The 103,757-nt window shown below is 52.8% G+C and overlaps 18 protein-coding genes across 18 annotated transcripts; 10 read left to right on the top strand and 8 right to left on the bottom strand.

The window, feature by feature from the left end:
* Positions 1–7,092: 7,092 nt before the first annotated feature.
* Positions 7,093–7,901, top strand: MYCGRDRAFT_97733 (uncharacterized protein; the record flags this gene model as incomplete). Its single annotated transcript, XM_003847184.1, has 2 exons — positions 7,093–7,440; positions 7,497–7,901. The coding sequence occupies 2 exons, from the start codon at positions 7,093–7,095 to the stop codon at positions 7,899–7,901; spliced, it is 753 nt and encodes a 250-aa protein (XP_003847232.1).
* Positions 7,902–16,605: 8,704 nt separating this feature from the next.
* On the bottom strand, positions 16,606–17,361 carry MYCGRDRAFT_30933 (uncharacterized protein; the record flags this gene model as incomplete). Its single annotated transcript, XM_003847236.1, has 2 exons — positions 16,606–16,761; positions 17,263–17,361. Coding segments are annotated over 2 exons (255 nt in total), but the record flags the coding sequence as incomplete, so codon positions are not given.
* Positions 17,362–19,260: 1,899 nt separating this feature from the next.
* On the bottom strand, positions 19,261–19,803 carry MYCGRDRAFT_97734 (uncharacterized protein; the record flags this gene model as incomplete). Its single annotated transcript, XM_003847235.1, has 1 exon — positions 19,261–19,803. One exon carries the CDS (start codon positions 19,801–19,803, stop codon positions 19,261–19,263), a length of 543 nt encoding a protein of 180 aa, XP_003847283.1.
* Positions 19,804–24,688: 4,885 nt separating this feature from the next.
* Positions 24,689–25,868, top strand: MYCGRDRAFT_97735 (uncharacterized protein; the record flags this gene model as incomplete). Its single annotated transcript, XM_003847185.1, has 3 exons — positions 24,689–24,755; positions 24,852–25,352; positions 25,756–25,868. 3 exons carry the CDS (start codon positions 24,689–24,691, stop codon positions 25,866–25,868), a joined length of 681 nt encoding a protein of 226 aa, XP_003847233.1.
* Positions 25,869–27,396: 1,528 nt separating this feature from the next.
* Positions 27,397–30,164, top strand: MYCGRDRAFT_97736 (uncharacterized protein; the record flags this gene model as incomplete). The annotated part of the gene is made up of 5 exons (XM_003847186.1): positions 27,397–27,511; positions 27,906–28,185; positions 29,148–29,341; positions 29,394–29,473; positions 29,865–30,164. The coding sequence occupies 5 exons, from the start codon at positions 27,397–27,399 to the stop codon at positions 30,162–30,164; spliced, it is 969 nt and encodes a 322-aa protein (XP_003847234.1).
* A 6,042-nt stretch (positions 30,165–36,206) lies between these two features.
* On the top strand, positions 36,207–37,412 carry MYCGRDRAFT_97737 (uncharacterized protein; the record flags this gene model as incomplete). Its single annotated transcript, XM_003847187.1, has 3 exons — positions 36,207–36,215; positions 36,535–36,695; positions 36,929–37,412. 3 exons carry the CDS (start codon positions 36,207–36,209, stop codon positions 37,410–37,412), a joined length of 654 nt encoding a protein of 217 aa, XP_003847235.1.
* Positions 37,413–38,230: 818 nt separating this feature from the next.
* MYCGRDRAFT_97738 (uncharacterized protein) lies at positions 38,231–40,788 on the bottom strand (the record flags this gene model as incomplete). The annotated part of the gene is made up of 7 exons (XM_003847234.1): positions 38,231–38,519; positions 38,585–38,895; positions 39,017–39,108; positions 39,341–39,700; positions 39,935–39,975; positions 40,260–40,350; positions 40,611–40,788. The coding sequence occupies 7 exons, from the start codon at positions 40,786–40,788 to the stop codon at positions 38,231–38,233; spliced, it is 1,362 nt and encodes a 453-aa protein (XP_003847282.1).
* A 2,773-nt stretch (positions 40,789–43,561) lies between these two features.
* Positions 43,562–46,394, bottom strand: MYCGRDRAFT_97739 (uncharacterized protein; the record flags this gene model as incomplete). Its single annotated transcript, XM_003847233.1, has 5 exons — positions 43,562–44,194; positions 44,250–44,363; positions 44,524–44,697; positions 44,839–45,170; positions 45,722–46,394. 5 exons carry the CDS (start codon positions 46,392–46,394, stop codon positions 43,562–43,564), a joined length of 1,926 nt encoding a protein of 641 aa, XP_003847281.1.
* A 520-nt stretch (positions 46,395–46,914) lies between these two features.
* MYCGRDRAFT_97740 (uncharacterized protein) lies at positions 46,915–47,331 on the bottom strand (the record flags this gene model as incomplete). The annotated part of the gene is made up of 1 exon (XM_003847232.1): positions 46,915–47,331. The coding sequence occupies one exon, from the start codon at positions 47,329–47,331 to the stop codon at positions 46,915–46,917; it is 417 nt and encodes a 138-aa protein (XP_003847280.1).
* An 11,785-nt stretch (positions 47,332–59,116) lies between these two features.
* On the top strand, positions 59,117–61,543 carry MYCGRDRAFT_97741 (uncharacterized protein; the record flags this gene model as incomplete). The annotated part of the gene is made up of 5 exons (XM_003847188.1): positions 59,117–59,315; positions 59,426–59,476; positions 59,607–59,834; positions 59,925–60,336; positions 61,237–61,543. 5 exons carry the CDS (start codon positions 59,117–59,119, stop codon positions 61,541–61,543), a joined length of 1,197 nt encoding a protein of 398 aa, XP_003847236.1.
* Positions 61,544–64,201: 2,658 nt separating this feature from the next.
* Positions 64,202–65,173, top strand: MYCGRDRAFT_97742 (uncharacterized protein; the record flags this gene model as incomplete). The annotated part of the gene is made up of 2 exons (XM_003847189.1): positions 64,202–64,490; positions 65,034–65,173. The coding sequence occupies 2 exons, from the start codon at positions 64,202–64,204 to the stop codon at positions 65,171–65,173; spliced, it is 429 nt and encodes a 142-aa protein (XP_003847237.1).
* A 7,555-nt stretch (positions 65,174–72,728) lies between these two features.
* Positions 72,729–73,239, top strand: MYCGRDRAFT_97743 (uncharacterized protein; the record flags this gene model as incomplete). The annotated part of the gene is made up of 2 exons (XM_003847190.1): positions 72,729–72,937; positions 73,035–73,239. The coding sequence occupies 2 exons, from the start codon at positions 72,729–72,731 to the stop codon at positions 73,237–73,239; spliced, it is 414 nt and encodes a 137-aa protein (XP_003847238.1).
* A 3,116-nt stretch (positions 73,240–76,355) lies between these two features.
* Positions 76,356–77,760, bottom strand: MYCGRDRAFT_97744 (uncharacterized protein; the record flags this gene model as incomplete). Its single annotated transcript, XM_003847231.1, has 3 exons — positions 76,356–76,488; positions 76,836–77,382; positions 77,586–77,760. The coding sequence occupies 3 exons, from the start codon at positions 77,758–77,760 to the stop codon at positions 76,356–76,358; spliced, it is 855 nt and encodes a 284-aa protein (XP_003847279.1).
* A 345-nt stretch (positions 77,761–78,105) lies between these two features.
* Positions 78,106–82,148, top strand: MYCGRDRAFT_97745 (uncharacterized protein; the record flags this gene model as incomplete). The annotated part of the gene is made up of 7 exons (XM_003847191.1): positions 78,106–78,552; positions 78,617–78,682; positions 78,736–78,861; positions 78,911–79,695; positions 80,569–80,631; positions 80,763–81,286; positions 81,397–82,148. 7 exons carry the CDS (start codon positions 78,106–78,108, stop codon positions 82,146–82,148), a joined length of 2,763 nt encoding a protein of 920 aa, XP_003847239.1.
* A 1,758-nt stretch (positions 82,149–83,906) lies between these two features.
* On the bottom strand, positions 83,907–86,627 carry MYCGRDRAFT_97746 (uncharacterized protein; the record flags this gene model as incomplete). The annotated part of the gene is made up of 6 exons (XM_003847230.1): positions 83,907–84,287; positions 84,400–84,507; positions 84,776–85,282; positions 85,404–86,043; positions 86,330–86,474; positions 86,600–86,627. 6 exons carry the CDS (start codon positions 86,625–86,627, stop codon positions 83,907–83,909), a joined length of 1,809 nt encoding a protein of 602 aa, XP_003847278.1.
* A 2,130-nt stretch (positions 86,628–88,757) lies between these two features.
* MYCGRDRAFT_97747 (uncharacterized protein) lies at positions 88,758–89,347 on the bottom strand (the record flags this gene model as incomplete). Its single annotated transcript, XM_003847229.1, has 2 exons — positions 88,758–89,002; positions 89,200–89,347. The coding sequence occupies 2 exons, from the start codon at positions 89,345–89,347 to the stop codon at positions 88,758–88,760; spliced, it is 393 nt and encodes a 130-aa protein (XP_003847277.1).
* A 1,674-nt stretch (positions 89,348–91,021) lies between these two features.
* Positions 91,022–92,935, top strand: MYCGRDRAFT_97748 (uncharacterized protein; the record flags this gene model as incomplete). Its single annotated transcript, XM_003847192.1, has 3 exons — positions 91,022–91,300; positions 92,054–92,065; positions 92,474–92,935. 3 exons carry the CDS (start codon positions 91,022–91,024, stop codon positions 92,933–92,935), a joined length of 753 nt encoding a protein of 250 aa, XP_003847240.1.
* Positions 92,936–93,720: 785 nt separating this feature from the next.
* MYCGRDRAFT_97749 (uncharacterized protein) lies at positions 93,721–96,194 on the top strand (the record flags this gene model as incomplete). The annotated part of the gene is made up of 4 exons (XM_003847193.1): positions 93,721–93,726; positions 94,576–94,683; positions 94,886–94,914; positions 95,363–96,194. 4 exons carry the CDS (start codon positions 93,721–93,723, stop codon positions 96,192–96,194), a joined length of 975 nt encoding a protein of 324 aa, XP_003847241.1.
* Between the last annotated feature and the right edge of the window lie 7,563 nt (positions 96,195–103,757).

The following is a 103,757-nucleotide window of genomic DNA, read 5'->3' on the forward strand; positions in this document are numbered from 1 at the left end:
TGAGGCATTCTTCATAACGAACGCTGTGGTGGCTGCGATGGTCTCTCCAATATCAAGCCATCTTCATTCGGCTTGGCGTTCTGACTCGGCATCTAAGGTTGGGATTAAGAGGCCGGCTCGATGCTGCCGTCTGTCCTTTCGATATTTAACTGCTCATCATCCGATGACTTCTCGCTGGAGCTGTTTCTTGCTAACGCTTTCAATTGATCAAGCAATGTTGGGTGTTGGCGCCCCACATCCGGGCTTGACTTGGGCATTATTCGGAGAGCGGCAATCCAAGTCCGGGTCGAGATACTCTCGGTCGTCTATAATGACGGTGGAGAGTTCGGAGCAGTGGCCAGGGTTTGGAGTAGTGGCCAGAAGTTCGCGGTGTGATAGTCGATGACTGATATAGTAGCAGTCTTGCGATGAAACACCAGGGTCAGGACTGCGCATACGGACGTGCAGGCAATGACAAAGACGCTGTCGACCATCGCATTAGCGAGAGCGATGACTCTTCTGCTGTGTGCTGTAGGTATCGCGGATTGCATATGAAGCACACCTTTGTGTACATTGTACAGATACGCTTCGTACTCCCGTTCCTAGGTGCGACGGGCAAAGGTTGGCTTAGACCTTCTCCAGGCGAGAGGTGGACTCTCGGATTGGCGGAGTCGTACAGCGCGCTAAGCGATGTCGTGGAGCGCACTCATTGTGAGTTGATCATCCCACTCAGCAGAAGGGCCGACGACAGCTACGCGAATGAAACGGAGGCCATAGCATGGTGGCAGCACCGAGTTGGCGAGATCGTCGGATTTGATGTGTGGCAGTATCAATGGAGCCGCGCAGCGCTATGGTGCTGGTAGGGCGTATTGACGGAGTCGAAGCAGCGGCAGGGTTGGACTTGCTCAAACGATAGCATGGTTGATCATGGCACAAAAGGCCACCAAATCCCATGAGCATTTCTTGATCCCACAAGACCTGACGAGAGTGACAGTATGGCATCCAGTATTCTGTACAAGTTGCAATGTCCCGGAGCGTAGTAGTCTACTAGTATACAGAGCGCAGCTTTGTTCTCGAGTCTGGCGGCTGCCACTGCTGGTCCTCTTTGATTCCCCTGTACCCTCGGTAGCATCCAGTGCTTCCTTCCTGTTCCTGCCTTGCTGCTGCGTCTGTTTTGGTGGTCTCTCCTCCTGATGGCCTTCGCGGAGCTCAAGCTTCCCAGGAGGTGCGCGTGCGCAGCATGTGTTCATCCGGCCATGGTCGTGCATGTATGGTATCGCCTCATTCGCCGCAATTGCAATGGAATCCACAATCTTGAAGTCTCCGTCCTGCGCCTTGCTAGCACCCACAAGATGCTGCAATTCTTCCCTACACGCGCTGCTTCGTTGCACCCCTTGTCCACCCCGCCCGGCACCTTTGTCAGAATATGAAGATCCTTCTTATCGTCCAACTCGAGGATGATCACACTGCGCCTTCAGCTCATCGCCAACTTTTCCAAGGACGATCAGGTTTGCCGCCACTAGGTCGAGACCGCTCTGACCCGCCTTCACCTGATCTTTCATCTCAACCAGCATCTTCCATGCCTTGGCAGTCTGAGCAGCGTCCATCTGCGTGTCCAGCGTGTCCAGCTTACGATTTCATTAAGCGCAGAATCGATTTGTGTAGCATTGGCATTGTGGTCCGCAAAGTACGCGAGGGCTATCGACTGCTCGGCGGCGTTCATCGGACTTGCGAGGCCTAGCGGAGGCGCTGTTGTGGTCGATACGCCTCTTCAAGGACGGTGGCAAGCTGTGAGGCTTCGATGGTGGTAGAGTTGGAGGACTCTCAATTGGCCGTGTTCTCACAAAGCTCGTCTTGTCTATAGCATCCAGGACGACCATTTTTCGTGGGTGCGAATGCCATTGTCCGTCGACTTGAGTCCGCCCAGCAGCCGATCCAGTGCTGTGTGCACCTCCGTCGGAAGAGTCGATATTCTTGCGGAGTCGTTACTCGTTACATGTGAGAGCTTCGCCAAAGCGTAGCACAGGCCATGGTGGCGGGTGTGTGGGTGAGCGCTGGCGGATTAGTGATTGAAGCAGATCGACCTTTGAAAGGTCGAGCAAAGAGACGTGTCGAGGATGTGGTGTCTCATGTATTCCACTGCCGCTTGTGAAGTGGAAGAGAAGATCGTGGTCCTGTGCTTCAGGATACTGGCTGGTGGAGAGCTGTGAGCCTGCGTAGCTCGTTGCTGGTGGGATTATTTGTTGAAACCAAGCGAAGAGCTCGGCGGCGTCGCCGCGACGATAATGTATTGGTATGGGCGAAACGATGAGGGGCGTCAGCAGATGGACTGCCAACGCCAACGTGAATGTCAATGTCGTGATACGGCAAACGGACGGAGCAATATCGGGAGTTGGAAGCCGAAGTCTTCCCGAAGTTCGTCTCCGCCTCCTCGCATCATGCGGTCGTGGTCTCTTCTAGATTCCTTAATCTCCATCGGACTCTCCACTAACTAGGCCACTGAAGAACTCCCCAGTCTGACGGAGCGGCGACGTGACTAGGAAGCAAATCAACCCTTAAATGACTGGTTTCGTCTTGACTTCGCATGACTTCGCATCATCCTTTGCGGTCTTCTCGAGATCTATCGCAGTGACTTCCGCATGATTGAATACCCACTACGCTACCGGACAACTTTGCATACTGTCAAGATGGCGGCGCGACGGAGAAGCAAAACACAGCTCAAATGACTAACCTCCAGGTGAAGTAAAGCCTCCCACACTAGATTTTGTACTGCAAAGGCTTTGCTTAGCTCGGTGGTGTTCGACGCGACAGCCATATTGCGCGAGTCAACTCCAGCGAGTTCTGCATCCGGTTGAGCAGGTGCCCGTGCTCGTGCTTGAGCTGGTGTGCCCATAGCAGCGATGTTGGCGACGTAACGGCGGCACCTTAAAGTATCGAGTCGGACGTAGGTAGGCCAGCGAAGGGAATCAGGGTAAGAGAGTCAGTTGAAAGAGGCAGGTAAGAGGAGGTAGGTAGAGGAAAGTTGGCATAGAGAGGTGGGGTGAGGTGAGATGAAAGAGAAAGTCAGAGGTCTAGAGGAAGAAATCCGTAGGGAATCGGGCGAAGGAGTCAGGTGGAGGAAGGTAGGTATAGAGAGGTGAAGTGAGAGAAGATGACCATGCTCGCGCCGATGCGACGGCCAGATTGCGCGACTCAGCTCGCCGTCAATGGCGCTTGAGTCGACTCCAACGATCTCTGCTTCCAGCTTCCGCATCCGGTTAAGCAGGTACCCGTGCTCACGCTCTAGCTAATGCGTTGAACAGGCAGTCGTGCTCACGCTTCAGATGATGCGTTGACAAGTTGAGACTGCTCACGCTTCAGCTGGTGCATTGAAACGTCAAGCATGTCCACGTTTCCGCCGCTGCGTAGAGAATAGAGCCATGCTTACGCTTTAGCTGGTGCGGACCTAGGAGCGTTGTCGGTAATGTTGGCGGATGTAGCGGCGGCATCTTAGAGTCGATGGCGAGCACAGATGAGCGATGTTGGTGACCAAGGCGAATTTGGCGGCCGTATATTCGAGTTGTCAAGTTCGGATAGCAGACCGTGAGTCTGATGAGATGAGCTGAGGGAATGTCCAGCGCACTTACATGCCGAAGCAACTCCGCAAGACTGACTTCATCCTCGGAATACCAGTCAGATGTAATGAACCAGCCATCTTTATGCATCGGAGACGAACAGCAGAGCGTGAGGAGTCCGTACGAGCCTCGAATGTGTTGAACGACAACGAAGTCTCGCCCTTGATCGATACGCTGGGGCGGAACCTGCGAAGCTCAGTCATCCCTGCACTCTCGTGCAACTCGCGCAAGTATGTGGTCTTCGTCCTTCGACTCCGGCCCGAATGATGATGGCGCAAGCTCAACAAGTCGCTGGTGCCAATAGCGCTGGCTCAACTGCTTTCCGCAACCAAAGCTTTAACCCGAACGGGGCCCATGTTGCCTGTCATCTCAGTTCGGGCCACGAGTCCTCCATTGGAATGATCTCGTACGTGGTGAGGATGGCCGAAAAGGCCTCAGCGAAATCCATACCAGCATGAGCACATGGCCTTCTGTGCCGAGAGCTTTGAAGTAGTGCTTGGAGAGAATGATAGGAGTCGTTTTTCTTTCCTCTGACAGACTCGCAGTAGACACCGTTGCGGGAGTGATCCTGCTTTTCATGCTTGTTGTCGAGAGTGGGAAGAAAAGGCCAGTATGAGGAGGAGGTGGAGAAGAAGCTTCGTCTCGTACAGTGTTTGGGAAATCCGGTCTACTCGACTCTGCACGATCAAGTGTTGTCGCCGCCGCCGATGAAAGTGCTCATGCGAAATGCAGTGTAGTCATGGCTGCTCCATCTGCTTAGCCTCCACCTCAATAGGGTGTTCCTCGATGCACTTATGTTGCGTAGCCCTGAGGTCTATGTATGTGTCGGTGCAGAGATTGATACGTAGGTGCAGAGAGAGGCCTTCAAATGGAAGCCGCAGGGCGGCACGAAAGCGGAGATCCGTGACGAGGAAGAGGTATTGCGCCGGGAGTGGGCGGCTGAAGAGAGACGGCGGCGGGTTGATGCTGCAAAATTTGAGACTGCTGAGCACAATGCAGATGAGGCCAAGAAGAAGCGGAGGGAGGCCGGAGAGGACTCCTGGGGGGGAACAATGGCCAGTGCGGAGCTTTTGGCTGTGCTTATCCATGACATTCAGGAACTCAATGGTCTCGACAAAACAGACCGGACCAGCTCGTCGAGAGGCGGAGAGACTCCGCGCCGCCGATTAGCTTCGCATCCTTGATGATGGATCGATTCTCCACCGATGGTCTCAACTCCAGCAAGCAGACCGATGCAGAAGTTATTTTCAATGCAGCTCGTGTTCTCGAGTGGGTCACTTCAGTAGTCGTCTGTTATGCGACATATCGTCCACCGTGGTCTTGATTATGAAGTCGAACATCGAACTCTCCAATGTCGGTGATACCACGATTCGCATGGAGATCAATAACAGCCATGCCTGCAAGGACGTCCATCGAATGTTCGTGCGAAGCCTCGTCTCTGTGGTCCGAGAAATCACTGCCGTTCGAAGAGAGTCTCGGCAGTCTGACGCTTGGACGAATCCGTCGTGGAAGCAAAGCCGCATCTAAAACTGTTGTTGGTAAGTAGGAAGGAAGGAAGGATTGTTTTCCGGTCAGAACAAGCTGTCTCGATGCAAGAGATGATGAAGGGGTTGGCGATGGAGCAGGGGTAGTCTGAGAGAGTCAGCCAACTACACTTGATCACATGTACGGCGCTGACAATACCTCTAACGACGCTGGTCCGGCTTGGCCTCAATCCCTCTGTGCCCCTACATGCCTCATTAGAGACACGATCCGTGACTGGGAAGACGGAACGCTCTCGCTGTTTTCGCCTGCTAGTCAGCGGCCTGCGGTTTCACTCTTCTTCGAGCTCGTGCCGGAACTTGAAGTTGTGAAAGTCCACGATCTTCGGTTGAGCGCTTCGCACCGGCTCAAGAGAACTGCCACACAGCAGGTCCATTGCGATTGTCGAGTATCTCATGTCTCGTATCGTCCATTTGAGGCAAGATCTCAAGAAGCGAGATGAAGTGTATAGCTGTCGTAGGAAACCAAGGACAAGAGCTGAGTGAGATGCAGAGGAAAAGTCGATCGACAGCCTGGAGGCAGCATACGGTCAGAGCCGGTACTAGAACTATGCCGAATGCGTCTTAGCCTCTTTGGCCAGCCTTTGGTGCACCGCTCCTTTCCTTTTGCTTCGGAGCTTTAATAATCTCCTTCTCCTTGCTACTGCACTGCCGGTCGGCTGATGCCTCCTTCCATTGCGTTTCTCGACCTCGATGACCTTCGTATCTTCCAACGGAACCGTACGAAACATACCCGACGTCCCTCGCAAACGACATTTCGGAGCCAATGCTATACCGAATGACCGTCCTTTGAGCACCGCTTGGCTTCATGGCGTTCAGGAGAAGAAGAGGTCACAAAATGTTGTTCGAGTGGAAGAGCTTGGCGCGTATTGTCGAGATGTTGAATTCAGCCAGAAGCTGTGTCTCAAGCCTTTCCGTAAGGGTCTAGGATCTCCAAAGACCTTCGAGGGTTGCAACAGGAGGATGTGGACAAGCAATCGGTCAAGGCGAAGGCGAAGGAATTGGCAGACCAGCAGCTTCTGGTCCACAAGGATAGCGCAGTTAGCGCATATGCGATGCTGTGCATTGTCGAGGTCTTTGAGCTTACAGCGCCGGAGCACTGCTGGTCGAAGTCGATTCATCAGATTATTTGCGGGCCTCCTGCTCCACGCCGCAAAGCAAATACGGCAATGGGGGATCAATGCGAATATGCCTCGGGATATGGTAGGATATAGTGGAGAGATCATACCTCAAATTCACCGCAAAGCTTTGTTGCAACGGCAAGGCAATTGGCAGTCGTTTGAACACCAAAGGGCAAATTTACAAGTATCTCCATTGCGAACAAGGCCAGTACAATGTGCGTTGTTTAGTGTGATCGGTACCATTTCAAAACTTGAAGAGGAGAGTCAGAGGATTAGTGCATCAAATGTTCCATTATGACTGCGGATCAGTACAAGCGGAGCGAACACGGAGGATTAGCAGCTACCGATCCGTCGACCAAAGTCTTCTTACGCTTAACAACTACCGACTCCAACAGGACGATTCAGTGCTTCTCTTCCACTCTCTGACGGTTCAACATCGCGGAGATCATCCTTAGAAACGGGCTGATGCCGTACACCTTCCGCAAATTCCGAGATCGATCAAGGTCGCGGCGCCAACATTGTACCTCGATGTCGAGTAAGCCGCTGCCAAGCAACAACGCCCACTCCGCTAGGACTTCGGCCTAGTGTACAGGCTGAGGCGGTGTGCCGCGGACGAGACCTTGCATAAAAGAAGATGGGTCGGAGGATTCGAGCGAGGTTGCACAGCATGATGCATCATGCATACCACTGACCCATGGAATGCGGGCGCATGAAAGAAGGGTCACGAACCTGCGATGCGGGGCAGACTATTATTATTTGAGAGCACTGTATCTTCTCGCGGACCTGAGAGCACTTCTCCACTGACACCACAGCCTACTCCACTCGGTCATTCCAAAAATGCCACCCGACCTCGACTTCCCACCTGCCTACCATCCGGCGTTACGGCCATGCTCTCCACCATCACCATTCTCCTCATCACCTCTGATGACCGATAACCCATTGCTCAACCACGTACCAGCGGCTTTTCACCTTCGCGAGACCACATATGCTCCGCCATGCACAAGCACCGCACAGGCGAAAGCGGGTGCGGAGGTGTGTTTGAGCGACTCCGGTGCTATGGGTGATCGAATGTCGATGATGACCGCAGGACGACGACTACGCGGCCGAGTGTTCGATTGCGGTCGTGAGGATACGTCAGCTGTTATTGGAGGAGACAAGCAGGATGATGAAGACGGGACAGTGTTGGTCAGTGCACGAAAGTGCTGAAGCCATTTTTGAATAAAGATTTTGACAATGGGCAGAGTTACTTCTCCTCATCTGATGACGACGAGGAGGACAACGGAGATCACGATGCCAACGCCGAGGCAAGCACCCACGATCACCGCGACTCATCGGAGTCAGAAGACATGGACGATCTCGAATTGTCCGGCGACGACGTGGAAGGAGACTTGGAGGACAGCAACCTTCGACCTCGTCGGCAAAACACTGACTCATCGTACGATCGTCCTGGCCAGCGCATATCCCACCCTTCCTCCTCATTTCCTTCGCGGCACCGGCGAGATCCTACACCATACCCGAGCCGAGCTAAGCAACACACTCTAGTGGACGAACAATATGACGTTCTGAAGACACACGCTCACGGTGATCGACGTTGTCTGTTGAGTGAGGCGAGACAACGGGATGAGGCGAGCAATATCGGTGCTTGATGAGGAGCGGGAATATCGGGCGGTCGACGGCTGGTGCGAAGGACCGGTCGAGCCGATGGAATGGAGTGCAAAGGCGGCTGTGCTTTCGGCGTGGTGTTTCGACATAACGGACGGGACTTGGGAGGTGAGCAGTGTAAGCATGCTCGATGTAAAGGCGATGGAAGTCGATGGATCTTCGATGGTGCTTGAAGTCCGTATGTGGCGCGCGGTGCGAGATGAATAATATTGTCGCGATCGAAAGGAGAAGGAAGCAAACACTAGGCAACAACGCAACCTCACAGCAACAGACCAGGCCACCACACAATGGTGGGTAGAACTAAACCTTGAACTCTACTAACGCTCCCTCGTGAGCTAAGAGACGAAATGTACCTCTCATCGCACGACTTTCTCGCCATCGCCGTCTACGTCAGCAAAGAAGCTGTGAAGTGCATCGAGTCGCTCCCTCGGAGCAACCTGCCGCCGTAACATCGTCGCCAACATCGCCAGCATTGCCACCATCGCTCCTTTGAGCGCATGAGCTGAGGCGGTGAGCATGAATGCCCTCTGAAATGGCTACAGAAGCTTGAAGCATCCACCAACTTCCTTCACATCTCAGGGATACCGCCACGATATCCATCAACATCGCCAATAGCGCTCCTTTGTGCGCATCAGCTGACGCGTGAGCATGGCCCTCCTAGCCGAACGCAGAAGCTCGACGCATCCATCAACTTCCTCCGCATGTTCAAGATGCCGCCACAACATTCACCAACTTCCTACATTCCCAACGTCGCCGAAATGGCCCCCTTTGACGCATCAGCCGAAGCGTGAGCACGGTTGCCTTCTCAACCGGATGCAGAAGCTAGAAGGATTCGCCTACTACCTTCACATCTTCAAGATACCGCCACGATATCCACCAAGATCGCCGGCATCGCTGCTTTTGACGCATGGGCTGGAGCCTGATCATGCTCACCTTGTCCACGGCATGCGGAAGCACGCAACAACCATACACAAACATTGGCAATGGATCGTCAAGACGAACGGCAAATCGGGAGCCGAAAGGTGCGCCAGTGTTCCGCCTCGAGACTCCTAGCACAGAGACTTGAGTCATTATCAAGTCGATCGTAATGATCAAGGAGCCGGAGCAGCAGCAGGACAGGGTGGAGCGGGAGCGAATTCAAGGGGGGCGCAGCCGCGCTGAAGAAATGACAGGGCAAGATGGCATCGGCGAGGCATTTGCGGCACTTCATTCCTTACACCGTGTGCAGGAGTCCGCTTCCCTCGAGGAGCATGCTGCACAGGATGACGGGACCAAACTAGTCGCTTTGGAGCAGTTCGTGGTGGACAATCTTCGAAATCCGTCTTTCATAACACTCTGCGAGGATACGGAGAGCTGTTCGCAGAGAATCGCCATCGGATCGTGGCAGTCTCACTGCATCGCAGTTGTAGCTCGAGGGGAGTTTCGGTTTCTGTGGTGTCCACGTTGGGTCATGCAGCACGTAGCATCAAGTCATAATTCTTTCAATCGTCGCTCCCGGCAAGGTAATTCACGCTGCTCAAGACGACGAGCTGAACGGATTGAGTTGCTCGGGACTGAGGAGGATTTTTTTCACACATCTGGTGGCAAAAGATCTGGCCACATATAAGTACTCGTTCTCACCATCGCTTGCGTCTGCCTGGTCTACTGCAAGCCGATCTTTCAATCTTGTTGAGGCGACCACCGCAACCGCCGTGTACTTCACCGTCTTCTCCGCATCGTTGTTGTCACAGCATGACAATGACCGCAGTCGTAGCAGCCCTCAAAAGTGTCTGCACTCCCACCTTGCGGTTCTACACTCCCAACGTCAGCAACAGCACCCGAACTCGACTAGACGCGCAATATCGCCCGGTCTGCACCGACGGTTCATTGGTTAGTTACTCGCTTGACCGGCAGACTTTCAGGGTGTCGTTATGCTGGTCAAGGTCGCGGACTTGTATTGGATACATGAATGACGGGAAGAGAAGTCGAGCGAAGCGAAAGCTCAACTGAAGCAAGGACGAACACGGTGAGGAAGAGGGAGAAGAAGAAGCACACCGAGCTGGAGAAGGACTTCGTCAAATCGGAGAAACGAGTGCTGAGGACGTCGGTCTTGAGGAGAAAGGAGAAAGCAATTTGGCTGAACCTTTCGATACCAATCCTCAGCTACTCTGTCGGCTCCACTGTTTGAAGATCATTCCATCGATTATCACAAACTCCTGGCGTACTGAAGCTTGTCCGTACTCGACGAAGAGATCCTTGCTGATAGGGGCTCCAGCTGCCCACGACCGTGCGAGTTCAAGACACTTCTCGCCCGCAGACATCTGAGTGGCTTCTGGAGTCCTATCTGGACTTAAGGGTCGCCCAAGTGGTCGAGTCCTGACTTTCTAAGTAAGCATGACTAGCGGACCCGATCATGCGACACAATCCGGCAGTAGGCCTGAAGAAGACTCCTGGACTACAAGACGGCGACATCGACCGGACAAAGCATTGCCTCGCTTGGTTTGATGTGGTCCGCTTTGAGCCTCCATCAGTCGTATTGCTCGGGCATGATAATATCAAATCACTGCATGCTTCATGCCTGCATTACTCCTTTTTGGAGTTGGTATCCTCCCGATTCCAAGCCTATCCTCCTTCTCCTCCGCCAAGCGCCGTTCAAATCCGCTCAAACGATCTGTCTGCCAAAGTCGTCGGCAAGGCCTTGCAGCGAGTTTGGCACGGACAGTCCTTGCGAGTATGTTAATTTTGTGCTTCGGATGGCCGGACTTGCTAGTACGCCCGCGGTCGCATCCGTGATGAACAAGAAGAGTAACTTTATTGACGTTGTTCGTGATCTGTCACGACAGTGTTTCAATGTGCCTTTCGTGCGTGCAAGCGACTTGCGTCTTAGTTTCGGGAGGTCGGGAGCTGCAGTGGCGGTCGTTGTAGGAGGGACTTTGCGATTAGTAGCAAGTTCGTGGTCTAGAGCTGGCGCAGAAGAGTCGCTTTCAAGTTTCCGAGGAAGAGGAGGCAGAAGGAGATGGCGACGTTGATGACGAAGGCCTGCGAGCATCGGCTTCTGCATTTGCCAAGGTTGAGATCGCTTCCGATCGCATGGCCGGACCGGCGCAGTCACAAGCTTGTGCTTCCGACTTGTTGTTCTTTGCACCACTGGCGATGGCCGTGACAGGAATGGCTGTGCGATCGGCCTTGTTGAAATGCTCTCGTGGGCGGGCGGTGGTATCGACGCTCAATGGGACCGGTACGGCCGTGCTGGAGCCGAGCTGAAGGAGTATCGGATCGCCTCCAGACCCGAGTGTCGTCCACGATGGCTTATCTTCCCATTGGCTCCGCTCCCTGTCGGTGTCTTAGGCATCGGACCTCTCTCGTTCCCGGACGGTCTTCGACACACAAGCGGCGGCGGCTTTCTCCAGCGGTCCTGAGCATGCGGCATTCACATCCAAAGATTCGGAACAGGTGATGTTAAAGACGAGTGACGCCAGCGAATATCCAGTCCGAGCCTCGCAGAGGCCGGGCATTGCAGAGCGCTGCAGTATCTCGCAATTGGCTGGACCGCCAATCTGCACTTCTCGTAAGCAAGTGCGAATTTGGGCTTGTTGGTGGTAGAATTGTGGCCAAAATGGACTGCAGCAACTCCAAGCGTAGCCAGCACTGACACCGATCGGCTTTTCCGCAGAATAGAATGGAACTCCCCGCCATATTGCGGCATTGTCAAGCAGCCTCCCATCCACGTCCAGGATATCCGAATTGTAATTTTTGGAAGTTTAGGGCCACCAGAGGGTATGTATGCTCCTGAGCAGCGTCCTCGTATCGAAATCTGAAGAAACTGTGCACACCGTGGAAGAAGAAGACACGGCAGACCTCCACGCCGCAGAGAAAGCCAAGCGTATGACTGATACGGTGGGCTTGGTGATGCAGTGCAGATCTGCTACAACGCTTGAACCACCAAAGACCATTCCGAACGAGCACCGTCGGCAGAAGTCGGTCAAAGGCACTGTGTAGGGCCTTTTGCCTGGCAAAGTCGGCCACATGCCCGGAATGTTCGGATTGGTGTTGTAAAGGCCCGGGCTTTGCTGTGGACAAAGAGTTGACCGTTACGGTCATGAGTCGGCGGAAGCGAAGCTATGTCGAGAGATCGACTGCGAGCTCCTGCATACGAGTGTTGTCCAACAGAACAGACTGGTCTTCTATATATTCTATTTGCAATCATCAGTCAGCGAAAGAGCCCCGTAAATAGGTCTGAGTGAAGGGCTTTCCTGTTGTCTCGAGTCCTCGGCCATGCAAGAGCAGAGGGAGGAGAGTGACTGCAGCCTGGACTCGTTGACAGTCCCAACTGTATTAGCGTGCGCAGATGGCGGCTAGCCATCGCCGCTTGGAAGTAGCAAATAGCATTCGCTTAAAGAGACGACGCCCGATCAAGTGCTCTCACGAGGTCTGTGCCCTCAATCGTGATGAGTGACCGAGTGAGAGAGGTGAAGATTGTTGAGGATGAAGGATCCGTCGCCGCTGGTGGCTTCGAGTGCAGACTCTTGGGAGATTGTCCGCGCATTCGTATTCGCGATGATCTTAAGCGAAAAGCGGCTGGGTCCGCAGTGCGAAAGTTCGAGTGGCAGAGGAGGTGATCGACAGCTTCAATCTGAACTGCGGTGAATCTTGATGTTGACAAATCTCGAGCGAACCTGATCTCAGCAAGCACAGACCTTGCCTGCTTTGAGCGGAGCGGAGCGCATGTGCGGGCTTGTGTTAATCGATGCTGGGCCGAAGAATTATCGCCGGCCGAACCACGAGTGCAGATTGGATGACTCTCTCGCGCAGATCTCGTCAGTCGCTCCGGTCGGTATGCACACGGTCCCCAGGTGGTCTGGGCCACGAGATCGCCGGTCGTCGCCGCGGGCCCGAACTGCTGCTGTCGAAGGCGATGCCAAAGCTAGTTAGATGCTGGCGAGGCGATCGCACGGAGGCAGCTGTGCCAGTTTGGCGATCCTCTTGATGATGTTGAGACCGACATCTTTGAGCTCGATGTCATTCTGCTTTCCAAAGGTGATGTCGAGACTGTCCAGATCGATGGGCCTGTTGCTATATCCAGAAGTCAGATCGAAGGCTCAATGTCCTGGTACCGTCCCATTTTTGTCTGGGTGCCATTTGGGCATGCCCTTCCCTCGTCCCTCGATCGTCGTGCTGAAGGGTGTTGTGATGTGGGATCGACAAGCAGACAGCGGACAGTCGAGTCCGCGGCATTCACAACCGGCGCATCTGGAGTACCCTCGTCATAGATATTTGTCAGCTGATCACAGCGACAAACAATGGAACCGAGGTTGAAGTGGCAACGATGTCAATGCAGTAGCAACGCCGGCGCAAGCAGGCCACACACGTGCTGCTTGGAACGACGAGACCTGCGCCGCAAAGAAAGCTGCTCAACCGTCACTGCCTCCTCATCCCGATTCCATGGTGAACTTCAACGTTCGTAGCATCCGCGGAAGTGAGCCTGATCGCACTGGGCACCAGCAGTCGATGACAATCGAGGCCAGGCTTTAGCAAGGCCGACAAACCGGTGACCCGCCTGCAATCTTGTTTCTTGAACTATCGCTTCTTGCTGGGTCATCATGTGCAGTCGCCGGCCAAGCTTTGGCAATTTACGTGTTCCTTCTTCATCTTCATCTCCATCTTTTGGCGGTCTGCGTGGACATTGGATGGTCGGCGAGTCATCCGACAGTATATCCACTGCGGTCTTCTTCCTCCCCTCTTTCGATCGTCTTTCCTGGCCGTCGTCGCGCGAGTCAAGTCGGTCGGCCAGATTGGTAGTAGGCGCAGTATTGTCGAATGGACAACGTGGGACATCGGATGTACATTAGCAGCTTGGATGAGGTCCATCTTTGGAGGAGCCCCGCCGAGCGAGATGAATTTCGAGACCGTGAAGGTCGTTGGAAGTAGTTCCGGGAGCGTCAATGCGCATGGACGTCATGGGGAGTTGTGGAGCGGCATTGTTCGATTCGATATAAAGCTTTCTAGGAGGAGGCATCTTATGCGGGTCGAGTGAGGTGTCCCTCCCTCGTGCATGCCACGTGCTCATTGAAGGAGACGGGAATTTGAGTCGAAGTCCGGCCAACCTTGTTTGGACGACACTCTGTACTTTGCTGCGAGCAACTACGCCTGATCCACGTTCGCCGAATTCATCATGCAATCAACACCGCCAAGATCAAACACCTTCGCCGAACAAGCGACAACAGCTTCAGATTGGCGAGTCTGCTTACAATCCCGATATCGATGGCAAACCCACGTTCACGACCCTCACTTTCAGCAACGATAGTTAGATGCACGACGACAGCGTCACGGGCACGTCTTTTCGCTCGACTCTTCAAGCAGCACGAGAACAGCACCACCGAAACATATTTGCTCGACCTTTCGAAAGTCTATCTTCCTCGCTTCAAGCACGAACATAGGGCCACCGTTCCCGCTCACACAACACCATCCGCCATGGCCTTCGAAATATGCTAAGCTTTAGCGAAGTTCTCAAACGCAACCGGACAAGAGACAATCGACAAGAATGCATGACATTGCATCACTGCCAAGAACATGTTCGTAATCCTTAAAGGTTCCGTCGGACTGCATCTCGCGCAATGACCGTCGTCTAAGGAACGAAGTCTCTCGTAAGACTCGAAGTGCCATTTTGCTTCTACTGCACGATCTGACCACAACACTCCAGCTCTTTCGCCGCATAAATCCGACGGAATTGGCTCGCTCGAATTCGCCCTGTTACGCCGTACCGAGCACTCCGCCCGTTCAAGGGTCCGACTAAGAATGCGTGAGATGGTGGGCCAACGAATCGAGTCGCCATCGTAGGAGAAGATCAGAGAGGCTGTCAAGATCTGTGGGTGTTTGCTTAAGCCGCATTTTTCCGCTCCTTGCAGTATGCCGCCTTGTCCTTTTTGGTCAACGTCATCGCTGTGGTGAGGGTCGATACGCCGTGGCGGGTGTTGACGATGTATGCGAAGGATCGCTTATTGACGGCGTAAAGTGTATGTCCTCCTGATTGCCTCTCGCATAGACACCGATGTCAAGCTCTTCGAGGTTGTCGCCACCACTGACGTTCGCGCTTTAAGTGCCCCTTGTTTCCTCCTTGCCGTTGCTCCAACTCCTCGTTATCGTCACTGTCGTCGTTTTCTCCGCCGAGCCGACGAGGCAGCAACACCCTTAGTCTTGCTCTCCTTCGGCGTCCTGTCAGACTTCGTCGCCTTGGACGGTCAAGAGCTGGCTGTTTGGTCAGTCACACAGCTAGGCGCCCAAGCCTGAATAACCACAGAATGATCGCAAGCAGCTTTCTCGCCTTCGAACTCCGGACTGCACATTCGGACAATGTGTCAAGACCAGCAACCGGCATCTCTTCAACCAGTGGTGATCAGTTGCTTGCACAAGCGGAGGACGGATATCAGATATACAAGCCTGAGGGCGTGCGAGTAGGCAGCAAATCAGTAAATTGAATACCAGATCGGTCGAAACAGCATCACATTAATCATCAAGAGGCTTCTAATAATCAACAATATGTAGTCATTCCATAACCTAAATGTAAATTATCTTTCAAGTCTGCTTCTTCCCCTCCTTCCCTCTCTGTCGCTCTCTTGCGACTTACCCGCCTAGGAAGGTGCCGGGTACACGCAGAACTCGAGCTTGCCACGCAAAGCCAGCAACTCTCGCCTCGGGCTTTGGCTTCTGAGCCGCAGGTGCGCGAGACTTCTTGACCTCTCTTGGTGCAGGTTCCTTCGTCTTGACCATGTCCGAGTGCTTGAAGCGGGTGTCCGATGCGTTCTTCGTAGCAGCAGTGGTAGCAGGCGTAGACTCTTTCGTAAGCTGCTTAGCCAGCTCATTTATCTGCTTGGTCAGCTTCGCGTTCTGCGCCTTCAGCTTATCGCCGACTTCTTCAAGTGTGATCAGGTTGCCGCCACTGGATGTAGTAGCTCTCTTGGCTGGCACCTCCTTTTTGCCATCTCCTTGTAGTGTCTGCTCTGCCGGAGTATCGGGTTGTGGCACATCCGCAGCAGTAGTAGTAGACGTAGACTCGTCCGCAAGCTTCATAGCTAGCTCATTGATCTGCTTGGCCAGCTTCGCGTTCTGCGCCTTCAGCTCATCGCTGACTTCTTCAAGCGTGATCAGGCTTGCCGCTACCGAATCCAGTAGATCTCTTGGCTGTCATTTTCCCCATGACTTCTTTATGCTTCTTCCCGTAGTCGACGGATAGGCGCTTCGTGAAAAAAGTTCCGAAACCGGAACCCGTACCACCGAAAAAGGACCATGCGATCGAGAATACAGATCGTTGCACTTGGTTGCTGCAATTTGTCGCTTGTGGGTGTCATCTCTTCGAAGTTAAAACTTCCGCCGCGCTTTTGATGTGGCTTTCCTCCATGCCTTGAACAAGTGTAGTCGTTCGTCCGCCTTTGTTCGCCTCGTCGAAGATCTTGAGCTTAGTATGGTCGTCCACCGACAAGAGATCGCATAGCTCTTCGTTGTATAACTCCAAAAGTAAGTATTCAACGCTGTGCTCGGGTTTCTCTGCGCCGTCCTCTCTAAAGCGGTCAAAAAGCGTGTGCGAAACGCGAGGTCTAATTCCGGCAGCCTCGGGTATGCGGTACGTGTCGGTAGTAGATCTAATGAGGGACCACGAGGACCAGAGCAGTTGTGGCGGAGTCACAGCTGGTGCCACCTCCGACGAAAGGAACAGAACACGAGGAATTCCGGAAAACCAGAGATATCGTCGGTGACGTGGAACTTTCCAAGTAGCTGGTCGATGAGCTCCTTGCCGACGATGTAGTGTCCACAGGCGTAGTTCTTGGAGGTAGCCTCCTTGCCAGTAATTATCATCTCGGTGTAGATAGGCTGCGGAAGGATCCAGTGCGGACCACTTTGACAACATCCGGCTCGAAATCGGAGCGAATCATACACAATACGAGACTAGAGCAGTCGTCGGCAACCCGGCGGACCTTGTCGAGCACCTGGTCGATGGGCCTTTTTCACAAGGGTGTTGGCGAGCGGGAGACGACGTAGGTGTTATTCGAGGCGGTCGACTAACGAGCTGCGCTGGAAGAGGGAGCAGGTACAGAAGCCATACCAGTGGAGAAGTAGGTGGAGGGTGCGAGTCGATGGGAATTGGACGGGCGGGCCATGCATCAATCGGGCGGTAGCATCGGGCGCGTTATCCACGGGCGCAGTCGCTGGAGGCATCTTCCTTGCCAGTAATCATCACCTCGGTGTGAGACTGACTGTGGTAAATGCCGGTACAGATCCGGAGTGGTAGTAGTTGGTTGAGCCGCAGATGGTGGGCTGTACCAGTCTCCTCGTGATATCAGACGAGGAAAATAACCGAGCACACCGGTCAACTCGGGGAGACGAGCTGCGATATGTGTCGATGCAGATCTCATCGACGACGTTTGGCTCAAGATCGGCGTAGATTGTGCGTAGCACGTGGTTTCTATCGCCCGCGTGAAGTGTCAATCTCCGCCGTCTCCGGTTGCAGTGATGGTGCTGGGTTATGTACATCCGTACCAGTCTCGGAAGAGAAGAAGTCGGAGGATCCGTTGTCCTCCTCAGCATCGCCCTCAAGATAGCCATCAGGCTTCACCATGTGTCAACGTCCCAATCACAAGACATCCCAATCAAGCGCACGTACCCAAATACGGTGCGCGAGGCAGTACAGCTCTGTTGGGCCTACCACTTTGTTCTCTTCTCCCGGTATGCATAATCCATCGCACTGTGCTCTTCCCGGCCCGACTGGCGATGTCGGCTAGCTCATCTGCGCATAGCGCGGAGCCCTCTGCGACTGGCGTCTATCGAGACGGTCTTGGCTCTTCATCTCCCTCTGGTCGTGCTCGCTGTCGGAGCCGTCTTCCGAGTCTAGCCCCGGGTCTTGTGGGCTCTCGGTCCGCTAAAAGAATAGCTCTTCCCGACTGGCGATGTAGGCCAGCTCATCTGCACATAACTCCGATTTGTCCTCATCAACATACTCTTGGCTCTCCATCTCCACTCTCGTCGTGCTCGCTAACAGAGTTGTCTTCCGAACCTGGCACCGGGTCTTGCGAGCTCCTAAGCAACAAGCATAAGAACATCCTCCTCTCGAACGACGGCGGCGGCAGAAGCTCCTATAACTCGACAGTGTCGCGCTCGGCGGCTGAGACAGCATCTTGATTCATGTGTGCGCGGGTGCGGACTCTCTTCGCTTGATCGGCGTACCGCGGAGTGGAAAGTGTTTCTTCGTAGTCTGTGGACGAGATGCAGGCTATTATAGCTGTTTTGAAATATCCTCCTAAGCTGTTCGCCCTTAAGCAGCCGGGTAAGGACAGAGGCGCGATATGGTACGACCTCAGCACGGCGTTTGGGTTGATTAGGAATCTACGATACCCTTATGCTAAGTCTGTCTCATCGGCTGAGTAAGTGCTGGTGGTAGCTCGATTGGAGACGACATTCTCTAAGTCGCTTCTTTGCGCTGAGATTGCTTGGCGAGGACGTTGGGTCGGCCTTTGGCACCTCGGCGCATACCCGAGGCTTGGGAAGGGGCCTGTCGGTGGTTTTTCGCTAGCGGTAAAGTCAAAGGCGGGCGGAGGATGCCGAGGGAGCTCGTCTGTGCGTATGTTTAGGATTGAGTGTGAAGTCTGGAGGTCTTGTAAACAATCGTGTGTTTGCCGGAGCCACGGTTAAAAGTAAATGAACGGTGTCCTGGGAATGGAAGTAAGTGCAGAAGGTATAGACGGGAACGTGTTGCGAAGCGTTGCTGGCGCGGCGGACAAGTCGTTATAATTAATCGGGTAGCCGCAACTTGTGTACTGGAGACTTGGCACCCTCCTGCGGTAGGCGCTGTTGTTACCTCGGGTAGAGTAATTCTTGCCACAGCTAGTCGTCTGGCTGAACGGGCCAAAAAACTGCTTGCAGCCTTACAGATTCGACTTTCTATTAATATCGGGATATTCACTGGTTTGAGTCATAATAGCAACGTGCCGACATAAAATTGGAAGGAGAAAGGAGAAAGGAGAAAGGAGAAAGGAGAAACGGGTCTCGTCGTATAAGAATTGCCCTGGGGTACTCACATTCGGGTGCATCTGCTATGCTTTTATTCTGATTTCCCAAGCAGGTGCCTTGACATACGTGCGAGCAGCAACTTCTCTTGGCATTGCCATGCTTCGCTGCGCCAATCGCCGCGACGAAGTGGACACTCAAGTCACTCGGATGATCGCCAGAAAACTCAATCACATCTCTGGTGTCACGTCTGCCGGCACGCCCTCTCTTGCTTGCTCCAGCTCGATTCTCGAACTCGAAGCTGACTGACCTTATCCGGCATGAATATCGGACATGAGGGTCGCATCTGTCGCCTTCGCGTGATCATTGTTATTGGCGTGAGTGGTCGCGGACAAAATCCGTCGCGGATGGGAGGTCTTCATCGGAATCGAGCACAACTGGGACTTTGTCGATCTTCTTGCGCGGAGGCCGAGCTGGCGCAGCTTTTTTTGGTGTAATGCTTCGCTCCTGAACGTCCAGGTTTGGTGTGCTTATCGTAGACTTGGGTGTCTTTACGACCTTGTTCTTGGTAGAGGTCGTTGTGCGGGTGAGCTTACCGATGGTGTGCACAATTTTGGATCGTTTCGCTTGTGCCGGCTCGCCCTTTTCCTCCTCCGATCCTGAGACTAGCAGAGCCTTCGTGAAATCCTCTACATTCTCCATAGCTGCTTCTGAGCGCTTGCGCTTCGTGTTCTGGTCGGCTTGCTTGTCGGCGGAATTACCTACGACGCTGGGTCGCTCGCCATCTGAATGCTTCTCCGCCTTTTCGAAGCTGGATCTGTTGCCCGCAGCGTTCGAGGTTGTGAGCGCCGCGGCGATTGTGTCCTGTTCTCCATGTACCGCCGTCGACTTATTCAGTCCTGCGTCGGGCATCAGGGTGTATGTTTCCTGCACCAGATCGTGCGCATTCTGGTCTACCAGTTCTTTCAATCTCTTCTTCCAAAATGTCCCAGTGTTATAGCGCAGATGTTCGAGAGACTCTCTAGTCGGCTTCCATGCCACTCTCCACTACTGATCCTCCTTCGAGATGACTTTGGCGATGTCCCGCTTATGCTCGATTGCATTACCGGCTGAGATCCAAGACGATTCCTAGTCGATTGTGATCTGGCCAGTGATTGAATCGAGTGAGACGAGGTTTCGGATGATGTAGGACTTGTCATCGTTTCGCGCTGCGTTCGCTGCGTTGGAGCGGCTGTTGGCTGATTAGAGTGAGTGAGAAGCAGATGGACGGACGGCGCATACCGGTTGTTTGACATGATTGTCAAAAGATGGCATAGATGGTCAGCGTGGAGTCCTGGACAAGAGTTTGAGTGAGGGTGTCTTCGAGACGTCCTTCGTTGATTTTCACAAAGTGTCTGGAGCTCTACGGAGGGCGAAACGATCATCTGAGACATCGGAAAACCTACGCCTAGGCCCAGCTTCGTGAAGCTCGCGAAACTTGGTCTGTGCTTTTGATGATGCCGTCGCTTCGGAACGCTCTGTGGAATCACAGACTTGCATCATCCAGGTCGAGATCCTTGAACAACCCAAATTGCGCAGCCTCCAATTCATCCAGTACCCGTCTCCTCCTCCTCCATGTCCGATACACCGCCATCCGAAGCACGCCAAACCGGTTCGCCCACAGTGAACGATCTTTGGCTCGAGTCAACCATTCTGTCAACCTCATTCCAGCCACTGAGGCACTTTCCGGGAGTGCGAATGGAGACATCTGGACTCGCAGGCACGGACGGCAGGATTATCCAAGCCTCTTCTGGTGACGTCGAGGAAAGAGATGAGAAAAGAGGCGGCCGTGATGGCGAAGGTGATGCTTAAGAGGCGAGTGTGAGCTTCGAGAACAACAAGGCTAGGCCATTGAGGACGCAGATATCAAGAACGGCCGAGGACACACCTTTGAGCTCCAGCACGATGGCAACTTGATCTGGTTCTTAGCTGCCAACGACGGAAGACTGGCCGCAGAGTCATTGAGAAAGGAAGCTACTTGAAACAGGAGTGCTCCAGAGATGCCTTCGACTTGATTTTTGGAGGGTTCCGACAGCAACACGGAGGAGAGCGGTATTGCGGCGAAGTAGGAACAAGAGGGAATCGAGTGGCCATACCATCGGCATGCAACTTCGACAACAGCCCAAAGCCTTCTCGCTGTCTCGGCTCCGATTGCATACTAATCTCCATTGGCCTACTCAGCCGTGACCTCAGGCGAGATACGATTCGCTGAGAAAGATTGCTGGACAGCACAGCGCAGCCATCAGACCTAAGCCGGCGATTCACCGTGGGGCGGATTGGTGAGATGAGAAAGCATACTCTTCGGGACTTATGCTCAAGATCGGGAGGAATGGAAGTCCGTTTGTAGAGGAGAGGATGTTGGGAAATCGAGTGCTTCAGATCCGCTTGTTGATGTCTATCGGGAGGTAAGATCGCCGAGGAAGAAGGGTCTTGAGAAACGGGAGAGGAGTCTAAGACCCCGCCGCAGGATCTTTGCTTCCAATGTGCGGAAGCATGGCAAGGTCGAGCTGGAAATCGTGAGTTTGTCCCATATCCCTCAATGACAGTGCGGAGTTGGACTGACAGCTTCTCCAACAGTCTCACGAAGATCTCATTTCCAATCACTCTCCCTTCGCCGACCGTTTTAAGGCCCTCGTCGTCCTCGGCTTATTCGACCCATCAACACCATACAAGGACATGAACAAGCAGGCGGCAGAGGTTTTTGGCATATTTCATCGACCGAGAAGCATGGCTGAGGCTCCTGTCCTGATTTCCATCGACTTGGGACAGTCGATGCAAGTCAATGGCGATTGCAGCCTTCAAGTAGCTCCCGCATTCGACTATTGCTCTATTGATTCCAGCCTGCCATCAACCAACGACTAGGCAAGACCGAACCCGGTCACAGGACTCTTCATGGCTGATGCCATCCCAACCAGACCGAAGATGACGAAGAGCAATGCTATCGATGAGATCGAGAATGACGGCCCTTCGGCTTCACTCCCACAGCAAAATCAAGAACAGAAGCAGATCAGGCTCGAAGGACCATTTACCTCCCACCGCAGGATCAAGAACAGAAGCAAATCAGGCTTGAAGGACCATATCTTATCCAGGGTCTCGACCACATCAATTCACCTGTTCTGTCTCCAAAAGAAGCCTCCTCCAAAGCCTCTGCAGAGACCACCACCAATGCCATGGACAGGGAAGACGGTTCAGGTCCAGGCAATGCCAACATTGAAGGGGCCGAATCTGGCATCATGGGCTGAGCGTGGGAAGAGGGCTTTGGGCTCGTTGACCAAAGCGGAGTCCGCCGTTCTCAGAGCTCTGTCGCCGCTGAAGGAGCTTAAGCCGAAACGTGCGCTGGCATCGGCATGGACATCTCCGTTTTCGCCACCCTCGTGGAGGTCTCGACCAGCTCATGTGCCGAATCCTCCGCCGACAACACTTCCGTCAGATACGTCTCCGCAATAGCCATCGCCAGAGCATCTCTAATGTCTCCGGGGGGCCCCCGCCGACAACGCCTTTTCCACCGTCAAAGTCACCGGCGTAAGAGGGTGCGAACGGGTCCATGCCGAAGCAACTGCCCTCCACTTCCCGTGGAGTCAAAGCGCACCCTATCCGGAAGCATGGAGCGCAGCGAATGCCTGCAGTCGAATTTGTTCTCAAGGCCCAAGCATCGAATCAAGACACCGCAAACGCGATCTGCACGACTACAGGGACAGCTAAAACATTTCTCAAAGAAGAGACCTACTCTTCACGACCAAATCTCTCCGAGATCTCGTTATTAATTACGGCGGCCATCTGGCACCTCTTGATGAACAAGGGTCTGAACCTTCCGTGGAAGATGTCGAGCGTCCTAATGGAAGAAGATAGTCCTACCGTTTCCCTTCATGGCATTTGACTCCTTGCGAATCTTCTGAAATACAAAGGAGCCTACCACTACAAGCCGCAGGCAGGCTACGAGTCAACTCCGCACGCAGGACTTCTCTCAATCCGGATTTGCGGCTTAGTCGGGGCGTGGTCGATATAGTGTTGGTGTTGGTGTTGACGGTGGTGACGAGGAGAAGGGATCTGATGCTCTTTGGCTGGTGGTCATGACCGGTCTCTTTCTGCTTCGCTGGCTCTGTTGTTCCCATCTCGCCTATGTCTGCATTGAACGCTAACGCAACATCTTCCAGAGCTCTACTTTAATCTCGCACCGGCTCTTACCTTACCGTCGACCACCCGAAGAGTTTTGCACCGCGGAACCACGCTTGGTCACCCTCGAGATCTCCGTTCTCCATGACCATCCGCCTCTCCTCTTCTTTCACCGAATCGTGCCTCGACGAGACCTCCGTTGGCCTCTACCCGCCGCCTCGCCCGGGTATCTCCATCTGAGCATCCGTGGACATGCTCACCATCCAAGAATCTTGCTCCACGGACGGGGCAGAACCGGCACAGATCGCTTGTAGTCTGTCAGCACTTGGAGTCAGGATCGAGGTTACTGCCATGTCTCCAGTGCACGCCCCTGATAGAAGTGTGGTATGCCGGCGATCTAATCTTCTGCTTCATAACAGTATCAGCACAGGCCGAGGATCTGACCTGGTCCTGTGATGATATGAGCTATCAAGATGCGTCTCCTTATTAGCGGTTTGACGCGATCCGCCGCAAACCAGAGATCCGACTCAGCATCATACCGACCCGGCACGTTGAGCGAACAGAAACTCCCAGAAGCACACCAAGCAATGAACACAATGTCGAAATCCTTTTTCTTCCGAGACGATCAGCAAGAGCGGCAACAAGGAGAAGTATGCGCCTGGTGACTGAGCTTGAGCTCACGTTTACCCCTGCAGCCGTATGATGCCATGGGTCCAAGGAGACTGATCGAATCGCAACGTCGGACATCGTCCGGCAGCAACAGCATCACTCAACCATCATTTGACACACAGAAAGATCATGCTTTTGATATTGTTCGACTTAATTGCCAAAATGTGCGACTCGACTCCAGCGATCTCGGCCTCAAGCTTGTGTATGCGGTTCAGAAGGTCACCGTGCTCCCGCTTTGGCTGATGCGCCCAAAGCGGGGATGTTGGCGATGATAGCGATGATGGCGGACGGATATGGTTCCCATCGTCGTCGTCGTTCTCACCTCATTGGCTCAAGAACAAGTTTTGTTCCTCCTACCCTCCCGCTTTTCCTTTTATTCCACTTCAACTCTCCATACAACCTTCCTCCACCTGATCGGACTCCCTTGACCTGGCTCCCTTCACATCTCCACGATGTCGCCACAATAAGCCGACCATCTCGACCACTAGATCTTCCAGGTCGCGGACATGCTTTGTCGTCGCTGCCGCTTCCAGCTCCTGTTTAGATTCGCACACGAAATCACTCAGTAACATCTCCTCCACCAGCCTCTTCAGGAACTCCGCCGACAGACATCGTGGGCATACCGGGACAGTGTCCACGTCTTGCGCGCCGCACCGAGCCGTTGAAAGTCTGACCGGTTCGCCGAATGCGTTGGCTGCGTAATTGAACTGCAAAGTGAGCCGTTTATCCCATTCAGCAGTAATGGCACAGGCAACAGTGGCGGTGGTGAGACATCCTGGCGACGGCAGAACGACATTGTTAGAGTCCAGCAGCCAGGTGAAGCAGCCAGGTGGAGCAGGCTGAGAGGCTTGCTCCGTGGAGGAGAAGCCAGGACGAGGATACGAGATCGAAAAGTGCTGCTGTGCGGATGTGCGGTTCTCGAAGGGTCTGATCGTCGATCCCTCCGATCCTGACATCCAACAACCTGCTCGACATCATGGGCGCCGAGCTCTCCAACATTAAACTCACTGCCGAAGAAGAGGCAGATTGCAAGAGAAAAGGCCGTGAGTCCGTAGAGAGACATCTTACCAGATGTCGCCGACCAGAGACAGAGAAGCATCATCAACAGCAAAAGACAGCATACACCGAACGTTGCTCAGCCGAAGAAGGCTCTGAACGGACGACTGATCTTTCGACCACGAACGAGCTCTTGCCTATTCCAGCCGACAATTTCGACGCATTCATCGACTTCCTCACGCGCACTCTCCCTAGGGGCAGTCGTTTGGGGTACCGCATCTCGCCCGAGCAAGAGACCAAGCTTTCATCGACGCTTACGACGGCCCTCATCGTTGAGCGCTTCAACAACTTCCAATCCCACAGCGCAGCATCAGTGACAACGGCAGCGACAGCACCGGACACCGCAGTCTCCACTCATGGCACCACGCCGTCGTGCGAAGCTTCCTCGGATGACACATCGGGGATTGAAGAGGAGGAATCGCTGGTTCCAAAAGGTGTGGAGAAGAGCATGAACACTGGAAAACTCCAGGTGAACTCGGACAAGGGATTTACAGCGCAGGAGCTGGACTCACGAACACCTCTCACACAAGAACGCGGTACGAAGCGCAAAGCTGCTTCGGAGGGTGGTTTGAAGGATCTGGACGGTGTGCACCCGGCGAGGTGGCGCCTGATAGGAAAGGCTACTAATGGACACCGGCGCTGAATACACGGGATCCTATGTCAGCTGCACAAAGTTGAACGTACGCATTGCTCTGGCAATGGAGCTGTGAGCAAGTGAAGAGTAGCGGGCTGCGGAAGTGCGGAGAGTACAATGAGCGATGACTCGTCGTCGTGAGAGTTCAATCTCGCCGTTTAGTTCGATCCGACGGAACAGGCTGCAACAGACGAAGACAAAGACCTCGCTGTCCTTTCGGCCGACAATGGGACTGTGGGAATGTGCTGGCGACTAGCAGCAACAAGCACCATGCTCCATTGCCTTACGCTTTACGAGAAGTTTCACCAGTCTACAACATGGCCAGAGCAATCTGCAACAGCGCATCTGACAAGACTACAAGAGCGCACCTGACAAGATGGCTCGTCATGTCGGTCAGGACTCCAACTCCGTGTTGATCGATGCCATTTCCAACGTATCAGCTGAGCCGGAGGCGGGCACACGGTGATGACGACGAAGATATGACGGTGCGAACTAGTGCAGCCGGAAACCATACTTCGATGCCTTGCGATCTTGTCTCCATCTTGCAGGTTGAGACCAAGGATCGTGGTCGGATATAACACCCAGCATCGACCAGTTCAATCAAGGTATGCAAGACTTCTTCTCTGACTATCCCAGTTCGAACAGCGCTGATGCGCTTACTTCTCGTCCCTTTCCTTCTCCTCCTCTCTGACCATCTCAGTACGCATAGCCCTTACGGGCATCGTCCTCATCCGTTCCCTCCTATTTCTTTCCCTCCTCCCAGGCCACGTCGAACAGGTTTCCTTGAAACATGGCATACACCATTTGCGACGCAACCTTTCTTTTTCCTTCGGCGAGCCTCGGAGTCTGCACACTGACACTGAGAACCGGTCGAGCGTCCAGTGCTGTGCCGTACGGTCGATTCTTGGAAGCGCTGCAAGGAATCTTCGAAACCAGTCGACACGTCACGCTTTCAGCTATTCGCATGCAGAGATAGACTTCGGGAGCATTTTTCGTCTGTCGGCATGGCCACCAGCTGGTCTCTCTCGGAGGTAGGTAATTGTTGCTTAATGTGCAGTCTGTGACCATTTCCAGAAACATGCTGGCGGAACTAATGCTGCTCACAGGTAATCACACGGCTGTTCTAAACCCAGCAGCGTACTTCATCTTCATCCGAGCCGATGTTTCGACACTCGGCTCGAAAAGCTATCACCGAGTCGAATACGGATTGTCTCTGCGCCGTCCGAACCACGAACGAAGATCTTCCCTCACTGGACGCACAATGCCTCCACAAGCTCTCACGCTGACGGCCTCGCGAGGTACACGATGTCGACCTGCGCCGTGAAGATCTGGGCGGTACCGGGTTTGAACAATTGCGTCGCCGCAGAACCGCAGTTGGGAGGCCAAGAGGACGATCCTGTGACCGAATCGCGAGGCAGGTGTGAGCTGCATGGAGACTTCCTCTACGCAAGACCGGCTCCAAAGACCATGCGTGTACCTCAAGATCATCGAGGACTATGGAGAGAGTCTGACCTCTGACTTTCTCTTTCATCTCACTCAGGCCCTGACTTTCTCTTTTACCTCACTCATCCTCTGCATACCGACCTTTCCCCACCTAACTCCTTAACCTGACTCTCCTTACATCTTCAAGATGGCGCCACTCCACCCACCGACTTCTCCCACCTCGCTTCTTTGGGCACGAAGTCACCCTCCCGCCGTCACCGACATCGACAACGATTGGAACAAGTTCACTTCGCTTCCTCGATCGTCGAGCTGACTTCCAATGCTCTTGGTCGCTCACTCTCCGCCTGATGCCATCCCGGCGGTGCTACGTCGCCCAGGATTATGCTCTGTGAAGGCCAGATGGTCCTTGACACCAACGCAACCAAGCACTGCAGCAGAGCTCTCGACCTGACACGAGCTCCAAGTTCATCGATGGAGAAGCATACGGCCGCCTGAGGGTCCTCGACAGCGCGCATAAAGACACATGGGACGATACCAGCGGGTTCTCCACTATGGTCCGTTATTGTCGCAGCACGCCGTCGGCTAGTGACACTGGGACGGCCAACGGATCCGTCATCCCGATCAAGGCTGTGTGGTCAGTCAGCGCCGAAGTTTTCTTGTCTATCAGTCAGCACCTGAGGCATGATCGCCGAGGAATTGGATGCTAGCTCTATGGAAGCGGCGAATCTGAGCATGCTATTGAACATGTACGGGAAATACTGACCAACTCACCGACGACCAGAGGATACCATTACGGCGTCCCACAAGTTCTCGTTGTCCTCCCCTCTGTCGGAGATGCCTGGAAATTGACACAGGCTCCATTCTGTCGGCCCGCATACTGGTGCATGTTCAAGATTCCTCATCGGCCCTGTCAGCGGCGATCGGCTCTCGAGTTGCTGTTCGACCTGCCACATTCGAGACTTCACGGGCCTCAACAGATCCATCTCACCGCTCAAATTCACCTCTCTCCGACACAAGAAAGAATCAAGTGAGTACCTACTGTCACTACCGGCATCTCCAGCGTTATTCACTTCCTGCTTCCAAATCCCTTTCCAAGTAGGGATGTCCAGGTTCGCCGCGTTGTCATCTGGTCCATTCATTTCGATCGACTTGCAGCGCACATTTCTCGAGCTCTTCGACGAGCTGGACCCGGACATGAGTTCATCCTCTGTTCCAGGAATAAGGACAAGCACTCGTCTCCAAATGCCCTCCAAGCCAGCCACGCCGGTCAATCCACTCATTTCGGACAGCAAAAACAACATCACCATAGCCGCAGCCTGCGACGTCGAGAACGCAACCAGGTCAGACAGCGAGTCGGTGGAGGACGAAGACGCCGCTTATTCCCAGCACTGCGGGATCGTCGCAATGTGGACGGCGCCGACTTACTACCAGCACCACCCTCTCCAATCTCGATCGCTGCTGATCGACCGCCCGCATTCCTACGCCGCCGACTCTGCCACCATCTCCGTCGGCATGACCGTCAAAGCGGCACCTGCCCGGGAGAATGCTCCAACGGCGCAGGACTCTACTGCGAGGTGTTTGAGATGGCGCGCGATCGTCATCACTACGCTGGGTATCACCGGTCGTACGCAAACGTACAGGCAAGCTGTTACATCTTGCGGATGTCGAGAGAACTCCGCGAATACATCCAGAGCTTGCGGAACAAGTCATACGGCGAAGTCGCTCGGATCACACAGCGGTCAATACCATGGCACACCAGCACGGCAAATTGGGTGTATGCACTGCCATTAACAGCTGCAGTCGGTGTCCCGACTGAACACGATGATGTCAGAGCGCCGCATCAAGATTGGTTCTTGGTCTCAGTACTGCTGAGCACAACCTGTGGCATACCGCCTGGAAGCCGCTCTCGCCATCACCTGAAATCTCCATCGCTATCATGATCCCAAGACAGTGATGGATTGCGCCACCTCTGCCCGGACCTTGCAACCTCGTTGATCGTTCAAGCAATCCCGCAGCAAAGCCTCTGCCGCCGTCATAGCCTTAGGTCCAGACATCCGGAAGTCGGTCATTCAGTCATTCATGAGATTTAGCACCGTTCGGGGCGGTACAGGAATCGTCGAGCGACTGCAAGGAAGTCAAGAGCAAGAAGATGGCAACAATACCCATTGTGCTCACCCTTGATGTCCAGCTGTGACAGCACGGATTCGAGGCAAGCAATAAGCCAGATCTCCGGCTGCGGAAGCTTTGCGTGGCTAACGTCAAGAAACCATTGGCCATACTGTCAGTACTGGTGCCAAAGCAGCTCATCTGCGAGACTCGTCCGACGTACCTGGAAATCATGGATCTCGAATCAATCGAAGTCTCTGAAGAAGAAGCAGACCGAGGCGGGCTATTACCTGCAGTCCAAGCTCGTCAAGCAACAGGACCAGCAGGTCCCCACTCCAGTGACCCGCTCCGACGCCTCCAGGTTCAGCCTTCTACCTCGGCTCTGCAATTGTATGGCTTCACTTACGCCTCATCTCTGTCGTGCTGCCATCATTGGCTGCAGCTTGTGATGACCTCGCCTTCGGCACGGCCCAAGGAAAGGCATGGGAACTTGCTCTTGCTGGATACCCTCAAAAGTCCACTGTGCGTCTCTCCCTCGATGACTTCCCGGCGACACTGATGCGAACTCCTGGTCAAGCTGCTTTGAAGAGCAGAGAGTCACATTGAGAGGTTGGTCATGTACAAAAAGAATGCAATTGAGATCGCCAAGAATTGATTTTCCCCCATCTGTTCCTGTTTCCGCCGTTCGTCCTTCCGTCTCATCATCCCATCTTCCCACTGTATCCCTTCTCGACCATTTTTACACGTTACAACGAGTAAGAGAGGCGACGGTACCGACCGCCTCAGCCCACAACCTCAGCCCGCGAACTCGATTCCTGGTGAAATCAACCCGCGACCTTGACCGTGCTCGTCCGCTTTCCTCTCCATTCCAGATCCCCTCAATTTTTCGCGTGATGCTTCCCAAGCTCTACAGCTCTCCCGCCCACCGCCCCAGCTCCGCTATGCCCTCCACCGTGTCAACGTCGTTGCCGTAGGATTCATCGCCACAGCAGCAGCCTACCAGCTCAACGCCGGCATCGACAACGGACCCCGGCTCCGCATCATTCGGCCTCCACTGTGCCCCATTCCCGTCTTGCGTACCGCTTTGCCGAGCAGCATTTTACCAGATCGCCTCCGGCGCTACTGGCCTCGGCAGACAACAGACCTCCAACTCCGCATTTCCCTCCGCCCTACCCGACCTCCTTCTCGTATATCTCGTCCTTTCGCCGAGTAACAGCTCGCGAGCTCGTCGTCGCCGGCGTCGACAAACAGTCCCTACCTCCGCATTTCCCTCCGCCCTACCCGACCTCCTTCTCGTATATCTCTTCGTTCGCCGAGTAACAGCTCGGGAGCACGTCGCCTTCGGCGTCGACAAATAACCCCTGCCTTGGCATTTCCCTCCGCCCTACCCGACACTCATCTCGTGCCCCGCTTTGCCGAGCAACAGCTCGGGAGCTCGCTACCGTCGGCGTCGACAACTAAATACTACCTCTGCATCTCCCTCCGCCTTGCCCGATCCTCTTCTCGTACACCCTTTTGTCGAGCAACAGCTCGCGAGTCTCCTGCCTTCGGCGTCGACAATAACCCCGACTACGTATTTCCCTCCGCCCTCCCTACCTATCCCTCTCGTATATCTCTTCCTTTACCGAGAAACAGCTCGTAAGCTCGCCGCCGTCGGCGTCGACAACACTACCCTAACTTCGCATTTCCCCCCGCCCTACCCGACCTCCTTCTTATATCCGCTTCCGCCGAGTAATAGCTCGCGAGCCCGCCGCCGGCGGCGTCGACAAACAAGAAGCCGCTATCTCGAGTCTCGTTCCCGATCCCCATCCCTATCCCGATTCTTATTTCTATTCCTATCTCTATCCCTATCCTTATCCCTACCCCTTATCTGTCTCCTTCTTCTAATACCTTTTTAATCCCTATCCGAATTCTTCTTCTAATTCTTCTTTAATCCTTCTCTTATCTAATATAGTCGTCGTTGTCGTCGTCGTCGTTATCTTTATTAAAGAAGAAGAAGAAGAAAGAAAGAGGTAGTAGGAATCCTTTCTATATAAAGTAGAGTTTAGAGGAGATCCTCGGCTAAGGGGAAAGCTAGCGTAAAAAGAAGATAGCGTAAGAAGAGGGAACTAAGAAGAGGGAAGAGGAAAGAGGGAAGAGGGAAGAGGGGAGAGGGAAGAGGGAAGAGGCAAAGAGGGAAATAGTAGAGTAAAGAGGGAAGAGGAAGGCTAGAAAGTCGGTAGCCGGGAGAGGTAGGAAGGGAAGAATACCGTAGGCGGCAGCGTATAGAAAAGGAGGGCCGGAGCGTAGAACGCGGAGCGTTAGTAGAATAGGCGGCAAAAGGGAAGGGAGAGAGGTAGAAGGGGCGGAGCGGGTAGAGAAGAAGGTAAAAGGAATAGGGCGGGCGGGCGGGAGGGGCGGAGGAGAGGAGCGATTAGTATAAGCGGTAGACGGGCAGGGTAAACCGCGGAGTAGGTAGGGAATAGAGGGATAGAACGAACGAGGCTCGAAGTTCTAAGAACGCTATTACGCCCTCGCGGTCGCGAGAGCGGACAGTTTTTAGTAAGGAGAGGGTTTGGAGCGCTTTGGATGTGCGAGCTAGACGGGTAAGAGGCGAGGTCAAAAGTGTAAGGTCGAGCTGCTGTTCTGGCTGAAAAGAGGCATCGGCGCTGCTAGAAAGCTTCTGCTGCAAGTCTAAAAAGGAGGAAGGACAATTTTGGCAAAGATTCTATTTGCTAATACGGATGTGCAGCTACGACCAAGTTATGTCCTCCTGAAATCCTCGATCCGACGCTTTTGCGATTCTTTAAGTCTCCTCCCGATCGTTGACTGCGCAAGTCGGCTACATGCCATAGCATCTGGGCCCTCGTGTATCTGCCATGAGAGCGGTAGGCTGGAAAAGCATGCTCCATGCCGGCGGGCTATTCCTGCAACCGTGGCGAAAAGCCGAGGACGAGGACTTGTGTTTGGATGCCGGGGCTTTGTGTCAGGGGCTCTGATTGCGGCTCGAGAGACATGCCAAAGCGCTCTCCATTGGTGAGCATCAGATTCAGCTGGCTTGAATTCTGAAATCGTTCCACATCGCTGGCTGGCATGACCACGGCCGGTAACGAGATCTCATGAGTGTCCAGCCGGACGATGAGTTCGTTGCGTCGGCGAATACCAAGGGCCGAGGCAATGCCTCCTGTCGCTGGCGTTGGTGAGGTAACTGGTCTTGACGAAGTTCTGACGGCAGCGGGAGATCGATTTCGGAGTTGAATGTCCATGGGCGGGCTTGAGCAAATCGTGCAGAGATGACACCTTGGGACCATGCTGTCAATCGTCCGTCTCAGGATTCTGTCGGCTGTCAGTCTCAGACTTCTCCCTGGAAGTTCTAGTTTCCGGTGACTTGAATGGAATGCTGAGCTCGCCACTGTATTTTTCTCGGCGATGCGCTCGCTGGAAGTTGTAGCAGCCGCACGAGCAGGGAGAATGCTTGCTCGAGATTGTTGTCGGAAGGAGCTGATGTGCAAGACCGGCATAGTTGCGGAATACATCGATGTTTCGGTCATCGGATCCAGGTCGTACATGTTCTGTCCTGTCTTGAACGGCACCCACGAGCACACATTCCACTCTCAAAGGAGGAGAAGCTGGATGTATTGTGAAATGCTGTCTCGAATCCGGATCGTCCAGCTTCCCAATCTCCCCAAGCCTCCACCCCCGGGATGTTTAGCGACATAGTCAGTCGAGTAGACTCGTGTGGGTGTAGTTCTGCAAAAGGAAAGGAGGTGCAGTCGGTCAGGTAACAAGCGATACAAGTGCGGGAGGTGTGTACGGCATTTCATGCGGTCGGTCGTTCGTAGCAAGGGCGATGTGTTCGGCAAAAGGTCACGCTGAGAGATTTGGTGCAGACGACTTAACCGAGTTGTTTATTGCGGGGTGGAAGGAAGTTATTCGAGGGTGAACGAGAGAGAGAGAGAGCAGAGAGAGAGACACAGAGATGTAAAGGAGCGAGGAAGTGGAAGATGTCTAGTAAGGGTGTGGTGAGTGGTGAGGGAGTGCAGAGAGGAGGAGGCGAATGTGGTCCGCACAGACCAAAGCCCTGGAAGAGATGGTTTGTGCTTTCCAGCGACGCCGACGCCGACGCTGACTTCACCTACACCATCACGCACCACGGAGGCACGGCCAGCAACCATTCCGCTCATGGCCGCGCAAACCTTGACCAAAAAGTGAAACATCCCTGACTTGCGCCTCCCTCTACTGCAGATCATCTCCTCACAAAGGAGGTAACTCACCATCACTCGCCAAACGCTAACAGAATGCCACGCGCGAGCAGGAGAAAGGCGTCGAACCCCACGGCCGAGGGACTTCTCCAGCGAGAACAACTTTGACAGCGACATGGATCTTAGTGAAGGATCCGCTATCTTAGCTCCCCCGAACAGACCTACCCAAGCAGGCATCTCGATCAAATCAGCCTCGAGGCCACCCGACCAGATATCCTACATTGCCGACGGCACGAACTACCGAAACCACTGCGGCGACCACGAGTTTTGTCCTCGTCACCTCTCGAACACTTCAGTTCTGCACTGCCGCGGCGAGGGCTGGACGTGGACGGCGAAGAAGACCTCTGCGAGGAACGGTGAGGGGAACAACAGGAGGATGTGGACAAGGGGGAGGATGTGGCCAGGGAGTCGGTCAAGGCGGAGGCGAAGGAGTTGGCCAACCAGCAGCTTCTGGGTCACACGGATAGCGGAGTCATGTCCCCCTCGCCCTCCGCCGCGCAAGCAAGGGCCCTTCGCCGGGAAACCGAGCCCAACGGTTTCAGTTTGTCCTCACGACGCTGTCCGAGAAAGAGGGGAAATGAAGCCGAAGCGAAGCGTACGTACCAGGAGAGAGTCGCACATCTTCGCCTATAGATGGCGTCCCTGGGCGCAGAGTGGCTGTGGGACTTTTAAAATCCCATACACCAACTTCAAGAATCCCATCGTCAGCTTCAACTCATACACAAGACACGCATCTGCCTCTCTGCCATCAATCCAGCCTCGTACGCCCAGCATGCCATGGACGCGGTGCCACCAAACTGCCCAGACTGCCCTTACGCCCTCAACAATGCATACACCATGTCGTGCGGCGAAGACAGTTTCCAGACGGCCCAAAAGCCAGACCGCATTCCGCGCGAGACGTACACGCCCAACTTACTCCTGGCCCCCCCCTATCCTGGATTCGTCGACGACGGGACACACGGCCGATCTAGGCGGAGGAAAAGACTAAGAGCGTTGGAGCGCGCGGGATGGTCCAAGAGAGGTGCACGGCCGAAGGGGAGGATATGCGATCCAGCTGCCACTCTGGAGAGAACTCTGGGGACAGATTTAATGCTTTTACAAGCAGTCTGGACGTATCACGAGTCCTGTTCGGCGGATGGGATGGACCACGCGATGAAGACACCCGAGAGCATGCGATCAGGAAGTTCCATTGCGGGCGTTGACTTTGATCCTCAGCGATCGACGACAGCAATACCCACGATTCACAGCAGCTCCTGACACATCCCATCAGTACTGACGCCACCATTACGTCGGCGGGACGGACAACATTATGGCTTCAAGAACCTCCTGTGCACGGCTGTCTCGATGACTCCGACCAATTTGGACAAGGCGACAGTATCAGCAGTGAAACACAGCGTGGACTTCTGGGTAGGTACCGCGACACCCCCGGTCGCTCCCGAGCTCACCGCATCCGCCACCGAACTCCTCCTGGTCATGGCCATGGACATCGTATCGACCCGCTTTCAAGCCCGTGCACTAACGCCTCAACTACCCGACTGCGAGCAGAATGACGCTTCGAAAGAGATGCGAGCCATGACTGCGAATGACTACCTGGTCGGCAGTCTGGGGAAGCGCTGGCCACCTCGACCTTCATGGTTGATTCAACCAGAATTACTTGCCCTGGTCAGCGTTGCCACTCACGAAAGTTGTGGTCCTGGACCAGGGCGGCGGATCCATGGCAGTGGCGGTCCAGCGATTTCAAGAGCCTGGTCGGCAACGTCTTCGAGCATCTTTATCAGGCTGACTGAGGCAGGGAATGATGGTCGGTAACATCAAGTCCATCGTCTTTGTTGTCGCCTGCACTTCCTTGCGCGCCGTCCGGTCTCCGGCGTTTCATCACAAAACTGCTATCATACCGCTGGCCGAATATCTCTACGAACAGTCGGCCACTGCTCCGAACTTGATCAAGACAAGCAAACAAAATGCTTGAAGACCTCCGCCCCAGACAACGGCGTGATCCGACAGCTACCGTTTCGGTCGTACAGTAAGTGTGTCCTTCGCCGGAGAGCGTAGTCGACTGGCGAACGGGATTAGCAAAAAGCCGTAGCTCTCCGAGCTAGAAGTCGATTTGATCATAACGAACAGGACTTAAGGGCTACAGCGAGTGTATCCCTCGCCAGAGAGCGATAGTCGAGGTGCTGATAGGAGGAAGAAAGGCCGTTTGAAAGCTCCCGCCTCCGACACGAAAGTTCTCTAAAGCGTCAACGTCTTTTTATCGCTCTCATCGCGCTATAAGTGCCCGTCATCTCGCAATTCGACGGCACCCAGCTGCGGAGGGAGTAGCGGTCGTTAACATTAAACCATCGTCATCATAGACGACCAAGAGTCTCCCGATCCGGATTTTGGTCCATTATGTACGACTAAGAATATCTCGACCCGGACTTTGAACCATCGCCGGTGGTTATCCCCGCGTCTAGTTGACCACTGCTCCGAACTGTCCACCGTCATTACGGACGACAAAGGGTATCTCGAACCGGACTTTGACCACTGCTCCGAACTTTTATACCGCCTGGCGGAGCAAGGACATCTCGATCCGGGGGCTAATTCACTTCTCCGAACCCTCCGCCGTCAATCCGCCGACATGGATGACCAAGCATATCTCGACCCGGACTTCAACCTCCGAACTCTCCACCGTCATTATAGACGACCAAAAGCATCTCGACACGTATACCACGGCTTCGAACTCTTCATTGTCATTACGGACAACTATCGTCGCGAACGGATGGCTACTGCTCCGGACTCTCTATCATCATTACGGACAAGCAAGAACTCCTCGGCGTAACATATAGGCAGCAAAAGCAAGCGTAAAACGCAAAAGCAGAGGCATCGAGGATACCACGGCGGGGCGGGAGGGTACTGGTGCAGGCGGAGGCTTACCAATTGCAGCGATCGGCCGCAAGCTCTCTCATGAATTGTCCCAGAGGAGGTCTGCCATCGTTCCACGTCAGCGGGTGTCTTGAGTGCAAAGAGCCAAAATGTCACAAGTACGTCGGAAAGGCAAAGCCATACTCTCGCATCGTATCAATCTCTTTCTGCGGCGTAACATGAGCTATGTTCCACTCTGTCTTTGCTTCCTTGTGTTTCTGTTTCGATTCTTCCATCTTGAAAATGAACTTCTCCAACCTTGCTGCTTCCATTTGAGTTCGTTCTTTTCCGCGTGTATTCGCTCCTCGGGCTCCCAGCTAGAAGCTTCGAAGACGGCGAGATTGTTGTGAAGGTGAGCGTACTGGACAACGGAAGTCAACCACCTCCAAAAGTGGCAGTGCGGAAGATAGGAGGTGGTCAGTACAGAGATACCCGCAGGTTCCTCTGAGCGAACGGGTAAATGAGGGGCGGAGAGTGGAGAATGATGAGTTGACGAGGGATGTGGCGGGAAGCAGGGGAGGGGATATGGCGGAGGGAGCGTGGTGGATGGGGCGGGATCGTGGTGGGAATGGCATGAGGGTGACGGTAATGATGAGGGAGTATGAGAGTATGAGATTTGAACCAGAGTCGGGAGACGGCTTTTAGGGAAGGGTTGACAGCGGTTCCTCTCGGAATGGACAGAATCGAGGCGGAGTTAGAACTCAAGCCGGCTTCCTCTCCTCGATTTAAGGATTCGACACGATAGGAGAACAGCGAAGGGTGGAGAAGAGCGAGTCTCGGCGAGGACAAGGATGGCGTAGCGGTGGACAAGCTGGGTGAGACGATATCGCAGGACGGAACAAGGATCTTTGAGTCGAGGACACTCTTATCGACTCTCCGGCGGCGACACCTCTGTCGAAGATTTGACGACAATCAGGAGGCGGCGGAAGTACTACAGAGCGCGGAAAGTCCAGCAGGGAGGCTCAGAATCCAGACAAGCCAACTACTGGAGCCGGTTCGTCGACACATGGACGAAGCCGGAGCGGTCTGATCGGGCGAGTATCGATAGGCGGGCTCAGCTTTGGCTCAGCTCGTGCCCAGAGCTTTCTGATAATGTTCTTGGCTCGAGCTGCGAGGAAGCGCCCGTTGTGATGAAGCATGCCGATCCGGCCAACGTGGATACTGTCACCGGAGGAGCAGCTCTATCGCCTGCCGCTGGAAACTTTCGGAAGACAGCATCGGCCAGCACGGAGCAACTCTTGCATCTACTACGTCCTCTTGTCTCGGACAGCCAGAACCCGATGGCAGGCCAGCAGACCTGGAACCGTCCTACATAATCTCCTCCCCTCAAGTCTGCCACAGAGAACACCCAGCCCACAACGAAAGCTCTACCATAAGGAATCGAAGAGATAGTATTCGTATGATGTGCAATCGGCAAAGCTATGCTGTGGGAGGTCGAATGTTCAATTTTAACGGCTTCGACAGGCACGCTGAAATGATCTGTGGTGCCTTGTAAGTGGAGAGCAGATGTATATTGAAGCCTATGCTAGACAACGAACATAAGGAATAAGCCGCAGACCTCAATCCCCTGATGCTCTCGACTTTCTTCGTCAAAGTTCGAAAGTTCTCCCTACGACTACCGGTCAGGTCACCGCCTAGAGGTATTCGCTCGGTCTGAATCAGCTATCAACCCCGTTAAACAGATCTCTGGCTGATTGTAGAACCTACCCGCCATGATCATCCTTCCGGCTTCTTAACGCAGCCGAATCGTGCCGCTCCGATGAATCGTAGTCTTTGTTTCCTTACGCAACAAGATTCGCTACAAACGAGGATCATGTTTCAGACAACGATGTAGACTATAGTCGACGCTTTTCTTAGAGTCTGCATCGTCACACGGTATTGGATGTGAGTGTAGGATCAGATTCGAGCAAGGCCCCGTCCAGCGTCGCCGGCAGGAAGATTTGAAGCGAGGATGACGTAGCTCAGCGTGGAAGTCCATGTATGGTGGTAACGCAATATCTTCGTAAAAACTATCGGCTTGGTTGACGGATCAGTGTAGTTAGCTGTTCGGAGAGTTTTGCAACTATAGGCATGGTCGGTAAAGTGGCACAGTGGGCGGCGGTCAAGTCTTGCAGGCAGTGAAATCCGGGACTTTTCACAAGCGGATTGTCAAAGTCTCGGCCGGAAGATGATGGCGAAGTGTCGGACACTGGCGATTCTCAGAGCGCTGCGAGATCAGGAAACATGTTCCCTTCCCTACGAATGTGTTCTCATTTGCGCTCGCAGCCCATGTGACGTGAGCTTGAATGTGCAATTCAAACAATGCCACGGCGTGATCGCCCTGCCTCTTGTGAGTCTTTGTAGCCAGTCCGATGGCGATAGTGTCCGAGAAGCGCACTCGGCTGGCGAGTACTCCAGTCCTTTGTAAATCCCTACACCAATTTCTGGTGTATGTCAGGAGCTCGAAGCAGTTTCACACCTGCAAAATGCAGTCACCACACCCACTCACGTCTTCCATCCCGCCCCTGGACAAATTAGCTCAAGTGCGAGCATGGAATTCTCCTCGACCGCATGCGGAAGTTTGAAGCAGGCGAGTGCAGGCTTGAAGCGGAGATCGCATTCTGATTGAGAAGTATGGTGCCCGGCGGCTTTGACGGCTCTCAAGTCAATGAAACCTGGACACGAGAGCTCACATTCCCACCTCGACTGCCATCTGTTCTGGTAGCTTTGAGTTGAGTTTGTGCTGACATTGAAAGCGACTAGTGGATTGTGTAGGCCATTGATATCGGAGCGACCTCCAGGACGTAGAGCGCCGTTGCTCTGTTGGACGGGGAGAGTAGCTTGTATCGACTCTGCTCGATCCTATTGTCGGCGGGAGCGAAGTCGGCGTGCCCACGGCGGAACATTATGCTTGGGATGGGAAGCCAGATCTTCTACTGACGTCGGCGGCTGGCTGTTTAGCAGGAGTAACGCAGCGAAGCGTCGCTCTGCGCTGTGCTTGAGACACCATAGTGGAGAATTTGCGATGTTCAGCTGTGAGCATGTGGGATGAGTTGTTTTGGCATGAGGGATGAGTCTGCAAGAGGCTTGCTGGCATGTATGGGGGACTTATTCATCGAGCGGTTGTAGTAGGTATTGTGCTCCAACGTTGTCGAGCGGAGCATGGTGGTCTGCGTAGAGCGTGGCAAAATGATGTGTAGGTGGCAGTGTTTGATCGGAACTTTTGTTGAGCTCATGCTGAGGATAGTCCGTTTGAAATTCGTACGAGTATGACTGGAGCCGGGTAGCATCACGCTATTTCGACTGTCAAGTCGCAACGACCAGCTGATCTCGGAAAGGCCACTTGTATCCTGATAGGTCGATACAAAATCTGCTAAACACGAATGCGCCCCGGCATCGTCGACATTGGGACCGGCCTCGGTGTGGTTGACTCCGTGGGCGATGGAGTCGAGCACAGTCTTGGACGACATCGCCTCACAGACCCACCTCTCCTTCGGAGCTTTGCGCGTGAACTTCATTGTCTGAACGTTAGAGACCTCGTAGATGGGAGCGCTGCCTTTGATGATCGATGCGATTGGGGTGATCGACTTTGCAGTCGTTGACTTGTCGAATGTGGAACGGCCGGCTGAAGTGTGTCAAACTCTGGAAAATACTGTGCGGATCAGCAAATGCGCCGGAAAACGAAGCCATGTTGGGCGCGAGAGTCTTCGTAGGAGACGAAGGTGTGATTGGAGTAGAACTTCAAATTCTAGCAACGCCTGAGATCTGAGCGATTGCTTTAGGGCGAATGATGGTCGTCATATTCCCAGAATCTTGACATGAGCACTGTTGACATCTTAGGAGACCGAGTTGGACATACGCCGCTGTGGACCTCGTCGACCAATGCTGAACGATGCCGAGCTACATCACGAGTTCAGCCCTCTTCAACTCGTCTTTGAAGTCATCCGGGCCCACTCCTCCCTGGGGATCAAGTTCTCGTTCAAGAGCCGGAGCCGGATGCAACAAGCCGACAGTCGTCAGCCCTTACTCCGCATTCTTCTCTCCTCCGAGCAGATCTGTGACCATCACTGCCGTCTCGCCAGGGCACAAGCAGGCGGATTGTCGTAGGTCGTCTGCCGAGTTTGCGAGTTGTGTTCTTGAGTGTGCTGCCGTCGGGCAGGGTTGCTCGTCCATTGAAGGTCTACCATGGTGTTGATGTGAAGGCGAAGGCGCGGTATAAGGTGGAGGCGTTGGGACTGGTGATTTTGCTGTGTGTATTTGAAGGTCTGTGATGACCTGGTGATCATATTAGTATGCAGCTGTCCTGCGTCATTGTCTGTCTTTCGCTGCAATACTTTCTGAGCGAGCTTCGCCGGCTCCATCTTCGTAGAAAGTCTTCAGAGCGATGATCTGACCGGTCGCTCTACTGCCGTCGTGTCTCTCCCCGCGGTGAAGGATTACCGAGCCACCCTTGCGACTGCAGCTTCGCCTACTCCATCTTCGTCTTGACAATCTTCAAAGCGACGATCTGTCCGGTCGGTCTGCTCTCGTCATACCTCTCTGCGCGGTGGCAGATCGTGAAGCCAGCCTTCCCTGGCCAGGTTGAGCCGCACAGTTGACGCTACTGGGCTCGACGATGGCGTGTCTGTTGTGGTGCAGGTGAGCTACATTGCTCAGCTGATTAATCGCCCGGTCTGACATCGATGTGATCAATATGTGTGCGGTGTTCAACATCGGTGTTGTATCGCCGGTGGGACCCTCCTGCACGGTTGAAATTTTCGAATGGCATACGCGAGACAATGAAGATTCCGCGGGAGGGAGATGTCGGGCGGTGCGACAGTTTGGCCTACGTAAAACTCTGCGAGCACTTTTGAGAGAGAGCTTAGGTACCTGTCTGACCGGCACAAGGGCTACAATGCTTTCTTTTTGTGGATTAGTAGTATCTTTGGAGGTCTACCGGGAAAGCAGACAGTCTCGAAAGGCGGTGGCTTCCTCAACAGCCGCTGTTGCGAGATGCCGTGTGATCATGGCTTGTGCTGCCTCCACATCATGCGTGTGCTCGTCCGGTAGAGGTAGTCCGTATGATTCTCGTCAACGAGGTCTCTGTTCGATGTAGAAGTCCTCGTATCGCTGCTACCGGGTGCATATCGGCGTTGAAAGCTCTGGCTCTCGCATATCTTGCGCATCAGAACTTAGCAGTGGTCAGGCTACCACAGAGGAGCCTCCTGTGGCTTCAGGGGTTATTGAGAACGTTCCTGTCGGCTGAAAGGAAGTAAAGTGTCGTCGCTATAGCCGGTGGAGTCGTTCGTTTCGTCCTTGTCGTCCCTGGTATTGGCTGAACGGTCCTCACAACCAAGATTGGCTAAGTCTCCTGCTACGAGTGGTTTGGATTCCGACCGGCGACTGCATGACGCCCTACCGATAGTAACGATACGCATAGTGATGACATGAATGGCAAAACAGCGTCATTCAGCATCCATTGTTGTTGTAGAGTGATGTGCAAGATGCGGCTACCCGGATTTGGAGCAAAGCTTGATTCAGAGTGGAGCCTTGGCAATTCTGGACATCGTCAAAGTCTCGTCCATGGATGAATTCACTTCATCTTTTAAAGTTCGCAGCTACCAAACTTTATTTTGCGCCCTATGAAAACGACATGCTCCTGCAATAGAGCTAACTTTACAAGCGTCCGAGCTCTTCTCAGGGAGCATTCGGCACGTACGACAAACAGAGCGGAGACTGAAAAGGGCCAGACAAAGACCAGTTGTCTTACATTTCTTTGTCCCAGTGACAACCCCGCCTGAAACGGTTCCCGCCGTGTTGATACAACTACATCACTTGTGGCACCCACCGTCTGTATCCTAGCAGAGCTTCGGCAATTTTTCCATCTGGCAGGATGGACGCACTTATCTCTCCCTCCGCCGCCGAACTCAACAATCAACGGACACTCATTTCGCGGTATCAGCACCTCCAGGACCTCGCCAAGCTGATCGAAGACCAGCGCAGAGACACACGGCACCTCATTTCTCAACTATCGAGTCGAAAGGCCGCGCTACTGTCCAGTCGCAGACATCGCCAGGAGTACATCTCCGACCAGGCTCTCATTCAAGTGTCGGAAATCCTGGATTTAGATGCAGAGAAGGAAGCATTAAAAGAACGGGATAGAAGGCTGGTGGATGAATTGGGCAAAGTGCTCGATGAGATGGATAAGTATGCTGTGGACGAGAGTAGTGGATACTTTCGCCTGCATCGTGAGCCTGCAGAGCCATGGTGGAAGTGGCCTTTGCGCCTCCTTGTCCTCCTCACCATTATTTGCCTCACGTTCATAGTTGGCTGGAGATGTCCTGGGAGTATCTAGACCGATGAGACCAAATCATTGCCGGTCCAGTTGAAAAGTACGCTGCATCGGAGACGAGAGCGAAAGAAAAGAATTGGACCGAGCCGGCCAGCGAAAGTATTTTTAAACAAGCCGAGGGCGAAGGAATACTACCGTCGGCATGCTGGTTTTTGCGGTTCATTTCAGCCGCAGGATTACCAAAGTTGGAATTGGTGGGCCCGAGAGCGCCAGTGGAGCCCTTCCCTGGGGCGTTAGGAAAGCCGCCTGGCGCGCCCGGCTGTTGATTTGCAGACATGGCTGGTGATTGAGCACCTGTCGCCGCAGTGAGCAAATCACGGCAGATTCGGGGAGACTTCTCCGTGTACGAATAAGGCATGAGTTGCTCGAATCGCCAGGAGGCCGAGCTTCCCAGAAAAAGTTCCAATGCTGCCAGATATGTGCCGCCATGACATCTTGCCCTAGCAGAAGTTCGATGCATACTTCTACGAGGCCTATAATGGGGTGATAGGATACCTTCAATGCTGGCCAGGTGGATGAGCACTGCGGAGAAGAACCGAAGCCGCAATCGAGAGGTGTCGAAGACCAGAAGGGATCGAATGTGGTTCAGGCATGTTCGGAGAGCCCAGTCACGGCGGGCGGCAAAGAAGAGGGTTTTGAATAGCCAGTCCGGCTAATCGCCTCTCGGGGTGGTGTTGTCGGCGGAAATAAAGATCGGGAGAGGATTTTTCGGAACCTTGATTGGCTTGTCCGGCCGATCGCTTTTTGGGATGGCGTCGTGGGCGGGAATGGAGGTGAGAGACAGTGATTGAGAATGTTGGAGAATGCCACGAGAATTCTGGCGAGCTTCTGCATCATCCAAATGCCGTCGCTCTGTTGGTCTTTGCAGGACGTCAATTCCACTGTGAAGGGAGGTGAGTCGGTCGCTACCCGCAATGCATCGGTGCAGGCGTGATTGCATCTTCGGGTGCTGCCCCGGCAGCCGATTCGCTTGGATCTCCCCGAGTTGGCATTGGCTCGCGGAGCACAGCAGTTTCGACATGTTAGCTATGCAGAGCTCGGGATATCAAGTCGGAGAGAATTGCAAGCAGCTTGCAATTCTCTCAGACAACCTTGCGATCCATGTTGAAACGAGACTGAACAAGCGTTTGATGCTGGACGTCGGACCGTTGAAATTCAGGTTTCGAAATGCGGATCTATCACGGCTGAGCCAAAGACCTCCTCATTCCTGGTGTGCACGCCATCGTTTCTGGTGGCTTGGACTTGAGCGGCGTGCTTGACTGCGTCCTCTTCGTCGATGATGCCCTCATCGGGATGCTTGATGATCTCGAGTTCAGCGGTTTCGGATTCGACAGCCTGCTTAACGACCTGGACTCTGGTAGCCTTCGTAGCTAGCTCAGAGAGTTTGATGGCCGGTAATCTCATCTCGGCGGCTCGAGGTTCAGCGGCCTTAATAGTGGGATCTTCAGTTGTTTTGATGGCCAAGATCTCAGCGGTCTCGGAGGCCTGGCTTATCGTCTTCGGGTCCGACTCGATTTTGACGTCCTCCTGCTGGGTATCCTTCTGACCGATGGTCTGACTAGCCTTGCTCTTATCCACGCATTCGCAGTGTTCATCCTCAGAATCGGAATCGGTATCAAGTTGTTCGGTATATGCAACCGCAGCCTCGATCAAGGGACACACATGCCTGTACGAAACTGAGCGTAGCTTCCTCAAAGACGAACTCTCCGTCTCCATAGCCGGCTTGACAGTGGTCTGGACGAGGGAGAACTCAACGCCAAGATCGTTCCAAGCTTCGGCGAAACCCGCCTGTGCGGAGAGCAGAGTCAGCAAGAACGATAAACATTGCGATGGGAAGACTGACCCAGACAGCATGGCAATTTGCCATGTCCAGTTGTTCGAGATCCCGCTTGGTCTTGATAGAGGTGGGAGTTTTCAGTCGCGATTGCTGGTCATCTCTCCTCCTAGTAAAGACTTCCTGTAAATCGTCAAAACCATGACTTTTATCAGAGTCACACACTGCACGACTCCGGAGTCAGCTGCATCAAAGCTGCCTCGATTGAGATTGTCATGCCTGAACACGAGAATCTTCTCCGGATATTGGACTGAGGAGAGTCTCAATTTCAAGAGGTTCGTACTCTCCGAAAGGTCCTGCGCTGTCGTGTCGAGGAAGAAATGCAGAGGAAAGAGAACAGGTTCCAAGGAGCGAGCCACAGGAAGAGCAGCTGAAAGTACCGGATGAATTCGATGAGAGCATCGACATGGTGAAGCAGTATCTGCCCACGGTTGTTGTCGCCATCAGCCCAGGCTTCCTTTCAATTCCTCAGCATATCGAGCAGAATCGCTTGTGGAACGAGAAATGCGAACAGCCTCGCATCACTACGTTTCCAGAGCCTAGAGGTGCATAGCTTCTTGGACGTGGACATTCGAAACAGAACGTCCGGCGAACCAACCTCCGACGTCTCGCTCATCCATGCGAACGGATTGATCTGGAAATCGGTGGAGCAGGTGACAAGGCAAGTGGAGGCGCATGTGACAGGCTTTACCAATTCGTCTGCTTCTTCAACGTCAATGTAGAATGACGCATTCGTCGAGACCATAAAACGCGATTCGCTTGCAAGGAGGGAGAAGAATTGGTTCGGCCAAATCTTGAGGAGCTCGGGCTTCGGGTTGCAGCGTCCATACTGGGAAGAAGGTCGAGCGAAAGATGTCTGATGATGCCAACATGGACTGCCCTCCCGCCTGTCCCACCAGAAGATGGGTTCGCTGAAGTTTGTAATCGAGGCTGGACTGGAGGGAGTCGGCGAATTTTGAGGGGAGCTTGGTGGTGTTCTTGGAAAATTGGTCGCAGGTGAGGAGGGTGCGGTGAAGAAGGCAGACGATGTTGACAAGACATGGCGGCTCGATGCGGAGATGAGATGGAAGAGAAGAGAAGTTTTCTTTGGCAATGAGTGACGAAATTCAGGTGATCGAAGCAGTCTTGTTTTGAGGAATGCCGTCATTTCAGTGTTCCTAGACTCCTCTCCCGTTTCATCCGTATCATCGTCTCTTCTCATGACGTTCTTGATCATCCCATCATTCATTTCCTCGCAGATGTTGAACTCTCCGGCATCAAAGCCTCCGAAAGCCAAACTTTATCGCTCCTCATGGCAAGCTCACGATGTTCCCACAAGCTCGCTGCTTTCCATGTCCTCTACCAGCGCATCTCTTCAGGTCCTGTTCTCGACGCCATCCACAACCCCAAAGTCCGCCATGACATCTTGTCAGATCTTGAGCGCTTGCGTTGCGAATGTTGAGTACCGTACATGAGTGTGGCTCAGACATCTCCGCGGGTACTGTGAGAAGTCGATGGCGCGGAGTCGTTGCCAACGGCGTCGGATGAAGCCGCTTCTTGCTCGATGTGGGAAGATGATGCCGCGGAGTTGTAGCTGATGGCGTCAAATGACGCTGAGTCTTGCGCGGTGCGGGAAGATCGCGGGACGGCGTCGTCGCCGACGGCCTCGGATGAGGTTGCTTCTTGCTTGGTGTGGGAAGACGGCGGCGCGGCGTCTCCGCTGGTGTCGTCGGTGGAAGGTCCATCTTGCGTGGTGTAAGAAGATGGTGCGGAGTCGTCGCTCATCTCGTCGGTCGAGGTGTCTTTTTGCATGGTGCTCGAAGACGACGGCACGAAGTCGTCCCTGACGCCGTCGTCAGATGGATATTCCCCTCTGACGGTACTTGACAAGAAATCTCCTGGAAAGGTGGAAGACGTCGGCGGTGCAGAGTCGTCGCTGTTAACGTTGGCAGAACTTTCTTCTTGCGTGGAGAGAGAAGCCGGCGGCGCGGAGTTACTGGTTGATGGCAGAGGTGATGAAGAGCGCGGTGCTGATATCTCGTCAACGATGCGAGGACGGCGGGATGGTGTGCTGTGATCGACGGCATCGCTGTACGGAGGTGGTGGGGTCTGGCTCTGCTGCCTGTGCGTTGGTGGCGTGTAGAAAACGTCTTGAGATGATGATGGTGCGGCCATGTCGGTGGTCGTCGGGTAATGCGAAGCGGTTATTAGTGCTGGAAACTGGTTGCTGGAAAGCTGATACAAAGTGGATGTTGATGAAGTGAAGTGTGTGGATTGTCGATGAAGTGAAGTGAAGTGGAGAAGACGACCGCACACGATAATTGCGGCCTGAGGCTTCTATTTTTACGACCCTCATGGAAGTCGACTGAACAGCTTGGCAGAATCGTACAGAGGAGCTCAGCTGCTTCGCCTGGACGGACTGCGGAGTACGCCACCGGAACTCTACCAGACAAGATGGAACCTGAGTTCCGGCGGAAAACATTCAATGACCGGGGAGGCCGTAACATGGAGGTCGTGCCGGTGATGGTGCAGGAGAGCAGCAAATTCTCATAGGCCGAAAAGAGCGAGCCGCGGTAGGCATAGGATGGCGAGACGTTCCAGCTTAGCAGTGATATCTCAGATCTGGAATGGAAGGCTTTGATCAAGACAGCAGCAGATGAAAGCAATGTATCATGTATATCTCATGTGTTCGCCTCTACTTCATCACGTAAGTTACGGCGACCCAGCCAGCCAGTTGGAAGAGAAAACGAAAGGAGGAAAAGTAGAGAAATGTAGAGGGAGTCTCCGACTTGATGTCGCCGTGGAATACGCCTTGAGCACGACAATCTTGCAGTGCGCAGAGGAGTTGAAAGCAACGATCCATTGCATCTCGACACCTTCCCAAATCGGACGGAGGCTGACCAGAGGTGCGCTCGAATTGTCGGACTAGGAGACCGAATGCTGCAGTCTCCCGCATCCGAGTGTAGGGATATCGAAGTTTCCGGCGCACTTCACGAGGGAGAGCGGAGTAGCGCTTGAAGCTCACGGAACGGTAGTGCGGAGTGAGCGGGCACCGCTGAGGGTCTTCTCGTAGGTCAAGTCGGTGAGTTCGGAGGTTCGAACCAGCTGGCATTTGGACCCGCGGAAGGTGTGTTTTCCTCTCAAGGCAAAGCGGCAGGCAGACGGTACATGATGTCAACACACTTCTTCACCGCCATTGCTCCGGCCGGTCGAAAGAGAGAACTCGGGATGATCAAAGTACTGGACAGAACTCCGTTAAATCCTTGGTATCGTAAATATCGTTTCCACCGCTTTCTCTGCGGTGCTCGCCTTGCATTCTTCATCGCTGAATCATGTCAATCGGACAATATTGTCACCCATCAGCTACTTAGACCACTCCAACTTCTCCATCTCGTACTCCATGCATCGTGCAGCAACGAATCTGGTCAGAGTGTGCATGTGCTGTTCCAACACCTCGAGACGCTGCAAGAAGTGCCCGTCTGATGACCTTGTCAATGCGCGAGATATTCTTCGAGCTTCTCGGTTTGACCTTCGGTGAATCGAGAGGGTGGGAGATTGCGCACGGCATCAATCTGCGCTGTTGCAGATGCCGATCTGCTCCGCAGTCTCACTGTCCAGTTCTTCCGGCGCAGTGCTGAGTCTGCTTAGGGCCAAAGGAACGACGATGTCAGAGAAATGCAGCACCAGCCAGGAGGGTTGTGGCCAGAGCAGTTTTGCAGTCCAGGGCTTCGATTGTCAACCTGGTATAATCCTGAAATCACTCACGGAAATCTTTTGCCGGGCCGGTGATACGAGGGCCTCGCTTAGACTTGACAGGCTCCACCTGAGGGATCGGAGAGATGAGAGTAGCGGTAACAATTCCTCGATAGTAGTGATGGCGGCGTATGTATCGCGGTCGGCGTCACTAGGAGGAGCCGTTACCAGCTTCTTTACGAACAAGCAGATCCCGGGATGACCGATCACGCTGTCTGGAATGCGTAAATGCGTGCAGGAAAAGGTCGCTGCAGCCACCAGGAGAGCATCTATGAGTCGAGCGTCCGCCAGCGTAAGGATCACTGCCTCGATGATGCATATTTTCTCGCGGCGAATAGTTTACCCAATAACTTCTGCATCGATGGCCGTGCTGTTACACACATTGATCTGGCACCACACTTTGTCCTCATCCCGCCAATCCACGTATACAAGGCCGCAGGGCTTCCCTTTGGGTTCCTGAACAGTATGCATGACCTCATGGCATTCGGGAGCGAGTCAGTATTGGTATCCACGGCTCGATGCACAATCTTCAAATCATCATCGCTGCTGGTGCCTGCAGAAGACACGGCGTTGAGCTAGCTGCAGAAGAGATCTCCGTCCAGAAGGCCGAGTGACTGCAAGATGATTGGCCAAAGGCTTTCGCTGAACAAAGCTCGTCGCTTGGTGAGATGGGAGTCTACTGGCGGGTTGGACGTCTGGCGCCTGGGTTGGGTTGCATGCTGAAAAGCGCGGCGGCGGTCTTGGTGGTGAAGGGATCGATCTGATGTGCACACTGTTAGTCCAGACGGGCAGTGCTTGTGGGATGAGCTTGGATGAAGTGATACCAGATGTTTGTTTCCGACGATGGACTCGGCGTCGCGGCCAAGTCCGAATCCGAGTCCGAGCGAGAGATCCCCTGCATCCGTCTCCGGCTTCTTGTGCCCCTGCCTCATGTCGTTCTCCAACGAAAGCATCTACCCTTCGTTCGATACCGCAGCGCTGATCTTCCTTTCCATTCCACACAGCACTATCGCTTCGGCCAAACAACATCCGTAAGGCTGCTGTCCTCTATGCCATTCAGACTGCGATGTCAACATGCACAGGACCGCTCATTCATCGCCTGAAGGCTCCACGAATTCCAGCCGATCTGGTGAAGCAGGACATGGGTGATGATCAAGAGCATGGAGACAACCACGTCCTGCACATTCATCACAAGCGACGGTGAGATGCATGAGACCCGGCATCGTCGACACGTCTCTTTGCTCGACCCTTCAAAGGTCTACTTGCTTCAACACAGCTCACCTACGCCAGACCAGCTGCCATGGCCATCGACATGCGCTTTGCTCTGGCGAAGTTCTCGCATGCATGCAACGGGACAAGAGGCGTCTGCCAAGGGCGCATGGAACCACATAACTGCCGACAACGTGTTCGCAATTCTCGAGGAGCACGTCTCGGCATGATATGGTATGTCGGAATGATGCCGTCCCGGCTGCCGCTCACGAGAACGGTGAAGGATTGGTCTAAAAGTTCATCCATCGAGTTAAGATCAGACTGAACAGTGACGCTCCAGAGTATGTTGGCAAGCTGGATCGGTAAAATTGGATACTTACGATGAAGTCGTTAATGAACATCCGGACAAGAGCGAGTGATTCTGGCAGTGGACTTGAGACGGAGGATGGGAGTCACAACTGGCAGACCGGCCATAAAACCAAGAGGCGCAAGAAAAACATCACGGACGAGGCGACAAGAGGAGACATACTTTTGGGAGCTCCACAGCCTGAAGAACACAAATTAGATCTCTGATCTGATGGCAGCGGTCGAAAGCGCGACTTCAATGCCTTCCACACCAGATCCGCTGGGAATGACATCTCTGCCGGTCGAAACTCTACCACGCCAGAGTCCAAAATCACGTCCTTCAGCAACGCCGCGGAAGTATGGGAAAGCAGCAGCAGAGAGCTTCACTTTCGAGAATCTTCGACAATCGCATCGATTTTGCGCGCGAAGTACTTGCAGCTGTTGCAACCGAAACCACGGTCTTGCACAAATCTCCAGTACGTCGAGACTGACGCCGAGCTGACGACCGAGAAGGCTTCGAGCACCATCAGAACTGCGATGGAGGAGGCTACGAGCTCAGAAAGGCTCGCATTCGTCAATGTCGCCTCTGTGAAGACGGCGTTGGGAAGGGCTACAGGTAACGCAGCACCAGCCATTCGACTAAAGGCCACTACTGCTCCGCCGCGTACGGCAATTCGCCTGTGATTCACTGATCACAATTCAACACGTCGCTGTCCACGACTCGCCGTACCACACGCGAGTATACATACGGAAGAATCTCAGCCTGCCGGCCGCAGCGCAAAATTCGCCATCGCAAACTCTCCGTCACGAGGACCGCATGATCTCAGGCCTGCGGTCAACATCAAAGTCATCTTCGCCCGCGCGGGCGAGCAAACCTTTGCTGTCACTGTTCATTCTAGCGCCGCAAACGAGACGAGACAGCCTCGCCGCCACGGTAACAATCGGCGTGACAGCCAAACCTGACCTCCTTGGTTTCTGCCACACGAGTACGGTCACGGAAGTCAAGCTGCGGGCAATTTTGAGAGCCTTTCGATTCTACGGATGTCGACTACGAAGTTGGCGACCATCTGCGAGCTGCTCTTCACAATCATCATCAAAGCCCGCAATATACTCCATCGCTTGACTTCTGATCTTTTAGCACAGCATCTCGACGATATGCATGACCCGCCTTAGCACGGTCATGCTGACTACGAAAATGCAATACGCGATACCCACGGCACTAGCAGAGAGGTGATCGTTCTCGCCAATGCGGTGGTGCACTTAAAGCTACCTAAAATGATCATTGGCGGTGCGTCACCAGGTATCACTCGATGCATCTGCTTACTGACAGACCTCAGGAAATAGTCGTCTTTTGAGACTTCAAATCGCCAAATTGCAAGTGACAGGATGCTCGTATCTAACTCACCATCACCTGGATCGGGACTCCTACTGGCGGGCCGAATGTGAGCGATTGGTCGAGACCGAAGCCACTCGGATTGCTCATTCATCCACGCAGCTGGGTGCCTCAAGTCTGTGGATCAGCAGGCCGTCGTCTTATTCTGCAATTCTCGAGCAGCAACGTCGAAGGAGGCCGCTCCTCATCACCATACAGACCCGATCCGGTCGAAGATCGAAAACAGCGAAGGCTGGGCTGCTCAGGCACGCCGTCCAGATTCTCGATCGACCTTCGCCCGCAACAAGCCACGTCTGGCAAGCGAATCCCACAACGAGAGGCTAACAAGAGACATAGTTCTCAGCGCGCCACGGCTGGCAATCGCACGGCGGAGCGCAGCATCAATCATACGCATTGCGAGGACGGTAGGATGAATCAGAAGTCCTTCGGTGTGGCTGTGGTTGTGGAGTCCTGATGACTTGGCAGCGGATTATTCTTCGCTGCAGTGATCAGATCGTGCAGCTCTTCTTGCGAATGGGCATGCAATTCCAGGAACCTCAGCGAAAGACCAAGACACGACCGGACAATCCGCCCAGCATGGGAGCACCAGATCAGTCGTCGGCTACACAGAAGTCCTTGCACTGCCAGCCGCCAGTTCATTCTCATCAGCCGAGCCCATTCCTCATCGGAATCTCGGCGGAAGGCTGTTGAGATGAATACGCATTTCCATACGGATCCCGAAGAGCATCAATGCAAAAGCACCGGAGATGCAGTCTACCTCGAAACCAAGATCGAGCATGCTTCCTTCCTTCGGGCTCTCTCATTCCTTTCTCTTAGCAGCAAATCTCGACCGAGCGCGGACGCCCGACAAGTCAATGCCCCGGCTGTGATGGACTGCCAATGTGCTGCTGTTCGGGAGGCAACGTTTCCTTGCTCTGCAGCATACCCCACCATTGTCGATCATCGTCTCGCAATTCGCTGACCGTGACCGGCTGGGCGAACACCTGCCACAGCTTGACTTCACTGTCACCAAGCTGGAGATCACCCACTATCGATCAGCCGAGTCGATTCAAGATCTCGCATCTCGAACAACGGCTGACCTTGCTGTCACTGATTCGGCAATGTCGGCCAGCTGAATCGACCCGATCAACCTGAGAATTGCCATTGTGGACATCGCCGGCTCCAATCCGACCTCGCTGCCTGCTAGTGTGCAATCGAACAATTCCATTCGGATAGTTCGGCTCTGGCGAGTTTGATGACGATTTTGGAGGCACCTTCGGCGGTGACACAGATTTCAGCCATCCTGATGAGGTCTGTTCAGACGACACGACCATCACCGAAGGCGGACAGGCTGACGGCGCACAAAATCATCAACGGCAGGGCATAATTTGGACTTATTCCGTGTCGGCCGACCGATTCAACTCCAGCTTTCCCGTCTTGGGAACGACTGCTCTTTTGCCGGATGGCGCTGAAACGGCGCCCTCACGCCTCTTTTTACCTGCCAAGGGCGACGTGACACAAGAGATGGCCTTTCTCTCCCACCCGACAGCAAAGCTCGGCAGAGGGCGACATGACACAGAAGATGGCCTCTCTCGTATCCAACAGCAGAACACGACCGAGTGCAGGCGCCCAACAAGTCACAGCGCGGGCAAACATGAACGGAGACTTTTGTACTGTGGGGCAGCTCATATTCCGGAGGATCCTGAACACGCCTTTACGGCCATCGACGAGGCCAGACACTTCTATCCGCCTCTACGGCAAGATCTGGAACTGAAGGATGGCATTTGACCACGATGTCAAAGAACAAAAAAGAGAAAGTTGCAGGTGGCTCTGGACAAGCAATGGCCGAGAACATCATGGCGATGAGCGAGCAGGAACGATGACAGATGGTGAAAGGGATATGGATGTCGATGAACAAGACGGAGTATGTCAAGGATGGTCACGACGCATTCAAGCAAAGTTTTGGCCATTCATGTGTCCATGAAGCCGAGACCAAGTCACTTACTGCATACTTTAACGCCATTTCATCGTGGGCTGGTGATGCAGCAGAGTGTCCATCCGCATCATTGTCCTCGATTGAAAATGCGATGAACGGAACGGAACGGATGTTCGTCAACATGATGAGCCGTCCTCGCTCTTCTTCTCGAACAGCTTTCTCTACTCTCGATAACCAGTGTGCCGAGAGGAAAATCTGAAGAGACCGAAATGTTCCTGGGGCGTTACCTTAGGCTACAACTTCGTCTCTCAGTCCTTTGTTGAGCGGCGTTGTGCGAGCCTGTAGGATGCGTTTTGCGTCAAGTCGGCTTTCAGGATTGGATCCTCAGGCATCTTTCAGGCAGAAACTTTACTGATGTTTCGACTTCGTGGGGAGGAGTTGTCGACTTGACCACATTTCATTACACTGGGTGTCGCTGCCTTTATTTCTCTCTGGTTGCCGCTGCCGATCAAGCAGGTGAGGGAGACTCGTCCAGTGTGGCAGGTCTTCAAAACGCGTACGGTGCTGGAGGTCGTCAACATCGCGAATCGCACCTACCGAAGCCACGACTTTGTCTTCACCTTCCTTCCCGCTGACAGAACACACAGCATCCGAACAGTTCTGCGCCTCTCCAAGTCCTCCGCCGTTGGATGTGTCTGGAACAACAAGACATACTTCACCAGCCGCGACTACCGCGACCGGGATCCAGATACGCAGCGACGTCAGCCATATGACGAGTATGGCCGACGCCATCAATTCGCCGTTCCATACTTGACCTGCTACCGGAAACAAGAAGCGCATACGAGGAAAGGCTGGCGACCAGAGCGGTACGGACCGGTAGCTGCTATATAAGAGGAATGAGAATATAGATACGGTAGAGGAATACGGATAAGATAGAGGAATGCGGATACGATGGAGGAGATGAGAACGCGGACACGATGGAGGCGATGAGATAAAGGAGATGAGAAGGCGGACTCGCGGAGGAGGATTGTTAATTCATTGCATAGGAATGCTGCACTTCATAAGTTGAGAAGCTCAATCGTAGTCCAGTTCCTCTTCTCTAGAATCTGGACAGTCTGGAGCAAATAAAGACGCGCCTCTTCCAACTCCTACGGTGATATTGCCCTCTCAGTCGATCCGATTAGGACAGCTGATCAGGACGCTCACGCCAGCGCCAGCAACTTGACTCAAAGCGCCTACGACGCCTCTCCACTGATTTCAACGAGCAATACAAGCCAACGTTGTCGCCGCACTCCACCGCAAGTCACTGCAGCAGTCTGACGAGATGGCCCAGCACACCTGACGACCGCCACGGAGAGTGCCTGGTACGAGGCTGTGGAGTTGCAATGCCATGGTCCTGTGAGGATTCTGGCACTCGGGATGGAATGGTACAAGCATGAAGGGTGAGTTGCGGAGTGGAATTGACAGAGCAGGCCGATGCATGCTCCAAGTGCCGGTGAGGTCGATGAGAGATGAAGTTGCATGACATTTACAAGCCTTTGGTACATGCAGCATGCAGGATGCGATGAGGCGTGCCGAAATTCTCAGAGGAAAGTGCTCGCGGCGGTGGCTTCTTTGGCATGCCTTGAGACCCGCTACAAGTCGCCGCAACAGTCAGCGATTGAGCCAAATCTGCTACTACACATGAACAGCTGAGCGATCGCGATCTACGAGGGCGTCTGCTTTCACACTCGGCCTTCAATCGAAGACCGCAACCACTTTCATCCGCCTTCGACACCGTACCAATCAGTCAGTCCCATAACCTCCATCATCCTCTGCGGGCGTCAGAACCTCCACCTGGCAGCGAATGGTCCCGCTACTCACGCCGGAGCTGAACAACATGCCGCCCGTCGAAATTGCTTAGATGGGCTAATCAATCCAGCTCCCGTCTCGAACATCTCGCCTCCGGGTATCGAACCAGACCTCCATGGTGCGCGGCCTCGAGGTCTTGCGACAAGATATCTTTGCCCAGCTTTCACTTCTTCATTGGCATAGATGGCGGCCAGTTTACTGTTAGGCCGCCGAACGAGGTCATGACGACAGCATCCTCCTCGTCGTGCCCAGATACGGTCCGTCCAGTGTTCTCGTCGGAGAAGATCCTTAGCACAAGGGTACGCCGCCGTCAGGATCACAGATACACACGTCGCCGTCTCACGGTGCCAGGTTGAGGATACAACGTGGAGTGCGAATCGCCATCCATGGTATTCCCGGCAGCAGTGCTTGATTTCCACCTGCCGCGTTGTGAGTTGTCGGCCGCACTGGCCATTTCACCTTGACATTCTCTTCAAGCTCTGCAGCAGGCATCGCTCGAACCCCGCGTCGTGGCGTGGCTCGATCTCCACACGTCCAGATTTCGCTCGACCCTCTTGTGACCCTACATCCGCTCTCAGGTTGAGTTCCGCATGCTTCCGCTGGAATTCCCCGCCTTCGCTCGACCTCTGCAAGATGACCTACTGGCCGCGATCCATCACTCGTCGGCGACACTGGTCTTCTACGCCCTGGATCATCCACGATGCGCAACACACCACCTTGAGATCAAGCCTTCGACGGCCGGTCCGAGAAGATCAGTCGTGCGGAGCGGACTAGGTCCCTCTCATTGAGTCCGCTGTGGAAGGCCACCCCAAGATGCTGCACGAAAGCAGCTTACCTCTCATGCTGAACATAGATAACGGAACACACCCATTCGGAGCATCGTCCAACACCGGTCTCGGAGGCGTCATCACTGGTCTACCCATCCACCCTTGCTTTTGCTTCCGATGTCTATGCAGGTGCCATTCTCGATGTGCCTTTGCCACACGATCTCAGCAAGGCCACCGCACAATGACACCATGGCTTAGAGGGAGATGCCAGAGACACGGAGAGAACGGTCACCACACATGATTGGACAGTTATTGAGCGGACGGATGACTACTGAGCTGCGCATGACTCGCCGCCAGAGCCAGCAGGAGTTTGGGTACGTCCGAGCTTTTGTTCTTTGGCTTCCGTTGGAGGATCAGCACGAGTATTATCGACGCCAGCTCTTGGCGAACGACAGGTGTCAATCCTCGAGCCTCTTCTCCACGCCATTCGTATTCGACCAGACTTCGGCTGCAACACGGTGTCAGTCTGGCCTCGGTCAAGTCGGCGCTTCCGATGCCGTACCTTGTGTGGTCACTCCACATTGTCTTCGCCATAATTGCAATTATTGCGCTGCTGCTCTAGCCGGGCTTTCAGGCACAGCTGCTGTCTCGTTTCGTCAAGGACCTCGCTTTTCCATGATCTCCAGCCGCTCCCACTAACCCGACCGCCGTTCGTCGAAGCTATTCTCGTTGCCATACACCGTAGGACTCATGCAAGAACGCGCAACCTGCTACACCGTCTTCCGAGTTCTCCCCTCCTCCAGTGAAGCCATGAACGCCGTTTGCGAGGTCCTCAAACCCGGCTTCACGCTTCACACAACACGAACCGAGTCTCTTCGTCTTCCCACCCTCCATCGCAGTCTCTTTCCTCGAACAATGCACCCTCTCCACAACAAACATCGAGTCCGTCCTCAGCATGGCCTGCACACTCATCATCCAACACTCCCGCTGCGACGCCGCCCAAATCCATACCGAGATCGACCGCACCTACCGCTACACAGTCGTCTTTTCACGATGGACGGCATGTCCTGTACGCACGCATGCATGCCAGAGCAACGAGTTATGCCGGAACAACTGGTAACGGCGGAGCACCTCCTGGCTATTGCACACTACATGCTGCTGCAGAACGACATGCTCGACCCTGCAAACCGCCACCACAAGCGCCGTGCCAGCTTCCCAGTGAGGCTCGCTTGTGTTCGTGTCCACTCTGCCAGTATTTTTACACACGGTGCGCCAGCTACACTCTTCACTATAGCCGATCCGCGGCTCAAGAATCACGACTCTTAAAGTATATACAAAGACCGACTCGCCTCGGCGGACTGTCGCGATTTCAGCTTCTTACAGGAACTGCAGTCAAATTTGCTACCCGCCATACATCCTCGCCGTCCCGTTCTCGCGAGTCTGAGCCGCATCTACGATGCACAAGTGCGACCGGCTACCACGCCCTTGGACATTCCGCTAGCCTTTAAACATCAGATCAGCCGTCGACCACACAGAAATCCTCATATTTTCAGCTGCCAGTTCAATCTCATCAAGTCCAATCTCTCTTCCAAATCTCGGCGTAGGCAGCCTCTTAGCAGCGTTCCTTCGAGACTCGCAGGGAAGTCCAGCAAAGCAGCAGCTCGGTGGGGTGTGCCGGCGTAAAGACAGAGCGAAGATTCTTAGCACGCGATGGAGAACTCTTAGCCCGCTCCATCACTCTACCGCAGCTTTCAGATCTCAAGACCAGCAGCAAGTCACCCGGCATCCGCAGATTTGACAACAGTGGATTTGCTATCTTCCTTCACAGCCGGTCCCAGAGTCTGGAAGTCACCGCCAATAAGATCCTCCGTCGGTCCGTCGGACAACGATCAGATCTTTCGCGCCTCTCCTGGCCTGCTTTCAACTACGACTCTGGGATCGCTCGAGCACGATTTTCCTCCGAGACATGAGTTGCCATGCAAGGTACCTGGAAGTCGTGGAAGCAGTGCATCTCGACCGAGCAGCTTGCCACTTTCCCTACCTTCGCTGAGCATGATTACGACTGCTGAAATTCGTCCCACAACTGCTGGTATCCGCTGCGGCTGTGAAAGCCAAAAGTTCGTCCAATTAAGCGAACAACCGCTCGAGTAATCAGAAACAGGACGTTCGACCAAGCACATCCCACAGCGGCTTACAGGCTCCTACGACGAAGGATCAAGCACGTGTTACAGTACCATCCAAGGTGTGAACAAGAAAGTGCAGCCCGCACAGAGTTACATCTCATTTGCCGCCGCAAAACGCCCTATGTATGACGTGGACCCCACATCTGCGTTCGAATCCGAAAGGGCGCGGATCAGCAGTCTTGTCGATGGGCCGCATGAGCTTGAGTCTCTCGGAGACCTCAAAGTCTGTCCAAATCAGCGAACAAACGCTCGGTCAATCAGAAACAGGACGTCCGACCAAACACATCCCACAGCGGCTTGAACATTATACAGGACTCCTCCAGCCACCGAACGATCCCTCACACGACGACGATCCTGAGGTCTTTTCTCTCACAAAATCCTGGACAACATCAAGTGCGTCCTATTTACTGTTGCCACTCATCTTGCTTCAAGCGCTCTTCGCAACGAACGCAAAAAGCTCAGCAATGTTCACTGCCGTCAATCCGGACTCGACACCACCGCTCGCGAGATTGCACAGGTCCGCAAACACCTTTGAAGACCGGACGAGATGTCTCGTTGCCCCTGAGCCCACGGCAGTCGCCCCATTGTTCTCCGTACTGTTCACGCATCGCGCAAAGTCTCACGAATCCTTATTCGCTGATGATACCGTGCTACTGAGCGTGGCAAGATCCTTCTGCATGCGGACGAGAGCAACGAGGGTGCACCACCGTTGGCGAACGGCCAGACTCCGGGTCTCCTGAGCTTTTCACCAGTCGGTCCCGCCCACGTTGATGTTGGAGTCGATCTCAATCCTTTTGATGAACAGTCTGTGAATGGGACCGATGCTTCCTACAGTGCACCTCACCATACCCATATCATGCATGACTTCGAGATGCTCAAAGAGCGCGAAGGACCCCATACGCACTAGTACAGCGATCTCAACGTTGACCAGGTGGTCGGAAACATGGTCGATGCCATAGCAAAACCATACCCCGACGTCAAGAATGCTTATGCGACCGTCCGTCTATCTCTGCCCACGGGCAAGCTCTGCGAATTCTCACATTGCATGCATCCACGTGTTTGACACTTTCCATCGATGCTGGCATGAGTCGGGATGGCGGATTCAAGCTCTCATCTCATGGGACGAGGCGACTGCTGTTTGCAGGAAGATGTACCCACCAAGCTTCAGCCACGCCGCACTCTGCCGACGTGCACCTCTCTTGAACGGTCCGCTTTTTGTTCGCATGGTTGGCGTAGGTCGCAATATCGGTCTCTCCTGTCGACCAAGGGAGCGCAGCAAGCAATACACATGCTGCCTTCTCCACCGACGGTCTCTGATGCCTGGCCTGAGCTTTACCTCGTTCTGGTTGTCGTGAAGTAGGTGCATCTCGCTGCCTTGGACACTGGACGAACAACATTATCGCTCGGCGAGGGCCAGCTGCTCATGCTCGTGTCCGCCGGTACAGTCCTTCTGCTGTCTTGCCTCGCTGTTTGCCATTGCTATGCCGCTATGCCCACGGTTCTATCGCGAAATGCAAACGTCAAGGCTGCAGGTGGAAGAACAATTCGGCTTCTCTGCCATGCCATTCCTTGGAAGGACCGCGGTCACGATCCAGGGACAGTCGCCTGCAGTCGATGTCGACGACCAGCACAAGCTCATCATGACTCACTGCGCTGCATCACCCACGGCAACAGCGAAGGGTGCGCCACCATGTCCGACAGCGACTCTAGCTTGTTCTCAATTCCGAAACGCAAGGCTTTTGCTTCACCTCTGGGACCATCACCCTTCCCGTTGTGACCCTCGCCAACAGCCTTGCCGTTGGTGCAGCTCTTCTCCTGGGCGGACTTCTTCTCTCACATCGGTGTGTGCACTGCATCTTGCTCCGGTGCATAATCCTCAGCACAGTTTATGCTCGACCTTGTCCAGGCACTCGCTCCGGACTTCATGCCTTTTCGATAGCCTGCACCGCTTCGACTGTTGTTTAAAGACAGATCCTTCATGCGACACCAATCTTCACCCGCTTCTCAGCTGGTTGGAGCAAGAGTGGCCCGCCTTCGATGCGAGAAACTACGCAGAGAACGACGACTGCGACGATAACGTGGAGCTGGAACTGTGGCAACGAGGCGACGAGGAGGATGAAGAAGAGGACGACAACGAAGCTCTCAACGGCGACGCCGATCTCGAAGAGGATAACGCCGATGTCGACGCGGAAGGCGACGGTGAGAGACTATGTTGAAAAGAAGGAGGACAACGTACATTCCACGCCGCCAACAGGCGATCTGGGCGCACGTTCTTGATACATGATACAGCGCCGCCGGTGATGGAAAAGACAAAAGCAGCTGCGAAGCGGAATGCGGCGGCACAGGCGTCCGAGGACCGCGGAGGAGGTCACGACAAAGAACTAATCGCAATGGAAGCGACGAAAGAGCCTCCAACGCGGACAGTACACGAATTCGCGGCATCAGGAGCGCAACCACTCTCGACGCCACTGCGCTACTTGACCACAACGACAAGCATCGGCCTTCCTGGCGGCCCAGCCAGAGAGGCAGCACGCATGATATCAGTTCTGGATGCTCTAAAGGACACGCCTGATATCTTTGGAGTAACTCACATGGGTTCTGAGGCGACATTCTCTGCGCCGGAAGCACGTCATGCCAAGATGGCGATTTACAAACGGCCCAGTGAGCACACTACTTTGGACTCCCGGCCATCTTGTCGTTGGTACAGCTCTGCGCGGCGTACCAGGTGACAGGGGATCAATCGTTCTTGGAAATTCACCGCTGTCTGACTAGATGCACCCGGAATTTCTACATTCTGTTGAGAAGATACCCGTGCTCGCGCTCTAGCTGATGCGTCCAAAGAAGCGATGTTGGCGATGTTGGCGATGTTGCTGGGTTTGAAGGGAGACAGCTGAAGGAAGTCAGGTACGGAGAGTCAGGTCAAGGGAGTCAGGTGAAGGGAGGCGGGTGATGGGAGTACTGGCGGCGTCTTGGAAGCGTGAAGGGAGTCAAGCAAATGTCATCAGGTCAAGGGAGTCATCGAGAGGTCAAAAGTAAGAAGTCCATTCATGGGAAATGAAGCGAGCGTTTTGCTGACGATCACTCACAGGTTCCTGGCAATCCATCGAAAGCGCATCCACTCACTTGTACAACGGAGATGGAGACGATTTCTTCTCTAGAAAAGCATGGCACGGGCGATGGGTATTTCCCGAAGCGATCGATAGACTTCGCGCGAAGAGACATGTCCGATTTGACCCTCAGTCCCCCAACTCTCCAAGAGATGGCAACGCATCCTCGCAGGATTCGTTCACCTTCGCATGGCCACCGCATCTGTCATTAAAGGGCGATCGCTGGCCCCCGACTTTTATGGCAGATGAGTGCCCTGCATCTACTTCGGACACCGCACTCGCAGCAAGCTTGTGCTCGCCAGCATCTCCGCCGCTGCTCCCGCACTGTCCTGTCATGTTATGTACCAGGCTAGCAGGCAGACTTTGACACTACGAAACTATTCTCGTCCTGCGTCTATCAATCACACCACTCTCAAATGGCATAGGCCTTGTATAGGAGTTCCGATCGCAATCCACGAAAATACTGAATACAGATACTGCGAGAATGTAAATAGCAAGGCGGCTGCTTCTGGGAAGGCTAAGGAGGAGGCAGCAACAGATGCGATGAAGTGGCCGCTGCGGAACTTCGGGAAGGTCGTGGGTGACTGTCCGTACGATAAGGATTACCTGTCACGTACCACAAAGGCAAAGTGCAACCCTCAAAGTGAGGTCGTCTCCATTCATCCTTTCAGTTATCGATGCAGTGCGCAACAGCTACTCAAACTCATGATCGCGCAAGAGGTCGGACCTATTCTCGCCGCTTGCGGACTTCAAGTTATTGTCCTCTACTCTCGACACCACCTGCGCAACCGACCGCAATGACAAGCCGAACCAGAAATCAAGCTCGTGGCCTTGCCGAGCCCAACGATGTACTTCACGCCGAGAAGGGAGCCCTCGCCGGTGGACATGCTGTCGAATGCGACAGCTTGTCGTGGTCTGCTTCCCACTGATTGTGTTTTCGACGTCCTTCTTGAGTGGACAAAAGCATCAAATCCACTGTCAACATAGACGAAGTAGAGGAGGCAGAGTTCCGGTAATCTCATCAACAGCATCAGGACAAACGCCAGATCTGTTTGGCTGCGCTCAAGATGAAATGCACCATTGAGTTTGCGCACTCTTTGCCAGAGAACGACCAGAGTGTTGCTGGTTTGATTGTTCGGCAGACATATCCATGCTCAATAAACATCTTCGTCCTATCAGCACGTCGCACACTCGGAGCCATCCAGCCTCGTGTTTTGTGTGCAGTTCGAGCGAAATCAAGAAGGTACCGCAATACATACATCCACCTTCCGCCTTGTTCTATCAAGCGGCATGATTGTGTGCATGCACACTGCAAACACTCACCAGAGCTGCCCCAGACAAACAGGAAGACGCTTGGAAGAACACTCCGCTTTTGTCGAGCCTCTACTGGCCAAGAAAGACATTAAACACTGCATTCCGACGTTCGTCTACCGCTTTAGATTCACATCGCCTTCTCGTCTTCTCTCTCCTCCTCTCTTGCTTCCATCCCAAACACGGAACCATAGCTGCTGGCACATCATGTTGAATCGAGATGCGGTGCGATCACAACCCGAGTCCGTTAATGAGAATGCGAAACTCTGCCCCAAATGCAAAACTCTGCAGCCGATGACGGCGTTTGAGAGTCTCTTCAAAAGCAAGAAGGCGAACAAGTACTGTTGGAGCTGTTAACGTAGATCCACTCTTTCTCCCTGGCACCCTCCCTTGCTGATCTTCATCACATGCACACATGTAATATGACTCAAGCTAACCACTCTCACATTTGATTAGCACCTCCACCTTCCCAACGCCTGAGTTGACCCGGCTTCGAATACCCGGCCTTGGACTATTCGCTTGTAGGACTAGCTGAGGCACACCCAGGACGAGCACAACAACGATACCCGCAAATCTTCCTCCACGGCCGTCTCAATGGTGGGTTTCCGCGATGCCGTAAGTGCCAGACTAGCGGACCGCTCGGTTCGACATCGACATCGTCACCGCTCAGATGCCGCGCTCCACAACATCCCGAACACGGTCGACAACACCACCGGACCGCCGAGCGTAACGCTGACAACCAAGTCGATACCTCCAAGACCCACGTCCGCACTGTCGTGGTCGCCACGACGGCGATCAGCGGCGCCTGCATCGTCAACTGGATGGAGGTCGTTTACGCCCGCATTGACGACTCGTTGGCGAGGCAGGACTGGGTAGCGATCCAGAACTGAGAGGCGATCCAGGTGGGGTACGATGGCGATGGCAAAGCCGCGGAGGTGTACGAGCGAAAGCGGCGTACTCGCCATGGCGGCGATCATTGATGCTCCTATCGAAGTACGAGCGGACGTGTTACGCATTCGTGTTTGTCGTGTCGGCCCTGGCATTTTGGTGATGGCTCGATGAGGTGGATAGGAATGCTAGATGAAGATGGAAAGCGGAAAATTAAGATCGAGATGAAATGGACGGATTCAGGAAGTCGAGCAGTGGTCATACATCGAAAGCATTGGTATTCATCCAAGTTACCTGGGAAATTCATTATCGCTGCTGCTGCTGCTGCAGTCTGTGACAGACCCCTCTCGCCACAAGCATTGTCTTTAACCAAGTTTTGAAAGAGCTGAGCCTTCCTCCGTCCCGGCTTATTGGTATGCGAATGTTGTGCTGAGAACGAAGCTATCAGAGTCAGTATGTCGAACACAACAGAGTCTGTATGTTGAACACAGCAGCGTCCTTGGAATCTGGACCTTGCGAAAAGAAGACTTTGACCGGCCAGCTGGTCAACTTGCCAGCGCTGTTTGACCTCACGCTCACCTCGTATATTTGGGAAGGTTACTTTGGTTGGAGGCTGGAGTGTTGAAAAAGATGCCAACGCATGTAATACCACGCTGCCGCATCGACCAGACCGCGACCAAGCAGCCGCTCTAAACTATGTCGACGAGGCGATGCCAAAGCACGCTCGGGAGCTGAGCAGTGACCCGTCGCAAGGTCCATCACGAAGACAGGTGATATCGCCTTTGATGCAGGTATATTATCATAGAAATTGATCACCAAGCACATACGACCACAGATAGATGAAAAATCGGCTTCCCGTCCGATCAGCCATGATAATCATCTAATCGCTACACTAGTACTCAAGTTGGTGACAATTGGGGAATCCGTAGTGTTGTATGTTTTGCGATTTCTTTTTGCTTTCGTCTTGCCACGTGTGCATTCGCGCCAGCCTTCTTGCGGTCTCAAGTGCTCAAATAATCATCACATGTCGTGCAGTGTATCATTTTTGGACTTCCGAGAGAAGTTGTACTCAATGAGGCATCTTGCGACGATGTACTCGGCCATTGTGCCTGAGGCAGCAACTTCGGACCTTCTCGGAAACTGTCTCCATCGATGTCCTGTCCTTGCATAAACACGAACAATCAGCAACCTGCTCCGAGCATCCTCATCCGAACATCATCAGCGATCGGAGGATCCTCATTGTCACCACCGTCGTCGAAAATGTCCGCCGCCTGCCACAAGGACCGATTACGAGTTACTCCTCCGCGAAGCCGACCGTGTCTGCTCCACCACTGTCGCTCTCGCAAGGACATCTCGTTCGCCGCCGCAACAAACCCAGTGCCTCGCCTTTTGAATGCCACCTGCACGGTCCACTCGAGCAACCCGAGAGCAAGCAGTTTCATCGATGCGTCTCACAAACTCGAACTTCCGACCGCGGTTGACGGGTCCTGGTCGTCAACACATGAGGAGGAATCTCCCGGCTGCATGAGCAGAGAAGTCGGAGCACAAGGTGGGCAATCAGGAGATAAAGGAGAAGGAGAGGCGGAGAGTTCAGTCCAACATTCACGGCCCACAGGTCTCTTCGACATTCCCTTCCACTTCAGGATGTAACGAAGTTAGACGTAGTGGGATGTCATGATTGATGACCTCGAAGCCGATGCAAAGCCAGCCCGAAGTCCCCATTTACCTGGCACAGAGCGAGCTCCTTAACTTCACAAGGAAGGACTGGATGTGGCAACTCAGCCGGAGACTGCCATGCACAGCGTTGTGATAAACAAAAACGGATTCGTAGACTCGATTGAAAGAACAGCACACTTAGACCATGTCTGATCCTGCGTTGAACAACGGATCCTCCACATCGGTATGTACGGCCAACTCGGTCACCTGTAAGATGCGAGCACCCGACTGCATTCTACTGTTCGCATTCAACCGGCTAGTCTTTCCATCCTGCGTGTGGTGAACGGCTGAGAAGCCGTCAATCCGTTCCGCGCAGAGACAAAGCTCAAATCCTGCCCAGCACTGAATGCACACAACAACACTGTACCTCTGCTAGGCTCGGAGAGACTGAAGCCGGACGATGCATTAATGGTTCCGCTGCACGACATCGTCACCTTAGTTCTGGAAGTACTTGGAGATATTGGCACACGCGGCCCGATTTGTGGTACAGATGAGCCGGCAGCATTCGGCAGATGAGCAGGAGAGGGAGTTAGTTCTGGGCAGAGCGACTTGCTTTGCTCGATGGCCTGTTGGGGAGAATGAAGAAAGACATGCATAAGTCACTCGTTAGAGCGATCGCTCGAACGATAGAGGTTGTGCAGGTAGCATTTGACTGGATCAAACTTTGTGACTTGGTATGGTGGGTCGGACTGGCGACTTACTTAATGTCCAACTACGTAAGCAGGCACAGCTCTGTCTGCATAGGCAAGTAAGTCTGGCTTCGACGTTGTTTCTGGAAGGCATCTGTCCGCTACATCATTCCTCGCTCCCAATTCCTCTCAAGCATCTCTTAGGCCGAAGAAATGGAGTCAACGTTGCAAGAAGTTCTTACTTGCTGCAAAGCAATCCCATCGAAAGTCATGTCCACCTCCGTCCACTCTAAGCTTCCCAAACTCGTGAAATCGGCGGCAAAATCGGATGGGTTGGGGCTCTCGAATTAAGGAGGTTCTTATCTACTGCTAAGCGATCCCTTCGAAAGTGACCTCCGACTCTGCCGCCGACCAGGCCAACGCCACCGCAAAGCTCACTAACCGGTTGGAACGGTAGCTAGCGACACCAATAAGCTTAAGACCGGAGTGGACCAGATCAACTCGCGCGTGAAGCTCATCGAGCCGGAGATCCAGTCCATCGCGTCCAACCCGCGTCTCGATATCGACGAGATTGCGGATGCAGTCGCAACGCGATCAAGTCTGTCCTCACAGCGCGTGAGCACCTCCGCACGACGCGCAGCCGGAGGAGCTGTACTCTTCCAAGCAATTCTTCATAAACGGCTTTGCCACTTTCCTCAAGTTTTACACGCACTCCGGACACATGTTTAAACACATTACCGTGCTTCATCTAGGCTGGCTAAGAACCCCAACAAAGACATGCTTTTCGCGATTATTGCTAACATAAGCGGACTGCAGCGTCTCGTCTTCCACAACTAGAAAGACGGAGGATCCTCGACTGGCGTTAATTACTAGAACATTATGGAGTTATTCGGGCCTATGTTCGTGCGTCTTGCTTGCATCAAGATTCGCAATAGCAGCAAAGCGCGTGTTGACTCCAAGAGGGTAGCAGACGCTATCAAGGTCATCGAGGCAGTTACCTACTGCATTCCAATCGTCGTCGACTAAACCCTTGACCTTTACACCAAATGGTTTAAGTTAGTCGTAGCAGAGGAGGCGACCGGTCGATGCTACGCAAGTTAATGCTACGTAAGCGGCTACGCAATCGGGTTCCTCGTAAGTAGCCTGCAGCAAGCATTCCTATCGATCTTAACGTGGATCTGGTCGACGATCGCATCCGAATCATTGTTGCCTAATGCGAGATAGCTAACGAGGTGCATTAACATTTCAGATTCCGGTGAAGCGCCTTCACAACACGGCGGAGGTTGTGTGTCTCAGCAAGAAGTCTGCCGACTCTGCCGCTTCTTAGCGATGCCTGCTGCCGAACGAATATTTAGAGGAGGATTACACCGTGTTCGAGCACGTAGATCTTACGCAACAAGCCATACTGCGAGCTTGCGGATAGAAAAGCTATCTAATGAACCTACTATCGCCGGCCTGCGAGAAAATCTCCCGTTTAGAGGCAGCCGCTGCTGCATTAACCTTAGACTACAGCGAAGCCGTTGGTACCGCCAGGCGCAATTGTTATACTCTAGCAACGTTGTAGAATACAAGTAGTATCTACACACATTGCGACGTTGCAAACAAATAGTTCAAGTCCGGAATGCTCGAGAGATATGTTACTTTACGAGCGCGGGGCCATATTGTCTATAATTGAAGGCCTCTCTTATGTCAACAATCATTTATTAAACAACGTCTGGCAACTCGATTAGCCTGCATTTCTCCGGTCTGGTAGGAGGACATGCTATCGGTCTGCTGCCGATTGGATAGATAGAGATGTTTACAGCAACCGCAATCCGGCCTGTGCGAGTACGCAAATACGTAGGCACATCGAGAGTCCTCGGAACTAGCAGCTTAGAAAGCTACTAACGAGCAGCCTATACGAGAGAAGCAGGATCTAGTTAAGAAGCTCTAGACTGCCGATAATAAAGTTAAGCGCCTTATAGAGTAGGAGTAAGGGCTTAAGGGGGAGCTAGAATCCTATATTAGTTATAACAAGCTGCTTATAGAGGCAAAGAATAGCCTTATAACGCAACTTACTAGTAGCATAGAAACCGCAAGCTAAAGGAGAATAATAAGCTTAGTAATAAGATAAAGCGCTCTATATCGGACTATACTATCGTCGTTTATTAATTTATTAAGCTTACTACTAAGAGTCGAGCTACTCGTTATAGGAAAGAGCGTCCTTTAGGATTGTAGGGTAATATCTAGACGCTTCTTAGAGAGGCTTAGTCTATCTAGCTCTTCCCCGAAAGAGTCTAGTAGTATCTAGAAGCTTCCGAAATAGTATAACTAAGCTAAGGCTAGTAACTAAGTAATACTAGATCTTTTAAAACAGATCTAGGATCTCTAGGGTTCTAAGATTCTATAGCTAATATAAAAGATCTTAATACTTAAGCAATTACGCTAATAACAGTTTATAACGTATTATGCCTTATAAGCTAGTAAATCTAAATCTTTTAGAAATGTTCTAGAACCTCTAAGGGCTATAGATCCTAAGAAAAATCCAAGAGACTCTAGAATTTAAATTATTATAAGAATAAATATTAATAATATTTTCTCCCTAAGAGCTTAGTAAATTAGAATCTTTTAGATATAGTCTAGAATCTCTAGATATCTAAGATCCTAAGTCTAAAAGAAAAGATCCTAATAGTATAGCTAATACGCGAATAATATAGGATAACGTATTCTACCTAAATACTTAGGTAATATAACTCTTATAAAGATATAAGATCCTAAAGGTATACTTTAAGATTCTAGAAGTTTAATTATTACTATAATAACTATAAATAACGTATTCTTTACTATAGCGTAGTAAATCTAAATCTTTTAGAGATTTCTAAGGATCTCTAAGGGCAAAAGATCTAAAATCTAGACTAAAAGATCTAAAAAGCTTAATAATTACGCTAATAACCCTAAATAACGTATTCGTCTATTATACTAAGGGAATCTAAATCTTCGAAAAGTTTTCTAGGATCTTAATAACTAAGAGATCCTATATCCGTTTTTAAAAATCCCGAATTCTGTCTTATTACGCTAATAACGTTAGATAATGTAATTAACCTTAGGGTCTATAGAATCTAAATCTTATAGAACTCTTATAGGATCTTTAAGACCTAGAGATTCTAAATATTATTAATAAGATTAAGATAATTAATTCTATTACGCTAATATCGTAAGATAATATATTAGTCTATAAAGCCTAGTAAATAAAAATCTTTAAGAGTAGAATTAGAGCCTTATAGATTTAAAGATTCTAGTTCTAAAGTAAAAGATCTTAGATATCTAGTCTATTACACTAATAATATTAAATAACGTATTTAGTCTTAAGGCCTAAGGAATCTAAATCTTTAAAAATCTTCCTAGGACCTTTAGGGGTCTAAGATCCTTAATCTAATATAAAAGATCTAGAAATATAAGGAGTAATATTAATAACGTAGTATATTATATTTATTCCTAAGGCTAGAGAAATCTAAATCTTTAAGAAGTTTTTTAAGATCTCTAGGGCCTTAAGATTCTTAATCTTATCTAAAAGATCTAGAAAAAGAAGGCCTTACGTTAATAACGCTAAATAAAGTATTATAGCCTAAAGGCTTAGGAGATTTAAACCTTTTAAATCTTTTAGAAATTCTCTAGAATCTCTATAGCTATAAGATCTATAACCTTGCTTAAAAGATCTAAAACATTAAGGCTTTACGTTAATAATACTAGATAATATATTCTATCCTAAAAGCCTAGAAATTTAGGATCTTTTAGAATTTTCTAAGAATCTCTAGGTTCCTAAGATTCTCGATCCTATCTTAAAGATCTAAGAAGTTAAGGCCTTATACTAATAATATTAAATAACTTATTCTATACTAGAATATTATAAAAGTAAATCTTTTAAGTAAGCTCTAGGATCTCTAGGGCTATAAGATCCTTATTCTAATATAAAAGATCTAAAATATTAAGGACTTATAGTAATAATATAAGATAATATATAATAGTATATTTGCTATTAAGGCCTAGGATCTCTAGATCTTTTATATTCTTTTTAGGGTCTTTAGGGCCCTAAGATCCTTAATATACCTTTAAAGATCTAAAAAGAGAAGACCTTATATTAATAATACTAAATAATATATTATAGCTTAAAGCCTAGAAGATCTAACTCTTTTAAAAACTATCTAGGATCTTTAGGGGCCTAAGATCCTTAATCTAAAATAAAAGATTTAGGACTATAGTACTTTACGTAAATAATAGCTAATAACGTATTCTATACTAGAATATAGGAAATATAAATCTTTTAAAACTTTCTTAGGATCTCTAGGACCCTAAGACCCTTAAATTACTTTAAAAGATCCGGAATTCTTAGGCCTTATGTTAATAATACTAGATAATATATCTTACCTTATAGCCTAGAGAATCTAAATTTTCTAATTTTTTTATAGGATCTCTAGCCCTCTAAGATTCTCGATCCTATTTTAAAGATCTAGAAATATAATACCTTATGTTAATAACACTTAATAACGTATTCTATACTAGGACGTAGTAAATACAAATCTTTTAAAGAAGCTTTAGAATCTCTAGGGCCTTAAAATCCTCGATCTTAGTTAAAAGATCTAAAAGGTAAGGTCCTTACGTTAATAACGTAAGATAACGTATTCTGTCTTAAAGCCTAGATAATCTAAATCTTTTAGACTTTTTTTAGAATCTTTAAGGCCTAAAGATTCTTAGTCTAGTTTAAAAGATCTAAAAAGCTCGGTCCTTATAAAAATAATACTAAATAACAGTTTAACGCTAGAGTATAGTAAAATTAGAATATTCTTAATATAGCTAACTAGTATAGGAGTAAGATAGGTAAAAGATCCTACTCTTCTACTAGCTACTTCTACTAAGCATATATAGAGTAAGGAAAGAGTTTAGTATGTCTAGTTCCTTCTTAAAGAAGCCTAGTAAAGGTCTAGACTTTCTAAAAGAGGAAAGAATACTAATAAGTAACTATTAGACAAGGGAAAAGGCTTTTAACAACCTAGCTATTAAAGAGCAAGAGGCGACCGCTACGAATAAGTAGCTTATTAAGGAGAAGTCTAACCTTTAAGCCTATCTCGTACCTAAATAGAAGGCTACTAGAATCTAGACTTAAATCTATCGCGCGCGTGCTTCTAGGCTAAACTTACGGATTAATATACTAGTTACTACTATAGGTAGCCTCTCGGGACAGGCTAGCACCTTAGCTACATTAAATGCTAGACTTATCCTTAGCATTCTACAACTTCGCTCTAATTCCTATATGTTTAGGACTTTAAATACTAGCCGCGATTTGCGGCCTTTAACAATTAGTTTAAGATTAGTACTAGTACTATATAGATCGCCTTAAATCCTAATAGTAGCAGATTCGGAGACTACTTTAATCCGCTACTAGCCGAGCTGTACCCTAAGCTAGTAAGGTTACCTAACTATAGAAAAATCCTTACTTTATTTTAATAGAACGATAGAAATTACCTCGAATAGTTAACAAACTACGATTTCTAAGGAACGGAATAAGGTATTTAGAATCGGAAATGTAAGCTTATATAGGATAACATCTATAACATGTTAGACTATAAATATACTATCTACGTACTAGCGCTCTAGATCCCGGTCTTAGATGTTATATGGGTAGTCGCGTTACTAAGAAATTAATTATTAGCGTAATTTAAGTAATTTATATTTTAAGTCTAAAGACAACTATATCTATAACATGTTAGACTATATATATAAAACCCTTAAGATCCCGGTCTTAGATATTATATAGCTAGCCGCATTATTAAGAAATTAATAATTTACGTAATTTTAGTATTTTACGTTTTTAGCTTAAATAAGATAATATCTATAACATGTTAGACTTTATACATAACATCTAGCTACTAAAGCCTTAGATCCCGGTCTTAGATGTTATATAGCTAGCCGCGTTATCCTAAAATTAATAATTTACGTAATTTTAGTATTTTACGTTTTTAGCTTAAATAAGATAATATCTATAACATGTTAGACTTTATACATAACATCTAGCTACTAAAGCCTTAGATCCCGGTCTTAGATGTTATATAACTAGTCGCGTTACTAAGAAATTAATTAATAGCGTAATTTAAGTATTTTACGTTTTTTGTCTTAAGGGGATAACATCTATAACATGTTAGACTATATATATAACATCTAGGTACTAACCCTTAAGATCCCGGTCTTAGATGTTATATAGCTAGCCGTCTTTATTACAGCGAAGCTGTTTAAAACCAAAAAGCAGTCGAGCGTTATTAGATCTGACATTATACACAGCAAGGGTATTAGTATTAAGCTCCACCTGCGAGCTCTTCGAATCTCGACTTACAATCCTCACACCTCTGCTAGGACCACTTTATCGCACAGAAGGCGACCCACTCCGTACGATCGACACGCCTAGCCAACTCATGCCGGTTTAATTCGAACTTCTAAGATAATGGTACCTGCATCCGCGACGCGCGAATACCCGGTTACCATCTAACGAAGCCATCCGTCCGACTAATATAATCGTCCTGGTTGGTAAAAGGGCGACTGCCTAGTGACTATTCGGCGTTCTGAGTGACGGGCAATTTCCCGTCCGACTACTGTTCCTGGAGGAGAAGCTATGTGCACACACTCTTCTCTTGCCCAAGTATGAACGGCGGCAGCACCGCGTTGTCTTCGGTCTGCATACAGCGTGTTGACAAATCGGCGTTGTCAGCCATGAATCGGAGGAGTGGGCTTTAACGGCCAAGTCCAGTGAGAGAGACCGGTGAATTGAAACAAAGCCCGTTGCCGTCTTTGTTGTCCCTGGCCCGGCGACCAGAAGCGACCACGCCGAAGTGCTGACACGCGAACAGAGCCGGACGTGCCGAAGGCCCGAGTGACGTCGACTTAAGCAAAGGCGAATTCTACGGACAAGTAGTGACAATTTTGGCATTCGAACGTTACTTATCAGCCTCTCCTTGATCGGACACGATGGAAGTTCCTGTCCCTGCCCGGCATCCCTGTGCATCGAGAATAGAACGGATGTAGCTCCGGGCTTTAGCAACTTCGACCTGGATCGCGGATCGGAGCTAGTCAAAAGAAGCAGTTGCTATAAATAGCGAAACAAAGGCTACAGATCGTTGGGCCTACGGTGCAGCACTTACAACGAGTACGAGATTGTACTAGGGAACATCCTTTACCAAAGTCCCGCGACTTCCGTGGGTCGGTCATCTTAGAGAGCGGATGAGTCGGAGTGGATGACATGCACAGCCGCGCCGGCCATACCGTTGTCAATCCAGCTTCCGACTGCCGTACAGGCCCATACCATACTGTCGAGAACTCTATCGAGCCCTCTCATGGCAACCATCAATGACTACACGAGCTCACTTTAGCTCGGAGTGGTCTGTATACTGCACAAGGACCTGCGGGTGAATCTCGCTATGGTGGCTAATGGCAGAACCTGTGCTTTTTCGCTCGTGTACTATTCTTACGTCTTACAGTCGTCGGATCGACCGGATTGTCGTGCTCTTGACAATCCGGTCGATCCGAGGACTCTCTCGACAATCCGGTCGATCCGACGACTCTCTCGACAATCCGGTCGATCCGACGACTCTCTCGACAATCCGGTCGATCCGACGACTGTCAACAGGTGTCCATAAACCACGCCTGAGAGCACATATATAGGCCCGTCCATCCGTCTCAGTTCTCTTATTATTAACACACAACTTCACTACAATCTTCAACAGCAGCTTCGACTCTCCAAACCTCAACAAGACTTCAAGTCGAAAAATCGCCCACTTCCAAATTACAACTACAACTACAATGCAGTCCTTCATGATCACTTCTGCTGTCGCCCTTATTGCCGGCTCTGCCATGGCTCTCCCGGCTCCCTACACTGAGGACACCTACGTTATCAAGGGCTTTACCGAGCACAAGACCTACACCATGTGATCGCGTGTCCCGCAATTCTCGGGTATTTGGATCGTCCTTGATCGTTGTTAGATCTCACCCTGTATGAAGTACATTGTGAAATCGGAGACATATCTGCCTTGGAAGGAGAAAGAAAGGTACAGTATAAGAATAATGGTAAAGCGGTGCGCGCGCATAAACGTCAATTAATTGACCTTCCGCCTGGCCATACTTCAGCAGCAGATTCGGAGGACACTTTCATCGGCCGGCCCAGTCGTATCCCAAGCAATGCACAGGGCTGTCGTCCATTAGCTAACCTTCCGTCTGGGCATTCGAGAACAGCAGTACGCCCGCATCTACAATGCGTACGAGCGAGCAGCAGCCGACCGCGACTTTCTCTACAACCAGCGTTAGAAATATATACCATAGGTGCAGCGGAAAATAAGGAGGTTGAAATACATGTCTTAACAGGGACCCGTCGTTCCTAGAGCAATTTCGACCTCGTCGTCCGGCGAATGTATGTTCGGGCTGCTATTAAAGACAGGCAGACTAACACCCTCCTGGCGAACAAAGATGCTACGTACAGCAGAGCTCTCGAGCTTAAACATACCGAGCGCGACCAACTCGTCCTCCCGTCCGGTGCCGCGACTCGTATACTGCCGACGTGTCTTACGACTGCCCTCTGTAACGTTCCTTACGAATCGACAATGTCGAAGGCTAGACCTCTAGAAGTTAAGAGCCTTAATTACAGCATAGCCGTTACGATTAAAGACGAGTTTAGCCTTCCGCAATCTTCTCTACAAAAGATAATTTAGGCTCTGCTAGCGTGTATGCGTGGCCTAATGCGTTCTCGAGGCAAATACAGCTTACTATATTAAGCATTAGCTAGACACGCTATACCAGATTCGAACAGCCTAGACAGTTGCTCCCTCCTACCTACCCGCTATAGCTCTAATATAGAAAGCCTAAGAACAATAGTATACCGCCTTTTAGGATGTGTAGACGGAGCGCTAAATGCGGCAATGTTTAAGGTAGCCTTGTTCGAGAGAGCGTTATTAAAGGCAGTAGCATTAACGACGGCACTACCCGAGATATTTAAGGACGGCAGCATTTTAGGAATACACCTCGCTATCTATTAGAAGCATTTAATTTCAGAGCACATGCTTTATATAAGACGTAATGTCTGAAGCTGTCCTAATTATAAGCTCTCGGCGAGATTGTAAGATTGAATCCGGCTAGGTAAGCGACGTAGAGCGTAGAAGAAAAAGATAGTAAAGATAGATAACGTTGCGGCGTGTTAATGGATCTTCTTAGAAAGCTGCGAATGCGTAATAGAGTGTAATCCGGAAGAGGATGTTGCAACGTGTAAGGATTAGGGCGTGCTAATAAGACGGCTTTATATGCTGCGGGAGGATACAGTTGTCGACACGTTGTGAGCCGGACGTAGTAAAGTAGATCGTGCAGTACAGAAGGCGAGATGAGCATGCGTTTCGGCAGGGTGTATTAAGACTCCAGAACTCGGGTTAATGCGGCTGGTTTATGCGCTTTTAGTTAGCGTCGAGGCTGTGGTGGGCGTTAAGCTGCAGCGACTGGGGAGGTATTTACGATAACCAGGAAGGTTTCGAGGACGCGTAGATGTTTGGCTGGGTATCGAGAGCGCAGGCGTCGGCTCGCATAACGTGTCAGAGGCAGTCGGTAATACAGAGAGAGGTCACCTCAAAGTCCGGGCCGTGGAGTATGAAGTCGGGCCTGGAATGGCGTTGATGATGTGCTAATAGCAGACAGACTTCCTGCTCGGTAAAATCAGTTGGCGTTGAGCGTGCTATTTCGTGGAGTCCAGCTCTCCTGGCGTCGAGAGATTAAGCAAAGTAGGAACGAGGGACAATCGAGAGTGCAACCTCAGCACGCGACAGTAGGACCGGAGAGAGATGAGGATATTCCAGCGGGAGGATCAGGTGTCTATCAAGGACACGAGCTTCGAAACAGCGAGGCATTGGCCTCGCAAGTGCGCGAAGACTCTTACCGCGAGGAGGGCATGCTTCGCTGCATTTCCACCTTTGGGATGCTTATCGCGGAGGATAATTCTACGGCATCGGCATCAGCACTGTCGGCAGTGATGCCGGCCGTGGTGAACGTGATTCAAGACGAAAGGCAATCCGGCACGGCATCAGAACGAGAGAAGAGCATCCCTGCTGGTTGAGCGATCTTCGTCTAACGATCAACGGCTTGGACGTGCATTTGCACAGGCAGAGCTTCAATACGACATGGTTGTTTATCTAACCCGCGATAAGTATGTAGCACGTCTCGACTTCTTCTCTCTTGCTATCGTCCTGCTCCTCTGATCTGAACCTGCTTTTGCAACCCTGGCGACGGCGGTCTCGACACGGTGGTTATCGGCCTTCGCTCGCCCTTTGCCACATGTGAGCGTCCAGTTATAATTAACGAAGAAGTGCATCGGACGAAGAAGTGCATCGGCAATAGAGATGAAAGGCGCTCGCGGAGCTGTGCACAGCGAATCGTAGCAATGTCGAGTTACGGTCAAGAGACGGGACGTCGTTCGATGTGAAAGGCATACACGTTCCTAAGCGGCTGGGCATGTCTGGTTGTTCGAGTTCGTGAGGGTGGGAGTTCGTAAGGGTGAGAACAAAAGGTCGCGTCGCGTGGTCTCGCGTTCAGGATTAATTGCGGGGAAAGTGCGGGGAAAGTGCGGCAATGACGTGCGGCTTGGACCGTGCAACCTTGGCAGGAGCAAGAAACACGCCACCCACCCGCAGTTGTCAAAATGAACGCCGTCATCCGTCATTACCAGCCTACCCGTACTTCCATATTCATTGTCACTCGTTAACACCCTGCTCGTCTATCGTACTCGTTGTCCTTTGTCGACATCTCACTCGTCATCCTCAGCATCACCGTCGTATCCATTGTCACCATCATCTCCATCTTCGCCCTTCGGGATAGACATGTCCTTGTCGAGAAACGCGATGTTCGAAATGGTCGCCATGTCAAGCAACGATAAAACGTCATCGGCTTCACGAGAAGCTTGCTGTTGAGCAGCGGTCTTGCCATTCGATGGCACAGTCACTGATAAGCCAGCGGAATCACGGTCAGGAGACGACTGGGTTGTTCTCTGTGATGGTGCCTTTCGTCGACATCCGGTTCTAGCATCCGATATCAGAGTCGTCGAGGATGTAGTCGAAGCGTGTTTCGAGGAGGGAGCGAGGATGCGAGGCTGGCTCACTCGAGAGCGCCGTCGGGAGGAGAGACTTGCCCTGGAGAGTCTTCTTGACTTTGCTGACGGACATGGTGGTCGTCGCCATGGTCGGAGGTACAGTGACAAGGTTCGGAGGTTGCAACTGAGCCGTTATTGATGTGGCTGCTACGTGCTTGACAACATGCTTGTCGTTCGGAGGTTGCAACTGAGCCGTCATCGCTGTCGCTGCTCCGGGCTTGACAACATGCTTGTCGTTCGTAGGTCGCAACTTAGTCGTCATTGCGGTGGCTGCTGCGTGCTTGACAACAACATGCTTGTTATTCGGAGATTGCATCCGAGTCGTCATCGCTGTGGCTGCTGTGTGCTTGACACCATGCTTGTCATTAACCGCAAGAGAAGAGGCTTCCAGGTCGACGACTGTACTGACGAGTTCCGAGCGGCAGGTGTTGACTCCTTGCCATTGGACTTCCTTGGAGCTGCCAGCTGCAGGTCGTCTGATTCATCGTGAGGAGGTAAGCTTCTCGACATGAGGAGTGTTTGGTCCATGTGCGGGATCTGAGTGCCTCCACTCTTTGGGTCGATGACCGGAGACGTCTTGAGCACGTAAGATCCATCATCGTGGTCGCCAGTGGTGTTATCTTCGGCCTCCTCGTCCGATGTCATCACGACGTCGTCGTTGGGATCATACTCGTCAGTCAGAGGTAATCCGGCATTGGTCCGAGCGGCGTCACGGATCGCTCTGTCCAATACAGTGAAGTTGGGCCGGACAAGATCAAAGAGGTGCGATGATGCGAATGGGACGACCTGGAAAAACGGCCATCTGTCGCCACTCTCCAGATCGGCTGTGGAGTGTGCATTCTTGTTGACGTCGATCATGACTGAGGAATCGTCGTCCACATCATGGCTGGAGGACGGCTTGAGAAGCGGCTTGCTGACATCGCGCTCGTCGTCGCTGCTGGAATCGCTTTCGGCATCTAAGTCGTCAACATCTTGAGCATTAGGCCAGGTCCGAGTCTACCCGTTCATCGTCTTCATCCGATCGATGAATCTTATGCCGGTGACGGGTGGCTTGTAAAGAACTGCCTCCTTGGCTTCATGCGGGTCCAGCTGCTTGGCCAGGCGTGCGTTGGCGGGCAAGCTGTACTCCTTAAAAAGGTGTGAGTCGTGGTCATCTGACCCGTGCAGGTCTCCCGTCTCCTCTTCATCTTCTTTCTGCTCTCCACGCTCTTCTTTTTGCTCATCCTCGACCTCAATCTCGTATCGAACCACGACGTCAACTTCATCTCCTTCTGGGCCATTTGCTGCTGGTCGTGCTGGGCGCTTTCTGCGACGGGATACAGCTTGGCTGGCATCATTTCCACTTTATCCAGATGGTGGTGCCTTTAGTACATTCAAGCGGCGCTTCTTTCTGCGCTGCGGATCGGGCCAGGAAATCACGTCCTTTCCTCTGCGGGATGGGGGGTAGTTGGGCATTGCCTGCAGATGGTGTGGTGACGATAAAGGTCAAGATTTGGGTGCAGCTGGGAGTGTATCGAGAGAGGATGACTGTGCAGAGAGGATGATTCGGGCGACGAAGGTGGTTGGTGAAGGTGAGAGAAGAACTTGTGCCTGCCTATTGTGGTGGACGAACTCGAACAGAATTGCTGCCTGACGGTGATATGCAGGGTTGCCTGATTTCGATCGGCGGCGGATTCAGGATGTCCTCTCGACTTCATCTTTCAAACCTCGACAACGACCTTCACCACCTCATCAACGCCATCCCACAGCGCCAGGAACGCGGCGAGGCGCTCATTGCTTCGTCTCTCTCTCACCCTACGTGGCAGAGTCCTCATCGTCAGCGTTCCATCGCGGAATCCTTCCACGAGCCCCCGCGCATCCTCCGACGAGACCTTCAACTTCATCTCGCCAACGACACTATTTCCCGAACGCCATCCTGCATCTCGCCCAACAGGATGGGCTCACTCAAAGAAAAGGCGCGGCTCCTCCGCGAGAGGCTCGTTCTCTTCAAACAGCGACTACAGATTCCGCCGAGCCCGCCAAAGCGAGGAACATCGCCTCATGACTTTGAAGCGGTGACGCAGAAGAGAGTCCGATCGAAGAAGGGACTGCGTGCTCCAGGCCAGAGCAAGCGAGGCGAGAAGACTGTAAGTCTGGGTGCCTCACCTGGCGAGATTGGATGATTGACGACTGACATGTAAGCCACTTCAGCTCGAAGTATCGCCACTTCAGCTCGAAGTATCATCGATGAAGTCGACAACTATGTCGTCCACAGGCGTAAGTAGCGCTGTATCTTCACGGGAGAGTCGTCGTTGACATGCGTCACCCAGAACACGGCCACGCCGTTGCGAGACCAGTTCAGGAAGCGCTTCCATGGACAGCAGAGCCGGGACTCATTGTCCACAACGTCGACCAAGCGGACGTCGAAAGTCACAAAGATGAAAACGGCACGAAAGGTGGGACAGAAAGACTTCGGTACACGAAGCTCATTGCTGACCTTGCCAGAATACCCACGACAAGTCGAACGGTTCGAAAACACTCAGGAGAAAGATCACGATGATTCAGGACCTCATCGGGATCTCTGACGACGACTATGAAGCCGATGACGAGTACGACCTACCCGTTTCCGAAGACGAGAAAGATGACGATTGCCGCCTATCAACAAGTCGACGCATCGAACTTCAGGCCATCCGACGACCGAGGAAGAAGTCGACTGAGGAGGACACCTCCATCCCGGAGAAGAAGAAGACGACGAAGGGAACGAGCCAGGCGTCCAGAGAGAAAACAACCAGGAAGATCAGCCAGCCACCGAAAAAGCAAGCCACATCGGTCGAAGTTGCCTCATCAGAGACCTCAGACCTGGATGTCATCCTGCACAAACTGGCGGGTCAATACACCGCTGCAGACGGCACTGTGGTGAAGGTCGCGCGGTCTGAACTGCCTGCAGAGATAGTCCAGGATGTGCAAGGCCTCCTGGCCGAGGTGCAGGAGAAGGTTCCCGACTGGCGTTCAGACTCCTTTACCAAGGGCAAGTGCCTGAGTCAGGACGTACTGAGATGGAGGACGACTGGCTGGGCTTGGTCGAGGACAGAAGCCATGGTGGCGGCTTGCCGAACTTGCACCAACACCGGTCTGCTGTGTGTGAGATGGGATCCAAACGCAACGGACAAGCTGGTGCTTGCTGCACCTCCTCAAGAGGCTCGCGACGAGGCAGCTGAGCCGTCCGATGCTCAGTTCTGGAAGCGGGTTGCTGAACACCGCACACCAAACTACATGTGGAGGCAAATCGGGTGAGAATGTCATCACGATGGACAGAGCAAGGGCAAGGGCGCATGGGACTTCTGATGTTCGAGGCATTTTCGTTATTTACTAGGAGCATTTTACGTGAGCAAGAGACTTTGTCCACGCATTGCAGGCTGCATCGATATGGGCAAAGGATCACGAAGAGATAATGAACTGCCGACATGGGTCGGCTTTCAAGATGAGCGACGTTCAAGCATGAGTTTCTGCAGCATACACATGGTACTGACTCATCAAAATATCCATGTCAACAACAATAGTCGTTCCTGACGACCTACTCGTCACGGCCTTCCCTACCTTTACTTCGCACCCTGGCCGTCATCGTCTACCTTGGACAATACAGGCAACCAACAACAGAGGTGTTGCTCAGTAGCTGCTCCTGGTGACTCGAGCTGGATGTCGCCTTTGGCCTTGGAGAGCTGCACCGCGATCCATGCAATGATCAAATTCACATGTCGATAGATACTTTGGAGACCCGAAGATATCTAGGTCGTTGCTCGACCCGCGTAACATGGTCAATCGTCGGACGACCTGGCCGTTACCTGCGAGCTGCCCTCCCGTTTGAACAGCATAGACTTCGGTGCTGCTTCTCGATTTATGTACATTGCATCGGGCGACTCACGCGTTGCTGCGATCTGGTCCAGGGCCTAGATGTCGCAAAGTGGACACCTCGTCTCCGAACACCTTGCAGATCTATGAGAAGATTTTGAGAATGTTAACCAATATGACGTTGTCGCTGGCGGCCATGTCCGCAGGAGACATCACGGTTGACAGCAAGGGCACAATCAGGAGGGGCAACCTGCGTCATCTTTTCTATTCGCTCAGTGGACACAGTACGTCACTCGTCTACGAACACGCTGCAGCTCCATGAGGACGTCAACAAATCTGAGTTTGACGACCATGGTTACACTCGCGACATCAGACATGTACGTCAAGCCATGAATGATCAGAACTAGAGTTTGATACCAGACTCGTTGATTGAGAAAGTATCGAAGCTGCTATGGTAGTTTTCCTGGAGCGTCTTAGAATGCTCCACCGATTGCACCGTCTGTCACAGCGGCTCAGGTGACGTTCACAGCATTGCTCCCATGAGCAACAGCAACGTCGGAACATTAGGCAAGAATCTACTGCAGCTTAAGAAGAGAAGAATAACAATGGATGTGATGTTTGTTGTCGTCACAGGTTCAGCCGTCAACATTCACTTCACTCCAACGCCGTCAGAAGCTACGCGAGGGCGCTGGTCCCAATTGGGACTAGCGCAAGGAGGAGCCCAATCATCTTCTATCTTCCGTCTCCGTCATTTGCAAGCATCCACACACAGACAACAACCTCGACTGCATGCGCGGCACTTCCTATTCCACACTGCACAACTTTCGCTCCAATCACACATTACGATGCTGTCCGACGCGGCGCACATCCTGCTGAAACCATACAATACCCCTCCACCACGGGGGCCAATCGGCGAAGATCTCTTCCTATCTGCCGAAGCTTTGCTGAGAGGACGCACAATCACGGGCTGGCTCGACGATGTGACCGCAGATGATGCCATCCGACAGGCCCAAGTCGACGCCGCCAGAGCCGGTAAGCGGTACGAACGACCACTGCAAGGCGACATTCGAAGCTCTGACAGCGAAGTCGTCAATCCGGATCTCAAACGACTCATGAATAAGCTTCGCAAAAAAATTGAGAAGATCAATCGAAGGCTGCAAAGCGGGATGCGGAAGGAAAGACAAAGGAGAAAGCTCTGACCAGAGACGACTCTGACGATGAGGACCAGATGCGCGCGGTCAGTCAGGTGCTGGATGTAGAGGAGTACGACTCAGATGCTGGTGATAGAAGGGGCGGGGATAACAACAACGCCTTGTTCGTTGGACGACCCAACGCATCTCAGTCAGGCGAGTCAAGACAACCACCAGGGCCATCGACGGAGTCTGACAAAAAGTTGACAGCGGCCGATAAAGACGAGCTTATCACGATGACAGATGAAATGCACAGGAGTTTGCGCAAATGTCTGCTTCTCGCTTGTCCCTTGATGAAGATGGGTATCGAAAATGCGGAATCGAACGATCGTCCCGGACCCCACGCCATTAGTCCCAATGAGCCGATCAAGGACTTCGAGATCGAGCATGGATTCAACAAATTCAGGCTGGAGCCTCATCAGCGCGACGCTGTCGGCCGCTACAAACATCTGGTCGACAATTACAAGGGCTTGATAATCGCAGATGAGCCGGGCCTCGGCAAGACTGCAGTCGTCGTTGCACATCTACAGCTCGAAATCAATGCTGCTCGTGTGGAAGGGCGGACCTCATTCTATGCAGTGTTCGCCCCGGGTGGTCTAATTCCGCATTGGATCAAGGAGTTCAAGCGCTCGTCCCTCCTCGTCGGAGAGTACACAACAACAAACATCTATCGGCCGAACAACTGTGTGCTAGGTTCGACGTGATATTCGTTCCACTGTCCCAGCTATCAACACAGTACCAAGCTCTGTTGACACAGTTCATTAACTGGCACGCGATACGGGAGGATCGGAAAGCAGAGCTCGACGCCCTACGCGCAAGAGCAGGCGGCCCTGTCGTCGAGGACCTCGGCCGTCTCTCTCTCCCTCTCTTTAGCATCCAATACACGGAGGTCATCATCGACGAGGCTCAAGCTATCAAGGATGACGAGACCATACTCGCGCGTGCTATGCGCTCGTTGCGGACAACCGCACGGGTTGCAATCACGGGAATACCGATGCATCGCAGCTGTCCAGAGAGGTCTCATTAAGATCTGATTTGTCCTGATGGGAGAAAGTGGCAGAGAAGGCAGCTGGCCATATACACGATCGAGTCGTCGAAAGGCAGAAGACTTGATGGCACTACGGGTCAGGCATCCTCAATGCACGTGTTGCGAGGAAGGGGTGTCACGGACCTGGGAGATGCGATTTCGACATGTTTGTTGTCAGCGCTTTGAGTCTTTCTCTGATGAAAGACCAGGGACGGCTCAGACGGGATGAAGATATCTCGAAAGCCCGACATCAGTCTCGTGGGAAAGTTCATAGCAAAGCTCAATCCGCATCCATTCATCGCCTTCCTCGTGCCAGCCATGCCGAAAGTGCGCCAGATATTCGCAGTCCATGCTCCCAAGAGCTTAGACTTGACCGCGGCTACCCAATTCCTCGAATTGACGATCGACAAGCCTTAATGTCGCTAAATTCAGCTGCGGATGCGAATCGCTTTAGAGGTCTGCTGCTTAAGAAAGAGAGTATCTCCTCAAGGATCGCCGCGGAGATACGTATACTTGTCCCGGCTTCAATTAGTTCTGCTAATCGTCTGGAGGAAAGCAAATGCACGTTACACTGGCGTCGGCTGGCTCTGAAATCCCGGCTCCGAGCGTCTTCATCCTGTCTGACGTGAGAGTCAATTCGAAGGGCTGATCCATTTCGTGCGGCAAGAACTGCTGTGGCTCCGCGGTGTCACGATGGCGATCCTAGTGTGGCCATCAGTCTTACCTCCTTGATGTCGCTAAAACTGCATCGCAGATGTTGAACTACAATGGCACAGAGTGTGCTGTCTGCGCCAGAGAACGCAGAGCTGATTCGAGCAGGATGTGTGGATCTACTGTAGAGCTCAAGCAGCAGGATGGTCGTTCCCAGGCTTGGACCACGCAATCTATGCCACCCGAGTCTAGCTTACGTGGAGTAGTTTGAGCGGAAGCACGGAGGTAACGGTTGTGTTGAGGAAGACATTCCGCAATCTCTTGTTCGCAAACTCTTGCTCGGCAGCTTCGCCTTTGTTTGCGGATTTGGAGCCCTCCGGTTCCACATGTGAGCGGTAAAGCTCGCCGAATGGACCGCTACCGTGGAGTCAACCATGGATACCTACTGTGGTCGATCCCGGCTCCCCTGCCTCCGGTACTGCTTCTAGCGCCGTCTTTGTTGAAGCTCGCCGATGACATTCTACCTCTGACCCGCAACGTCTTAGGAATCTTGCCTGCTGCTCCCCAGGAACTCGCCTCCGACGGCTGCGCTTGCTCCTCCCGAGGCTCGCGTGGTGGTGCAGTAATGACCAGTCGTGGTGCTTCATCGTACGGACCATCTACGGGTTTTGTGCATCGTTGGCAAGCTGCTACTCGTCTATCGTCAGTTGACCATTTCCAAGCGTCCGAGGATGTCTTACGCTTCAGTCCAACTTCTCCGATGCATCGACTCTCGTATATGGTCTCACGCCAGTCCTGGTCGTTCTGCCACCGGAGCCAGGAACTGCTCTACCTGCTGGACAATCTCTGCTGGCAGCTCCGACCGCTGGACCTCGATGAGAGTATCATCAGTGTTGCGGTAGCGGCCGGACAGATTGGTGTTTTCACCGCTCAGGTTAGTCGTCGTCGGTGATGTGTTGTCCAGGCCGGTAATGCTTTTGGGCACTACCTTGCGCTTCTGCTCCTTCGCCGGCACGCTAGTGGAGTTCTTGCCTAGCAGAGTCTTCGCCTCCTTCGCCAGGCCTGTTGCTGGTCGTCCTCCATCTATTCGCATGCCGAAATAGTCTTCAGAGATATACATGTCGTCTTCATCACCAATCGACCCTTCATCGTCCGACATGATCTCCTGGTCTTCGAAAATCCGCGGACGAACGATCCTTCGTTAGCTGCTCCGACTAGCTCGATGTGATCTGTTCATGTCAGCAATCAGTCCTACTGTCCAGCATCGTTCGTCTCACCTCCGATGTGGGCTCCTTGACTTGGATGGATTTCCTCCAGGATGGGGTTGGCAGAGAGTTCTGGGTCTGCGGTGTGTACTGTGGAGAGTCAATGAGAAGTTTCTCGGTCTGGCGCAGGTGAGTATACCTGTGAAGAGAATGTAGATTGTTGTGTGGCGAAAGATGACGAAAAGGACTTCCGACGGTGGTCAGCTTCACGTTGCACTTCCCAAACCAAGAGCGATATACTAGGTTGAAGCTGGACATGGCGCCTGCCCTGTCTTGAGAGCTGTCCTGAAAATAGCTTCGCAAATGGAGTGCTTTCTTCCTGGCAGGTGTCAGGTTTCGGGTGCCCAGCTCTAAGAACGCAGCAAATGTTCGACTTCCTAATTTGTACTTGCCAATCCACAAAGTCGCTGGTCGATTCTTCGGTTCGAGATACCGCGGAGCCGAAAGCGAGAGCAAGATCGATTTCCTCGCTGTGGCCTGATCTCGTCATCTTCGTTCTGATTGTAGACAAGCAGGTCGTCGTAGCGCTTCCTGATGCCTGCAGCAGGATGGCAGAGCTTCGCGCCGACCGTGGGTTTGTCGAAGATGTCCGCGACAAGGATGCCTCGGTGGAGTATGTTGGTCCGGGGCGGTTGTGCCATGGCTGGAAGAACGATGCCGAGGCACATGTTGACGGCAGAGATCCGTGAATCTCATAGTGTCGATCGCACAGACTGGTTTGGACCGCTTTTGATTGATCTGCATGGTTCAATAGACGCCGCCAGCAAGTGCTGCGAGCCTCCTCGAGTACAACCTCTCCATGCCATCTGTTGTCCCGTGCAACTTGTTCCCAAACTCCCGCATAGCCATCACCATGCTCACATCCCACACAGCTGTCCCGGTGTGCGAACACGACCTGCTCAGATCAGATCCCAGCTATTTCTCAAAGACCACGAATACGACCATCTCGTTCACTGTTTGCAAAAGCTGTCAGTCAAACACTCTCTCCGAGCAAGTCCGACAGAGTAAGAACTCACAGAGCAAGCTTTCACATCTTTCACCAGAACCCAACTGTTGGTCATATCACCGTCTCCACCAGTGCAAGCGTCTTTTCCGCCAGGCCCATGCATACCGCCTCCGTTCTGCTTTACTTTTCTGTTCGAGGGGCTCGAAGGGTGAATGCTGTCGTCGTGATGAAAGGCATTGAAGACAGTCTGAACGGGTTCCACGATGGGAGCCGTGATGAAACGGATGAAGTGGATCGAGGTCGTCACCACGTGGGACTGGAGGACGGCAGCTTTGTAGGCGTTGTACTCGGCGCTGGTCGAAGCGATCGCCGAAGCAGTGTTGCGGACGACGAAGTTGATGATCTCGGTCCAGGTCGTTGCCACGCTCTTGTTCGCCTGGAGCATAGCAGCTTTACAGGCGTTGTATCCGGCGCTGGTCAAAGCGATCGCTGGAGCAGTGATGCGGACGACGCAGTTGATGAAGTGGGTCGAGGTTGAAGACAAGCTGCCATGGATTCGGAGCATGGCAGCTTTGCAGACAGACTTCGCGGTGGTGGGCAGCGAGATTGCAAGGCGGACGATGGAGTTGAAGAGGTAGGTGGAGCTCGTTGCCACACGAGTGAGTCCATGCTTCGAGTGGGCGCCGATGTGTTTGAACGTGTTCTGGATGCTTTTGAGGATAATGCACAGCCGCATCAAGCTCGCTGCGAGGATTAGCTGATGTCGGAGGAAGTGAAGTGGGAAGTCAAGATCCATACCATGGCGGATCACAGGATCAGTCATGCCGATGACCATCGTGATGAGTGCGATGACTGTGAGAGTAGCCGACAGCGCCAGCACGCCATGGCGGGTTGAAGGTGGCGGTGGTATTGGTCGAGGGCACACGGGAGGCTCTGGCATGTGCGCCAGGCAGAACTTCTGGACGACGCTCTGTACAATGCTGAGAGGTTGCATACCGGGCGGTGCTGGTGAGGATGTCGTGGATGAGGGAGTGATCGGAGGTTGTTGTTGAGATTGAGTGGTGACCAGAGCAGGCTTGGATGTTGGAGAACAGACCGACATGTGGGATGAAGCTGAGGGAGGAGGGAAGGAAGGAAAGTACTACCTTTAGTGAGGTAAGTGCGGCGCTGATGAGTGATTTGCACGTCATCCAGGCATCCAACATGGACAGCCTCTCGACCATGTGGTCTCAGCGACTTCATACGGGAGAGATTGAGCAGACTTACACGGCTTCATGTAGCCAACAGAGATCATGATGCTCTGAGCACGGCGCGCAAATGCTTCTACTTCCTACTACTCGAGGCCTGCTTTCATCTCACCCAGCCTCACTCAATTGCTGCTATCGTCGCGGTCTCGCGAGTGCGCGTCGGCTGACCAGGCCGCCGACTCTGTCACTCTCTCTTGGAGATACCATGGACACAGTGTAGCAGAATGCCTGTATCAGAGCATTTCGCATGAAACCGAGCAGCGTCCAGAGCTATGACTCGCAAAACTCACCCACATGTTTGTATCAAGACCGCCCAGCTCGTCTTATTCAGTGAGTCCATGATTAATATCCCACGACTCCCTCCACCAACTCAAGTTCACGCTGAGCTGAAATTTGTCCACGAACGTGTACACTCCACTTTCACCGGCTCTTGAACCAAGATAGCAATCCACACATCGAGCCCAGAACACGCTTGTGCATCCGTCGCTCTTTCGAATGCAACGTGTCCGGGCGGAAGCGAACATGCGCGAGATTGTGAGCCGATGCGTTCTCATGGATCGTTGCAGCGGACGACGACCGAAGAGGAAGGAATTGAGGGCCAGTGGAGGGAGTCGGAGGTATTGCCGTAATTGCGTGGAGATTGTCGAAGATGAGGATGATGATGGTGAGATTTCCAATCAGAATGAGTGTGAGTGCAAGAAGAACCGCGTGTCTGATGCCGGAGGAGAACTTGTCACGGGTGACTCGCTCTCGGGTTCGGCTCTGCTACGGACGACTGTTTCTACGGCTTTGCGAGGGTTTGACTTTGAAGAACATCTCTCGTTACGGCATTGCTTGGACTCTGCAGCAACATCGCGTTGACATAACAGACTTCTTCCTTCGACTACATTCGAGCGACACTTATCTTCTCAGTACCCGGCACACCGCACGCCTCGTCACGTCCATTAAAGGCCGAGGTTCCTGCCAATCGAATGTGCGGACGCCTTGCGAACGTAGAGCTATCTCCTATCGGACGAGACTGTTCATACGACCTTCATTATCGTCGAAGATGCGCCCTCGAGCTTTGACAAATGCCAAACTCTCTCTCGGTAGGCTAGATCTGGCTTCAACAACTTCCAATTTCAGGTCCATCCTTGAAAAGTCCCTAGAGGTGCTTGCTTCACCGACAGTGCGGATAGTATACTTGGCCGACTGACAGGCACAGCGCTGACACGCCATACTGCCGGAGACTTCTGGAAACTTTACGGAACGACTTCAGACTGGTATTTCGCTGCAATATCACCTGCAGGACCACGGCCGAGGTGATTTGACGCGAGAGCATTCACGCACGATGTATACCACGCAGGTCGAACAGACGAAGTAGTAAGAGAGGACACGATGACAGACGAACAACGAACTGGAGGAAGCTGAATGAGCCGCGAGAAGAAATCGAACATTCGAAGCCTCACATCCAACCTCTGGACGAGTAGACAGCGTTGACGAGCGATCCTGCTGGGTTGGCAGAGATGCGTGATCAAGAGACCGTGATTGAACATCGGACGAAGAAGCACCGTGAGTTTGAGGCGAACTGGACAAGCACAAGGAATGCCGCGAGGTCATACAGAGAGGTGAGGTATCTACTGGAGACAAAAGTCCTCTTTCGCTGTCGTCCTTGCGACAGCTCTCTCATTGACATTCCTCTTCCCGCCTCATGGGTCACGTCTTTCCGCGACCTTCGTTGTTCCAATGGTCTTGCCAAGTCGCTCCCTTCCTCTCCATCGCCATCATCATCATCATTTCTTCTTTTTGTTCTTATTTGCCTGGCTGCTCGGTCGCGGCTTGCAGTGGCTCTTCAAAATTTCTTGGCAAGATCGATACCTGCACGAAATGTCGAGCGTCTTTGTCCTGCTCACTGTTCAGTGCCGTCGCTTTGCTGGCAGTCTCTATCAAAGACTCTGCCGGGATGTCTGGTAAGGTCTCCTTCGACCCTTATTCCACCGGGCTTCCTCCGGAGCTTGGAGTTCTTCTGCGCCCCAGCATGATTGCAGCCTTAGTATCCTGGCACACGCTGAACGAACACGACCGTGCCGAAAGCATCACTTCCAGCCGCGAACCCGAACGAGCAACTCACGCAGGCGCTTTTCCCGGCCGCATACCTCACGGCAACCTGCAACGGAATTCCGCTAGCGACAGAGCTGTCAGACTCTAACAGCTGGAACTCGACAAGTGTTCATGTGTATGAGCACCCTCGCCATCGTCGGATGTAACAGTGTTGCGATGGACTCCGTGATCGCAGCTTCAGGCGTCGCATCGGAACCGGTCTTGCCGAAATTATGCTCCCGAATCTCCTGAAGCACATCCAAATCCAGCAACGGCGATCCTGCCTCCGGACTATCGCCGTAGTCATCCTCTTCCGATCTCCCTCTCCGTCCTTTGCGCGATCCTGCCATCATCACAGAAGATCTCCAGGTGTCACCTGCCGTACAAGAAAGGCGAAGTCTCTTTCCGGAAGTACTGAAGGAGAGCGGCGTGATTACCACAGCGCAATACGCCGCTACATGCAAATCATGTCGGGTGGTTTCACTTCTAGAGTCAAGCTAGAGGGAATCCTCGCCGAGTATTTCCATACCACGCACGCACCTGTGAAAGAACGAGAAATACCATGCAGCCGGACTCGGGAGCTCTGCACTGTGCGCGGAGAGAGTTGCACAGCACAGTAAGTCGCACATGTTCCGTTCTCCATCTCGATACCTTGTGCTTTTGGACCCTCTCTCTTCAAGCTGGACATGGCTACACCGAGCCTACCACATCCGGAGATTCCAAGATTCAGCGAGTCGGCGACCGTGCCTTCCAAGGCGATGATGCTACCTATCCTGAGGTACTGTGGGCATCATACCGATTCAGGCCACAGAGCTGAATACCATGGGAAACTGGATTTGAACACCTGGTCTCGCCAAGCTCCGCGAATCCGTTGCCGCGCAGAAGTCCTTCACAGCGTACAGGATACAGGATTGCAGCGACGGCGGAGTCTCTTTGAGCACAATGGAGAGGTAAATCTTCATCCGCGTTAGCTGCCACACATTTTGCTCACCTCGCTGACTTATGGGAGGCGACGTCAGGAGCGGAGTCTTCTCGCGACCGGTCGGTCATCGCAACATTCGGCTCGTACTGGTCAACACGATTCGTCCTTCGGCTGAGTGTCTACGGCATTCTCCACTTGTCCGTCCAGTGACAGATCCTGACTACATCATTTCCTCGCATGCGGCTACCTCGCAGCTTTTTGCCGGACTTGCATGCTTCGAAGTACGCCTTTCACTCCCGGAGGGTATACATTTCGAATGTACGGACGGATCCTAACCACGAGCAAGTTGTCAGACGGTCCTTCGCCGCCGCCTTGCCTTGAGCACTTGTCCAAACTCCCAAGATCTGTTCCACACCAAAAGGCGACCCTTCGACAAAATACTTTGCGGTCTATAGCCCATCGCACACTCGCTTTCCGATTTCTGGTGATCTGGATTGCGTACATTTCGAGAGCATAGACGCCCAGAAGCAAGCTTCCAAAGCTGCCACCCATCCAAAGTCGTCCCATATTGCCGCTGATTGGTTTCGAGGAACAGTTGCGCCCACATTGTGCCCGGGACATTCCTTTCACGTGGCGAGCGAAAGTCTCAACACCCAGGACGTACACCAGGACCACGAGGACCTGAAACGTTTCCAGAGACGAGAGAGATAGCTATGGCTGGTACAGCCAGTTCATCATCCCGGGAATCCAGATCGGCGATGTTCCACGAGTTGACCAAACGCGCGGAGTCTTGCCATATGTCGCCTGCTTGCGCCGATGTGGGTGCTGCTATTTCCACCGGCTGAGAACTCTGATGCTGGCCGGAAAGGTGTTGTAATCAGCTCGGTTCCACTGTCGTCGCTGAAGGAGTCCTTTGGCGAGGACAGTCCCGTTGTCCGGCCCATGGCGAGCGTGTATGGAAGCTGGACCTTGCATTAACTTACAGGTGGACGTACGGTGTGGAGCTGTGGCACTACAACGTATGGCAGCGAAGTTCCTGCGCTTTATCTCGACGAATAAAGGACGCCTTTGGAGACCCCGCCGACGGGATTTGACATGGTTACGCAACGAGCACGGCTTCAATGAAAACTGCAACGGGAGGCTCAGCAGCCACATCTGAAGCGTGGTTATTGGAATGCGCCGTCGCCATGCAGACGTCCTCTCGGGCAGCGGCTCACATGGCAGGTTGGGTAGCAGGAGTGGTCTGCATGTGGCTATGTGGACACAGACCGATGTCTGATGGGTCCTGTAATCCTTGCGCCGTGCAATTTTCCGGATCTTTACTGCCGAAGGAGCGCAGCTCGCGCAACAAGCACCAATCCGTGGATTTCATCCAGCACACGACGACTCTCTACGGCAGTGACTGTTCTCTGAACAAGTCATAGTGGTACGAAAGAAATCATGACAAGCCAGGCGCCAGTTCTTGGATGCTGGACTTTCCGGACTGATCATGCCGTCTCTGCCATACACACCCTTGAAATCACCATCGGAAGCCTCGAGAGAAGCCTGAAGAGAAGACGTCCCATCACCAGCGTTGACACAGGTCACGAGAGAGGCGTCTCCGTGCTTAATGACAACTCCCTCCAGAACCAGATCGGCATCCTCCAAGGACTCGAACACCTCGAGACTAAAGCCCTGCCACTCCTCCGCAGCATAAACGAAGACCTCACACACGACTCCGTGCGACGCCTCTCTCAATTATAACACGACCTGGCCACAAACCAAAGGAAAACCTCGCTGATCCTACAGAAGTCCTGCCTTTAGGCGACTTCGGCGGCGAATCTGACCGAGCTTCATTGGAGGCCGAAGCGGACGGAGGCGATGCAGATGATTTGGGAACGTATTCTGTCGGGTGCACTCCGGACAGAAGCACGACTCGGGGGCACCAAAAATGCAGAAGAGAGTACCAGGTCCAATCGTCGGCATCATTTCATCGAGGCAACCCCCTCGAAAGGCCTATTCGCAGCACCTTTTCCACGAAGTTCTCCGAGAAATCCAGCCTCGATTGGCTGTTACGCACGAGATCTTCGGTGCCAGCGGCCAACAGCTCACTTCCGCAGGTGACGGTATCCTTTCCCATGATTACGGCGACACGACTGGAGACGATTCCGACCCAGAAAGATGATGTGGGAGACATTCAGTCCGGGAGGAGGCCGGACCCTACTCCATACCGGTTCATCCGTCGCCGGTCCGGCCAGCACCAAGGACCATCACCCGATTCTTCTCTCCTCGCGACAGCTGCTTAACCACGACCCGCTCGTCCCTCGATTGAAACCTCACTCCTGCCTTCTGAAATTGCGAATCAGCATCCTGGCGAAGACAACACTGATAGAGAACGACGACTCGGAGCGAGAAGCGAAGAACCGTCTCATCGAGGAGGAAGAAGACGAACGGGAGGAGAGTCTTGTAAGCAATGGGCGAAAAGTTTCCCAGGGATTCGAAAGCGTAAGTGGCTGCAGATGACGAAGACGGTGTGGTGCACCTACTCGACAGCGAACTTGGCGTTTGACTCAAAAACGCAGATCCAAGATTAATGGCCGGTCGCAGCTGACTACTGAATTGGCAAGATGGAGCGGCAAGATCGGTGGCAAGGCACTTCCTCTTACTCTTCTGCCATGGAACCATCGTCGAACCTTCCTTCCAACCTTCCTGTTCCGTCCTGCCGTCCGCCCCATCTGACTTTACCGTAATCCTTTAGCCCGCCGTACGCCGCCACGCCATTCCAAGACCCTCGCCTCGGTCTGTGCAATGGACTGACTTGATAGCCTTGGAGGGCACCAATCGAAGACACTTTCCACCATGCCTAGATCGCCCAGGCGTCTGAGGACTGACGTCGAAATACACGAATTGAAGTACATAGATCTCCGTCAACGATGTCAAGACGTCCTCACCGATCTCTGCGACAACCTCGCTGCCGCCATCCCCGTCTCCGCGCCGCTTCTTGCAATAGCGATTCGGCTCCCGCGATCTTGGACTTTCACGCCTAGCACTCCACCGCTAGCTCATCGAGTCTCCGCGGTGGAGATGCACTCGACGTGGAGCGATCACTCACACGGATCGACGGTGGCTACCGGCCTCTTCATCTCCGCACCTCTCCGTGGCCGGCTTCCTCATCGCTGGCCCTCTTCTTACAAACGCCGCGGCCGCAATGGCGATCTCAGCTCCCGCTGCCTTCGACTTGCACACCCACCATTGCACGGCCAGTCCACCGGTTCTCCGCAGTCAAGACGCAGTCGATATGGCATCTCGGCTCCCATCGTCTTCGGCTTTTACACCTGCCATTCCACCGCGAGTTCACTTGGTCTCCACAGCTGAGACGCAGTTGACATGGAGCGACCACTCACACCAACCGACGGCGACGGCGACAATGTGAAAGTCGTATGTGAGTACAGTACGACGATCCGCCAAGCCGGCCTTCAACAAACAAGGAGCTCAAGACGAAAACATGAAGAGAGGTCATTCACATGCGGCAAGTCACTCTGATTGCACGACGACAAAGATCCACATCTTGGCAACGACAGTCGCATCTTTCGGCGAGGAATCACTCGACCACGACTTTGATGGATGTCACACAGGTCTACGTCCTCCCTTTAGCTGGCGCCGAACGCTGCCATCGATGGCCGCGATGCGAGCAGCGAACTTTGTTACGGACGGCTGAACCTGGTCATCACCGACCCAGCACGTCTCACAGTACCACGCAAGGTGTGAAGAAGGAATTCCAGCCCGCACAGAGTAACGTCTCATTCGCCGCCACAAAGCGCCCCCTGAATGACATGGACACCACATCTGCGTTCGAATCCAAAAGGGCGCGGATCAGCAGTCTCATCGATGCGCCGCATAAGGTAACTTTAAGTCTCACGCCGACACGGCCTGGACGTCTTTGCCAGCTCCATCGCAAAGATCGAAAATTCTGCCACACTTCATAAAGATGGCATAACTGAGCGAGATGCCGTTGGCGAGGCATTCGAAGCACCTTCTTCCTCATACCGAGTGCAGGAATCAGCTTCCCTCGAAGAGTATGCTGCACAGGACGGTAAAATCAGACTGGCCGCATTGGAGCAGTTTATGGTGGACAATCTTCAAGACCAACGCTGTCAGTGATGAAGGTGAGCTGTGGAGTCCGGAGGTCATGGTGCGAGGAAGAGAATAATGCATCTTGGAAGAAGAACTCCTCGCTGTGAGGAAGCTAGTGTTGTACCTACACGCCGTATCGGTCAATGATACCGCGCCAAGAGGAGCATAGCCGTTACAGTACCGAGCGTGGACTCTGCAGGCGAGCCTGAACGCGCATGATTCGGTGATCTATCGAGACAACTACATCTCGATAGCGCACCTGAGAGATGACGTTCCGAAGAACGACATCAGTGGCACGAGGAGGAGGAAGTTGTGGGAGGAAGGTACAGAAGAAAGTCGAGGGCAACTCCGACGTGAGGCCAATGGTGTGAGAGGGATGGACAGGTGATGTGGGACGAGTGTGGGAGTGGCTCGATGCAGTCGGACGATCTGGCGACGGATGTCGTGATCGGACAAATCCGCACAAGCCCTCAAGACTATCACAAGACCGACGCATGAGAATACGACCAGCTCCGTACTCCACAAATCAGCCTCGTTTCCTTCGCGCATCGTCGTGGCATCGCTCTTCTGTCAACACGACACTCAACGGCGTTCCGCACAACTTCCTTCACCCCGTGTGGCACCGTCTGAAGCAGTTACAAATGAGCCGCAGAAGCAGAATTTGATGGATACCTGGCTCAGCAATACCGAAAAGTCCTTACAGACTTTCTGACCGACCTACTCAGGCTACGGCTCCTTCTGGATCGACAAGTTCTGCGGCAGGAACTTCTCGAAGCTCTCGTCCTTGCAGCGACCTTACCATTGTCGCACACTCTCGGAGTTTGCGGCCGATTCGATAGCCGGAAATGTTGCTGCGGGTAAATCTACCCTGGTTCAAACAGCCAACGTGGCCAAGGCGATCAGCAGCATGGAGGAGGGCGAAGACGGCACAAGCGGAAGCAAATTGGAATCTCTGGAATGAGTCCGGGAAGTACTGTCAGCTGGGGAGCGTATGCCGTACTACACAACTCGGCCGGTTCACGGAGAATAGAACCTCTAAGCCAAGGCCGAGGATCTTGTCAGCGCCATCGAGAGTAGTCCTGCGGGGTGTGAGTGTGCGCCGTGGCGTACTTGCTGCGGCGGCTTTGGGTTGGCGTAGTGAGAATATCTTTGAGGAGGCTTCAGATGTTCTCAATGATATAAATCGAGCAGATTTGGTCGCTCCAAGACGCAGGCTCCGGGTACGCTCGAGTTCAATTTCAGTCTTCCAGTCATCATCCGTGTCTGACAACGCTGAAGTGAGGACATGTAGCTAATGCAGAGCGAGCAGTTGACCGGTGAATGTAGACAGAGCAATCGATCCAATCGCCAAACCAATTCCATGTTCAGAGCAACGTCATACAGCGGGACCTCGTCGTTGTCAAACGAGCAGCACTACCGAAGCACCGCCCAGCCACCTCTCCACTGCGACGACGATAGCGAGGGCGAGTTGACAGGACTGGAGGTCGAACAGCTTCTCGTTTTGACGAATTCCGTGGATCTGATGCGGCTGAATGATTCATGCTATGGCCCATGAATTTCGGCCGAGGCTTCAAGGCGAATATACGAACAAGCGACAGTCCATCTTGTGCCATCGCAATCGCCAATGTCGACATTCGCAGGAAGTTGGCATACTGGTACGTCTGACAGACATTGGCGCCCTGATGGTTACACAACAAGAGCACATGCATATCCCTTGCTTCCGCCGAAGTTGAATCACACGACGCAAGGGGGATATCAAGTGATTCGCGGTCTAAAAGACCAGAGACTGCCGTCTCGGCACGAGAAACTGCGACCCGATGCTCCCACGGAGCCTCCTTCTCACTGCAACATGGACGTTCGAAGATCGAGGAGCTCGTCGGGACCACTACGAACACACGATCCTGCGACGCGGAACCAGGCGCTGGAAGCTCGAGTTTCTCGACCAAAAATGGCTGCAGCAAAGTCTGGAGCTGAGTCTATGTTGCGAACGCCAGCAGTAGATCAGTCCAGGACCGGCCGCTTGTCTGAAGAACAATCAACAACGGCATGCGAAGAGTCAAAATCCACCTGTGCGACCTGTCAGCATGTCCTCTGCAAATGCCGCAGCTACGGGCCAGGTCTCGTTCGAAGTAGCCCGGAGCCGGACGATGAAGACCTCTGCCTCTGCTTTCCGTGTATTCTGAGCTATCTGGGACGCTACATCGAAGCCTCCAGCGAACGGCAATGCTACCCAGAACTTCAAGCAAAGGGTTTCTCGCAAGAACAACAGCTCGCCATTGCCGAGGAGTGGTATTGGATCAGCGTCGAGCGTCACACGGCCATCCAGGATTATCTCCACGGCGTGGGAATACTCGGTGATGGATGCGCTTGGAGACCGCCGCCGGTGTCAGCTTTGACGATGCGTCCGAGGTCGCCACCTGCGTCTTTGTCGACGATGAGGAGCGGAGTGGGAGTGGTGGTTGAGCAGAATGGACTACCAAAGAAGTCTGGATGCAAGTAGGGACTCGACGTAGATTTCAGTTACGGGATACTTCCGTAGGAGATCTGAGGGGACTTCGTCCGGGTAGAGCACCGTTTCTGATTCATCCCCCCGCCAACTCCAGTCTCTTCCCAACAGCACATCTCCCGGCTCTTTGATCGGCCAGATAGCGTTTGTCGCACGAGCTGGTATCACCATTTCTTGGCCTCCTTCCACAACGACTTATTGACACTCGCCTGTTCTGGAGAGACTGTACGAAATTGTCTCTCACAAGCCTGCCTTCTGGCGGATATATGGACGATTCACTTCTCCGTGAACAATCTAATGCCGGTGATCTGGCCGACGCAGGGACGGTGGCAAGCTCATGTGCTCGATACAAACCACGGAGCCCTTCGAGATCTCGACTGCGGCCGTTTGGGTTCCACGATGCACTAAACCTTCTCAAGATTCGCTTGGATCTCACAGAAGCTTGGCCGCGGTGAAGACTTCAACAGGATTACGAAGATTGGGATTGACCTAGAGAGGTGTACTGGCCTATTGGTCGAGTGTGCACATCGGGTCGGACTTTGACCTCGAGTTCCATTGCTGTTCAGTTCGTGACCATTCGGTCGAGAGAAGACGGAAGATGTGCTCATCGGTACGTGAGAAGGCACAAGATGTCCTAGGCGATCTGGCGACCAGTAATGAAACGACTGTGATGGATGCGCTTGAGGACTTGGTAGCGGGTCTCATGGTAGATTGAGTGTCGTATTGACCGAACAATGTCATACATGCAGATCAATGTCCGCAGAGAAGTCTCAAATGAGGAGCGAATGCGAAATGTGAGCTGCATCCGCGTTCTCGAGGTTGGTAGCAATCCTAATGATGAGATGGTTTCGCACAGGAGTGCCATCAGCGTGAAGAACTTATGTCCACAAGCTTGTCAGACTCGGATTCAACCGAGGCCCATCTGCCTGGCTGTAGAAACGGCTGCTTTTCGTTTCAACGCCTTCTGGCCCAAAGTGAAGTCCCCCTTGCCATCGTCCGGCACACTCAATTCCAGTCCATGTAATTCCATCCCGATTCATTGGCGATCTCTCCTGTCCATCAGGAACATCTTTCCTCATCGTCCCAAGCAGGACACTCTGCCTTGACTCTCGTCTCGGAGTCTGGTCGCTGCCAATGTCGCCAGGGAAGTCAGCGTCGTCGACGAGATCATGAACGGCGCCGAAATGAGCAGAACGTTTGCTTCGGCTGTACCGGTGAGCCATGCCACCATGTTCGCAGGGTACCGATCGAGATGCTCGAAAATGAGATGTCAAAAAGTGTGCGCGAAACATTGTATTTGCCCGTTGTCTCAAATTGCATGCTGCTGAAACTCATCTGCCGATCAGCGTCTGTATTTCCAAATCGGAAATCTGACCTTGGTGTAATTGCGAATGGCTGCAATGACTGCCATTGCCGACCGAGTAAGAGGTCATGAAAGGTCCAACGCTCGGCGATTCTAGGGCAGCAAACGCTCTGCAGTCGGCCTTCTCCGAATAGTCGGCGTGGAAACGCGGCGTCCTTGTCGCGACTGCAGAACATCCTGATCTCGGAGGACGGATATGACGAGCTTGCGGCTGCCCTCGGCAGTTTTGTGCGTTGCTTGATCGTCATGTCAACAGCACTGTTGTAGTGCTTGGTAAGGAGGCATTTAGCCGGGCAAAGTTGAGCCTGACGGTGGAGCAATCCGGGTCGTCGATGCCAGCGTGACGTACATGACCTTTCTAGTAGAGATGTACTAGTCCGACCGTGAGTCTGTTGACCACAGCGTTGCTCTGTGCAGTCGCATTGGTTGCATTGACGATGGCCGGCGGGCCGGCTGGTTGGTTGTGCTTGTGCCTCTTTCGGGACTTGCGAGCTCGGTATCCCTGTACGCATGCTGGGTCAGGTACACCAGGAGTCGAAGCTATGGCGACTGCTCTCGGCGTCAGGGTGGAAAGGCACAGGTTGATGCGGTGCCAGGCTCGAAATGGCCACAACATCTGACTTGGACACCCCCGTCTTGCCAGAAGTATCCCATACTTCCTGTCCAGTTTGGCGGACGACAAATATCCGGCTCAAGGTGAAATCGTCCTGAAGTTGTGGATCGACAGTCCGGCTTCCAGATACGTCCGAACGTGGCGTTTCGATCGACCTTCGTGAACGGTGATGACACATCCATTCTTGACTTCTGCAGATCCATTTCCCAACAGCTCCAAGCCTTGGATCATCGCCCGGTGGTCTTTCATGCAAGTCCTTGGCAGCTTCCTGCGTCAAGCCAGAGTCAGGAAGCTTTCGGTATGGTGTGGTCGGTAACTGTTGTTCCACGTTCGCAGTCCGCCCGAGCGAGACGAAGCATTGTCACCGTGCACATGATCGGTCGGCTTCCCTTTACGCAGCCGCCGCGATTGCAGAGCTGCCAGGCAAAGTTATGTCTGATCTCTGCTATGCGGTTTTCGGGCACTGCGCTCATCGGCAGCAAGGGTTGACGATGCCGGCTATTTCGACGAGTCCGGATGCGCCAAGGAAACAGAAGGAAGACGGGAGAGAAGAAAGGGGAAGGAGATGAAACGGAGAGGATGAGGATGTGAGAAGAGAGAAGACAAAGGGGAAGGTGAGCATGGCCAAGTCGTACACCGCACGGACATTTGAACGGCGGCCAGGAGTCTGAACGCCGAGCAGAACTGGCGGAGTTGGACATCTGGAGGCTGCAGAGTTCTAGAGCATGCATACAATGCGAACTGTGATCAGAACAAAAATTGAACGTGATGTTCGGACCTCATGCGGAAGTACGTCTGACTCCTCATCATTGTACGCTGCTTGGAGAAGACCTACCAATTTCCTTTGCGTCATCGGCAGATTAAAATTGGCCGGAGGAAGACCTTCAGAGCTTCAGGCTGAACACAATCATTCCATCCAGGCGAAGGGAGGCAAAAGCGGAGCGACGAGCGGCGTACAGGGCTTGCGCATATTGCTTGACCGGGCGAACGTGCCTCGACTCCAACGGATTCTCGCGATCTCTCACCTGCCAACTCTTGGCTCCACTGCATTGCATCCTATCATATCTCATCACGTCTTATCACTCAAAATTCCATCGATAGCCGAAAGTTTCTCAACGAGGCTTCGGGACCAAGCACACGAACCTGGTGAAGCAGGAGACGCCGAGCACGACCGTAGAGCACAAACTCAGCTCTTCCGCATGTACAGCACGTGGATGTCCTTTTCTCCGCTGGTGGTGCGCTCCAACTCTTCTGTCATATGCGTTGGCGGCGTCGTCACCAAGCTCTTGCATATTGTCCTCCTCCTGTTCGATATCCTCCAGAGTGCTCGTCCTGAACATGGTGTCAAAGGTCACGAATGCCTTGAAGCAGGTGAAAAGCGGCTTTGCAATCAGTGCGGGAGGTGGTCGGCGATCGAAAGGGTTGTGGAAGCAGTCATAGATTCCGGCGGCAGTTTGGCGATCGTGGTGACGATGTGCGTTGGAGGAAGAGGTCGTTCGAGATGAACGGTGCGAACAGGTACGAAAAAGTCGGCCTGACGTGGTCGAGGGAGGAAGGCGCGGGAGACATCGTGTCCCGTCTTCTTCTCGGGGCTTCTACTCGCTCGTGCCGACCCCCGGCAGATGGTCATCTCGTAGATTATCAGGCGTCGTGATCAAGCCAGTCTGGTCATGAGCTCGAAGACTTTTACTCATGGCGCCATCCTCCACGCGCTGATCGCGGCCCTACCGGAGCATCCGTGACGCGCTCACTGCAACTGTGCGACAATAAGGCCCAGTGTGGTACCGTATGCGATTTGAAGAGCGTTGAAGTCGAAGATGTCGTGGAGGGTGGATGGTAGTTGTGGAGACGATGCTTGTGTCGGGTACGGCGAAGTCGACGATGGTGGTGCGGAGGGACGAGACGACGGAGGACGCGGAGTCGGAGTAGTCAATGTATCCAGAAGTGAGCGTATGTTCCATTGAGAAGGGTTGGATGTGTTGACATGAGAAGCAGACGGAAGTCTATGCTCAACTTTCAGGTCTCCGTAAAAGATCTTAACCGGCTTCCGTAAAAGACGTCAATCGAGCTGACTGCCCGATTCCGCGATCTGGCAACACTGTCCGAACCACGCACCACACCGTACCTCCTACCATGCTCTTCGGCCAGCACAACTAGCAACAATGGCTGTCAAGCGCACTTTGCCAGCTCGCTTGTTCGATCATGTCGCCGCAGGCCTACCCGTCCACCCGGGCTTGCTTCCTCGACGGCCTCTACCACTTCCTACGCGACCTCTCTTCTGCTCAATGGCTGATTGACTATCGGCCACCTGGATCTGATGAAAGATGCGAGGAATGGACGGTACTAGGCAAACACAACAGCTGCAGCAAAGCTCGTCAAGGAATCAATACAAGACTCCACATCGCTCGAGGAAGCCTGCGCCGATTTCTACGAGCACCGATATAGTGGGCAAGAAGCTATGCATTGCTCAGCTTGGATCAAGTCCGACTCTCTGCGTGCGGAGCTCTTGGACTTCTCGACAAAGTCAGCCCATACAGGATTGGAGTAACGAGCGAAATGAAACGATCATCTATCTCGACGGCATGGGACCACGCCTGGCAAGACGTGTGATCTAGGCTCCCTCCCGAGGTCCCACTTTCTCCAGCCGCTAAACGAACAGAAGATAACGGAATCAGAACTTCAAGGCTGGCAGGCTCAATCAAACGTCATGCTCTTCTGTCGATGCATTTGAGCACACTACGGCCGATCTCAAAAGTGAACTACTGCCTTGTCCTGCAGCCACTTTCCCTTGCCTCGCATCCATTCCAGAGTAAATCTTCGCTCAGCACAGCGCCAGCTCACTTCACGCCCGATGACGAGCCAGCTGTCATGGCAGTGACTTTGACATCGAGCAACGGCAGCCCGTGGCCGGAAAGTGAGCAAGCCCGCTCGCTGTGGATGTCAATCGAACTTTTGATGCATGTGGATCTGACCGCTTCAGAACCCTTCAGCGAAAGTACAACTACCATGCGACACGCGCACGAAATCGCGAGCACCAAAGAGAGACCAACTACTGAGCTCGAGGAAGTGAAACGACGATCTATCAGGCGGAAACCGCGAACTCGCCAAGAACAACTCCGCGCAGTCTGAAGACAGCCGGGTCTTCTTTTCGAGTCTCACATTCGCCGATCTAGCTTCCACCTTACAACATCACATCTGCGACCTTCACTTGCACTTTCACGATTAACATTGTCACGGCGAGATGCGCAAACCTCGCATCGTCGACACGTCTCTTTGCTCGACCCTTCAAAGGTCTATTTGCTACAATCACTAACCTATCAGCGCTGACCTCCACGACACCAGCCACTCTGGCCATCGACATGTGTTTCGCTTTGGCGAAATTCTCACATGTGACCAGACCAGAAAGGAGCCTGGAACTTGAAATCAGTAGGCTACCTTCAGACAACCTGGAACTTTGAGAGCGAGTGACTGGGAGTCCGTACCGAAGCCCAAGGCCAAGCAGCAGCGACCGCCACAAGTGCTGTTCAATCTTATGGACATGTAAGGAGCCGACCGCACCGGAGCCCAAGGCCACACAGCAGCGACCGCAACAAGTTGAAGCTGAAGCTGCATCACGCAAGCACAGACTGCCGTCCAATCTCATGGACATGGAAAAAGGCGCCCGCACCGGTGCCAGAGGCCAAACAGCAGCCGCCGCAACAAGTTCAAGCTGAAGCTGCTGCCAAACCGCGCAAGAACAGACTGCTTGCCGACCGCTTGGACACGGAAGAAGCCGCCGCACCGAAGTCCAAGGTCAAGCACCAGCGACCGCAACAAGTTTGAGCTGCTGCTGCACCGCGCAAGAACAGACTGTTGTCCAACCACATGGACATGGAACAAGCAGCCGCACCTCGCCAGACTCGCAGCCAAGCACCCGAAAAAAGCCCTGTCGATGCCCAAGACCAACACCAACAGGCCCCTGCCCAAGCCTAGAGTGTACGCTGAAATCCCGCAGAGCAATCCAACAGCGTCCAAGATCACGAAGAAGTCTGTGCCCAAGAAATCGCATCTCATGGACATGAAATCAGCCGCTGCACCTCGCCGGACTCCAACTCCAGCGATCTCTGCTTCAAGCTTTCGCAAGCAGTTGAGAAGGTGGCCATGTTATGGTTCACCCAGATAAGCGGGGTGAGAGACGTGGGCGGCTTTCAGCAAAGAGATGGGAGATATCGTTAAGAAGATCACCACTATCGGAGATGGAGATAATGAACAGCAGCACCGGGAGGACTGGGAGCGCGCGAGTGACATTCAGAAATCTCTCCTCAAGCGCATCGAGGATGTCGAGCGCAACCTTCAGGAGTACGCGCGTGCGCTGGAAAAGCTGGGCAAGGAGATGGACGCTGCTTAGACAGCCAAGGCATGGAAGATGCTAACTGAGATAAAGGATCAGGTGAAGGCCGGTCAGAGCGGACTCGATTCAGCGGCGGCAAACCTGATAGAAGTCAGCGACAAGCTGAAGGTGGCTAAGCAGATCAAATAGCTGGCTAAGAAGCCTGCCAAAGAGCCTGCGCCTGCTACTACTGCTGCGGGTGTGCCACGACCCGAGACTCCACTAGAGCAGAGGTCAACACCACACGAAGCCGGCAGGAAGGAGGCGCCAGAAACTGGACGTATGTGTGTTACTCCTCTTGATATTCAAGCTGAATCGACGAACGATCCTCCTACTTCGCCTTCATCTCGCGATACTCCGTTCGGTCGATCAGCGAGCAGATGTGCCGTGTCACTCTTCACTTCTGGTATGCGCATCTAACCGCCAATTGACATCCTCTGCCACTTTCGTCTGGTCTCCCGCGGTCTCCATCCTTCCATGTCCAGCACACAGCCCTTCCTGTCACATCTTCCTAGAAAATGGCCCGCTCAATCCACCGCTTCTTTGATCTTGACGCCGGCAGACGACGCCCGCGTGTCCGCTATGTCGTCCTCAACACGGAGATACGCAATCGACCTCTGCGGTAAGCTCAAATTTTCCATCAAGTAACAAACTCAACACTTTCCCAAGGCCCACTTTCCGCACGACCACGTGAATCTTCCACGGCCCCAAGCTCAAGAAATGTACAGTGCTGCGAACAAGATTTCTTACGCCGTCAGACAAGAACTGTCGTCCTTCAGTCAATTGAGGTCACAGAAGGTAGTGGAATCCTCGAGACGGGCCATGGATGAGGCGATGGGAAGAGACGGATTGTAAAGGGGAGCTGTCTCTTGACATCTGCACCACTTTGCTTTCCTCACGCACGCACGATGATGGACCGGTACATCATACTTGACTTGCGTAGCCCATCTGACATCACCTTCGACCATCGCCAGACCTACTTCGCTATCCTCAACGCCATCGAATGAGACCCGCAACTCGTCGCTTCGAGTCTCGGTCCCAGCCTATAGTGGTACTTCGCGACCCAAGAAACGAAGTTCTCTCCAGGTTGTGCCTCGCTCAACTTTTGATGGATCGCCATCCCAAAGCTAAGTCGAGAAATGGCAAGACCACGACCATTGACTGTTAGCGAGGATATTTTCTCCATCAGCACGAGCACCAACATCAACTCCG

Source organism: Zymoseptoria tritici, chromosome 16 (genome assembly GCF_000219625.1).
Source record: "Zymoseptoria tritici IPO323 chromosome 16, whole genome shotgun sequence".
Classification (NCBI taxonomy): domain Eukaryota; kingdom Fungi; phylum Ascomycota; class Dothideomycetes; order Mycosphaerellales; family Mycosphaerellaceae; genus Zymoseptoria; species Zymoseptoria tritici.